Genomic DNA, 102,822 nt, shown 5'->3' with positions numbered 1-102,822 from the left:
CAGAGTGAAGTAAGTCAGAAAGAGAAAAACAAATATGTAAAGTATGTAAAAGCCATATGTAAAGCAGATAGCCAGTGGGAATTGTATGATTGAAAGAACTCAAACCAGGGCTCTGTGACAACCTGGAGGGGTGGGATGGGCTGGGAGGGAGGTTCGAGAGGGAGAAGACATATGCATACCTATGACTGAATCATGTTGATGTATGGCAGAAACTGACAGTGTAAAGCAATTATCCTCCAATTAAAAACAAATAATTTTAAAAAGATAATAAGACCTAGGGTGGAAGGGATAGTTAGGGAGTTTGGGATGGGCATGTACACACTGCTATATTTAAAATGTATAGCCGACAATGTCCTTCTGTATATAGCACGGAAAATTCTGCTCAATGTTATGTGGCAGCCTGGATGGAAGGGGAGTTTGGGGGGAGAACAGATACATGTATATATGTTGCTGAGTCCCTTTACTGTCTAGCTGAAGCTATAATATGCATTAATATTGGCTATACTCCATACAAAATAAAAAGTTAAAAAAAATGTTAAGCACTCCCAATCTCCCTTACTCTGCTTTACTTGTATACCCCATAGCACTTATCACTTTAAAATATACCATACAATTTGCTTACGTACTATGCTTATTATATGTCAGTCCTCTAGAAAGTAAATTAAGGGCAACAACCTCTGTCTTTTTTGTTCACTGACATATCCCAAGCACCTAGAACTATGCTTGATACATTGTAGGTGCTTAATAAATACTTTTGAATACTTGAACTACCTATTTCGTTCTAAAAGATCTGCCATGACAGTTCTTTTAGAATGAGTGTGTGTGTGTGTGTGTGTGTGTGTGTACTTTTAGTGTAGCTAGTAAAACTAGTGTATCAAAATGAGTATGGGTTTTAAATCCAAAAGATTTTAGTTCAAGACTTGAATTTGGCACTTATAATTTCTTAGATAAGTTATATACATTTTTTGCATATAAATTCCCTCTATGCAAAATGAAGATACTGTGTACCTCATGGGCTTCACAAGTGGAAAGAACTGATAGCTTATGGTGAACGATGTTGGATTCGTGATCTTTGAAGAAGATTTAGCTTTGGGACCAGGCATCAGGCTTGATCACTCAAGAGCTTTTGTATAGCAGAGTTTTATTAAAGTGAAAAAGGAACAGAGAAAGCTTCTGACACAGACATCAGGAAGGGGCCGGAGAGTACCCCCATCCTTAGTCTTAGCAAGGGAGTTATATACTTTTTAATTGGTTATTACAAAAATCAAAAGGATGTCTCAAGGTTGTAAAGATCTTATTAGACCCATTTCCACAATATACATTTTAAGAGAACAGGATTAGTCAGAAGGTTTTCAGAAAAGAGAAACGTCCTCAAAGAAGGATGCATTATAGTTATATAATCCTTACGAAGGAATGTAGAAAAAAACTTTCGTCCTTTCCTCCTCCTTGAGAATTCCAGACCCCTTTCTCCTCCTTGGGGACCCTGGACTTCTTATCAACCTGCCTAAGGATTGACTCTTTCAGAACCCACCTGCCAATGCAGGAGACATGAGACGTGGGTTTGATCCCGGTGTCAGAAAGATCTCCTGGAGGTGGGCATGGCAAGCCACTTCAGTATTCTTGCCAGGAGAATCCCATGGACAGAGGAAGGAGCCTGGTGGGCTACGTCCAAAGGGTAGCAGACTCTGACACAACTGAAGTACTTAGCACACATGCACATACCTTGCATGACCGTTGTGAATACATTCCTAGTCAAGGCTTTTGTCCTTGCATTCTCTCTGTCTGTAATGCCTTTCCTGCTGATAACCACTAATTGTTTCCTCTCATCCTTTAGAGTTTACTCAAATGTTGTAATCTCCATAAAATCTTCCCTTATTACCTGTTAATGATAGACACATCACTTAATCTTCATCAACTCCTCTTCTTATGCTGCTGCTGCTAAGTCGCTCCAGTCGTGTCCGACTCTGTGCGACCCCATAGATGGCAGCCCGCTAGGCTTCTTCTTATGCTACCTCATATTTATCCAAAGCACTTTTGTCATCTGACATTCTAAATTTTTATTTGTTTATTATCTGATTACTCAAAGTATAATTTATGCTCTATGTAGACAAGAATTTTATTTGTTTTGTTTAATAATGTACCCTTAGTGCCTCTTTCAGAGCCCAACACATGGTAAGCACTTAGTTAACATTTATGAATTATGAGAATTATATAAAGCAATCAGTGTAAGTGTCTGATAATGTTCTTTTTGCATATAAGCATTCAATACATATTAATTGTCAGTATTTAGTAAGCCACTGATTTATTGTGTGCACTTAGTATACCAAACATAAAGATAGATAAGGAAGAAATGTTTCTCCTTAAGAAGTTTCCAGTAGGGAACAGACTGGATACAAGGGAAGGGGAATGAGAGGGTGGGACAAAGGGGAGAGCAGCACGGACATATTTACACTGCCAAATGTAAGATAGTGAGCCAGCGGGGCTCTGCCGTATCATTCAGGGAATGCGCCAGGGCTCTGTGATAACCTAGAGGAGTGGAAAGGGCTGGGGGCAGGGAGGGCGGGTGCAAGGAAGGTTCACGAGGGTGGGGCTGTATGTATGCCTATGGCTGATTCATGTTGATGTGTGGCAGAAACCGACCCACTATTGTAAAGCAATTACTCTACAATTAAAAATAAAATTAAAAAGAAGTTTCCAAAGTAACGCACTGGAAGAGATAGATACATAAAGAGATAATTCTGGGAAAGTACGATTAGATGGAGCACTTAGCCCATGTGTTAGGGAAAGTAAGATTAACAGTTGTAACAGGTGAACCCAGAAGACTCAGAAACTTTCCAAACAAATCATCAGTTGCTCCAGAGTGAAGGGTAAGGCTGCACTCCACCCAGCCATTCGGGAACGTGGGTTGCTTACATTTCATGGTACTGCCATCTTCAGTGCTTCCAGTTCCTCTGCAAAAGGGGAGAGCATGGAAGGTCAGCCAAGAGACTTTAGGGCCCAGTCCTGAAAGTGGAATACATTTCATTGCTCCCACAGGCCACTGACCAGAACTTAGCCACAGTTTCCCTACCTACCTCAGGGGTGGGAAGAGGAATCCAGCTGAGGCCTGGAAATCAGAGGACACAGATCTTGTGGACACCCCAGCTAGTCACTGCCTGACTCAACCAAGGGAAATTTTCAGGGAAATTTTTTCTGGAAGAGATAGCACACAGTGAGCAAGAGAGTATTAACATGTAGGAACCAACCAGATCTGAGTTCAGATCCAGGTTACAGTTCATGTCTATGTAACCTTAGCTGTTGTTGTTCAGTTGCAAAGTTGTGACCCACTCTTTGTCACCATGGACTTGTCTATCACCAGCTCCTGGAGTCTGCTCAAACTCACGTCCATTGAGTCAGTGATGCCATCCAACCATCTCATCCTCTGTTGTCCCCTTCTCCTCCTGCCTTCTACCTTTCCCAGAATCAGGATCTTTTCCAATGAGTCCATTGGAAAAGGACTTGTTTTGCTCTTTGCATCAGATGACCAAAATATTGGAGCTTCAGCTTCAGCATCAATCCTTACAATAAATATTCAGTGTTGATTTCCTTTAGGATTGACTGTTAAGTTACTCAAATATCTTCTTAGAGATTAAAAATGAGGGTAGCAGTAGAATCTAATTCATAAACATGCTGTGAGGATGAAATGTGTGGAGTCTTAAGCATAAAGCTTAAGACACAGTAAACATTTATTAATAAGAAATGTTAGCTGTCAGGAGGAGGAGAAAGGAAGGAACAGTAAGGAGAGGAAAAGGAAACTGAATTAGGAAACTAGACACAGAAAGAATGGGCTAGGAAATGAAGCAAAGGGCTTTGCTGCTGCTGCTAAGTCGCTTCCGTTGTGTTCAACTCTATGCAACCCCAGAGATGACAGCCCACCAGGCTCCCCTGTCCCTGGGATTTTCCAGGCAAGAACACTGGAGTGGGTTGGCTAGACAGACATAGATAACTGTGCTCAGGCATAAAACAGAAAAATGTGTTCAGGAACTTATAAGCAGATTGGTATATGTGCAGAGTAAAAGTCTGCTTACTGGAAAATTGTGTCAGTCTGGAAAGGTAGCTGTTCCAGTAACCTTGGCACCATAAGGAGATTTATCCTGTAACCGTCAGGAACCGTGGACGATTTAGTCTAACAGCCTGTCTCAGATTTGTGTCCTTCAGAGGGATCTTTCTGGTGGTTGTGTCATAGACAGCTTCCTGGTGGGTGAGCCTGGTGACAGGGACAGTACTGTCACTGCAGTCTAGGTTAGATGAACAGGGTAGAGCCACAGACGCAGTACAGGGGAGGGGCACAAAACTTGTTTTGTGAGAAACTCAATAAAAGTAATTGATTGATTGGAAGTGAAGAAATGCATCGAGGACAGCTCCCAGGAGTTTGGCTCAGGCTGCCCAGGGGAACTATGATGCCATGGATGGAGACAAACTGGAGTATAATTCAAAAACTTCTTGGCAAAACTGCAGCCTCACCAAGTTGTGGTCAGTGTTGTGTTTTATGTGCCAGGACTTAATTTGCCAAAAACCTTGTGGAAAATTTGAGATTCACATCACATCTCTCTCCTCCTGGCCAATCACTTTGTGGCCTAGTCCTTTTCCTTTCCTTTAAGAATTTGATTCGTTGCCTTCACTCTCGAGTTGTTAGCAAGTTTACCTAGATAATCACTATGATAATTCCATCTTGTGTATTTGATGATTCTGCTCTGCTTGCCACCAGCCTTTGGTCTCATTAGCACCATCCCAGCTTCTTGCTCATTATATTTAATAAAATCTCTAAAGCTAAGCATGGCCTTGAGATAAGATGTAAAAACAGCCCCTACCCAAATGTCAGCTCAAGAGTCTCAGAAAGAGGAACCCCAAGATAAATATATCATTTATGTTTATGCAAAATTGTGTTATGTCTTCAGACTTGCCAGAGGCATGGAAAAATAACACCTCAAAAATTTACATAAGCTGGAGGGGCAAGGGGAAAGCCTCAAACCAGTTGGCTTCTATTATTTTCTAGCTAAAAAGAGAAAAAAAATAGAATTTTCATTGTGAAAGGAAATCAGCTCATTTGCACAGGGCCTCCTTCCCTGAGAACACAGGAAGTCCAGGTTCTCTCCAAGAAGCATGACGAGGAGGGCAAAGTTAGATTCAGGATATTATATAACTTTTACGACCCAGTGAAAAGTGAAAATGGAAGACCCCTTGTTCGAAAACCAAGAGAAGAAAAGTGATGCTAAAAGTACTGATATATAAAAATTTTTTTTCTTTCTTCCATGGTCTCTCCCTCTTCTTGTCATGATGTTTTTTTATTTGCTATTTAAGGTCATCATAAATCATTAGCAATATAAAGGATCACCTTTATATTTTGCAATGTCAGCTGTAACTGGAAATATGAGAGTATTTCAATCACAGAAATTAGACAATTTGAATTTCATAGTTCATTCATGCGTATGCATTTTGTTCTTACAAGAAGAGTGGAAATTCCGGAAAAAAAAAACAAAAAAACAAAACAAAAAAAACCTCTCATTTAAAATTTCATTTCTTAAGAACATTATGTCAATACTTTCTACTTGTGGAATACTGACAAGTAAGGAAAAACTGAAATATTGAGATTGTCTTGTCTGTCCTTTTCCTTCTATGTTATTTTCAACATACATGATTAACTGGATATAGATAGGGAAGTACCATAAGAAAGGATACAATAGGGTTTCTTGGTTGTTCAAGTTTCTTAGAACACAACTTCCTTCTTACTGTGTTTGAATCAAGTTCTGGCTCAAATTGAAAGTGTGGCTTTTGGGGGCTGTTAGTTATTGATGTAATGTTTAGTTTGTACTCCCTTTGAGTCTCCCCGAGCATGGTGGATCCAACTGGAATTCTGTGTTCGTGGGGTATTTGAATGCTATTTGCATTTAAGCAGCAAGGAAAGTGGATACACCTATTGTAAGTATCTTCTCTGCTCATGTGCTGACTCTATTGTCCCATCAGGCTTCATTTATAAAGCACAAATTTAAATATAAAGGTATTACAAATTTCAGGATGGCAACAGCAGAGCATTAAACCAAGCTCAGGGCCTTTAAACCAAGTGCAGGACCCTGTGTAACTGCACAGGTCATAAGCTCATGAAACCGGAAACAGTTCTGATGCTTCCAGCAAGTCATAAGTGGCTAGTCAGAGGTCTTCTCCAATGGACCTTCCAGAATCAAACAGGCCCAACACAAGTTCTAATTCTCTTTTTCTAAATTCTTTCTAACTATTTGAACCCATCATTGGAATTTGTGATCATGCTAATGCTGGTATGAGAAGGCGATTGGATCTCAAAACCTTGGGCCGAGGGCAGCCTTGGTGAAAGAGTCACTGTGTGAACATTACAGAACACAAGTTCATGTGCTCCATGAGCAGCGAGGCCAAAAAAACTGAAACGTCAGAGTTTGGAGCAGAGAAAGATTTATTGCAGGGCCATTCAAGGAGATGGGTGGCTCATGCACCCTCCTCCCAAACTCGGACTCCTCAAAGGGTTTCAGCAAAGAATTTTAAAGGCCAGGTGAGGGAGGGGAGTGACCTGTTATGTGACCAGCTTATACACAGTTCTCTGATTGGTTGATGTTGAAGTAACGGAGTGGTTAATTTTATCAGTCCTTGTGTGTCAGTAGATCCGGGTGCTATGTTCTCATGATCACCGAGAAGTTAATGTCTTAAATTTGGTGGTGGTTTTTAGCATCTGAAAAACTCAGGAAATACGCATGAGATACTAATACCTGGGTACTTCAGAGAGAAGCTAAAGCTGAGGATACGGGGGAGGGGTCTGTTCTGGGTAAGCTCCAAAGGCTCCTGGTTGGTTACATGAATGAAAAATAAAAGAGCTGAGTTCAGTGTGACAGGTTAATAAGCTTTATAACTTCCATTTATGCAGTATCTACTATATGCCTGTGATATATACTTTGCAAATATCTCATTTAATGCTAACAATAACTAGAAGGCAAGTATAATTAATACCAGCTTTATAAATGAGAAAACTAGGGCTCAAAATCTCCTGTGTCCGTGAGATTCTCTAGGCAAGAATACTGGAGTGGGTTGCCATTTCCTTCTCCACAGAATCTTTCCGACTCAGGAGTTGAACCCAGGTCTCCTGCATTGCAGGCAGATGCTTTACCAACTGAGCTATGTGGGAAGCCCTGTAAATGAGAAAACTGGGGCTCAAAATCCTGCCTAGTTTGCCAAAAGTCACCCGGAGGGTAACTGACAGCTAAGATTCAGCTTCATGTCCATCCAATTTGAATCCCAATGTTCTCCCCATACACCAAGCTTCCTCTCCGACCAGTGATCAGTTTATACAAGGCAGATGGTGTATCGAGATGGCCAAGTTGGAAAAAAAGAAGAGTCTTTGCACAGACATTGTAGGTGAGGTTCACCTTGGCAGGTCCAGCAAGTATTTTAAGATGGGGAGAGATTTGCTTGACCATCCCAGTGAAGGGTGCCTCTTTGGATTACGTTTAAAATATAATCAGGTAGATAAATTAATAAGAAATAAAAATCAATAGAAAATGATCAATAGCACATATTCAGAGGTTGAATTAGGTGGAGGAAAAGGACATAGATTAGAGAACTAATAAAAAGTTGGAAGGCTGGGGAGCTTTTGTTCTTTGCTACCTGTTTAAGGTAGCAAAGCCACAGCACATGAAAAGAATGTCCAGCATGCTAAGACAGAGGTTAAGGGCAGCGAAAACTGGTAGCAAGTATGCAAATTGACCCCTAGGGATGGGTAGCTCCCTTCAGAACCCTACAAAATTCAGTGGTAGATATCGGACATGTTCTTTCTTTGTTATCTCTGATGATGATGATCTAGTCGCTAAGTCATATCTGACTCTTGTGACCGAGTGGACTGTAGCCTGCCAGGCTCCTCTGTAAGTGGGATTCTCCAGGCAAGAATACTGGAGGGGGTTGCCATTTCCTTCTCCATTTCTTCTGTTATTTCTGACTGTTGGTCTTAGCAGACTCAGGTTGATGTAGACAGTAGCTTCATGGAAACTGTGAAATATTCAAGTATATTATTAATACATCTTTTTATCCTAGCCAATAAGATTCAAACAACAAAATGTACATTCACAGAAATACTCATGAATGCTAAAACATGAATGAGACTTGGAAACATACTGAGTGAAAGAAACCAGACACAAAAAACCACGTATTGTAAATTGATTTCTATGCTCAGAATAGGTAAATCTACAGAGAAAGAAAGTAAATTAGTAATCTGTTGCCTGGGCTGTGGGTGGGAATGGAGAGTACAAATGGGTGCCAAGTTCCTATTTGGGGTGGTGGAAATTTTTAAAAAATTAGATTGTGGTGATAAAGCAAGTGGATTATATCATTGAAAGTTATACTTCAGTAGGGTTGTTAAATTTATATAGATTCATCCAGTGCTTTTCAGTAAGTGTTCATCACCACAAATAAAGGTGCCACAAATAATTTGGTAAAAAGGTTGTAGAGTACAAAGTGCATATTTAAAAAAACAACACATTTTGGTTTCATGCAGATCTGAGTTTTGAATAGATTGGCACCAACTTACCTAGAAGGGTGGTGTTGTCTCCTTTATAAAGATGAAGAAGCCTGAGGTCAAGTTTGAAAACGTGCTTGAGGTCATCCCTCTTGTAAGCGGAAGCGCTCTGAGTCTTTCTGGTAACACAGCCTGGGCTTCTTTACCTCTCTGTCACCGCAGAACCATTGCCTGTTAGATGTTCCCTCTGGAAAATGACCTGATGGTAACATTTAAAGTAAATCCTACCTTTGTCTAGATTCGTTTATGCTGCCAGCACTCCTTCTTCATCTCTGTCAGTCCTCTTTCATCACTGCATCTGAGATTTTCCCTCCAACTGTTGATAGCCAGAGAATGGAGAGGTTCCAACCCTTTTCCACAATGATTGACAGAGCCCTTGAGCTACATGGTTTATCCATTGATCATGAGATTACAGTGGCTAATTCCTCACATCCTACTTTAAATGTGTCTCTTCCTTTGTCTTCCAAAATCTTCTAGTTTTAGCCTGTACTGTTATAGAGAGTACATTTATTTATAGACTTCAGAAAACCAAGTTTCCATTTCCTGCCACCAGGGACCCAGAATAGGTCCTTAGTAATTGCCTTTGAGATATAATCATTTGACCATGGAAAGTGTTGCTGCTACAGACGGCTTTCAGTTCATTTCAGTTCAGTTCAGTTCAGTTGCTCAGTCGTGTCATCTCTTTGTGACCTCATGAACCACAGCACGCCAGTCCTACCTGTCCATCACCAACTCTCAGAGCCTACCCAAACTCATGTCCATTGAATCAGTGATGCCATCCAACCATCTCCTCCTCTGTTGCCCCTTCTCCTCCTGCCCTCAATCTTTCCCAGCACCAGGGTCTTTTCAAATGAGTCAGCTCTTCGCATCAGGTGGCCAAAGTATTGGAGTTTCAGCTTCAACATCAGTCCTACCAATGAACACCCAGGACTGATCTCCTTTAGGATGGACTGGTTGGATCTCCTTGCAGCCCAAGGGACTCTCAAGACTCTTCTCCAACAAGGGCAGTGTTGTATCTAGATTCCTATTCAAGTGTTAATGCCTGTTGAATCTCTTTATTGAATTGGTTAGGTTCAGTCTCAGATAGATCTGGGATGAAAGCCTGCTTCACTACTGCTTAAGAGTCTTCAGGCTTACAAGGTACTTGGAATTAAGGTACTTAATTTCTCTGAGCTTCAGTTTTCTTCATATATAAAATGAAGATGATAATACCGACTTGACAGAATATTGCCTCTGTTATTTCACTATTTAACTGTTTTAGCGTTGATGCAAACATTAAATAATATATACATAATACCTGGTGTGATGTTGTATTATAGTAAGCATGCAAAATATGGTAACGATTAGGAAAACCATCACTTTGAGTTCAGAATAAGAGCATATCTACCACATTTTACTTTCTGAGACAAATCAAAAACTATAAAAAGAGTTTAAAAACATCTACCTTGAGTGAAACTTTTTTGGGGGAGGAAAGGCTTTAACAAAACAATTTTCCCAAGCATATTTTGCCTTGGTATTTAAACTCATGTAAAATTAACTCATGTGTATTTCAAAGGGGGAAAAAAATCCATCTTTTTCTGATTCATTTATGCTTAACTTAGCAGGATGTTTCTGGAGAAGAGTTATTGAGTATCCAGGTCACTCCCTATCATCCTCCTTAAACTTCTATTACTTCTTTTTTTCATCTTAAATTTGTAGATTAATTTGGTAAGATTTAAGGTCATTGTGTTGCTGTCCACATAAATGATACAACTCTCCATTTATCTAGCTTTTTTATGTCAATATATTTTATAATTTTCTTAAAGTACTACCAAATCAGGTCCAACTGCTCAAAAATCATTACTCAAGAGAAGCAAATGTAGGTAGAAAGGAAAGTTGCTTTTAATCAGAATGTCTGCAATCTGGGAGATGGTAGATTCAGTTCAGTTCAGTTCAGTTGCTCAGTTGTGTCCCACACTTTGAGACCCCATGGACTGCAGCACTCCAGGCTTCCCTGTTCATCACTAACTCCTGGAGCTTACTCAAACTCACGTCCATCAAGTTGGTGATGCCTTCCAATCATCTCATCCTCTGTTGTCCCCTTCTCTTCCCACCTTCAATCTTTCCTAGCATCAGGGTCTTTTCCAAGGAGTCCGTTCTTCTCATCAGGTGGCCAAAGTATTGGAATTTCACTTCAGGATCAGTCCTTCCAATGAATATTCAGGACTGATTTCCTTTAGGATTGACTGGTTGGATCTCCTTGCAGTACAAGGGACTCTCAAGAGTCTTCTCCAACACCACAGTTCAAAAGAATCAATTCTTCAGTTCTCAGCTTTCTTTACAATCTAACTCTCACATCCATACATGACTACTGAAAAAACCATAGCTTTGACTAGGTAGACCTTTGTTGGCAAAGTAATGTCTCTGCTCTTTAGCATGCTGTCTAGGTTGGTCATAGCTTTTCTTCCAAGGAGCAAGTGTCTTTTAATTTCATGGCTGCAGTCACCATCTGCAGTGATTTTGGAGTCCCCCTTTCCCCCCAAAAAAATCTATCACTGTTTCCATTGCTTCCCCATCCATCTATTTGCCAAGAGGTGATGGGAATGCATGCCATTATCTTAGTTTCCTGAAAGTTGAGTTTTAAGTCAGCTCTTTTACTCTCTTCTTTCATTTTCATCAAGAGGCTTTTTAGTTCTTCATTTTCTGCCATAAGGGTGGTGTCATCTGCATATCTGAGGTTATTGATATTTCTCCCAGCAATCTTGATTCCAGCTTGTGCTTCATCCAGCCCAGCATTTCTCATGATGTACTCCACATATTAGTTAAATAAGTAGGGTGACAGTATACAGCCTTGACGTACTCCTTTCCCAATTAGGAACCAGTCTGTTGTTCCATGTTTGGTTTTGACTGTTGATTCTTGACCTGCATACAGATTTCTCAGGAGGCAGGTTGGGTGGCCTCGTATTCCCATCTCTTTAAGAATTTTCCACAGTTTGTTGTGATCCACAATGTCAAAGGCTTTGGCATAGTCAATAAAGCAGAAATAGATGTTTTTCTGGAACTCTCTTGCTTTTTCTGTGATCCAGTGGATGTTGGCAATTTGATCTCTGGTTCCTCTGCCTTTTCTAAATCCAGCTTGAACATCTGGAAGTTCACGGTTCATGTACTGTTGAAGTTTGGCTTGGAGAATTTTGAGCATTACTTTGCTAGCATGTGAGATGACTGCAATTGTGCATTAGCTTGAACATTTTTTGGCATTACCTTTCTTTGGGATTAGAATGAAAACTGGGCTTTTCCAATCCTGTAGCCACTGCTGGGTTTTCCAAATTTACTGGCATATTGGCATCATCTTTTAGGATTTGAAATAGCTCAACTGGAATTCCATCACCTCCACTAGCTTTATTCGTAGTAATGCTTCCTAAGTCCCACTTGACTTTGGACTCCCAGATATCTGGGTCTAGGTGAGTGATCACACCATCGTATTTATCTGGGTCATTAAGATCTTTTTTGTATAATTCTTCTTGTATTCTTGCCACCTTTTCTTAATATCTTCTGCTTCTGTTAGGCCCATACCATTTCTGTCCTTTATTGTGCCCATCTTTGCATGAAATATTCCTTTGGTATCCCTAATATATATGTTATGTCCATCTAGCTAACATGTCCTTTACGGCCAGTATTTCCTTATTTATTTTCTCTTTGGATGATCTATTCATTCATGTAAGTGGAGCATTAAAATCTACTAATATTATTGCTTATTTATTTCATTAAATCTGTTTAAATTTGCTTTATACATTTATGTTCTCCTATGTTGGATGCACAAATATCTACAAATGTTATATTCTCATGTTGGATTGACTCCATTATCATTATGTAATGTCTATCTTTGTCTCCTACTGCACTATTTGTTTTAAAGTCTATTTTCTCTGATATAAGTACAGCTATCACTGCAGATGGTGATTGCAGCCATGAAATTAAAAGACACTTACTCCTTGGAAGGAAAGATATGACCAACTTAGATAGCATATTAAAAAGCAGAGATATTACTTTGCCAAAGTTCCATCTCGTCAAGGCTATGGTTTTACCAGTGGTCGTGTATGGATATGAGCGTTGGACTGTGAAGAAAGCTGAGTGCTGAAGATTTGATACTTTTGATCTGTGGTGTTGGAGAAGACTCTTGAGAGTCCCTTGGACTGCAAGAAGATCCAACCAGTCCATCCTAAAGATCAGTCCTGGGTGTTCATTGGAAGGACTGATGTTGAAGCTGAAACTCCAATACTTTGGCCACCTCATGCGAAGAGTTGACTCATTGGAAAAGACCCTGATGCTTGGAGGGAATGGGGGCAGAAAGAGAAGGGGACGACAGAGGATGAGATGGCTGGATGGCATCACTGACTCGATGGACATGAGTTTGGGTGAACTTTGGGAGTTGGTGATGGACAGGGAGGCATGGCGTGCTGTGATTCATGGGGTCGCAAAGACTCGGACACGACTGAGTGACTGAACTGAACTGAACTGATTCCAACTTTCTTTTGGTTTCATTTGCATAGACTACTTTCCCTTCATTTTGAGTCTGTGTGTTCCTGTCCTTACATCTGAAATGACTCTCCTGTAGGCATTATATACATGGGTCTTATTTTCTTATCAGTCAGTCATTCTATGCATTTTGGTTGGAGCATTTAGTACATTTGAATTTAAAATAATTATTGATAGATATATACATATTGCCACTTTGCTAATCCATTCCTAGTTGTTTTCTGTAGTTCTTCTATAGTTCTCTTTTTCTTATCTTGAGCTTTTCTTTTTTAATAGACTATTCCAATTTTATATCATTTTTTACTCTTAAAGTGAATAACTGCTTTATCAACAAAATTTAAATATGCAAGCAAGTGAATTTATATGTTCAACAAAATTAAAATTGCAATCATTCATGTGTTTCCAAGCAGGTTGGTTCTTGTAAACTCATCATGCCAAATTTACAAGAGTAGGCTTTTCATCCTAAGGAATCTTTATAATTTTTAGAAATTTGAATGTTATCTTTCAGATTAGTTTCAAAATCACCTTTGGTCTCTCTGCAAGTTTAAATTATGATGATTTTTAATTGATGTTTAGTTGATTTACAATATTACATTAGTTTCTAGTATACAACATACTAATTCAATATTTTTATAGATTATGCTCCCTTTACAGTTACTATAAAATAATGGCTACATTTTCCAATGCCATACAGTAAAATTATTTATTTTATACATAGCAGTTTATATCTCTTACTTTATTACCCCTATCTTGCCCATCCCCTTTCCCTCTCCCTACTGGTAACCATTTCTTTGTTCTCTATACCTATGAGTCTTTTCCTGTTTTGTTATTTTTAAGTTTGTTGTATTTTTTAGATTCCACATATAAGTGATGAGATATAGGATTTATCTTTCTCTGTTTGACTTATTTCACTAAGTATAGTAAGCTCTAGGTTCATCTGTGTTTCTGTAAATGGCAGAATTTCATTTTCATTTTTTTGGTTGAGTAACATTCCATTATGTCAAAGTGAAAGTGAAAGTGAAGTTGCTCAGTCCTGTCCAATTCTCTGCGACCCCATGGACTCTAGCCTACCATGCTCCTCTGTCCATGGGATTTTCCAGGCAAGAGTACTGCAGTCGGTTGCCATTTCCTTCTCCAGAGGATCTTCCCAACCCAGGGATTGAACCTGGGTCTCCCGCATTGCAGGTAGATGCTTTACTGTCTGAGCCACCAGGGAAGTTCCATCATGTCAGGGGAGTTTATAATTTCCTTGGTTCTGTCTTGCAGCAGCAAAAATTTGAAGCAACAGATGGACCAGTGGTACAGCTTGGTATTACAGTTTTATTTGGCAAGCGAAGGAAAATACATCCTCAAAGTATGAGGGCGGACTGACCCAAAAGAAGCGTAGGGAAGAGAGAGAAGAGAGGAGGAGAAGCTCAATCTGGCTCCTGTTTTTATATGTTTTTTCCTCCTCCCCCTGAGTCTGCCCTATGTAAGCTTGGCTAGCCAGAAGGGCCATTTGCTTCACCTTAGGTTCTTACTCTTTTCCTTGGAACTTTCTTTAGTTTATTTTTGTAGGCTTTCCCCTTTGTCTTTTAGCCACTGCTATTTTGGATTCGTTTTTCCTGTTCTAACTACCTAACAATCCTAGATGGTATATTCAAAAGCAGAGACATTACATTGCCGACTAAGGTCCATCTAGTCAAGGCTATGGTTTTTCCTGTGGTCATGTATGGATGTGAGAGTTGGACTGTGAAGAAAGCCGAGCACTGAAAAATTGATGCTTTTGAACTGTAGTGTTGGGGAAGACTCCTGAGAGTCCCTTGGACTGCAAGGAGATCCAACCAGTCCATTCTGAAGGAGATCAAACCTGGGATTTCTTTGGAAGGAATGATGCTAAAGCTGAAGCTCCAGTACTTTGGCCACCTCATGCGAAGAGTTGACTCACTGGAAAAGACTCTGATGCTGGGAGGGATTGGGGGCAGGAGGAGAAGGGGACGACAGAGGATGAGATGGCTGGATGGCATCACAGACTCGATGGACGTGAGTCTGAGTGAACTCCGGGAGATGGTGATGGACAGGGAGGCCCTGCGTGCTGCGATTGATGGGGTCACAAAGAGTCGGACACAACTGAGTGACTGAACTGAACTGAACAATTATAACAAATATATCATCTTCTTTATTCATTCATAGGCTGCTTTCATATCTTGCCTATTGTAAATAATATTGTTATGAACATTGGGGGTATATGTACTTTTTTATTAGCATTTTTTTTTTGTATGTGTACCCAGGAATAGAATTACTGGATCATATGGTAGTTCAAGTTTTAGTTTTTTGAGAAGCCTCCATACTGTTTTCCACAGTGGCTGTACCAATTTGCATTCCTACCAACCATGCGAAAATAAGGGAAGCGAAAAGCAAAGGAGAATAGGAAAGATATACCCATTTGAATGAAGAGTTCCAAAGAATACCAAGGAGAGATAAGAAAGCCTTCCTCAGGGATCAATACAAAGAAATAGAGGAAAACAACAGAATGGGAAAGACTAGAGATCTCTTCAAAAAAATTAGAGATACCAAGGGAATATTTCATGCAAAGACAGGCTCAATAAAGGACAGAAATGGTAGGGACTTAACAGAAGCAGAAGATATTAAGAAGTGGCAAGAATACACAGAAGAGCAATACAAAAAAGATCTTCATGACCCTGATAATCACGATAGTGTGATCACTCACCTAGAGCCAGACATCCTGGAATGTGAAGTCAAGTGGGCTTTAGGAAGCATCACTACGAACAAAGCTAGTGGAGGTGATGGCATTCCAGTTGAGCTACTTCAAATCCTAAAAGATGATGTTGTGAAAGTGCTGCACTCAATATGCTAGCACATTTGGAAAACTCAGCAGTGGCCACAGGACTGGAAAAGGTCAATTTTCATTCCAATCCCAAAGAAAGGCAGTGCCAAAGAATGCTCAAACTACCGCACAATTGCACTCATCTCACACGCTATTAAAGTAATGCTCAAAATTCTCCAAGCCAGGCTTCAGCAATACATGAACCGTGAACTTCCAGAAGTTCAACCTAGTTTTAGAAAAGGCAGAGGAACCAGAGATCAAATTGCAAAAATCCGCTGGATCTTGGAAAAAGCAAGAGAGTTCCAGAAAAACATCTATTTCTGCTTTATTGACTATGCCAAAGCCTTTAACTGTGTGGATCACAATAAACTGAGGAAAATTCTGAAACAGATAGGAATACCAGACCACCTGACCTGCCTCTTGAGAAACCTATATGTAGATCAGGAAGCAACAGTTAGAACTCGACATGGAACAACAGACTGGTTCCAAATAGGAAAAGTAATACGTCAAGGCTGTATATTTATCACCCTGCTTATATAACTTATATGCAGAGTACATCACGAGAAAACGCTGGGCTGGAGGAAGCACAAGCTGGAATCAAGATTGCTGGGAAATATATCAATAACCTCAGATATGCAGATGACACCACCCTTATGGCAGAAAGTGAAGAACTAAAAAGCCTCTTGATGAAAGTGGAAGAGGAGAGTAAAAAGTTGGCTTAAAGAAAGAAAACTAAGATCATGGCATCCAGTTCCACCACTTCATGGCAAATAGGTGGGGAAACAGTGGCTGACTTTAATTTTCTGGGCTCCAAAATCACTGCAGATGGTAATTGCAGCCACAAAATTAAAAGACTCTTACTCCTTGGAAGGAACGTTATGACCAACCTAGATAGCATATTCAAAAGCAGAGACATTACTTTGTCAACAAAAGTCCGTCTAGTCAAGGCTATGATTTTTCCAGTGGTCATGTATGGACGTGAGAGTTGGACTATAAAGAAAGCTGAGCACTGAAGAATTGATTCTTTTGAACTGTGGTGTTGGAGAAGACTCTTGAGAGTCCCTTGGACTGCAAGGAGATCCAACCAGCCCATCCTAAAGGAGATCAGTCCTGGCTGTTCATTGGAAGGACTGATGCTGAAGTTGAAACTCCAATACTTTGGCCACCACATGCGAAGAGCTGACTCATTGGAAAAGACCCTGATGCTGGGAAAGATTGAGGGCAGGAGGAGAAGGGGACAACAGAGGATGAGATTGCTGGTTGCATCACTGACTCGATCGACATGGGTTTGGGTAGACAGACTCTGGGAGTTGGTGATGGACAGGGAATTCTGGCGTCCTGCGGTTCATGTGGTCACAGAGTCGGACATGAATGAGCAATTGAACTGAACTGAACTGAACCAACCATATCCTTGCCAACATTTGTTATTTGTGGGGGTTGGTTTTTTTTTTTGGTTTGTTTGTTTGTTTTTGATGATAGCCATTCAGCTATGTGTGAGGTGATATCTCATTGTGGCTTTGATTTGCATGTTCCTAATAATTAGTGATGTACCTGTTGGCCATCTGCATTTCCTCTTTGGAAAAAATATCTGTTGAATTCTTCTGCCCATTTAAAATCGCTTTTTGTTTTTTTATGTTGAGTTGTATGAACTTATCGGATATTAACCCCTTATTGGTTACATTATATGCAAATATTTTCTCCTTTGACATGCAAAAGCTTTTCATTAGTTCCATTTGTTTATTTTTGCCTTTGTCTCTTTTCCATTAGGCAATTGATCCATAAAAATATTGCTATAGTTGATGTCAAACAGTGTTCTACCTATGTTCTCTCCTAAGAATTTTCTCAGATCTTAATCCATTTTAAGTTGTTTTTTGGTATATGTTTTGAGAAATTATACTGATTTCATCCTTTTACATGTAACTGTCTGGTTTTCCAGCACCACTTACTGAATTTACTCTCTTCCTTGTGGTTTAATGACTTTTTTCTTTTTTTTTGTAAACTGTTATATTTATGTTACTTTCTCTTTCTCTCATTCTGATTTGTTTGTTTGCTTTAGCATTTACTATAGGATAGCTTCATGGTTACCAGGAGGCTTTCATATAATAACATAGCACTCTATTTTAAGTTGGTAAGAACATAAATTTGATCCTTAAAGCTCAACATTTTTATTTTCCTCATCACAGTTTATATCTTTATATCTTGTGTATCCCTTAAGTAGTGATTATAATAGTTATTTTAACTACTTTTGTATTTTAATTTTTATACTAGCTTTATAGGTGATTGAAGCACTACCTTTACTATATATTTGTGTTCTGTATCCAGTTCCCATGACCCTGCAGCAGGCCACTGTCAACGCATGCCTCCACCGGAGACTCCTGGACATTCACAGGCAAGTCTGGTTTAGTCTTTTGTCGGGACACTGTTCCTTTCTCCTGGCTTCTGGCTCACTTGCACAAGGTTTTGTTTGTGCCCTCCAAGAGTCTGTTCCCACAGTCCTGTGGAAATTCTGTAATTAAATCCCATTGGCCTCCAAAGTCAAATTCCCTGAGGATTTTTGGTCCCTTTGCTGCATCTCCATATCCAGGTTGGGAAATATGTTGTGGGTCCTAGAACTTTCTAAACAGTATGAGAATTTCTTGGTATACTTGTTCTACAGTTTGTGGGTCATCTGCTCAGGGGCTCTATGGTGGGGCTAATGGTGACCTCCTCCAAGAGGGCTTATGCCACATACTGCATGACCCAGGTCTGCTCTACCAAGAGACCCTGTCCCCATGGCAAGCCACTGCTGACCCATGGCTTTGCAGAGGACACTCAAACACTCAAAGGCAGGTCTGGCTCAGTCTCTGCAGAGTCTCTGGGTTCTGGTGCACAGAAGATTTTGTTTGAGCCCTCCAAGCGTCTCTGGTGGATATGGGGTTTGATTATAAACAAGAATTTGCCCCTCCTACTGTCTTGTTGAGGTTTCTCCTTTGCCCTTGGATGTGAGGTATCTTTTTTTAATAGGATCCAGCATTCTCCTGTTGATGGTTGCTCAGCAGTGAGTTGAAATTTTGGAGTTCTCACAGGAGAAGGTGAGCACACATCTTTCTACTCTGCCATCTTTACCTTCCCTAGGGTCTTGCTTATTTCAGACCTTATAGCACAGTCCCAGAGAGTGGACACATAGCTACTCTTGAATCAAACCTATTTGGAGCCTAAGCCTGGACATCATTTTTCCTGGTGACTGGGGATTCCTTAAATCTCCCATGAAGCACAGTTGGGATAAAGATCATAATATGCTCCTGTCATCTTACACAACAAATTTAAGGCAACAAGAGTAAGAAAGCTAAGATGCTCTTCCCCTAGTTCCCATCCCCCCCGCTTTTTGGTCCTTTCCAATCTCCTCCTAGGACTGGAAACCTAAGATGAGACTTATCACTTCCACTCCCACCCCTACACCCCCAACCCCTTCCCACCTGTATCCCCATGGTGGGGTCACCAGGCTTTGCCTTTCAGTTACTTCGCCCTTCACCTTAGGAAACATAACTAAGAACAAAGCTAGTGGAGGTGATGATATTCCAGTTGAGCTATTTCAAATCCTAAAAAGATATTGCTGTTAAAGTGTTGCACTCAATATGCCAGCAAATATGGAAAACTCAGCAGTGGCCACAGGACTGGAAAAGGTCAATTTTCATTCCAATCCTAAGAAAAGTCAATGCCAAAGAATGTTCAAACTACTGCACAAATGCACTCATCTCACAGGCTAGCAAATTAATGCTCAAAATTCCCCAAGCCAGGCTCCAACAGTATGTGAACCGTGAACTCCAGATGTTCAAGCTGGTCTTAGAAAAGGCAGAGGAACCAGAGATCAAATTGCCAACATTTGCTGGATCATCAAAAAAGCAAGAGAGTTCCAGAAAAACATCTGCTTCTGCTTTATTGACTACACCAATGCCTTTGACTGTGTGGGTCACAACAAACTGTGGAAAATTCTTCAAGAGATGGGAATATATGACCTGCCTCCTAAGAAATCTGTATGCAGGTCAAGAAGCAACAGTTAGAACCAGACATGGAACAACAGACTGGTTCCAAATAGGAAAAGGAGTACATCAAGGCTGTATATTGTCACCCTACTTATTTAACTTATAAGCAGAATACATCATGGGAAATGCTGGGCTGGATGAAGCACAAACTGGAATCAAGATTGCTGGGAGAAATACCAATAACCTCAGATATGCAGATGACACCACCTTATGGCAGAAATTGAAAAGGAACTGAAGGGCCTTTTGATGAAAATGAAAGAGGAGAGTACAAAAGCTAGCTTAAAACTCAACATTCAAAAAACTAAGATCATAGCATCTGGTCCCCACACTTCATGGCAAATAGATGGACAGGGAAGCAATGGAAACTGTGACACACTTTATTTTCTTGGGCTCCAAAATCACTTCAGATGGTTACTGCAGCCATGAAATTAAAAGACACATGCTCCTTGGAAGAAAAGCTATGATCAACCTAGACAGCATACTAAAAAGCAGAAACATTACTTTGCTGACAAAGGCCTGTCTAGTCAAAGCTATGATTTCTCCAGTAGTCATGTATGGATGATAGTATTGGACCACAAAGAAAACTGAGCGCAGAAGAATTGATGCTTTTGAACTGTAATGTTGGAGAAGACTCTTGACAGTCCCTTGGATGGCAAGGAGATTGAATGAGTCAATCTTAAAGGAAATGAGTCCTGAATATTCATTGGAAGGACTGATGCTGAAGCTGAAACTCCAATACTTTGGCCACCTGATGTGAAGAGCTGATTCATTGGAAAAGATCATGATGCTGGGCAAGACTGAAGGCAGGAGGAGAAGGGGATGATAGGGGGTGAGATGGTTGGATGGTATCACCAACTCAATGCACATGACTTTGAGCAAGCTCCAGGAATTGGTGGTGGACAGGGAAGCCTGGCATGTTCAGTCCATTGTGTTGCAAAGAGTGAGACATGATTGAGCAACTGAACTGATTGACTGGCTTACTATATATTTACCTTTTTACTGAAATATTTCCTTTCATATATATATATATATATATATATATATATATATATATATGTATGTATGTTTTAGAAATTAAACTTTCTTTTCTATTTAAATAAGTCCTTTTTTACACTGCTTGTAAAGCCAGTTTTGTGGTGAAAAGTCCTTTAGCATGTACTTCTCTCTCCTTCTAGTCTAGATGATAACTTTTCTGGGTAGAGTATTATTGGTTGGATTTTTTTTTAATTCTTTTGTTTCAGAACTTTGAATATATCACTTCACTCCCTTCTGGCCTGAAAAGTTTCTACTATATAATCTACTGATAATCTTATGAATGTTCCCTTGTATGTAACAAAATGCTTACTCTAGATGCTTTTAATACTTTCTCTTCATCCTTAACTTCTGCCATCTTAATTACAATGTGTCTTGGTGTAGGTCTCCTTGTGTTCATCTTAATTTAACCCTGAACTTCCTGGATCTAGATATCTGTCTTTACCCAAATTAGGGAAGTTTTCATCCATTATTTTTTCAAGACCTGGGCCATTTTCTCTCTCTCTTCTCCTTCTGGGACCCCCATAAGTTGAATGTGTGTCCACTGAGTTTTGTCTTCTAAGCTCCTCAAGCTCTTTTTACTTTTTATTTAATTTTTATTGCTCCGATTGGGTGAGTTCTACTGCCTTGTCTTAAAGTGGACTGCTGCTTTCTTATGTTTCATCCAGCCTGTTGTTGAATATGCCCAGTGTATTTTTCAGTTCAGTTTTTGTATTCTTCTAGCAGTAATTCTTTTTGTTTACTTCTATGAAATTGAAGAAGGACTTCAATTAAAATTTTATTCAGATTGCATCCAACCCTATGTCATTATGTCGCACGTTATATATGTCACAATGGTCTAAGAAATATGTTAAGGTATGTAATGTAATAATCTTTACTGTATGGGAGTAAGACGTGAAATGATAAAGACAAAAGTAACATTTCCTTTATTTGTTACTGTATTCATTCTTTCATGGCAATATCTTTACTTAAAAATGACCTGTAATATAGTCTTAATGATACCCTGTGCATAAGCTTTCACTGTTAAGATTATTGTCCATGAATCTATGGCCTTTACAATGTCTTCACAATTATTTTCGGTTTGTACTGATCCTCTGAGTCCACAGTTGAACACATTTGGTCATTGTCTTCTCTAGCTCCCATCTCTCAGCTGGCATTACCTGGCAAATCTCAAATGTAAATATCCTTGGGTTTCTTTTGCTATGTACAGCAGATAGAAAACTGAAATCAGCAGTAATTTCTATCTGTCACTTTCTCATATTTTCCAACTTTTTGTTGACATTTTTCTGTATCTATTTATTCTTCTCCCCAGGTCAGTGAGCATTCTTATGACCATAACTTTGAACATTTAAATCAGGTTAATTACTTAACTCTGTTTCATGAAGTTTTTTTCTTTCAAGGTTTTACCTGATTCTTTTATTTGAAATATATTTCTCAGCTTTCTTTATTTTGCTTGACTGTTTTGATTTGTATCCTGCAGATGTTTCAGCAGCCTCCCCCCAACATTGAAGAGTGGCCTCAGGTAGAAGACAAAACTTATTATTCAACTACTCCAACTCTTTGTCATCTCTCTAATCTTTGCATTTTCAAACAGCCTATTATATTTTTAAATGCTCCTAGTATTTGAGAATGTGCCTAGATCTCTCAGTGTTCCTAAGAGGAGTATTTCAGTACCTTGCTTCAGGCTGTTTGGAAGACAGAATTCAGGCAGCATCTTTTAAAAGTATGCAAATATATACAGCTTTGTGGGAACTTAAACTTAAGTCCCATTAGCAAGGTGATCTGATGATCTACTCCAGGTTGCAGTGGCAAAAGCTGGGGCTTCAGACAATGGTATAGGCTCTTTTTTTAATTAAAATATAATTGACATAATATTACAGTGCTTTCTAGTGTGCAACACGATGAGCAAAAATTTGAACATGAAGAGATGCTCAATTGCATAATTCACCAAGGACATGAAAATTAAAACTGCAATAAGATAATCCTAGCATGCTGGCTAAAATTTACAAGATTATAATACTATAAAGGTTGAAACTAGCACAACCACTTTCAAAAATAATTTAGCAGTACCTTCTATACAGTTTTTTTAAAGGCAGCTTTCTAAAATAATATTATAAGCCAGGAATTCTATTCCCAGGTATATAAGCAACAGAATGCAAGCCCACATGTACCAGGAGACCTATACAAGAATATATGTAGTAGAGTTATTTGTATTAGCTTCAAAAGCAAGTTAAAGCTCTTTGTTGCCTTGAGGTCTTCCTGATGGACTGAGATGGAATAATCTCTATTTACCATTATATGCTTTCCTTGTCTCAGAGTGAAGTAGGTAGGATGTAACATAATATATGTAAGTGATATGCATTTGTAGATATGAAATTAAATGGTCCCTTAAGGGATTCGTTGGTGGCTCAGATAGCAAAGAATCCGCTTGCAATAAGGGAGACCTGGGTTCCATCCCTGGATTGGGAAGATCCCCTGGAGAAGGGAACAGCCATCCACTACAGTATTCTTTGAAGAAGGAAATGTCCACTCCAGTACTCCTGCCTGAAAAATTCCATGGACAGAGGAACCTGGTGGGCTACAGTTCATGGGGTCGCAAAGAGTTGGACACTACTGAATGACTTCACACTCACTCACAGTATTCTTTTCTGGAGAATTCCATGGACAAAGGAGCCTGGCAGGCTGCAGTCAGTGGGATTGCAAAGAGTTAGACACGACTGAGTCACTTCCACTTTCACTTTAAGAAGACCAGAATACAGACCCAGAAAGAAAAGGTGGGGAAAACTATTTGAAAATAAGAAACTGGCATTCCTCATGGCAGGTAATGTCAGTATACCAGGATGAAAACCTGACTTTTAAAAAGTTATCCTGTCTGCAAGACAGCAAAAGAGACACAGATGTATAGAACAGCCTTTTGGACTCTGTGGGAGTGGGAGAGGTTGGAATGATTTAGGAGACTGGCATTGAAACATGTATAATATCATATATGAAACAAATCACCAGTCCAGGTTTGATGCATGATACTGGATGCTTGGGGCTGGTGCACTGGGACTACCCAGAGGGATGATACGGGGAGGGAGGAAGGAGGGGGGTTCAGGATGGGGAACACGTGTATACCTGTGGCAGATTCATGTTGATGTATGGCAAAACCAATACAATATTGTAAAGTAATTAAAATAAATAAATATTTAAAAAGTTATCGAAGCAATTCACATATACAGAAATTAAAAACAAACAAAAAAACTGTATAGAAAGACATTGGAGAAGGAAATGGCAACCCACTCCAGTATTCTTGCCTTGAAAATCCCATGGACAGAGGAGTCCATGGGGTCACAGAGAGTCAGACACAACTCAACGACTAAGCATATAGCATGTATGCTTCTGCTGCTGCTGCTAAGTCGCTTCAGTCATGTCCAACTTTGTGCGACACCTTAGATGGCAGCCCACCAGGCTCCCCTGTCCCTGGGATTCTCCAGGCAAGAACACTGGAGTGGGTTGCCATTTCCTTCTCCAATGCGTGAAAGTGAAAAGTGAAAGTGAAGTCGCTCAGTCCTGACTCACAGCGACCCCATGGACTGCAGCCTACCAGGCTCCGCCATCCATGGAATTTTCCCGGCAAGAATGCTGGAGTGGGGTGCCATTACCCTCTCTGATAGCATGTATAGAAATATATAAAATAAAATATCTTCTTCCATTCCATAGTTCTGAAAATATAACCACTATTTTAGGTTTATTTCCCAGGAAATAAGAAAGGATTCTTATATCAATTTATACATGTACTCTATATTTTACATTTGGAGAAAAGTTATGACCAACCTAGATAGCATATTCAGAAGCAGAGATATTACTTTGCCAAGAAAGGTCCGTCTAGTCAAGCCTATGGTTTTTCCAGTGGTCATGTATGGATGTGAGAGTTGGACTGTGAAGAAAGCTGAGCGCCGAAGAATTGATGTTTTTGAACTGTGGTGTTGGAGAAGACTCCTGAAAGTCCCTTGGACTGCAAGGAGATCCAACCAGTCCATTCTGAAGGAGATCAACCCTGGGATTTCTTTGGAAGGAATGATGCTGATGCTGAAGCTTAAACTCCAGTACTTTGGCCAACTCATGCGAAGAGCTGACTCATTGGAAAGACTCTGATGCTGGGAGGGGTTGGGGGCAGGAGGAGAAGGGGACGACAGAGGATGAGATGGCTGGATGGCATCACGCACTCGATGGACGTGAGTCTGAGTGAACTCTGGGAGTTGGCGATGGACAGGGAGGCCTGGTGTGCTGCGATTCATGGGGTCGCAAAGAGTGAACACAACTGAGTGGCTGAACTGAACTGAACTGAATATTAGTATAAATACCAATCTACTCCTCATGTTTTTCTCTTCACATTGATCAAGGCTGTCTTGTTTTCTTACATGTACAAGCTTATCTCATTCTTAATGTCTTCATGATGTGTCATTATTTTGATGTATCAGAATATTCTTAAGCAGTCCTATGTTTATTCTGGAGAAGGAAATGGCAACCCACTCCAGTGTTCTTGCCTGGAGAATCCCAGGGACAGAGGAGCCTGGTAGGCTACATACAGTCCATGGGGTCACAAGAGTCAGACACAGCTTAGTAACTAAACCACCACCATGCTTATTCAGTCTTATAATGTTTCTTCCAGTGTTTAGCTGTTATGAGTGATGTCGTAATAAACATTATTTTAGAGCTATCTTCCATGCTTTCCTTAAGGCATTTTTCCAGCAATAGAAATGTGGTATCAAAACCCCTAACATTTATTTTTATCACTTTGATCACAGGGCAGGAAACTTTGATAAGTAGTTAAAAATGGGAACTCCCACTTCCTTTTTTCTAGCTTACTAATGCATCCTGCTCTTTGAAAAAGCTATTTCACAGATGCCTTTCTTAGGGCTAGGGTGATAGTGTACAACTGTGAGATCAATGACAAACGCACTATTCCTGAGAAAGCTTCTCTTTTGGCCTCAGCCCTGGGCGGCCCAAGTCTTCATGCTGCTGTGGGTGTCACTGCTGATCCTGGGTAAGTAAAACAGCTCAACATGGGTCCTGGGTTGGGTTAGGACAGCATCTCTCTACCACGGACCTGGCTTTTTGGGGGGGCTCAGCCCCTGCTCAAAGATTCTTTCCTGCCTCGAGAGATTATGTTCTCTGACTTCACCATATAGCTCAGAGATTCTTCCTTTGAGGCTGCAAGAGTGGTCAGAGCCTCAACTTTACAGAAAAGGAAACCACAGTGACCACAGCACTAAGGGATTATTCATCTTTTTTCTACAAAATAATACTACATCATGAAGTGCAGCAAGTGTTTTCTCTTTGCTTGTTCATATGGTCTCATTCAGATAAGACCTTACCTTTCTGTCTGCAAAGGAGGTGTGTTTATTCCTTATATGACAATCCAAGGCTGTGGTGCTGGACATGGGAGGACAAGTTTTCTAAGACAAAAGATGTCTCCTTCTTTCGCACACAAAAGCAAACGGTATCAGTGATTGGCAGTTAAAGAGCACAAAGAAGGGGAGATGAAGACAGGGACTCTCAGGGGGAAGTGGGCAAGGCAGGGGAAAAACCTAAGATGCTTGATATTTTTCTTTTCCCCCTCGGGTTTATTGAAGCATAATTGACAAATTAAAATTATATGTATTTAACATGTGATACACATATATTATGCAATAATTACTACAATCAGCTAGTTAGCATTCTTCTCACTTCACACAGTCACCTTGTGTGTGGTAAGAACACTCAGGATCAACTCTTTTAGCAAATTTTAGCAAATTTCAACTTAACGTTATTATTAACTAGTCACCGTACTCTACATTAGATCTCCAGTACTGCTTCATCTTACAGCTGAAAGTTTGTTCCTTTGACCAACATGTCCTCAGTTCTCCTATAGCGTACTCACTGCTGGCAAACACCATTTTAGTCTCTGCTTTTGTGAGTTCAACTTTTTCAGATTGCACATGTAAGTGAGATCATGTAGTATTTGTCTTTCTCTGTCTGGCTTATTTCACTTAGCATAATGTCCTCCAGGTTTATCCATGTTGTCTCAATGTCATGATTTCTTTCTTTCTTTAAAAATTTAATAATATTCCATTGCATATATGTGTGTGTATATATATACTACCTTTTATTTATCCATTAAACAGAAGACAGACACTTAGATTGTTTCAATATTCTAGCTACTGTGAATAATGTTGTAATGAATATGAGAGTGCAGGAATCTCATTGTGATACTAATTTCATTTCCTTCAGATATATAACCAGAAATGGGGTTACTAGGTCATATGATAGTTTTATTTTTAGTTTTTTAGGAACTTCCAGACTATTTCTGCATTATGACTGTGTGAATTATATTCTTGCCAACAATGTACAAAGTTTCTTTATCAACACTTGTTATCTTTTGTCTATTTGATAATCAGTTCAGTTCAGTTCAGTTACTCAGTCGTGTCCGACTCTTTGATCATAGCCAATCTAATTAACGTGAGGTTTTATCTCCTGGCTTTGATTTGTGTTTCCCTAATGTTTGAGCATCTTTTTATAAACTTTTGGAGATTTGTACATCTTCTATTGAGAATATCTATTCATATTCTTAACTACTTTTTAATATGTTATTTGTATTTTGCCATTTATTTGTTAAAGTTCCTTAGACATTTTAACCCCTTATTGGATAGATGGTTTTCTTTTATTTTCTCCCATTTTATAGGTTGCTCTTTATATTGTTGATTATTTCATTTGTTTGCAAAATTTTTATTTTTGATGCAATCCCATTTGTTTTCGTTCTTATTTTTGTTGCCTATGCTTTTGGGGTCATACTGAAAACTCACGTCCCAGGTCAATGCCAAGAAGCTTTCTCCCTGTGTTCCCTTTTATCAGTTTTACAGTTTCAGGTCCTATATTTAAGTCATCTATTTCAAATTGATATTTGTATATGATGAGATACAAGAATCCAATTTTGTTTGTTTTCATGTGGGAATTCGGTTTTCAGAGTGATTTATGGAAGGAACTGTTCTTTCCCTTTTGTGTGTTTTTGGTACTGATTTTGAAGATCAGTTCAGTTCAGTTGCTCAGTTGTGTGTGATTTTTTGCCCATGAACCACAGCATGCCAGGCCTCCCTGTCCATCACCAACTCCCAGAGTCCACCCAAACTCATGTCCGTTGAGTCGGTGATGCCATCCGACCATCTCATCCTCTGTCGTCCCCTTCTCCTCCCACCTTCAATCTTTCCCAACATCAGGGTCTTTTCAAATGAGTCAGCTCTTTGCATCAGGTGGGCAAAATATTGGAGTTTCAGCTTCAACATCAGTCCTTCCAATGAACACCCAGGACTGAGCTCCTTTAGGATGGACTGGTTGCATCTCCTTGCAGTCCAAGGGACTCTCAAGAGTCTTCTCCAACACCACAGTTTAAAAGCATCAATTCTTCGGCGCTCAGCTTTCTTCACAGTCCAACTCTCACACCCATACATGACCAGTATAAAAACCATAGGCTTGACTAGACGGAACTTTTTTGACAAAGTATTGTCTCTGCTTTTTAATATGCTGTCTAGGTTGGTCATAATTTTCCTTCCAAGGAGTAGGCTTCTTTTAATTTCATGGCTGCAATCACCATCTGCAGTGATTTCAGAGCCCAGAAAAATAAAGTCAGCTACAGTTTCCACTGTTTCCCCATCCATTTGCCATGAAGCGATGGGACCGGATGCCATGATCTTCGTTTTCTGAATGTTGAGCTTTAAGCTAGCTTTTTCACTCTCCTCTTTCACTTTCATTAAGAGGCTCTTTAGTTCCTCTTCACTTTCTGCCATAATGGTGGTGGTGTCATCTGCGTATCTGAAGTTATTGATATTTCTCCCAGCAATCTTGATTCCAGCTTGTGCTTCTTCCAGCCCAGTGTTTCTCATGATGTACTCTGCATATAAGTTAAGTAATCAGGTTGACAGTATACAGCCTTGACATACTCCTTTTCCTGTTTGGAACCAGTCTGTTGTTCCATGTCCACTTCTAACTGTTGCTTCCTGACCTGCATACAGGTTTCTCAAGAGGCAGGTCAGTTCGTTTGGTATTCCCATCTCTTTCAGAGTTTTCCACAGTTTATTTTGAAAATCAGTTGGCAATAAAAGTATGGATTCATTTCTAGGCTCTCTGTTCTGATCTATTGATCTATTTGTCTATTTTTATGCTAGTTTTGATTTTTTTATTGAAAATAGTTGTTCTACAATATTGTGTCAGCCTCTGCCATATATCAACATGAATAGTTTTGATTATTACCACAGCTTTGTAATAATTAGACGCCAGAAATTGTTTTTTCCAGTTTTGTTCTTCTGGTTCAAGATAGTTTTGACTTTTGGGGGGTCCTTTGTATCTATTTGGGGCTTCCCTGATGGCTCAGATGGTAAAGCATCTGCCTGCAATGTGGGAGACCTGGGTTCGATCCCTGGGTTGGGAAGATCCCCTGGAAAAGGAAATGGCAATCCACTCCAGCACTCTTGCCTGGAAAATCTCATGGACATAGGAGCCTGATAGGCTACAGTCCATGGGTCGCAAAGAGTCAGACACGACTGAGTGACTTCACTTTCACTTATATCTATTCAGATTTTTTCTTTGTGATTGCTATGGAACCTATATAAAATATAAGAATTTAAATTAAGAAATTCATCTAAATCAAGTATTAAAACTCTATCCTTTAATTATCCTCCATTTTATTATAGATATCACAATTTACATACTTTTACATTGTGTATATATTAACAAATTATTGTAGTTATAGTTAATTTTTAGTACTTTTGTCTTTTTAAACCTTTTTGCTAGAGTTAAAAGTGTTTTACATACCACTATATAGGATTTTATGAATGTTTATTTCCCCTCGAACTTCATATATTAAAATTTTGACACTGAAGGTGATAGTATTAAGAGATAGAGGGGCCTTTGGGAGATGATTACGTCATGAGGGCACAACCATCATAAGAGATTAGTGCCCTTATAAAAGAGGTTAAAGAGAGTCCTCTTATGCTTCTTCCATGTGAGATTATAGTGAGAAGGTGGCTGTCTATGATGAAGTGCACTGTGCCAGAGAGAGTCAGCCAGTGTTACTAGCCTTCAGAACTTTGAGAAATAAATTTCTGTTGTTTATAGGTTACCCAGTACAGCACTTTGGTCATAACAAATTGTGTAGACTAAGACACAGTGTTTAGCATATTCTGAATTTGATTATACTAATCTTCCTCAATTCATGATAGAGTTATATCCTAACAAACTCATTATAAGCAGAAAATATCATAAGTCTAAAATGCATTTAATGCACCCAGCCTATCAAATATTGTAGCCTAACCTAGACTGCTTTAAACATGCTCAGAACACTACCTTAGCCTATAGTTGGGTAAAATCAGCTAACAAAAAGCTTATTTTGTAATAGAGTGTTGAATCCTCCATGTAATTTACTGAATACTGCACTGAAAGTGAAAAATATAGTGACTGCATAGATACAGAATTGTTGTAAGTGTGTCTGTTGTTTACCCCTGTGATTATGTGGCTGACTGGGAGCACTGGCACACTGCTGCTGCCCAGCGTCACAAGAGAGTATCATACTGTGTGTTGCTGGCCCAGGAAAAGATCAAAATTCAAAGTCTGGCTTCTACCAAATGCATATTGCTTTTTTACCATCACAAAGTTTAAAAATCATAGGTTAAACCATCTGTATATTCACCTTTACTAGTGAGTTTTACAATTTCATGTGGTTTCAAGTTGCTAGTGGCCTTTAATTCCAACTTGTAGAACTTTTCATGTGTGTATATATATGTGTATATGTGTGTGTGTGAAAGTCATTTAGTTGTGTCTGACTCTTTGTGACCATGTGGACTGTAACCCATGGAGCTCCTCTGCCCACGAAATTCTCCAGGCAACAATACTGGAGAGGGTAGCCATTCCCTTTCTCTGGGGGATTTTCCAACCCAGGGATCAAACCCAGTTACCCTGCATTCAGGCAGATTCTTTCCTGTCTATGCTACCAGGGAAGCCCCATATATAAGGATACATATAAGATTTTCTCTTAGTCTGTGACTTGCCTTTGGATCTGGGTCACAGAACTGCTTCAGCAACAGAACTCAGTCTGAGGTTGGTGGGCCTGCTACCAGGGGAATGGATGAGCATGGATTCCTCGGCAGAAGAGGCAGGTGGTAGGAGCATGGACAAGTGGGGCTAGAGTTGAATCCACAGGAGAATGGGGCAGCTCTCAGTCTATAGCTGGGATGATAGTCAGTGAGTCACCTCCTAGGGCATGCACCTACCTTCTCAAAATGGCCCTTCGTTGTTATTGGGCTCCAGCAGGATTTCACAATCTCCCATCTAGATCTCAAAGCTATCAGCTTTTGTTTATAGTAGGCTGCCAAAAATTTGCTTCTGTAAGGGAAAGACTGGAGACCTCTATTCTACCATCTTGTTTATGTCACTCTCAACAAATGACATTCTCATTATGTCTGTGGGCGGGTGTTAAGTCTATCAATTCACATGTATCAACTGGTTGGTTTTTCAACCAAAGTTGAAACTATTAGAATAAAATATATTTATTCATTTGTTGAACAAATTATTCAGTAACATTAATACACAGCATTATGTTAGGTGCTAAGAATAATGAGAAGACATGAAAGTGAAGGTCACTCAGTCATGTCCAACCCTTTGCAACCCCATGTACTATACAGTCCATGGAATTCTCCAGGCCAGAATACTGGAGTAGGTAGCCTTTCCCTTCTCCAGGGGATCTTCCCCACCAGTGATAGAACCCAGGTCTCCTGCATTGCAGGTGGTTTCTTTACCAGCTGAGCCACTAGGGAAGCAGATCATAATCTGCTGCTGCTGCTGCTGCTAAGTCGCTTCAGTTGTGTCCGACTCTGTGCGACCCCATAGACAGCAGCCCACCAGGCTCCCCCGTCCCCGGGATTCTCCAGGCAAGAGTACTAGAGTGGGGTGCCATTGCCTTCTCCAAGATCATAATCTGCATATCCATAATTCAATGCACTGTCTTCTCAAAACGTGGGGATCAAGCTTCATTAAAATAATGTTGGCTCATTACTCACATTCTCCACAAAAAAAAAAAAAACCAAACAAAAAACTGATAATGCTGGTACTCATCATTTCCCTGGTGGCTCAGTGGGCAAAGCGTCTGCCTACAATGCGAGAGACCCGGGTTCGATCCCTGGGTTGGGAAGATCCCCTGGAGAAGGAAATGGCAACCCACTCCAGTACTCTTGCCTGGAAAATCCCATGGACTGAGAAGCCTGGTAGGCTATAGTCCATGGGGCCGCAAAGAGTCAGACACGACTGAGCGACTTTCCTTTCATTATAACAAAGGGCAGAAGAAACATGTCCAGTACCCCGAGTACCTGCATTATGTTGCCTAAAATATCTAGTTTATAACAGAAATATTAGATATGCTTAGAAATAGGAGTTGGAACTCTACAGTGGGAATAAAGGGCATTTGGAAAATGACCAGTAAAATTACCCTCGTAAAATTAGGTGATATCTCAGCAAAAACACAGGGGGGCCAGAAGGCAGAGGGAAACATTCAAGGTGTGCTAAGAAAAAAGCTTATCCACCAAGAATTCCTTCTTGACCAAAACTACCTTCTGAAAGATAGAGACAAAACAAAGATGCTCTCAAATCAATAACAACTGAAAAGATATATTAATAAATTGCCTCACAGGAATTACAGGAGGAGTTCTTCAGCTTGAATACTAGGGATTCCAGAAAGTAGTTCATATTAACATTAACAAAGAAAAACACTTGTATATTTAATGCCATAAGAATAAAAGGCAGAAGTAATACAATTTTCTTTTAATTGATGTGAAAGGAACTATGTAAAATCCTATGTATGCCATGTGTTAGCACACTACAATATATAGCAATGTGATACCCATGTTAGTACATTTGCCATTCAAAAGCACAAGCGTGAGAGTAAACTGTTCTGAGCGAAGGAAATGACCACAGATGGTACACAAGTGTACCAAAATATTTGAGAGGATTATATCATTAATATAATCTGCATGATAATAATAAAAAAATGGAAAAAGATAAAGCTTTATATGAATGCTTTCTTGTATCCCTGGGATTAAGCTATGATAATATGTAATCAATGCATATATTTTAAAAGAGGAAACTCTATTTTTTTTTAATATCTAATGGAGAAGCCATTTAGAAATGAAAGGACTAGAATATATTCATTTAATGAAAAATAAATTTATAAAGGACTTACCCACTCCAGTACTCTTGCCTGGAAAATCCCACGGGCAGAGGAGCCTGGTAGGCTGCAGTCCACGGGGTCGCGAAGAGTCGGACACAACTGAGTGACTTCACTTTCACTTTTTACTTTCATGCATTGGAGAATGAAATGGCAACCCACTCCAGTGTTCTTGCCTGGAGAATCCCAGGGACGGGGGAGCCTGATGGGTTGCCGTCTATGGGGTCGCACAGAATCAGACATGACTGAAGTGACTTAGCAGCAGCAGCAAGAATTAAAAGTGTTAGTTGCTCAGTCATGTCCAGCTCTTTGCAACCCCATGGACAATAGCCCACCAGGCTCCTCTGTCCAAGGGTTTCTCCAAGCAAGAATACTGGAGTGGGTAACCATCCCCTTCTCCAGGGGATCTTCCCAACCCTGTGATTGAACCTGGGTTTACTGTATTGCAGGCAGATTCTTTACCTTCTGGAAGAATTAAAAATTTAAGAACTGTAAAACACAGAAGGTAAATGCCAGGTGTATTGCATCTATGTCAATAACACTAAGAGTGAATGAATGATGTGGTCCAAACAGGAAGAAGAGAGTGTCACCTCATATGAAATAGACAAACCCTGATCTAAGTATGTACTATGTACAAGAAGCAGAGTGTATTTTTTATTACATTTTAAATTTGATTTAGTTTATTTATTCATTCATTTTCAGCTGTGCTGGCTCTTTATTGCTGAGCATGGGCTTTTTTTCTAGTTGTGATGCTTGATCTTCTCATTTGCAGTGGCTTCTCCTATTGTGGAGCACAGGCTCTAGAGTGCTGGCTTATTAGTTGTATAGCATGTCCTTAGTTTCTCTGAGGCATGTGGAATCTTCCTGGACCAGGGATCAAATCTGTGTCTTGCGCTCTGGCAGGCAGATTCTTAACCACTAGGCCACCAGGGAAGTCTAGAAAGCACACTTTAGATGAAAGATACTAAGAGTGAAAGTCCAAGTGTGTGATAGATATACCTGTGAATGACACCAACATGAAAAGAGGCTGTATAAATATTGTGCAAAATGCCCTTGAAAACAAAAAATATTAATAGAGATATTGAGGGATATTATATCGTTCCCAAAGTCTCAAATGTTATGGCTTGCATCTGAAGTGAAACCTAAAAAAAAGATGTAGCCTTTTCATGCCTCTGCTAGCAAATGAGGGAGACTGAAAATCAGTACCATGTCTATTGACCTTAACAGACTTTAAAGATGACTCACCAAACCTGATTTGAGGAGGAAAGGAAAGAATAAAATTTAAAGTAGAGATGAATGAAATGGGGAGTGGAAAAATCATAGAGAAAAACCAGTGAAATCAAAAGTGAGTTCTATAGAAAAATTGACAAAATTGACAAATCTTAAGCAAGGTTGATCTAGGAAAAAGAGGGACTATTCAAATGTATACAGTCAGGAAGAATGAGGGATATTACTATGGACATTGCAGAAATAGAAAAAGACTAAGAAAGAACTCAACGAACAAGTATATGCCAAAATCTAAGACGATTCACATGAGACACATAATTTCCCAGAAGGAAACAAATTATTGAAACTACGAAAATAAAACAAAAATAAATAAACCAAAAAACCCAAAATCAAAATGGAACTACAAAAAGTGAAGTACTTGAGGGACCTCCCTGCTGGTCCAGTGGTTAAGAATCCCTATTCCAATGCAGAGGATAGGGCTTGGATCCCTATTCGGGGAACTGTGATGCCAATGCCTCAGGGCAACCAAGCCTATGCACCACAACTAATACCTGATGCAGCCAAATAAGTATATAAATATATTTTTAAAAGGTGAAGTGTCTGAATTAGTACACCAGAAAACACCCATAAAATAGACCCAGACCGTACCTCTGAGTAGATGACTTCAAAGTTCTCCAAAAGTTTTCAACAATATATATTACTGCTGTTCACAAAGTCTTCTCAAAGGAGACAATACTTCACACTTATTCTGTGAGACTGTTACTACTATAATATGAAAAGTGAAAAGTTAACTACCAAAACAAACGAACAAACAAAAACTCAACCCTCAAAAACAAAAACTATACACCTGACACTTTCCTGGTGGTCCCATGGCTAAGACTCTGAACTCCCAATGCGGGGGGCCTGGCTTCAATACCTGGTCAGGGAATGAGATCCCATATGCCACAACTAAGCGTTCACAAGCTGCAACTGACGGTTCTTCTCAAATATGGGTTCTTCATGAACTTTGACCCTCTTTTTAACACTGATAAGGCTTCTCTCCAATGTGAGTCCTTTCATGGATTCAAAGAGACTTGTTGTTTCTGAATGCTTTCTCACAGTGTTTACATTGATAGGGTTTCTCTCTGATGTGAAATCTTTCATATGATTGAAAGCTTTTATGACTGCGAAAAGCTTTTTCCACATTGTTTACATAGGATTTCTCTCCAGTGTGACTCCTTTCATGGAATCAAAGAGAAATGTGGTATCTGTATGATTTCTCACAGTGTTTACATTGAGAAGACATGGGAAACAGCATTTTGTACTTAGGAAGCTCACGACATATAAGGGTCTTCATTCCACAAGGACAATGTACAAGATACATCTATGCAACAAGATCTCATGTAAACAATTGTTCAAGCAAAAGTTACCAATGATGGTAAAAGTGGATAGTAAGCTATATGCCAAATCGTTGGTAATGACTTCATGAAACAGAGGGACAGTAAGAGCTGGAGGGGGCAGGGATGGAGTGCAGGAAAATGTAATAAAAAAGGGCCTCATAGTTTGAAGCTGCATGGAATACTCCAAAAATGAGAAGACATCCTAGCGTGGCACCAAAACAGAGGAGCAGGATAGGGTAATGGCCAGGAGCATATGCGTTGGAATCAAACAAGATGGGTTCAAATAAATGGGTTAAAAATTATATTCTGCCCCTCAGTTCAGTTCAGTTTAGTCACTCAGTCGTGTCTGACTCTTTGTGATCCCATGGACTGCAGCATGCCAGAACTCCCTGTCCATCACCAGTTCCCCCAGTTTGCTCAAACTCATGTCCATTGATTCGGTGATGCCATCCAACCATCTCATCTTTTGTTGTTCCCTTCTCTTCCTGCCTTCAATCTTTCCCAGCATTAGGGTCTTTTCAAATAAGTCAGTTCTTCTCATCAGGTGGCCAAACTATTGGAGTTTCACTTCAGCATCAGTCCTCCCAATGAATATTCAGGATGGATTTCCTTTAGGATGGACAGGTTGGATCTCCTTGCTGTCCAAAGGACTCTCAAGAATCTTCTCCAACACCACAGTTTAAAAGCATCAATTCTTCACTGCTCAGCTTTCTTTATGTCCAACTCTCACATCCACACATGACTACTGGAAAAATTATAGCTTTGACTAGACAGACTTTTGTTGGCAGAGTAATATCTCTGCTTTTTAATATGCTGTCAAGGTTGGTCATAACTTTTCTTCCAAGGAGCAAATGTCTTTTAATTTCATGGCTACAATCACCATCTGCAGTGATTTTGGAACCCCCCAAAATAAAGTCTCTCCCTGTTTCCCCATCTATTTGCCATGAAGTAATAGGACTGGATGCCATGATCTTAGTTTCCTGAATGTTGAGTTTTAAGCCAACTTTTTCACTCTCCTCTTTCACTTTCATCAAGAAGTTTTTTAGTTCCTCTTCACTTTCTGCCATAAGGGTGGTGTCATCTGCATATCTGAGGTTATTGATATTTCTCCCAGCAATCTTGATTCCAGCTTGTGCTTTTTCCAGCCCAGTGTTTCTCTTGATGTACTCTACATATTAGTTAAATAAGCAGGGTGACAATATACGGCCTTGACGTACTCCTTTTCCAACTTGGAACCAGTCTGTTGTTCTATGTCTGGTTCTAACTGTTGCTTCTTGACCTGCATACAGATTTCTCAGGAGGCAGGTCTGGTATTCCCATCTCTTGAAGAATTTTCCACAGTTTGTTGTGATCCACACAGTCAAAGGCTTTGGTGTAGTCAATAAAGCAGATGTTTCGGAACTCTCTTGCTTTTTTGATGATCCAGCGGATGTTGGCAATTTGATCTTTGGTCCCTCTGCCTTTTCTAAATCCAGCTTGAACATCTGGAAGTTCACAGTTCACATACTGTTGAAGCTTGGCTTGGAGAATTTTGAGCATCATTTTCCTAGAGTGTGAGATGAGTGCAATTGTGTGGTAGTTTGAACATTTTTTGGCATTGACTTTCTTTGAGATTGGAATGAAAACTGACCTTTTCCAGTCCTGTGGCCACTGCTGAGTTTTCCAAATGTGCTAGCATATTGAGTGCAGCACTTTCGCAGCATCATCTTTTAGGATTTAAAGTAGCTCAACTAGAATTCCATCACCTCCACTAGCTTTGTTCATAGTGATGCTTCCTAAGGCCCACTTGACTTCACATTCCAGGATGTGTGACTCTAGGTGAGTGATCACACCATCGTGATTACTGAGTTGTGATGATCTTTTTTGTATAGTTCTTCTGTGTCTGCTTGCCACCTCTTAATATCTTCTGCTTCTGTTAGGTCCATACCATTTCTATCTTTTATTGTGCCCATCTTTGCATGAAATGTTCCCTTTGTATCTTAATTTTCTTGAAAAGATCTCTAGTCTTTCCCATTCTGTTGTTTTCTCTACTCGTTGCATTGATCACTGAGGAAGGCTTTCTTATCTCTCCTTGCTGTTCTTTGAAACTCTGCATTCAGATGGGTATATGTTTCCTTTTCTCCTTTGCCTTTCACTTTTCTTTTCACAGCTATTTGTAAGGCTTCCTCAGACAAATATTTTGCCTTTTTGCATTTCTCTTTCTTGGGGATGGTCTTGATCACTGCCTCCTGTACAATGTCATAAATCTCCATCCTTAGTTCTTCAGGCACTCTGTCTATCAGATCTAGTTCTTTGATTCTGTTTGTCACTTCCTCTGTATAACTGTCAGGGGTTTGATTTAGGTCATACCTGAATGATCTAGTGGTTTTCCCTACTTTCTTCAATTTAAGTCTGAATTTGGCAATAAAGAGTTCATGATTTGAGCCACAGTCAGCTCCTAGTTATATTTTTGCTGGCTATATAGAGCTTCTCCATCTTTGGTTGCAAAGAATAGAATCAATCTGATATTGGTATTGACCCTTTGGTGATGTCCATGTGTAGAGTCTTCTGCCTCTACCAGCTATCAAACAGTTTTTCATCTGTAAAATGGGGATAATCATAGAATTTTCCTGATAGGGGTTGTGACAAGATTACATGAAGCAACATAGGGGAATATCTACCATATAGAATACACTTTAAAAAGTATTTGTTGTTGTTCATCATTCAGTTGCTAAGTTGCCTTCAACTCTTGTGACCCCATGGACAGTAGCACACCAGGCTCCTCTGTCCCCCACTGTCTCCCACAGTTTTTTCAAACTCATATCCACACTTTGACTATATGGACTTTTGTTGGTATAGTGATGTCTCTGCTAGCCTAAACAGTTTCTTGTCTGTAAAATAAGGACAATCATCAAACTTTCCTCATATGGATAGTGAATAGATTACATGGAATGATATAGGTTGCATATCTACCATATAGAATACACTCAGAAAAATAATCTCTACTAATATAACAATACAAAATCCATGGTGTCCGGGTTTTCAGAAAATGGCAAATAATCCATTGTTCTGATTATAACACTTCGGTTTGGATTACTTCTCCATCAGCCCCATGCAGACAGAGATAATATCCCTTTTGCTCACTGCTGGATTTCCATTGCCTTGTCCAGTTCCTAGATATGGTTAGACAAATTCCACAAATTCCTGCTGAATGAATGACTCAAGTCTGTTCCTCACTGGAATGTGTAATCAATGTACAAAACCTGTCAGTTTTGCCTTCTCTGCCTCTTGGTTACCCCTTTCTCAAGCCTGCATCCTCTCAAACCAGAATTGAGAGAGACACATGTACCCCAGTGTTAATTGCAGCACTGTTTACAATAGCTAGGACATGGAGGCAACGTAGATGTCCATCAGCAGATGGATGGATAAAGAAGTTGTGGTACATATACACAATGGAATATTACTCATATAAAAAGGGACCCTTTAGAGTCAGTTCTATTGAAGTGGATGAAACTGGAGCTTATTATACAGAGTGAAGTAAGTCAGAAAGAGAAAAACAAATACTGCATTTTGATGCATGTGTATGGAATTTAGAAAGACAGTACCGACAATACTACATGCAGGGCAACAAAAGAAGCACAGATGGAGAACAGATTTTTGGATTCAGTGGGAGAAAGCGAGGGTGGGATGATTTGAGAGAATAACACTGAAACATCTACATTACCATATGCAAAATAGATGACCAGTGCAAGTTCATGCATGAAGCAGGGTACCCAAAAGCAGTGCTCTGGGACAACCTAGAGGGATAGGGATGGGAGGGAGGTGGGAGGGGGGTTCAGGATGTGAGGACCACGTGTACCTGTGGCCAATTCATGTTGATGTATGGCAAAAACCGTCACAATATTGTAAAGTAGTTATCCTTCAATTAAAATAAATAATTTAAAAAACCCATATCCTCTCAAGTAGAGATACTTGCTGATCTAGTACTTCTAATTAATTCACTGTTCAGTAATCATTTATGAAACATGTCTGATGAGTTTGGCACTGTTATAAATTCTGTGTGATGTATGTGAAACTAAGAAGTCCCCACTGTCATACAGATTCTATTGTAGAGAAGGAAAGTGAATAAACAAACAAGTGAGATGATTTCAGATAAATACTCTGAAGAAATTTACGTATCACTGTATCTTGCTCTGCCTTCTCTCCAGTCTTTCTGCTTTACCTCTTCCAGAGTGCCCCAACGAAGTTACAGCTTTTACTCTTGTCACTCCTCCTCTTGAAATGTTACCATGGTTCCCTGTTACTTTTATGATGAAACCATAGCTGCTTACCACTCATAACTTAGACCCTGTCTGCTTGTCCAATCTGATTTCCCTTAAATTCTCTACCTTCCATAACCACTCTCTTACCCAGCTGAACACCCAGTGCTATTTCTTCACATCTGGGGCCTTTCTGTTTTGCCTGCCCTCTCCATCATCTCTTGCCACATAGAAACACCTTTCCCTGGCTGACTCCTATGTTCTCATCCAGTTTTCTCAAGCATCACTTCCTTTGCTACACGCTCGCTCCCATACAGAGACCCTACATATTGGGATGGGTGACCCTTCTGCCTTTATGATGTCCCCATGTGTATTTTTAGTATTTACACCCTGTATAATACTTTCTTCAGGTTTCTGTTTATCACACCCTCCAAATTAACTTCTTGCTATCAGATACTATTTTTAAAATTCATCTTAATAGTCCAAGCACAATGACCAATATACACAGACATTTGCTAAATGACTGTTATATTTTTAAAATAAATTTTAACCAAAAAGTAATAAGTGAATGGGGAAAAAACAAGCATTACTTTTGAAAAGCCAAAGAATCTCTGCTCTGTGTTCATCTCTGGCTCTTTATATTTTTACAGCTCCTGTCGGTGGACAGTTTGGTGAGTTCTCCTTTCTTATGTTCTTCAGTGTTGCTGGATAAGAATGTCTCTCTAATAAATATGAAATACTTGTGACAATTGTCTGAGGATCTCTAATATTTCCTGTTTCTCTTGCTGACATCGACAAGGATGTGAACGTGCTACCTGGTTTACTGGGATTGCCCTATGGCCCGGATGGCTACATAGTCATCCTCAGACCCTCCCCGGAAGAAGTAGCAAACGCTCAAGCAGCTACTGGCTGTCACTGGGCCCTGCACTTACTCCTATTGCAAATGAACCTCAGATCACAAGGCAGGACATCTTAACTTCATGTCGAATGTTTAAGACTTGGGATAAGATGTTCTCCAGTCATCAAACCCAAAAAACTGCTCTGAAACAGTGGGAATGTTTCATTCTCTACAGTATTCTCTCCAGGAAATGTGTGGAGAATAGAGCATCCAACAGATGGGCCCTTAAAAGGAAGAAATGCACAATAAGAGGAGATTGGGGGAGAAGATAAATTGTCTGTATCCTACATTTTTTAGAGTTCTGACTCTTCATTGCCATTTGTTTGGATCAGAGGGTATCCCGGATATTTAAAGGCCCGTGAATAGCAAGAACTGTCTGCAACCTGTCTCCTGCCCAAAATCAGATGCATCAGTGTTGCGTCCTTATCTAGATCATCTCTGGATTCTAGCTAACACCTTGTCCGTTCCTTGCTTTACCATAATTATCTATGATGGACTTTTTATTTATTTATTTATTTTTGATAGTGAAACAGTTAAGTGTTTATTAGGAGGAAAAAGGGTACAATGTATGTGGATAGATACACGGGCAGACTCAGAGAGAATCGCTCCATCACTTACATGGGGCATTTCATCCTGGTTCCCTTTGGCCAATCACTTTGATTTGCCTGGTTCTGAGTCTGAATTTGGTATATCTAAGGATCCTCCCATGTGTGTGTACACATCTCTTAGCCAAGATGGATTGTGGTGAAGAGACCTATGTGTAGAGTGAGCATCACTCTTTTTTTTTTTTCTGATAGGCAAGAAGTAAATTTATTAATATAAGATGCTTGGAAGAGATGCAAACAGACAGGTGAGGGAACTCTGTCCCGAGGACTGAGTGGGTTACAGTTTTATAATGAGAAAAAGCGGAGGGGAGAAGACCTCTTCTTCAAGTACATGTAGCTGCAAACATAAGGCATACATCATTAGCTCCTCCTTCATATTAGGCAGAAAATTGTCTGACCCTATGAGGTCAAACTAGGATTATCATATTAGTGGAAGGGTGGTGACAGTTGTTCCATCTAGTGGCCTGGGGCATATCTTGTGGTTTTGTTTACAGTTTTATAATTAAGCAAGCTTGCTTCATTGAACAATGTTCCAATAGCTTTCTTGGGCTATCATTAACTTGCAACGGCCTCCCAAAGTTTCCTAAGTTTCCTTCTCTATCTATAGTCCCCTACCAGGATCATTACCCTCTTGACTTTCAAGGAGCTTTCTAGTTGGGAAGGCTTTCTTGACTTTGGTCTTTATCTTTTTCTGTATATCATCTATAAAATGAAAGTGTTAAGCAAGTTAATCTCTCAAGTTTTGTTAGTGCCAAAATCTTAATATGATTATCCCTTTTTTTGTGCAAAGTGCAAACTGTGATTTTAACAACTCCTTGTGAAGTTCTTATGGGTTTATGAACATGATAAAGTGGCAGAGGATGACTTTTTCCAGAATCCAATTCTAGAACAAATTAACCAATCATTTTTCCTATTGACATTTGGCAGTTAATCTTACTGGTATTGCAGTCTTGAAATCTCTTTGCTCACTGCCGTCTCTTCAGCAGTCACTTTCTCCTGGGTGAGAGCTCTGGTTGAAACAAAGCCATGAACAGTGACCTTCCCTGGGATTTCTTGGGGATCCTCCAAAGTCAAGGCCTCTGGACTGTGCCTCACAAACCACTATGATGGGAACTGTAGGCCACTCCACCTCAGATTCTTTCTTTTTCCTCCACAGCAACTGAAATAAAATCTGTAATTTCCCTCCATCCTCCATGGACCACTCTCTTCAAAGGAGAGACTGTGACACTGACTTGCAAAGCATTTCAGATCAATGCACCACAGAAAATAAAATGGTACCGTTGGTATCTTCCTGGAGAAATACAGTATAAGACAACAGGAAACACCTATGAGGTCCGTGAATCTGGAGGGTACAAATGCCAGGCCCAGGACTCACACTCAAGTGATCGTGTGGACTTAATCTTTTCTGCAGGTGGGAAAGAAATGAAAGAAAAAAAAGTTTAGGAATAATAAAGTGATTCAAAACCCAGCTGCATTTGCTAATTCAAAAGCTATAGAAATAGGGCCCAAGAATTTAAATATTTTACAAGCTGCTCAGGTAAAAGAAAATTTGAGAAGCAATTTATTTGAATGGTTTCTGAATCTATGTTTAGTTTGAGGCTTATAAAATTTATTTGGAATAAAAATCTATGTGAGGATTTATTAATATTTTATAGATAGGTAGATAGAAGATAGAGAGGGAGTAATTTCCATTTCTGTCCTAAAACCACCTATTTTGAATGAATTTGAGGCAGTATCTTTCTAGTTATAATATAATGCTCTTTAATTTAGTGAACAAGTAACAGTATAGTAGCAAAGAGCTAAGAAAATGTTTACCCTTTTGACCTGACAATTCTTCTCTTAAGAATTTACCTACTGAAATAGTCATAGATATATACAACCAAAATTGAAGAATCTTAAATGGTCAAGAAGAGAAAATTCATTAAATAAATTATCTTACTGCCATTGAAGGAAAATGTTGCAGTCATTAAAAACCAGGTTAAGGAATGATATTGATGACAGAGGAAAGTATTCATAGTAAAGTAAATGAAAAGCAAGTTATCAAGTGGATAAATATTTTAATTTCATAAAAAGAAATATATACAGACTTTTATATACATGCACATAGATAAAAGAACTGGAAAAATATATGACAAAATCTGGTGAGTTGATAAGGTTAATTTGCATTTCTGTTTTAAGCATTTTCTCAAGCATATGTGTTCCTTTTAAAGCCAGGAAAATAAAGGGATTTCCCTGGTGGTCCAGTGGTTAGGACTCTGCACTTTCATTTCAGGGAGCATGGATTTGATCCCTGGTTGGGGAACTAAGATCCCACGAGACATGTGGCTTGGTCAAAAATAAATTAATTAATTAAATAGATAAAATCAGAAAAAAAGAAATGATGATTACTTTAAGCATCCTTTTCCCTAGTTCCCAGTCTTATAAAATCTTTTAGAATAATAGTGAAAAGAGGGGAGAAGCAATCTGAAGAAACAAACAACTCCCTTGTGTTTCCTACAGCCAACCTGATCCTGCAGGCTCCATCTGATGTGTTTGAAGAAGACTCCGTGGTTCTGAGATGCCAAGCAAAGGCAAACATAGTACTAAATAACATGACATTGTACAAGAACGGAAAAATCCTGAAAATCCTTAACAAAACTTCTGACTTCCATATTCATCAAGCAAGTATGAAGGACAGTGGTGAATATTACTGTAGTGGAGTTAAAGATACTCACTCGGTTTCTTCAAACAAAATTCAAATCGTAGTCCAAGGTAAAGTGTTCTTTATTTTGTGAAATAGGTTAGTCAAAATGAGGACTCCTGAGATTGTAGAGGATAAAAAGGGTGGTCTGAAATACTACTGAACCTCAGGGAGCATTCCTACAAGGAATAGAGAAAGTACTACTGTGCTTTGGAGGATATTAGTAATCAAAGGTGGCATCTTTCCCACCTGCTTTTGTATGTTCTGCTTGTGGGTGCCGAGGATGAACTGTGTTTTTCTCCAAAGCAGTTCCAAACCTCACTTCCCTGAGAAATATCGTGATCCTTCTCTCTAGAGCTGTTTCCGAGTCCCGTGCTGAGAGCCAGCTCTACCCAGCCCACCGAGGGGCACACAGTGACCTTGACCTGTGAGAGCCAGCTCTCTCTACAGAGGCCAGAAGGCCAGCTCCAGTTCCGCTTTGTCAAACCATCCACGATGTCAGAATGGAGAATCTCCCCAGAATTCCAGTTCTCTCCCATACGGAGAGAAAACTCAGGGTCTTACTGGTGTGAGGCACGGAGAATTAATTCCCTTGTCCAGAAACGGAGTCAGGAATTACAGATACAGGTACAAGGTGAGTGCTAGTGGGTTCTGAGATTTTCCAGAATGGGGCTGGGAAGGGCCGGGCAGAATGACACAGCAGTTTGTTTTTCTTTCAGTACTGTGAGACACAACTTGTTCTTTTTCCTCTGAGGTTAGTCTTCCTTGAGATCATTTTTTAATTTTTTTTCCTGGTGGGCCTGTAGGCATGGGCTTCCCAGGTGGTGCTAGTGGTAAAGAACCCGCCTACCAATGCAGGAGACGTAAGAGCCCTGGGTTTGATCCCTGGGTGGGGAAGATCCCTTGGAGGAGGGCATGGCAACCCACTCCAGTATCCTTGCCTGGAGAGTTCCATGGACAGAGGAGCCTGGCGGGCTACAGTCCATAGGGTCACAAACAGTTGGACACAACTGAAGCGGCTGAGCACACACATGTACACTATAGGCATAAACCACAGAGCCCTTTGATTGAGCTAGACGGACTCTGCTCAGCCAGATGGACAGATTCTTAGAATGCTAGATGCCTGGAGGTGAGCACTTAAGAATAAAAAAATCTAAAGGACAAGAGCTTGGGGAGCAAATATTTCTAACTGGATGTATTTAGGGATGATGTTGTTCCCACTGGGCTTCCCTTGTGATCAGATGGTAAAGAATCTACCTGCAATGCAGAAGACCTGGGTTCAGTCCCTGGGTTGGGAAGATTCCCTGGAGAAGGGAAAAGCTGTCTGCTCCAGTATTCTGGCCTGGAGAAATCCATGGACTGTATAGTCCATGGGGTCACAAAGAGTCGGACATGACTGAGTGACTTTCACTTTCATTTTGACCCACTATTGCTTTTGCCTAAGTCTCTGAAACTGTATAGGTCTTCAAGCGTGAGTGCCACCCAATGGTCAAGTGCCTCTTCTGATTTATTTTGACCTATTGATATCTCATAGGAGCACTAGGACGGATGCAGATCTGGGGTGCATGCTCTCCTGAGTGAGGAAATAGTGAAAGTGATTAGCATTCTCCATCAATTTGCTCCCATTCCCAAGCAAAAGAGATGGTTTCATGTTTCTTCCAAACTGTCTGAAATTGAAAATGTTAGTTGCTCAGTCCTGTCCAATTCTTTGTGACCCCATGGACTAGAGTCCACCAGGCTCCTCTGTCCATGGAATTCCCCAGGCAAGAATACTGGAGTGGGTAGTCATTCCCTTCTCCAGGGGATCTTCCTAACCCAGGGATCAAACCGAGGTCCCCCACATTGCAGGCAGATTCTTTACCATCTGAGCCACCATAGAAGTCCTTGAAACTGTCTAGATATTAGGTATATGATTTGGACTGGACAACTGAGAGGAAGTGGAGAGGTTGTTACTCAACAGCTGCAACACAGTGATTTCTAGTATAGGATCTCCCTTCATGTTACTGATGGAACCCACACCCCAAATCCTACTCCTTATCTGTTCCCAGGTATCTTCCCTTGTTCTTCAAGCCTCCAGGATGACTCAAAACGGCATTGCCCTTAGCCAATATCCTAGTGTAAAACCATAACCACCTGGAGTGTAGAACACTTTCATCCCAGATTTTCCTATTTTAGGAGGACTGTCACAGGTCCACCTCCTCTGACCATCTAACTGACAGGCAGAGGTGTTAAGAAGTGCTTACTCCAGGGCAAGCTTGCTGTATATGTCAAAGATTGATTTCCAGCAAACATCGAAGTTGTCACAGCTTCAGAACAAGTACCTCCAGTGCCAAGTCTTCCTGTCCTTTGCCATCCTCACCACTTCAGTGTTGGGCACTGGGTGTAATTTCCAGGATGACTGGCCCATGCTCTGTCAGGTAGGGCATGAGGAGAGGCTGGGCATTTTATTCCCTGTGGAATAAATGGTTCCTGGTGGCTCAGATGGTAAAGAATCTGCCTGCAGTGTGGGAGACCTGGGTTTGATCCCTGGGTTGGGAAGAGCCCCTGGAGAAGGAAATGACTACCCACTCCAGTATTCTTGCCTAGGGAATTCCACGGACAGAGGAGCCTGGTGGACTCTAGTCCATGGGGTCACAAAGAGTTGGAAAGGACTGAGCAACTAACACTTTTAATTTCAGGAACTGGCTCCACCAGTTCATTAGGAATTGAAGTTCTCTCAAACCATTGTCTCTCCAGCACTTTCTCCTTCTTCCCAAGCAGAAATCTCAATTCCACCCCAGGTCAGCTTCCCATCAGGTCAGCAGACTTAGCCCTTCCCATTCTGTGACTCTTCTGTGACTCTTCTGTGACACTCCAATGCCAAGAATCCCACATGTCATTTTTATTCACTTAGAAATTGTTCCTGATGTCCGAATACAATCCCATCCAGAGTTCGTGTTTGAAGGTCTGGAGCTGGTTCTCATCTGCTCAGTAAGTGGAGTTCCAAGGCCCACCACAATCTCTTGGTACAAAAAACAACACAGACTGCGGAAGGACAGAGAGCTTCAAACTTCCTCAGAAACAAAATTCAAGGTCCCTGTGGTGCAAAACAGCAATGCTGGAGAGTATTACTGTATTGCCAGAAACAGTCGCTTTTCCATTAAGAGTGACTCAGTGATCATCAGTGTGAAAGGTGTGTCTGCCAACTGTCATTTGCAGAACAGCTTTTCAAACTTTGTAAAGACCATGAGGTGGTTGAGTGGGAGTGGGTGTTGATTGTTGCCAATAATTTACTGCTATGAATAATCTGCCAGAAGTTAGACTAACAGCAGGGGGATTTAGGGGTAGAATGGGTTGTGGGAGCTTTTGGAAACTCCTAGAAATGGAGGACAGAGAAAGTATTCAATGACTGGCATATGTGTGGGATCTTCATATTTAAAAATTTCTTTTTAAATGAAATGGTTCCTGAACAAATAGAATTTTAGAGCTGGAATGATATGGGGCCATGTCTCTTGATAAGAGGGCCCTCTTTCTCTTGTAGTAGGTCACATTCTCTCTGTGTCCTCACATAACCTTTCCTCTGTCCTTGAAGAGAGAGAGGTCTCTGGTATCTTCCTCTCCTATCTGTAAGGATGCCAGTCCTATCTGATTAGGGGATCAATCTTCTCTTATGACCTCATTTAACCTTTGTTGTTGTTCAGTCTCTAAGTTGTGTCTGACTCTTTGCAACCCCATGGACTTCAGCACGCCAAGTTCCCCTATGCTTCACTGTCTTCCAGAGTTAGTTCAAATTCATATCCAAAGAGTCAGTGATGCTATCTAACCATCTCATCCTCTGCCACCCCCTTCTCCTCTTGCCTTCAATCTTTCCCAGCATCAGAGTCCTTTCCAATGAGTTGGCTCTTCGCATCAGGTCACCAAAGTATTGGAGCTTTAGCTTCAGCATCAGTCCTTCCAGTGAATATTCAGGATTGATTTTTCTTTAGAATTGACTGGTTTGATTTCCTTGCAGTCCAAAGGACTCTCAAGAGTCTTCTCCAGCACCACAATTTGAAAACATCAATTCTTCAGCACTCAGTCTTCTTTATGGTCCAGTTCTCACATCCGTACCTGGCTGACTACTGGAAAAGCTATATCACTGATGACTATACAGACGTTTATCAGTAAAGTGATATTTCTGCTGTTTAATACGCTGTCTTTTAGGTTTGTCATAGCTTTCCTTCCAAGGAGTAAGCGTGTTTTAATTTCACGGTGGCAGTTACCATCTGCAGTGATTTTGGAACCCAAGAAAAGAAAATCTGTCACTGCTTCCACTTTTTCCCCCTTCTATTTGCCATGAAGTGATGGGACCAGATGCCATGATCTTCGTTTATTGAATGTTGAATTTCAAGCCAGCTTTTTCACTCTCCTCTTTCACCCTCATCAAGAGGCTCTTTAGCTCCTCTTTACTTTCTGCCATTAGAGTGGTGTTATCTGCATATCTGAGGTTGTTGATACTTCTCCTGGCAATCTTGATTTCAGCTTGTAATTCATCCAGTCTTGCATTTCACATGATGTGCTCTGCATATAAGTTAAATAAGCAGGGTGACAATATACAGTCTTGTTGTACTCTTTTCTCAATTTTGAACTAGTCTATTGTTCCATGTCTGGTTCTAACTGTTGCTTCTTGACCTGCATACAGGTCCCTCAGGAGACAGGTAAGGTGGTCTGATATTTCCATCTATTTCTTTAAAAAAAAAAAGTTTTATTTATTTATGGCTGCACTGGGTTTTTGTTGCTGCATCTGGGCTTTCTCTAGTTGCAGTAGGGGCTGCTCTTCATTGAAGTGAGGGCTACTTTTTGTTGCAGTGAGCAGGCTTCTCATTGCAGTGGCTTCTTTTGTTATGGAGTATGAGATCTAGGTGCTTGGGCTCAGTAGTTATGGCAAACAGGCCTAGTTGCTCCATGGCATGTGGGAATCTTCCTGAACCAGGGATCAAATCTGCATCCCCTGCATTGCAAGGCGGATTCTTAACCACTGGACCACCAGTGAAATCAGATATTCCCAGCTCTTTAAGAATTTTCCACATTTTGTTGTGAACTTCCATCCATCATTCTTCAGGCACTCTGTCTACCAGATCTATTCATCACCTTCACTGTATAACCATGAGGGATTTGATTTAGGTCAAACCTGAATGGTCTAGTGGTTTCCCCTACTTTCTTCCATTTAAGTCAGAATTTTATAATAAGGAGCTCATGATCTGAACCATGGTCAGCTCAAGGTCTTGTTTTTGCTCACTGTATAGAGCTTTACAATCTTCAGCTGCCAAGAATATAGTCAATCATTTAACCTTAATTATTTCCTTAAAGGCTCTATCTCCAAATATAGCCACATTGGAGGTTATGACTTCAATATATGTATTAAAGAGGGACACAGTTCACTCCATAACACTGTCCCCATTGGCTTTGAATAAGTGTCTCTATCTTGTGGGCCTCATCCTTCAACCAGTTCAGATACTATCATACCTCTTAATATGTCTGCAATCTCTCTCCCTCTCCTTTCTTGAACCCAGCATCTGTAGAACTCACCGTTTTTCTCTTTTCTTTCTTTATCTGTTGAAATCCCATATGCTTGAGTTTCAAATCAATCACAGTAGTTCTCAAATAATTCCTCTGTCCCAGGATTATGGAGATATCTGTTGTTCCAATCAACAGTTAATTATTTTCAGTAACCAGTGTGCAAATCCATGTAGGATACAACAACAGGTAGTAACGTCAATTACTCCAACCATGTAACTATGGTTACTACACCACCCCAAACTACCCTACCTCCTTTACCAGTATCTAACATCATCTTACCCTCAGTACTGTTAAGGTAGTTGTGGTAGTGACAGGAAAATAGCTTCAATAGAGCCCTGTGCTTTTCCCTTGGTTGGTGACAAGCTCCAGTTCCCCTTTTAAGGAGTCGATGTTATTTAACTTTGGAACAGGAGTCAGGAGACAGACTTAGGTCCTGTCTGGCCCTGAAAACATCCTGATGAGTTACCACAGACAGATCTCCTAACCTCTTCCTGACTCAGTTTTCTCACCTATAAATAGAGAGTGTCAGGCTGGATACAGGGAGAGTGTAGGAACAGAGGAGATTCTAGAAGAGTATGTGAATGTAGTCCAGAAAAGAGAAAGGGGCAGAGGCCTGAGGCCAATCCCAGCAAAGGGACAAAGGAGAGCAGGGACTGGCAGGAAGACTAAGAGTGGCCTGGGCAGGTGAGGGGACAGATCTTCCAAGTCCTATGGTAGAGGGAAGGAGCAAGGTAAATGTGTCAGTCTGATGGTAGCAATATCAGGGATTTCTTCCCCAGGAACATCATTTCCCATGGAAAATGGGAGTCAGGTCACCTAACAAGGAGAGATAGCAGAGGAGAAGGGCCAGATCTGATGGAGAAGGAGAAGACCAACATGGAGAAGAGGAAAGAGCTGGGGAGAAAAGTCGGGAGACGGTGGGCTGCCCTGAAAGCCAGTGGACGTGAGACTGGACATTTCATTAGCCGCTGATTGACAGCTTTAGGAAGTGTCAGGGGCAACTGTTAACTAAGGTTTTTCTCTCCCTCAGTCCCTGTGTCTCAACCTGTCCTCACTCTCAGACCTCTTGGGACCTGGACTCTTGTGAGAGAGATGAGCCTTCAGTGTGAAGTTCAGAGAGGTTCTCTGCCCATCAGGTACCAGTTTTTTCATGAAGACGTGTTGTTTAAGGAGATAAAATCCAGTTCAGAGAGAAAAGTACTGCATAGATTGTCGCCGACGGAAAAGCCCTTTGGAAACTACTACTGCACAGCTGACAATGGTCTTGGCCCTCAGAGGAGTGCGGCTGTGAGTAAGTAAGCCTCCCTATCATTAGCAAGCCCAGGGTCTGTTAGAGACCTATACTTGGCCTCTATCCCTGACTGCCCCAGAAATGTGTTCCCACCTTCAGTGTCACCTTCTTTTTCATCTGGCCAAACCAATGTTCTTCTCAACACCCCCGCTCACTGAGACAGCTATCTGCTGCTTTTGAGCCTGGTTCCTTCAGAAGCCCGTGTGCCACTGTGCCCCTGGCAGCCTGCACAGCAGTTCTGTCTTTCCTGGACCCCAACCTCTGAGGAGTCAAGTGCTTCTCTCTTTTTGTCCTCTTGTCTTGTGAGCCGCACCCCCCCCACCCCCCGCCCAGATTCCTGATTTTCATCCGTTACACTGTCCCCTGTAGCCACAAAATCAGTTCTCCCTGAGGCACAGATGTGTCTCTTGTCCCTTTCATATCAGATACTGATCATTTACAGTGTACAAAACCAGGTAAGATGTAAAGACAAGGAGCATGATCATAGTTACTCCAAATATGACCCTCTTTTTAAGAAAATGTTTATTGGAGTGTAGTTGAATTACAGTGTTAGTTTCAAGTGTACCGCAAAGTGGATCAGTCATACATAAATATATACACATTCACTTTTAGATTCTTTTCCAATATAGGTCATTACAGAATGCTGAGTTAAGTTCCCTGTGCTTTACAGTAGTCTTTATTAGTTATCCCTTTTATATATAGTAGTAATGTACATGTCAGTCCCGATCTCCCAGTCTATTCCCTCCCTCACTTCTTTGCCCCCTGGTAACCACAAGTTTACCGTAAGTAAACCATAAGTTTAATTCAACATAACCACATTGAGTAAGCTCTTTTAGAGTTGGTTAGGTAGCAATGTGAGAGGGGCCCAAATGGAGAAGGGCTGGCAGCAGATCAAGGGATAACCACTGTGAGCCAAGAGGAACTCACCTCTACTTGCCTGATTTAAGGCCCTAAAGGTGAATGTCAGCTCAAAATCAAGTTAGATAGGTTTCAGTTGAGCCCTGAATCTCAGTTTTGTGTCATCTATGTGTGGCCAAAGTCCAAGCCCAATTTTAGGGAGCAGTGTGATTTGGGTTTGTACAGATTGTGGAGTCCAGTCCTGGCTGGTCCTGGAAGCAACCTATTTTCTCTTCTGTTTGGGGAAAAAAAAACAAAAAACAAGCAGAGCAAGGCTGGAGATAAGCCAGAATGCAGCCCCTCCCACAATAGATATGCAAAAGTTTTAAAGGAAAGGATCAGGGAACCCTGGAAGGAGACATCAAATGAAAGAGACAGAGAAGCTGTGCTCCTGACATCCACAGACCCAAGGAATTTGGAGGCAGGATGTCATCATCAGATGCTCTCAGAGTTGCACAAAGTTTTATAGAATGGCTCCTTTATCCACCTCCTAAGTAATTACTTCATATATTCAGTATGCCAGGCTATACTGACATCTAAGGATACAGAGACTAGACCAACACTGTAGGAGTGTTTAACAAAGTGAAACCAAGTGAGGGAGAGTTTTAAGCAAAAGACAGTAGAGGCCAAGTCAGAGAAGGCAGAGCTGATATATGATGAAAGATAAGAATTGAGTCACATCCCCTGAATTTAGCCACAAAGCACTGAAAAGGAAAGCGGAAGAATACAGATGAGAACCTGCTTTGACAGCTGGGTTTGATGGTTGCCTCACCACGTACTAGCTATACAGTTTAACCCCAGTGGGCCTCAGTTTCCTCATCTGTGAAATAAAGGCAGTGATAATAGCTTCTCAGGATTGTTTTGATCATTAAATTAGTGTTTGCCTACATATGTTTACAAATAATATATGACAAATGCACACCAGACACATAGTTAAAAACATTATATTATATCATGTGAGTGAGTGAGTGAAGTCGCTCATTCGTGTCCAACTCTTTGCAACCCCATGGACTGTAGCCTACCAGACTCCTCCATCCATAGAATTTTCTAGGCAAGAGTACTGGAGTGGGTTGCCATTTCCTTCTCCCATATTATATCCTAAGTATCTATTATTATCACCATTATCATTATAATCACAAGCATGAAAAATCAACTTTAGTATGTTGGTGGGTATAAAAACAAGATTGTATTGAGCAAAAGATCAGAGTGAGAAAAAAGTAGAGACAATGTTTCTTCTATGAGTCTTTCCACAGAAAAGAAACAGACATTGGGAACATTGAATGCAAATAGGGTTTTGTTTTGCTGTTTTACTAAAGGGGAGAGGATTAAACACATCTAACTGGTGTTTGGAGGAAGTGAATAGATGCAGAGAATTTATATCTGGGACACATGGAGGTGAGCTCAGGGTCAAGAAAGAGCAGGGTCCTCCTTGAGTTGGTGGAGGGGCAGCTTTTCCAAGGTCACCAGACAGGGGAGAAGCAAGGGGCTGATGCAGGTAAACGGTGTGAGTCTGGTGGCAGCAAAATAAGGGACTTCCTTAACAACATCAACTCCTCTGAAAAATGGGAGTGAGGTGACCTAACAAGGGGAGACAGGAGAGGAGAGGGGCCAGGTCTAAAGGGAAAGGAGAAGACCAACAAGGAGAACAAGAGACAGCCAGGGAGAAAAGCCAGGGAGGCTCTGGGGTGCCCCGACGGCCAGTGCACATGAGACTGAACATTTCACCAGCCGCTGATTGACAGCTTCCGAAAGTGGCAGAAGCAACTGCTGACTAAGGTTTTTCTCTCCCTCAGTCCCTGTGTCTAAACCTGTCCTCACCTTCAGCTCTCCTGGGACCAGGACTTTTGTGGGAGATAAGATGAGCCTTCAGTGTGAAGTTCAGAGAGGTTCTCTGCCCATCTGGTTCCAGTTTTTTCGTGAAGGTGTCTTGCTCAAAAAGAGAGAAGCTGTTTCATGGATAACAGCATCCTATAGCTTCTTTTTGATCGCAGAGCATTCTGGGAACTACTACTGCACAGCTGACAATGGCTTTGGCCCTCAGAGAAGTGAGACCATGAGCCTCTCTGTCACCGGTAAGCCCTAGGTTCTGTTAGTGACCCATCCCTGGCCTCTATCCTTGTGAAAGTGAAAGTCGCTCAGCCGTGTCCAACTCTTTGTGACCCCATGGACTATACAGTCCATGGAATTCTCCAGGCCAGAATACTGGAGTGGGTAGCCTTTCCCTTCTCTGGAATATCTTCCCAACCCAGGGATCAAACCCAGGTCTTCCACATTGCAGGCAGATTCTTTACCAGCCAAGCCACAAGGGAAGGCTGGCCGGTAACCTTGACTCCTCCAGAAATGTGTTCCCACCTTCAAGTTTCCCCTGCTTCTTCCTCTGGCCAAACCTATGTCATTCTCAATACCTAGGTTCTCTTGAGACAGCTGTCTGTTGCTTTTGAGCCTTGTACTGTGAGCAGCTCAGATGTTATCACACCCCTAGCTTCCTGCAGAGCAGCTTTCTCTCTCCTGGACCCCAACTCTGAGGAGCCAAATGCTTCTCTCTTTCTGTCCTCTTGCCCTACTAGTCCACAGATTTCTGATTTTCATTAATTAAATTGTTTCCCATAGCTACAAAATCAGTTCCCAGGGTCACTGAGTTGTCACTTGTCCCTTTCCTATCAGATACTCCTAGATGGTTCAGTGGTAAAGAATCCACCTGCCAAAGCAGGAGATACAGGAGGTGCTATTTTGATTCCTGGGTTGGGAAGATAGTCTGAAGTAGGAAATGGTAACCCTCTCCAGTATTCTTGCCTGAAAATATGCCATGGACAGAGGAGCCTGGTAGGCTGCAGTCCATGTGGTCTACAGTCCATGTGGGCCTGACTGAGCAAGTGAGCATGCAAGCACTGATCATTTACAGATACAAAACCATAAAAGATACAAAGACAGGGAGCAGGATCATAGTTATACCAAAGATGTCCTCCTTGAGTAAGCACTTTTAGAGTTGGTTAGGCAGCAGTGTGAGAGGACACAGAGGGGAGGGGCTGGAAGCAGGGCAAGGGGCATCCATTCTGAGTCAAGAGGAATTCACCTCTGCTTGCTTGGCTTAAGGTCCCAAAGTCCATGAAGGTGACTGTCAGCTCAGCGGGAAGTTAAAATGGTTTCTGTTGAGCCTTGAATCTCAGGGTTTTTTTTTTTTTTTTTGCCATCTGTGTATGGCCAAACTCCAAGCCCAATTTTAGGGGGCAGTGTGATTTGTGCTCTCCTGAGGGCCAGTGGACATAAGACTGGATATTTCACCAGTCACTGATTAACAGCTCTAGGCAGTGGCAGAAGCAACTGTTGACTAAGGTTTTCTCTCCCTCAGTGCCCGTGTCTCAACCTGTCCTTACCCTCAGCCCTCCTGGAACCCGGACTCTTGTGGGAAATGAGGTGAGACTGCAGTGTGAAGTTCAGAGAGGGTCTTCGCCCATCCAGTACCAGTTTTTTCATGAAGATGTGTTGCTCACAAAGATAGAAGCTACTTCATGGAGAACAAAGTCCTATAGCTTCTCTGTGACTGCAGAGCATTCTGGGAACTACTACTGCACAGCTGACAATGGCTTTGGCCCTCAGAGCAGTGAGACCATTAACCTCTCTGTCATTGGTAAGCTCTGGATTCCTGCTAGTGACCCATCCCTGACCCGGATCCTTGTCATGCCAGCTCCTTTCAGAGATTTTCATGGATCTTCCAGTTTCCTACCCCATCAACTTAATGCCCATCTCATTTCCCTTCTTAAAGAACCATCTATCTGTGGGCTTCACTCCTCATTCAGCCCTCACTCAACCAGGCCCCTAAGATAACTCAACACATTCCCCCACTTTTACCAAATGAATTTATTTTCTCAAAAGTCCTTGGTGGCTCAGATGGTAAAGAATATGCCTGTAATGCAGAAGACCCAGTTTCCAGCCCTGGGTCAGGAAGATACCCTGGAGTAGGAAATGGCAACTCACTCCAGTATTCTTGCCTGGAAAATTCCATGGACAGAGGAGCCTGGCTGGTTACAGGCCATGGGATCACAAAGTGTTGGACATGACTGAGAGACTAATACTTTTTTATTCTCAAATTATATTTTTCAGGCCCTGTGTGTTCAGTCTCCAAGCCAATTTCTTTTAACTGGATGCACAGAAGCATCTCATATCGCCCCACTAATACCTACATATTAATTTAGCTACAAGTTCAGACATATGGACATATAGTGGACAAGAGCTTACTTTTTCCAAAGGGTTCTGAAGTAGTTCAGACTCTTGCTGCTGTTGCTGCTGCTGTTAAGTCGCTTCAGTCATGTCAGACTCTGTGCGACCCCATAGACAGCAGCCCACCAGGCTCCCACATCCCTGGGATTCTCCAGGCTGGAGTGGGTTGCCATTTCCTTCTCCAGAGCATGAAAGTGAAAAGTGAAAGTGAAGTCGCTCAGTCATGGTTTGTGGGTTCTCCACACAGGAGTGGGTTGCCATTTCCTTCTCCAATGCATGAAAGTTAAAAGTGAAAGTGAAAAGTGAAAGTGAAGTCGCTCAGTCGTGTCTGACTCTTAGCAACCCCATGGACTACAGCCTACCAGGCTCCTCCATCCATGGGATTTTCCACTGGAGTAGGGAAGGCCAGTGCCTTTTCCACTGGAAGGCCATTACCTTCTCCAGTTCAGACTCTTACAGTAGGTTTAAAGAGGGCTGAAAGTGAAAGGAAGGGAGGAAATGGTTTCCTGGAAGCCAACTCACTGGTTTTTCTGGGGTTTCTGGAATCTTTTGACTTAACCCAGTAATAACACAAGTGTCATTTCTTTGTATTATGTTTTTTACAGTTTTGTTGCAGTATGACATACATTTGTAAATGTATACGAATCATCAGTGTACAGTTCATGGTTGCCTATAGAACCATGAAAAATTGTCATTTTAGGAGCAAAATTGCTTCCATTTACTCTTGGAATCTTCATGTAGAAGAGAGTGAACGTTCAGTTTTCTTTTCACAGAAGCAGAAAGACAGACAGAGAAATCTTGAGTCAGATGTATAAGATCATTTTAGATAAGAAATAAAAAGATCTTGATGTCCCTGAGGGGTGAGGGTTTGCTAAGTCAATCCAGGGAATTGAGAAAAAAAAAAAAAGGAAGACAACATACATATTCAGATTCACAGAATAAGAACTGAGAGGTTTCTCAGAATTCAACTTATTTCTCAAAAACAGGTTGCATTTATGCTTGATGAACTAGATGCTTTCATTATCATCTACTTCTAGCCCTGCCATCTGTTTCCTTTCTCTGTCTTTCAGCCCCATTTTTCGTATTGCTCCGAAGTGCTTTCCACTCTCATTCTTAAGACTCTATCTTATGACTTATCTTGCCTCAGACCTCCTGCAAATTTCATCATTGACTGTCTTAGACTTTGTAGTAGGACATCCTGCTCTGTATTTCAACGTCTGCCCCAACTGGCAGTGCTGTATGGCTTGCTACCAAAGCAGTGCTTCTAACAAGTCCAATTAGCCAAGTAGCCTAACTCTAAGACACCTCACAAGCCACAGGCAAGTCTATACATGAAATGTTCTTAAACCAACTGCCCACCTCCAGTTCAACAAGTGGTGGCAGAGGGAGCAGGGTCAATTGGGACAATATGACATATAACGAACTACATTGTGGAAAATAGTTTTTCTAGGAATGATATACACAGCAGGACCTCTGAGGTTTCCTAGAAAGAGCCAGTGTACATGTAAAACATCTTGCTTGAGTTGCGTGATGTCAGTGTGGATGAGAATATCTGAATTCTAGCCCTAGTTGTGAAAATAGCTAGTTCATAATTTAGGCAAAATTTTAAAATATTCTTTGTCTTACTGTTTTCACTTTCTCTTGAAAGTTAGATAAGACAGTAATTAGTGTCTCTTAAAGCCCCAGAATTCTGTGATTTGAGTTGGAATAAGAACCCAAAGGTAATGAATTCATGATTCTCTGAAAGAAATGAGGTGAGGGTCCGTGGGTGTCCCTTTTTTTACCTGGAAAAGCAAAGGAGAGCATCACTTTGACAGAGTCTCATCATCCTTCAAGGTGGTGGGGAGGAGTTAGGGGAGTCACTTTTAGGGTTTAAGAAACAGGAATTAGTCAGAGTATGATGGTAACTACAAGCGTGGTCTGGTCAGAACTCTAGGTAAGTTCCTGTTATGGTCTCTGGTCTTAGGAACCCATGAGTCCATCTGGAGTCCTTATTACTGCAGTCCTATCTTGAAACTGATCAGTCTGAATGATCACTTGCTCCTTGACAGTTCTTGTTTCAGATCATAGTAAAACTTGACCAAAGGAAGACACTGCACCTATATAAATTGTTGAGTAGAGAGATTATTTATGAAATGTAAATGCTCTGAGATTCAAACTCTAAAGCCTGAAGCTGAGCTATCGAGGAAAGTCCCAAGTCCTAAACACATCCTTTTCCTCATGATTGTGTTTTATTTTCTTCTCAAACTTACTGTTATCTAAATCCCTTTTACTTCTTGTTTCATGTGTATCTTCCTCAATACCAGAGTGTAAGCTTCATGAAAATGGAACCTTTTTAGTTTTGGTCTGCTCTGCATCCCTGTGCTTACTCGGTATCTGGCACAAAGTAGGTCTTCAGTGAGTATTTGTAATTCCATGAACAAAAAGTCTTTCAGGTGAGATGAGGAAGAAAAGATTAGGGAGAGAACACTGGTCTTCACATCTGCTTATACCAACTGAACAGAAATAAGTGAGCCTTAAATTAACACACAAATTGAGCAGCTTCACACTGAGCCATGCAGACTTTCTGACAAAATAATTTGTTTTGTGTTTTTTTTTTCTTTTTGAGGGAATATACCCCAAAGAGAAGACATGGAAATTTCGTGGGAATATAAACTGATAAGATATGCCCATTTTGAATCTATCCATACACACATACACAGAGCATTCTCAAGCAAATACAAGAGTCTGAATATAACTTTATTCACTGAACTATAAGCCATAAACATAAGAAGTCTAATGTGGGAATTTTTGCTTCGATGCATTTAAAACTGTAACAGGGAGAGAAAAGCCACAAAATTCCTAATACCTTAAAGAAGAAGAATTTTTTTAAGAAATAAAAAAGTTTTCTGGATATTCTTAATACAGTTAAAGAAAATATGGACTTATGGACTCCAGGGGGAGAAAAATACAATGGGGAAATTAATGAGGTTAAAGAAGAGATGAATCTTATCAGAAAAGAAAAGAAAAACAAGAATGTATAGTAGTCATGTATGGATGTGAGAGTTGGACTATAAAGAAAGCTGAGTGCAGAAGAATTGATGCATTTGAACTGTGGTGTTGTAGAAGACTCTTGAGAGTCCCTTGGACTGCAAGGAGATCCAACCAGTCCATCCTAAAGGAGATCAGTCCTGGGTGTTCATTGGAAGGACTGATGCTGAAGTTGAAACTCCAATACTTTGGCCACCTGATGCGAAGAGCTGACTCATTTGAAAAGACCCTGATGCTGGGAAAGATTGAGGGCAGGAGGAGAAGGGGACGACAGAGGATGAGATGGTTGGATGGCATCACCAACACAATGGACATGGGTTTGGGTGGACTCTGGGAGTTGGTGATGGACAGGGAGGCCTGGTGTGCTGCAGTTCATGGGGTCGCAAAGAGTCGGACACGACTGAGCGATTGAACTGAACTGAACTGAACTGATATCAAATCAAAAAGACATTTTCAAATGTGCAAGGATTTAAAGAACTTAGTACTCATTAACCCCTCTTGAAAAATTATTTGATGACAAACACTAGCCCAGCAGAGATAAGAATCAATATAAAAGACTCAAAATGAAGAAACCATGATATGAAAAGTGAATACTGAATCTATTCACATCTGTAGGTTTCAGCCTTGGCTGCATATTAGATTGATGTTGATGTATGGAAGAACTATCACAATATTATAAATTATCTTCCAATTAAAAATTAAATTAAATTAAAAAAGAGTCACCTAGGAATGTTGAAAAAGATATTTTACTAAGCTCTCTCCAGACCAGTTTAGTTCAGAATCTTTCAGATGAGGCCTCATAATCCTTTTTTTTTTTTTTAAACACGTCCTCAGTTGACAATATTATACAAATAGGGTTGAAAATCACTGATTAAGACATAAAAATAAAGGCTAGGCAATATAAGAGTTATGGCTACAGAATATTAAGCAACTATTATAAATGCTAAAACAGTAAAAGGTGACAAAGGTCCAGCTAGTCAAAGCTGTTTTTTTCCAGTAGTTGTGTATGAATGTGAGAGTTGGACCATAATGAAAGCTAAGAACCAAAGAATTGATGCTTTTGTACTGTGATGTTGGAGAAAACTCTTGAGAGTCCCTTGAATTGCAAGGAGATTCAACCAGTCAATCCTAAAGGAAATCAATCCTGAATATTCATTGGAAGGACTGACGCTGAAGCTGAAACTCTACTACTTTGGCCACCTGATATGAAGAACTGACTCCATTGGAAAAGACCCTGATGCTGGGAAAGATTGAAGGCAGGAGGAGAAGGGGACAACAGAGGATGGGATGGTTGGATGGCATCACTGACTCGATGGACATGAGTGTGAGCAAGTTCTGGGAGTCGGTGATGGACAGGGAAGCCTGGTGTGCTGAGGTCCATAGGGTCACAAAGAATTGGACACAAAGGAGTGAATGAACTTAACTGAACTGAAAACAGTTAAAAAAACATGTAACAAAGAAAAATCAGTCAGAGGGAATAGAGGAAATTTAAAAAAAAACAACAATTTTCTTCTTGTCTCTTAATGGAGGACAAAAATTCATGTGGTAATTTAGAAAAATTAATGACAGATTCAAGAGTTTTCATTTTGCAAATAATTTCTGAATACTTTTATAGACTGCAACTCATCATTAATGGATTATAATTCACTAGCAGTCCATAAAAAATCAGTAAAGTGCAAGGTCCCCATAGGTTAGAATAAGTAAATTCTTCAGACAAACAACTGTAAAGTTTAAGACTAGGAAAAGAGAAATAATAGGGAAAATAAGCCTGTGTGTTTATGTGACTGCAATTGATCAGAGAGTGGGGAAAGAAGACTTATAAACCATGAGTGTAAGTGCAAATTGGTTGAAACTTTTTGAAGAACACATAGCGTTATATATCATTATTTGAATGCTTATATCACAGTTCCAGAAATCCCACTTGTAAGAATTTATCCTAAGAAATGTATTGACAAAGCACAATGATATACATACAGAATTGTGTATAGAGCCTTATTCAAAATTAGAAAATGATAGCAACCTAAAGTTCCATAAAGGGGAATTGTTTAAATGTGTTACAGTAAATTCATACTGTGGGATGCTTTGTGGTTGTTAAAAATAACCAAACAATATTTACCCTAAAATATCAAATTTTAAATTTAAAAGAGTTGCTTTTATGCATGTAAATTATACCTCAATAAAACTTATTTTTTAAGTGAGTGAGATAGATCCTTAAGTAATGACATAGAATGATGGTCATGATATTTAGCTAATTGGAAAAATCAGCTGGTAGACCAGTACGTATCTTGTGCTCCCATGCATATATGTGGGGTTTTTTACGCATTTATTTGTGTTGATAAGGCCGAGTGTTCCTACACATAGAAAAGATCTAGAAAGGGTCACCAAATTATCAACAGAGGTAACCTCTGGAAAATAAAAATAGAGGAAATGGGAAAAGATACTGATATCAACTAACTCTTTTTTGCTTTCAGTTCCAGTATCTCGCCCTGTTCTCACGCTCAGGACTCCCAGGGCCCAGGCTGTGGTGGGAGATGTGGTGCAGCTTCACTGTGAGGCCCAGAGAGGCTCTCCCCCAATCCTGTACCAGTTTTATCATGAGGATGTCACCCTCGGGAGCAGCTCAAGTCCCTCTGGAGAGGGTGCTTCCTTCAACCTCTTTCTGAAGACAGAGCATTCTGGGAACTACTTCTGTGAGGCCAATAATGGCCAGGGGGTCCAGCGCAGTTACACAGTGTCACTCAGTGTCAAAGGTAAGTGGACCCAACTACAGCACAACCAGAGACAGACCATCTCCCCTACCATTTCCAGTAGCCGAGATTGGAGGTACCACAGGGACACTTGCTGTTGGACATCATTGCTAGCCTGCTGTCTACACACCTGAGAGTTCTGTATTCTACATTTTTAAGAACTTGAGCCTTCCTTTTGCTTACTTTGCTTCTCCTGGTAGCAACACTGCAGCCATTGTGACCCAATGTATCCTAATGTAGGAATAAAGGCTTTTCAAATGCAAGTTGCATCCTGGCAAACAATGATCAGCAAAAAAAGTTTAAAAGAAATTATAAAGTTCAACTTGTCTCAGTTCAGTTCAGTCGCTCAGTCGTGTCCGACTCTTTGTGACCCCATGAATCGCAGCACGCCAGGCCTCCGTGTCCATCACCAACTCCCAGAGTTCACTCAGACTCACGTCCATCGAGTCAGTGATGCCATCCAGCCATCTCATCCTCTGTCGTCCCCTTCTCCTCCTGCCTCCAATCCCTCCCAGCATCAGAGTCTTTTCCAATGAGTCAACTCTTTGCATGAGGTGGCCAAAGTACTGGAGTTTCAGCTTTAGCATCATTCCTTCCAAAGAAATCCCAGGGCTGATCTCCTTCAGAATGGACTGGTTGGATCTCCTTGCAGTCCAAAGGACTCTCAAGAGTCTTCTCCAATAGCACAGTTCAAAAGCATCAGTTCTTTGGCGCTCAGCCTTCTTCACAGTTCAACTCTCACACCCATACATGACCACAGGGAAAACCATAGCCTTGACTAGACGGACCTTTGTTGGCCAAGTAATATCTCTGCTTTTGAATATGCTATCTAGGTTGGTCATAACTTTCCTTCCAAGGAGTAAGCACCTTTTAATTTCATGGCTGCAGTCAGAAGAGATTAGTTGGGGTTTCCTCTATCTGTCTCACCCCACTCCAGTACTCTTGCCTGGAAAATCCCATGGATGGAGGAGCCTGGTAGGCTGCAGACCATGCGGTTTCTAAGAGTCGGAAATGACTGAGCGACTTCACTTTCACTTTTCACTTTCATGCATTGGAGAAGGAAATGGCAACCCACTCCAACGGTCTTGCCTGGAAAATCCCAGGGACGGAGGAGCTTGGTGGGCTGCCGTCTATGGGGTCGCACAGAGGTGGACACGACTGAAGCGACTTAGCAGCAGCAGCAGCAGCAACTATCTGTCAATCAATAATAAGGCCAACTCATTCTTTCACGGGCTCATAAATTTTGCTCTAGCCTCTCCTGCCACTGTCCTAGGGCAGCTCAAATCCTCACCCTGAACTCCTGCTAAAAGGCTTCTCAACACCATTCTCCTGAATTCTCTCTTACCTGTCATTCAGCAGTAGCACTCTCTCCCACCTGGCCATCATGGGCTGGCCTCCTAGTCATGCCCACTTTCAGTGCAAGCTTGACACCACTCTCATAGTCTTCCACTGTACACTCTGTCATCATTCTATGACTGTAATGTCCACATGGATGACCCACTCAACACCATGGCTTGTCATCCTTCCCACAACTCTCATCCACTCCCCCGCATACACACTACTCCAATTACCTGACCACAGCCTTCTATCCTTCTGCTTGCTTCTTCAACTCCTCTAATCACTATTGTCCTCAGACTTCAACAGAACTCCCAGTTCATTAACACTTTTACTTCCTCCCAGACAATCACACCCTTGGCTCCCAACCACCCTATTGGGTGTTTTGTCTTTGTATCCATCCAGTAACTTATCCTTCCTCTTCCTAAGGTACAGAATAGAAGACTGCTTCCTATAAAAGGTGAAAATATCCATCTCATTTCTATAATAGCATCCTTGCTTGCATTCTCAGATAATTTGAACAACTTTCTCTCTTATGTCCCTTAACACCTACTCTATAGGATCCTTCCTATTGAGTTTAACATGCTATATATCCCCCATGTCTAAGGGGGGAAAGAAACCCATTTGATCTCATTTATGCCTCCAGTTGGGCTTCCCAAGTGGTAAAGAATCTGCCTGCTGATGCAAGAGACACAAAAGACGTGAGTTTGGTCCCTGGGTCAGGAAGATCCTCTATAGAAGGAAATGGCAACTCATTCCAGCATTCTTGCCTGGGAAATTCTATGTACAGAGAAGCCTGGCAGGCTACAGTCCATGGGGCCACAGAGCTGGACACAACTGAGCAACCGAGTACACATCCCTCCAGCCACTGTTCTCTTATGACTAAATTTCCAAAAGGAGAGTCAGTTGTACAGGTTGCCTGCATTTCCTTTTTACCCACTAGGATTAAACCTTGGTTTCTTCTGAGCTTTATACCAAAATTATTCTTACAAAAGTCACCAATGACCTTCATGGCTTTAAATCCAATGGACATTTTCCAATCCTCACCTTACTTGATCTCTCAGAAACAGTCCATGTTGTTTATCTATTTATCATTCTGGAAACCATCCCTTCCTTGTCTTCAATGACTTCACTGTCTCCCAGATCGCCTCTCTCTGCCACTCCCTCTCAGTCTCCTTTACTAGCTCCTCACATTATAGATGAACTAAGCATTGGTGTGTTCCAGAACTTTGTCTGGCATGTATCCTCTTGTCTTATATATTATGTTCTTTCTCTGGGTGATCCTGGCTATGTCATCTACATAAGTGATTCTTAAACTTTTAACTACAAAACCTCCCACATGAGTACATGCTTATGCCATATCTCTTAAAACTTCATGACCTGAAACACCTCTAAAATACATGGAATTCCCCCCCAGACCTGGTCCTCCTTCAAGTATCCCCACTTCTGTGAAAGATACCTCCATTCATTCAGATACACAAGGCAAAAATCCAGGAGTCCATAGCTCTCCATAGCCAGTTAATCATTAAGTCCTGTTGCTTTTATTTTTTATAAATATTTCTCCCTTGCTCTCCATAGCCAGTTAATCACTAAGTCCTGTTGCTTTTATTTTTTATAAATATTTCTCAGATCTTTTTTTTTATCTTTACTGCTGCTATCATAGTTATATCTACCGTCATTTCATTTATTGCAATGCCGCTACTCAAGTCTACTTCTAATAACCTTTCCACTCCAATTTTATGCCATTATGATCTATTTTACACACTGAGATCAGAATTGTCTTTTTTTTTTTTTAAAGACAGGTTTGATCATCTCATGCCTCTGTAGAGAAACACTTACAGATTTCCCATTGCTCTGTGAAGAAGGATCAAAATCCATTCCATGGCTTATGAAGCTCTGCCTAGCTCTTCAGCCTCCTATTTCCTGCCACTCTTCAAATGCTTCCCATAGCTCTGCTGTTACCTTATTTCAATAACACAAAAGCTCCAATGTTCTTACCATCTCAGGGCCTTTGCACATACAGTTTCCCCATCTGTGCGGTCCTCAATCTCTTCTTCACCTGATTAATTCAAATGTCACTTTGTGAGGAAGCATTCCCTGACTAACCCATACTAGATCAACCCCCAGTACTATACATTTCATAGCATCCTATTCTTTGTATCAATAAAATAAAAATATTTCTATTTTTATTTAACTGCTTCTTAACATCTCATCTAGATTGTAGTCTTCATAGAGGAGGGCCTGTGTCTTTCTTACTATTGAATCCCCAGTACACTGTCCTGTTCCTAAGGCTTATTAATTGCTTAATTAATTTCTGATGAATAAATATAAAAATGAGCCAATAATTTGATCAATATCTATTCTCTTTTGGGTCTTATTTTTTATGCAGCCAAGGCTCAATTACGTCCCTGGCTATGTAAGCAAGTCTTCCTCTTTCCTCATTTTCTATTGAACTGATTACTTCTTTTGACTACTCTGATACTTGAGTTTTAATTTAATATTTATTTTCAGATTGCTCAAACATTTTTGAGATTGTGTATTAAGTACTCCCTGCTATTCTTTGTAGTCTGCATTCAGCTGGATATATCTTTCCTTTTCTCCTTTATCTTTCACTTCTCTTCTTTTCTCAGCTATTTGTAAGGCCTCCTCAGACAATCATTTTGCCTTTTTCATTTCTTTTTCTTGGGGATGGTTTTGATCACCACCTCCTGTACAATATTATGAATCTCTGTCCATAGTTCTTCAGGCACTCTGTCTATCAGACCTAATCCCTTGAATCTATTTGTCACTTCCAGTATGCAATCATAAGGGATTTGATTTAGGTCATACATGAATGGTCTAGTGGTTTTCCTTTACTTTCTTCAATTTAAATTTGAATTTTGCAATAAGGAGTTCATGATCTGAGGCACAGTCCACTCCTGGTCTGGTTTCTGCTGACTGTATGGAGCTTCTTCATCTTCAGTTGCAAAGAATATAATCAACCTGATTTCAGTATTGACCATCTGGTGATGTCCATGTATAGAGTTGTCTCTTGTATTGTTGGAAGAGGGTGTTTGCTATGATAGTGTGAAATATCAATAACTTTAGATATGCAGATGATCCCACCCTTATGGCAGAAAATGAAGAGGAACTAAAGAGCCTCTTGATGAAAGTGAAAGAGGAGAGTGAAAAAGCTGGTTTAAAACTCAACACTCAAAAAACTAAGATCATGGCATCTGGTCCCATCACTTCATGGCAAATAGATGGGGAAACAATGGAAACAGTGAGAGACTTTATTTTTTCAGTCTCCAAGATCGCTGAAGATGGTGACTGCAGCCATGAAATTAAAAGACATTTGCTCCTTGGAAGAAAAACTATGATAACCTAGACAGCATATTAAAAAGCAGAGACATTACTTTGCCAACAAAGTTCTGTCTAGTCAAAGTTATAGTGTTTCCAGTATTCATGTGAGAGTTGGACTATAAAGAAAGCTGAGCACTGAAAAATGGATGCTTTTGAACTATGGAGTTGGAGAAGATGTTTGAAAATCCCTTGGACTTCAAGGAGATCCAACCAGTCCACCCTAAAAGAAATCAGTCCTGAATACTCATTGGAAGGACTGATGCTGAGGCTGAAACTCCAATACTTTGGCCACCTGATATGAATAACTGACTCACTGGAAAAGACCCTGATGCTGGGCAAGATTGAAGGCAGGAGGAGAAGGGGATGACAGAGGATGAGATGGTTGGATGGCCTCACTGACTCGATGGACATGAGTTTGAGTAAGCTCCAGGAGTTGGTGATGGACAGGGAAGCTTGGTGTGCCACAGTCCACAGGGCTGCAAAGAGTTGGACACAACTGAGCGACTGAACTGAACTGATTAAGTATTCCAAACTATATAACACTATATACATATATATATATGTAAAACACTACACAAATGATACTATTTCTTCAGATTTGAAGAAATTATAGCTCAGTTCTTAGTGATATCACAAGGTCATTAAAAACTGAGAAAGATATTTTTCTGTTTGAAATGTCTTTTCTATGGTGGAACACATTTAAACAATAGGAAATGATGGTTAACCCTTTTTCTTCCCTCAGTTCCAGTGTCTCATCCTGTCCTCACCCTCAGGACTCCCAGGGTCCAGGCTGTGGTGGGGGACATACTGGAAATTCACTGTGAGACCCAGAGAGGCTCTCCCCCCATCCAGTACCAGTTTTATCGAGAGAATGTTGCCCTGGGGAGCTGCTCGAGCCTCTCTGGAGGAGGAACATCCTTCAACCTCTCCCTGACCACAGAACATTCTGGAAACTACTCCTGTGAGGCTGACAATGGCCTGGGGGTCCAGCGTAGTGAGGCAGTGTCACTCAGTGTCAAAGGTGAGTTGGTCCTGCCCACAAGCATCACAACCAAGGACTGACTGTCTTCTCTCCCTGGCCTCTGAAACAGAGCTCCAGGACTACTGTTTGTTGGGTAACAGCCCAGCGTACTTCTTGCCCACAGAACCTCTAACTGAAGTCTGGGGTCCTTACTGTGGTTACTGTTTAGGAGCCTTGACTTTCCCAACAGCACAGTTAAAGAAGTCTTCTTGAGTGTCATTAAAAAAAAAAAAAACTCTCAGTAAAAATGCAAAGAAGGTTTTTTAAGAACATAGACTGCATTTTGATCTATGAATATGATACAAAAGGGAAGCTAAAGAATTCTAAGTATAGGTTTCTCTGCTCCAAAAATGTTGGGCCAGGTTTTTCTTTCATTGACTCTCAATGAACCTCTACTCTTGAGCTTCTTTCACTACCAGGGATAAACATGCCTCACACATCTCCTTTAATCTTTAAGATGAAGAACTGAGTTATAAATGAGATCATTTTTTATCTTCAGTTTGCAGGAGAGGAAACTGAAGCTTAGAGAGGGGAAGTAATTAGCTTACAGACACACTTAACAATGGTAAAGCCATGTTGAAAAACAAGCCTATCCAACTCTTAAAGTAAATCTACATTATGACACCTCTCATCCCTTTGATGCAATCTCATGCTTTAACAAGACTTTTTAATAATTTATTATTTGAAAGAATACATAAACCTTCATGATAAAAAGAAATCAAATTGTACAAAAGGGACAATATGAAAAGTAAAGTTCTCTTTCTACCTGCATGTACACACTTTCATACCTACATGCTTCCAAGACATAACCGCTATCAGTACTTGCAGGTGTATTTTTCTAGAAATATTAAAATATATTATAAAGGCATAGAAATTTTACAAGTAGAATCATACTACATGTATAGTTACTCAGCTTGCATTTTTTACTTAAAAATTTATTTTGGGTATCTTTCATGTTTTATAAGTGAGTTGATTAGATTGTCTCTAGGTTTTAGCAATTGCAAAATATCTACAACAGAAGTATTTGTGCAGATATATATGCAAATCCTTTTGTAAAATTACTTGTTTATTTATGTATATTTGGCTGTGCTGGGTCTTTGTTTCTGTGTGTGGGCTCTAGTTGCAGCAAGCAGGGGCTACTCCCTAGTTGCGAGGAGCTCTCATTGTGGTGACCTGTCCTTTTGCAGAGCACAGGCTCTATCTAGAGCACACAGGCTTCAGAAGTTGTGGTCCACAGGCTCACTCACCCCATGGCGTGTGGAACCTCTCCCAACCAGGGATCAAACCCACATCCTCTGTGTTAGCAGACAGATTCTCAACTACTGTCATCACCAGGGAATCTTTCCTTTTCTAAACTGAAATATAGTTATTTTACAGTGATGTGTTAGTCATTTTTTTAAAATTTATTTTTTGATTGATGGATAGTGGCTTTACAGAATTTTGTTTTCTGTCAAACCTCAGCATGAATCAGCCAGAGGTATACATATATCCCCTCCCTTTTGAACCTCCTTCCCACCTCTCTCCCCACCCCACCCCTCTAGGTTGATGCAGAGCCCCTGTTTGAGTTTCCTGAGCCATACATCAAATTCCTGTTGGCTATCTATTTTACATATGGTAATGTAAGTTTCCATGTTATTCTTTCCATTCATCTCACCCTCTCCTCCCCTCTCCCCGTGTCCATAAATCTATTCTCTGTGTCTGTTTCTCCATTGCTGCCTTGCAAATAAATTCTTCAGTACCATTTTTCTAGATTATGTATATATACATTAGAATAAGATATTTATCTTTCTCTGTCTGACTTCATTCTGTATAATAGGTTCTAGGTTCATCCACCTCATTAGAAATGACTCAAATGCATTCCTTTTTATGACTAATATTCCATTGTGTATATGTACCACAACTTCTTTATCCATTCATCTGTTGATGGACATCTAGGTTGCTTCCATGTTCTAGCTATTGTAAATAGTGCTGCAATGAACAATGGGAGACATGTGTCTTTTTCAATTTTGATTTCCTCAGAGTATATGCCTCGGAGTGGGATTGCTGGGTCATATGGTTGTTTTATTCCTGGTTTTTAAAGGAATCTCTACACTGTCTTCCATAGTGGCTGTATCAATTTACATTCCCACCAACAGTGCAAGAGCATTCCCTTTTCTCCATAGCCTCTCCAGCATTTATTGTTTATAGACTTTTGGAGGATGGCCATTCCGACTGGTGTGAGGTGATATCTCATTGTAGTTTTGATTTGCATTTCTCTAATAGTAAGCAATACTAAACATCTTTTCATGTGTTTGTTAACCATCTGTATGTCTTTGGAGAAATGTCTGTTTAGGTTTTTTTCCCACTTTTTAATTGGGTTGGTTGTTTTTCTGGTATTGAGTTGTATGAACTGCTTGTATATTTTGAAAATTAATCCTTTGTCAGTTGTTTCATTTGCCATTATTTTCTCCCATTCTGAAGGTTGTCTTTTCACCTTGCTTATAGTTTCCTTTGCTGTGCAAAACCTTTCAGTTTAATCAGGTCCCACTTGTTTAATTTTATTTTTATTTACATTACTCTAGGAGGTGTGTCATAGAGGATCTTACTTTGATTTATGTCACCAAATGTTCTGCCTATGTTTTTCTCTAAGAGTTTTATAGTTTCTGATCTTACATTTAGGTCTGTAATCCATTTTGAGTTTGTCTTTGTGTATGGTGTTAGGAAGTGTTCTAATTTCTTTCTTTTGCATGTAGTTGTCCAGTTTTCCCAGCACCATTTATTGAAGAGGCTGTCTTTGCCCCATTGTATATTCTTGCCTTGTTTGTCAAAAACAAGGTACCCATAGGTGCATGGGTTTATTTCTAGGCTTTCTATCTTGTTCCATTAGTCTATATATATTTTGTGCCAGTACCATATTATCTTGATGACTGTAGCTTTGTAGTATAATCTGAAGTCAGGAAGGTTGATTCCTCCAGCTCCAATCTTCTTTCTCAAGACTGTTTTGACTTTTTGGGGTCTTTTGTGTTTCCATATGAATTGTGAAATTTTTTGTTCTAGCTCTGTGAAAAATGCCATTGGTAATTTAATAGGGATCTTATTGAACCTGTAGATTGTGTTTGGTAGTATAGTCATTTTCACAATATTGATTCTTCCTACCCAGGTACATGGAATATCTCTCCATCTAGTTATGCCATATTTGATTTCTTTCATTCAGTTCAGTTCAGTTGCTCAGTTGTGTCCGACTCTTTGCGACCCCATGAATCGCAGCACGCCAGGCCTCCCTGTCCATCACCAACTCCCGGAGTTCACTCAGACTTACGTCCATCGAGTCAGTGATGCCATCCAGCCATCTCATCCTCTGTCATCCCCTTCTCCTCCTGCCCCCAATCCCTCCCAGCATCAGAGTCTTTTCCAATGAGTCAACTCTTCGCATGAGGTGGCCAAAGTACTGGAGCTTCAGCTTTAGCATCATTCCTTACAGAGAAATCCCAGGGCTGATCTCCTTCAGAATGGACTGGTTGGATCTCCTTGCAGTCCAAGGGACGCTCAAGAGTCTTCTCCAACACCACAGTTCAAAAGCATCAATTCTTCGGCGCTCAGCTTTCTTCACAGTCTAACTCTCACATCCATACATGACCACAGGAAAAACCATAGCCTTGACTAAACTGACCTTAGTCGGCAGAGTAATGTCTCTGCTTTTCAATATGCTATCTAGGTTGGTCATAACTTTCCTTCCAAGGAGTAAGCATCTTAAATTCATGGCTGTAATCACCATCTGCAGTGATTTTGAAGCCCCCCAAAATCAAGTCAGCCACTGTTTCCCCATCTATTTGCCGCGAAGTGATGGGACCAGATGCCATGATCTTCATTTTCTGAATGTTGAGCTTTAAGCCAAATTTTCCCCTCTCTTCTTTCACTTTCATCAATAGGCTCTTTAGTTATTCTTCACTTTCTGCCATAAGGGTGGTGTCATCTGCATATCTGACGTTATTGATATTTCTCCCGGCAATCTTGATTCCAGCTTGTGCTTCTTCCAGCCCAGCGTTTCTCATGATGTATTCTGCATATAAGTTAAATAAGCAGGGTGACAATATACAGCCTTGACGTACTCTTTTTCTTTCATTAGTGTCTTATAATTTTCTGTGTACAGTTCTTTCGTCTCTTTAGGTAAGTTTATTCCTAGATTTTTAATACTTTTTGTTGCAGTGCTGAATGGGATTGATTCCTTAATTTCTTTTTCTGATTTTTCATTGTTAGTATATAGAAACACAAGTGGTTTCTGTGTGTTGATTTTGTATCCTGAAACTTTGTGAAATTTACTGATTAGCTCTAGTAATTTTCTGATACTATCCTTAGGGTTTTCTATGTACAGTATCATGTCATCTGCAAACAGTGAGAGCTTTACTTCCTCTTTTCTGATCTAGATTCTTTTTATTTCTTTTTCTTCTTTGATTGCTGTAGCTAGGACTTCCAGAACTATGTTGAATAATAGTGGTGAAAGTGAACACTCTTGTCTTGTTCCTGATCTAGGGAGAATGCTTTCGGTTTTTCACCACTGAGAGTAATGTTTGCTGTAGGCTTATCATATATGGCCTTTACTGAGGTAGATTTTTTCTATGCCCATTTTTTGAAGAATTTTAATCATAAACAGGGGCTGAATTTTGTCAAAGGCTTTTTCTGCCTCTATTGAGATTATCATATGGTTTTTATTTTTCAGTTTGTTAATATGGTGCATCACATTGATTGATTTCTGTATATTGAAGAATTCTTGTATCCCTGGAATAAACCCAACTTGATTATGGTGCATGAGCTTTTTGATGTGTTCCTGAATTCTGTTAGCTAAAATTTTGTTGAGGAGTTTTGCATGTATGTTCATCAATGATATTGGCCTGTAGTTTTCTTTTTGTGTGTTGTCTTTGTCTGGTTATGGTGTCAGGGTGATGGTGGCCTCGTAGAGTGAATTTGGAAGTGTTCCTTCCTCTACAAGATTTTGAAAGAGTTTTAGAAGGATAGGCATTAGCCCTTTTCTAAATGTTTGATAGAATTCTCCTGTGAAGCCATCTGGTCCTGGGCTTATGGGAGATTTTTGATTACAGCTTCAATTTCAATGCTTGTAATTGGGTTGTTCATAATTTCTACTTCTTCCTGATTCAGTCTTGGAAGATTGAACTTTTCTAAGAATCTGCCCATTTCTCCCAGACTATCCATTTTACTGCCATATGATTGTTCATAATTGTCTCTTATAATCATTTGTATTTCTGCATTCTCTGTTGTAACTTCTATTTTTTCATTTCTAATTTTGTTGATTTGATTCTTCTCTCTTTTTCCTTGATATGTCTGGCTAAAGATTTGTCAATTTTGTTTATCTTCTCAAAGAACCAGCTTTTAGTTTTATTAATCTTTACTATTGTTTCTTTCATTTCTTTTTCATTTATTTCTGCTCAGATCTCTACTAATTTTGGGGTTTCTTTGTTCTTCATTTCCCAGTTGCTTTAGGTGTAAAGTTAGGTTGTCTAGTTGATGTTTTTCTTGTTTCTTGAGGCAGGATTGTATTGCTATAAACTTCCCTCTTAGAATTGCTTTTGCTGCATCCCATACGTTTTGATTTGTCGTGTTTTCATTGTCACTTATTTCTAGAAATTTTTTGATTTTCCTTTAGATTTCTCCAGTAACCTGTTGGTTATTTAGAAATGTATTGTTTAATCTCCATGTGTTTGTGTTTTTTACAGTTTTTTTCTTGTAATTGAGACCTAGTCTCATAGTGTTGTGGTCAGAGAAGATACCTGATATGATTTCAAATTTCTTAAATTTACTGAAAGTTTGATTTGTGACCCAAGATGTGGTCTATCCTGGAGAATGTTCCATGTGCACTTGAAAAGAATGTGTATTCTTCTGCATTTGGGTGGAATGTGCTGAAGACATCAAGGAGACCCATCTCATCTAATGCATCATTTAAGACTTGTGTTTCCTTATTACTTTTCTGTTTTGATGATCTGTCCATTGGTGTGAGGGCATGTTAAAATCTCCTAGTATTATTGTGTTACTGTCAATTTCTCCTTTTATGTATGTTAGCGTTTGTGTTATGTATTGAAGTGCTCCTATATTGGGTGCACAGATATTTACAATTGTTATGTCTTCCTCTTGGATTGATCTCTTGATCATTAAGTAGTGTCCTTCCTTATCTCTTGTAATCTTTATTTTAAAGTCTATTTTGTCTGATATGAGGATTGCTACTCCAGCTTTCTTTTGCTTCCCATTTTAATGGAATATATTTTTCCACCTTCTCACTTTCAGTCTGTAAGTGTCTTTAGGTCTGAAGTGGGTTTCTTGTAGACAGCATATATATGGGTCTTGTATTTTTATCCATTCAGCCAGTCTGTGTCTTTTGGTGGGAGCATTTAATCCATTAATATTTAAAGTAATTATTGATATGTATGTTCCTATTGCCATTTTCTTAATTGTTTGGGGTTGATTTTGTAGATCTTTTTCTTCTCACCTCCCTAGGATGCCCTCCAACACTGTGCTGGTCTCTGGACCTGCTGTGGGGGCATCTAAGATTCTAATCTGGTCCTACTTCTGTGTGTTCTTGCCTCCAATGTCCACACCTATCAGAACTAGTGTGTTTTCTTTTGTGGGTGCTCTCAATGTCCTTTTATATATTCCATAGACACAGAGTCTGCCTAGTTGATCATATGGATTTAATCTTCAGCTTGTACAGCTGGTGGGAAGGTTTTGGGTCTTCTTCCTTAGCCACACTGCCCCTGGGTTTCAACTGTGGCTTTATTTCCACTTCTGATGTGAGTCGTCCACTGGGGTTTGTTCCTAAGGCTGCCCTGGAGGACTTGGGCCTGCCCCAGTGAGGGCTAGAAGTGGAGGTGGTGCAACTGCTTGAGTCGCAGGGGTTCTGGCAGCACCAGGTACTCAGGGGAGTTGGCGGCTATGGCAGCAGGAAATACAGTGCTCTAGAAGGGTATGGCAACCAGTATTGGCCAATACGTTCCAGTATTCTTGCCTGGAGAATCCCCTGACAGAGAAGAGTTGGACACAACTGAAGCAACCCTGTGTGCATAGATGCAAGATTTTTTTTTTTTTTATTTTTGCCTATGGCAGCTCTGCCCCAGTGAGGGTTGAGTGTAAAGGTGGTACAGCTGCTTGACTTATGGGGACCCTGGTGGCACCAAGTGTGTAGGGGACATGGACTGCCTCCACCACAAGAATTATGGCCCTATAAGAGTCTTTTTTCAGGCCTCTTGTAGCTGGTGGTCAGAAGGCCTTTTTGACTAGTCTTTCTCCATAGCTCTGCCTGTTCAGGCACTTAGAGGGATCCCTTGCCTGGGATCCTTCTCTGTTGCTTGTGTGTCTGACACATAGAGGCCCTCCCTTGACTGGGTTCCTACTCTGTAGATCAGTGTATCAGGCACTTTAAGGGGCACCCTGGGTGGGGTCCTACTCTAGTTCAGTTCATCAGGCATTTGATGGGCCAGTCTCTCTATTGTTTAGCTGCAGATGCTGGCATGTAGAGTGAGAAAGGGTATGGTGATGACTCCAGCCCCTAAGTGTGACTCAGCAGTATTGCCTTGCTTCCATGGCTGTCCGGCTTTCCTCCACAGGCCTTTCCCACCATAATCTCCTCCCTCATATCCCCTCAATCCGTTTCTCCACAGTCAACAGCAGCCCTCACCCTGGGATTTCTTCACAATCCCTACACTTCAGCTCCCAGTTACTGTACCTTCCAGGGGACCTGTGTCCCTGTCCAGGGTATATATGGCTGTGGCAAGGACTCTCTGATTCTCACTCCATTTAGGCTGCTACAGATCAGCTGTTTCCCTCTCAGCCTTAAATGTTTCTCCTCCGACTCAGACATTGCCCCCAGTGTGGGGACTGGACCCCTGTTTCAGTTCCCCCACCTAGGAGGGCAGGTCCAGTCCTAGTAACACTCCTGTTCCCCACCCCCCACCCCCCCCCAGTTCCTTCATCCTACCAAGTTTTGTGTGGTCCTATATATTCTTTTCGCTGGTCAGGTATTCCTGTCCTCTCTCAGCTGGTGTTTTGCGTGCACTTCTGTGTCGGAAGTGTATTCCTGATGTATCCATGGAGAGAGATGTACTCCATGTCCATCTACTCTTCTCCCATCTTGTTCGCCCATATTAGTCACGTTAGTAGCCCTAAAGAAGATAGTCTTATAAGTATATTTGCTGGGTCAAAATTTAAGTGCATTTTCAATTTGGTCAATACTGCCAAAGCTCCATTCAAGAAAGTGACTCAAATATGCATTCCCACCAAGAGCTTATCAAGGTGCCTGTTAATCCACAACTCCATCATAATTATCTGCCTGTGTTAATCTTTGCTGGACAAGAATGTCCACACTCTGGACAAGGAGTGTCCTTAAATACCCAATCTGATGGGTATTTTGTTTGTAAACAGTTAATAAGTAATGAGGAAGATAATATTTTTATATATTTATTGGCTATTTGAAGTTTCCAGTGGCTCATAGCCTTTGCACAGTTTACTGTTGTATATTTTTGTGCATTGAAAGCTGTTTGTGGATTCAGATCACTAGCTTTGTCTGTCATACATGTTTTCAAACCATTTTCCGAGGTTGCAAACTGACTTTTATTATTTGTTTACATTGTTTTTTGTTCCTTTATAAATATATTGGCAATAGGACCTTCTATTGACTTTTTTGTTTTCCCCCAGTTCCAGTGTCTCGCCCTGTCCTCACCCTCAGGACCGCCAGGGCCCAGGTTGTGGTGGGCGATGTATTAGAACTTCGCTGTGAGGCCCAGAGAGGCTCTCCCCCGATCCTGTACTGGTTTTATCACAATAATGTCACCCTGGAGACCAGCACGTCTCACTCTGGACAAGGAGTGTCCTTAAACCTCTCGCTGACTGCAGATCATTCTGGGACCTACTCCTGTGAGGCCGACAATGACCTGGGTCCCCAGCGCAGTGAGGCAGTGACACTTTTTGTCATGGGTAAGTTTTCCATGCCCAGGCCACAGGGCATGAAGAACAAAAAATGTCCTCCAAGGATGCTCTGAGTGCCCTCTCAATAGTTGACTAGGGTGGTGCCTCTCAGGAACAGGTACACAAACCTGGAAGCATTCCAAGTTGTTATTTTCAGGAGTGTTTCTGAGAGCATGTAATTTGGATGGGAAAAGAGAGCCAAAGAAGACCACTGAATTTACTGTTTATCAGTTACTATCATCCATCCTGACCCTCAACCCTCTCATCAGCCACAGATATAATCTTCCCCACAAAGGGAAGAGCCATTTCCTGTGCCACATCTATACCTGCTTAATCTCAAGAGCCCTTGGTTCATCCTCTCTCCCAGGCATCAGCTTCAGGGGTCAGGCAGTTCAAGACCACAAGCCTCTACCTCTGGCTCATGCCTGGCGTCTCCCCCTCAGGGCTGACAGGGAGCAAAAGCAGCCTTATTGCCACCAGTGTCACCGGGGGACTGCTCAGCATGATGGCCATTGCTGCCGTGGCACTGCTGTTCTACTGCTGGCTCCTGAGAAAAGCAGGTGGGTGACTCCCTGGCTAACCTTCGCTTGAGTCCTTGTCCTTCCCATCTCTGTTCCTTTAGGCTCATGCTGCCTTTGGAACCACCCCCAAGCTCTCAACAGCTAATTTCTGCACAATTCCACAGCTCCTACCTTCCCCTCTAGATCCTCCAGAATTTGTCTTCTTCAAATGCCAAGTTGCCAAAACAGCCCTTTTGGGTGGAAGTTGCTTTTACAAGATGTAGTTTATCCAACGTGACAAATTGCAGTGTATCTCCATCTCTACCCTTGAAAGACTCCCAAGGAACAAGAATAGAAAAACAAAAACTCTGAGAAATAGGAGCAAGAACAGAAATCAAATGAAATTTTGATAACTTATTAATTTTGTAAATGTATGGTACTTTCATAGTAGATAAGTCTCTTTTCCCACATCCATCTATTGACCGTTGTTCTTCACAAACTCCAGGTTAAACAGTTATGGATTGTGGGCTACTCTTTTGCATTATAACTATAAACTTCTGGAAGCCAGGATCAGTAGTTTTTGCCCAATCTGCTACCTCCATTGTGAATGTCAAAGCAGGGTTCACATTTTAGTGACAGTGACTTCTGGCAGGTTCTAGATGAGCCTCCTATGAGCTCTGCTCATAGGAAGACTTGTGACGTCTTCCTTTTCCTAGACTCAATGCTTCTTTGCTTTCCTTTCAGGAGGAAAGCCTACATTTGACTCCTCAAGGTAAGGCCTGGCTGTATTCCTGTATGGTTAATGAAATGCCCACTGGATATAAAAATTAAATTGAATCTGGCTACTGCTAAGAATGGGGATTTCCTGATGGCTCAAATGGTAAAGAATCTGCCCTCAATGTGGGAGACCTGGATTTGATTCCTGGGTTGGGAAGATTCCCTGGAGAAGGAAATAGTTACCCACTCCAGTATTCTTGCCTGGAGAATTCCAAGGACAGAGGAGCCTGGCATGCTATAGTCCATGGGGTCTTAAAGAATGGGACACAACAGAGGGACTAACACTTTCACTTTCACTGCTGAGAGCACAGTCACTGCTTCATGTCACTGAGAAGGGTTATGCCAATTCCATGTTGCCACCTCCCTTGGGTTATCTCAAGGCAATTCCCCAGACTTTCTCACCCACCAACTTAGCTAAACAGGGCTTTTTTTCTTTTATGCCTGTACGCTCAGTTGCATCTGACTCTTTGCAACACCATGGACTGTAACCGTCCAGGCTCCTTTCTTTCTATACTTTAAGAAAGATTGGTATCTCAGAGAAATCCATAATTAGAAAGGCTCAGAGGAACTCGGGTTGGTTTGGATGTTGCTACCATGAGCTTGCTCAGGAATAGCTGTTGTGTGGCTCCTAAAGTCAACCTTGGGAATCCAAGATGGCAGCGCCTTCTTCACAGGCCCCACCTCCTATTAGCAGAGAGGTGTCTCTGGATGGCCAAGTTGTGTGACTTCATCTTCTTGGCTGTCATCACAACAGATATTGGTTAGCTGGGCTGGCCATGACCTAATCAGAGCTTTCCAGGCTTATTAACCTTACAGCATGTTAGGAAATGGATGGATTCTGTGGTTATGGTGATCACTCACACAAACTAGGCAACAGTGGACCAAGGATGTATGTCCTTGGTTTGAATCTTGGCTCTTTCCTTTTCTAGTTACATAGTCTTCAGCAAGTCATCTGTTAGAACCTCCATTTTTTTTCCATCTATAAAATAGAGAAAAAAACAGAATCAACTTAATATTGTTATAGGTACTAGCACAGTGCTTGGTACATACCAGATACATACCATAAAGTCTGGATTAATATTATGATTTATAATTTAATAGTCCCTAATAATAGACTGTTTATTATACACTCATCTATGTTTCCAGGCTTGACAACTATCCTGTGATAAAGACTTGCTAACAGGGAATGATCCTTAGAACTACTTTTTCAGGATTTCTGGGAAACATCAATGTTTCTGTTTCATAGGAACCCTTCAGCCCCAGATCCCCAAGAGTCCACCTACTACAATGTACCAGGCTGGATAGAACTGCAACCAGTATACAGCAATGGTGAGGACTGAAGACCCTCCATTTGGGCAGGGACTCCAGGGTTTGTCTGGGAAGGGGTGGGACAGGAAATGAGGAAGGGGCAGTACAGAGGCTCAGAGGGCTCTGCTCCCTCTAGAGAATAAGCTATGACTGGGGAACAAAAATGTAGCAAGACAAGGGGGCAAGAATCTTAGAATCCTCTCAAGTGTCATCTTCTCTCCAAGTAAATCCTAACAGAGGCGAGGTGGTGTACTCGGAAGTCTGGAGTGTGAAGAAGGAGAACAAACTCACAGGTAAGACCCAAGGACCCTTGATTTTGGTGGTTGATTGTGTGTGGCTCAGTCTCCACCCCTTCAGTGGGTCTGGGCCAACCAGACATAGATGTGTCCCTTGCGTTGGGTCACTGGACTTCTTGAGTTATGCCCAGCTATATTGGGCTTCCCTGGTGGCTCAGGGAGAAGGCAATGGCACCCCACTAAAGCATCTGCCTGCAATGTGGGAGACCTGGGTTCAATCCCTGGTTCGGGAAGATCCCCTGGAGAAGGAAATGGCAACCCACTCCAGTATTCTTGCCTGGAGAATCCCATGGATGGAGGAGAACTGAGATTAACTCAAGCTTATTGTGCAGAACTGCTTTCTCTTTTCTCTATGGATGGCCTCAGCATCATCTGAGTAATGAAGCCATTGCCCTAGGCAGTCACTTAATCCCTCAGAGCTCCCATGTCCTGTCTGTGAAATGAGACAGGACTGTCTCAATGCCTGTATCTATTTTTTAATGCTGCTGTGGCAAACAACCACAAGGGCTTAAACAATACTAGTTAATTATCTTACTGTGCTGTAAATCAGACATCTAACTCAGGTCTCACTGGGCTAAAATAAGTGTCCACTGAGTTCCTTCCTGGAAGCTCCAGGGAAGAATATATTTCCTTGCCTTTTTTCAGCTTCTAAAGGATGCCCCTTTCCATGGCTCATGGTCCCATCCCTCTGTCTTTAAAGCCAGCAATGTAGCATCTATCTAACCATTCCTTCCATAGTCAATGTTGCCTCTGATCACAGCTAGGAAATGTTCTCAGATTTTAAAGTTCTCCTTAAAGTCCCCTCTGGATAATCTAGGAAAATCCCTCCATTTCAAGGTCCTTAATCTTAATCACATGTGCAAAAATCCCTTTCTCCATCTAGGGTCACATAGTCACAGGTTCTAGGGGTCAGGACGTGGACATCTTTGTGGGAGACGTTATTTAGCTAATCACACTCTCTCATAGGGTTATTGTAAGGACCAGATGAGGAAGCAGATGTAGAGATGCTATAGCAGCAACAGAATCTGAGCACCTTTTATGATGAGTCTATGCTGGTTGTCTGGCTGCGTCATTATTTCTCCCTCCTGGTAGATGGTCTGCAGTGAACAATCCCAGCCTGGCTTCCTCTTGCAGGCAAAGGAAAGAACAACCTTTGGGGCTGTTCTAATTCTATTCTGAAAAAATCTGCCATGTGATTTTAGCTATTCTGCTCCCCGCCCTTTTTTGATCCCTCTTATATAAAATCAAATGACAAATGAACTGTATTTTTTTGTTCTATTCTTGGTTCAGTGGCCTCTTGACCTCTAACATGGATGAACTCATTCACACTTATAATCCCCTTTGATGAGAGTATTGCTATTATTTCCACTTCTTAGATGAGGGAATGGAGACAAAGATACCTTAAATGACCAGCCTGAAGTCACAGAACAGTTTGTCTCCAGAATCCAAGTGTTGGGCCAAGCTCTGCTTCTCAGGACAGTTCCAGGGAGCCTTAGGATTCACTCCAAGCTAAAAGACAAAGTCCTGCTTGATGAATGCCATATTTCATTCCAGCTTTAAGAAAATATAGTAATAATGACAGCAACTTCTAGTATCATATCAACATGTGTTGAGCAGTTCTTATGTGCCTGGTACAGTTCTGAGTACTATAAATAAATGTTAAATTGTATATGCCTTAAATATATACACACATATTTATAGTTTGTTAATAGCCTTCAGAATTGTACCCTCGCACTGGAATTGCTCAATGTATAACAGATATTAGAAATCACATGGACACACAACCCTATAGATAGATATTATTATTCCCATCATACAGATGAGACAACTAAAGCAAGAGATACTGCGTGACTTGTCTAAGGCCACAGAGGTGGTACAGCTGTCCTGGAGCTCAGTTTAGGTGGTCTGGATCTGGAATCTGCTTCAAGCCAGCTGCTTCTCCGTAACGTGCATGCATGCTCAGTCAATGTCTGACTTAGTGATCCCGTGGTCTGTAACCCACCAGGCTCCTCTGTCCATGGGGTTCTCATGGCAAGAATACTGGAGTGGGTTGCCATTTCCTCCTCCAGAGGATCTTCTCGACCCAGGGATCGAACCCACATCTACGCTGGCAGGTGGCTTCTTTACCACTGAGCCACATGGGAAGCCCCTCTCCACTATTAATCTATGATCAAAGCATAAACAAGATTAAAATAGATTTCTTCCTTTTGAGAGCCCCTGAGGGAGCTCCACATGGGGAACAAAGAGTGTAGTGATGCTGCGGAGATAGCTGGTGGAAGCTGTGAGGCTGAGGGTCTTAGAAAAGGTTCAGTGGCTGTGCAGGCCCCATGGAGAAGGCTGTGGCTGGGCTAATGGCTTGGATACAAGTGGAGAATTGAGTTCACAGTTGAATGCTTCCCTTCTTTCCACAGCGGCCTCTGAACCAGAGCCTTTTAAGAAGACGGTGAGTCCCATGCCCTGTGCACCCTCCCATCTCAGGCCCACTGATCTCTGCCCCTCACCTGTGTGCTCTTTTTCCCAGGATTCCTGTGTCATCTACTCCCAGGTAAAGGGGGCTTCCACCGCAGCCTCTAAGCCCCAGTTCTTGGATCCATTGACTCCTCACAGATGAGTCCACATAGCTCCAGACTGCTGCCTCAACCTCTGCACTCCAGAGCCATTCTTGTGGGGTGGGGGAAGGGACATCGAAGTGGGAAGATTTAAGCCACCCCAGGCCGCACCCTGCAGCCAGTGCCTCCAGTGCCCACACCCTCATCTGAACAAAACACAGGGCCCCAAGGGACTCCTGTCGACTTCCAAATTGACAGCCCTGCCACACATCCCAAACAGCATATTGTTCTCAACCCAGGGCCCATGATATTGCCCGGCTTCCTTATTGTGCTTGAGCTTCAGGCATATCCCCACTATTCTTCCATGAGGATGACACCCGAGCTCTGCCATGAATACAACTTGCTCTCAGTCACTGCTTTTCTCAGTTGCCATCAGTCTGGTATGGCTATGCACACACCCATGAGATGTGTACACTGGATTTGTTATAGACCTCTCCATGGTGGGACTGCATTCCATACTCACCTGTGTGTCTGAAACTCTAAGCTCAGCATCTGACACCAGGATAGCTTCTCTCCTGCCCATGTAACAATATCTACCTGTCCAAGTATGTGGATTTCACACACTAGGACCTAGATCCTTCCCATCCTGCCAGAAGGAACCTAGCACAGTCATGGCCAGGAGGACCAGAGATGCAGATAGAATGCACATTGAAGTATAAGAGGTGCTTATTACTACTTGAATGAATGAATGAATAAATGAGGAAGATATTATGGATCATTATGATGTATTCTTACCCTCAAACTGGCATCTGATACAGTGTGCTTCCTAAGAAATTCAGGAAATAGGAAATAAATTCAGAGAAGGAGCTTGAGTGAGGAGAGATCTGTTCAGAAAGCAAGAAGGCTTCTCAAACTTCAAAGTGCTTATTGGACCTGGGGATCACAGAGTCTTATTCAGTGGGTCTGGGTGGAGGCTAAGACCCTGTATCTATAACAAGCTCCCATGTGATGCTGATGCTACTTATCCTAAGAGTCTACTAATCCTAGGAGTCTACCAAGTACCCAGACCTTGCAGGTTTTGGCAGAGGTTCATGGAGAAGCAGTGAATGCTGCTTCTGTCCATTGCCCAACTCCATAGGGGCCACTGATACAGCTCACATGATTCCTGCACTGTTCTTCCATCAGAACAACCATCAGCTGCTGTTACTAAAAGAACTTCTCTTCTATATGCTGGGATGCATCAGTCACCCTGGGTCCGGGAAAAAGTAGTTGCCACTATCTTTGTTTCCTCACCTCGGGCCTCATATTTCTTCCATAAAGGGATTGAATACACTGTGAATAAATATACCCTGTAGCTTTCTCCATTCAAAGTTGATCTGTCTCATCTCTGAGCCATAGGATGCTTTGTTCCATTTTTATGATGCGCATCACACCTTATCTTGATCTCCACCCTCCGGTGGATTGTACAAAGGGAATCATTTCCAAGCCCCATTGCCTAGAATAAAACCCTTCGCAAGGAGTTCATGATCCTTCTCCACACAGTGCTGTCCACTTCCCTCTCCAGGCTTTCCCACAGTTGTTGTTCACACCCTATTCTCAGTCACAGGGTGATCTTCCCCATTTTCTAATATAGACTCTTTGTACTTCCTCCATAGAAGGGCTTTCCCGTTATTTGCATATCCTGGAATCCTGTTCATTCACCAAGCCCCAAGTCAAATGTCAGCCCTTCCTAGAATTGATCTGCCTTCGGGATCTCACAGCATTTTCTTTTTTTCGGCCACTTTGTTTTTTTAACTGAATGATATTTGCTTCACAGAATTTTGTGGTTTTCTGTCCTACATCAACAAAAATCAGTCATAGGTACACCCAACTCCCCTCCCTCCTGAACCTCCCTCTCATCTCCCTCCCCACCCCACCCTTCTGGATTGTCACAGAGCCCCTGTTTGAGTCCCCTGAGTCATACCTAGAGCCTGTTATAAAGAGTGAGGTAAGTCAGAAAGAGAAATATATGTATCGTATACTGATGCACATACCTGGAATCTAAAAAGATGGTACTGATGAATTTATTTTCAGGGCAGCAATGGAGAAACAGACATAGAAAACAGACCTCGGGACACAACAGGAGGGGAGGAGGGAGAGGGTGAGATGTATGGAGATGGTAACATGGAAATTTATAATACCATATGTGAGACAGCCAGTAGGGATTTGCTGTGTGACTCAGAGAACCTACAGCACTTTTACACAATGAGACTTGGAATCACTAATGGTTGATGTTTGGAGGGAACATAGTTTAATCTAAACCACTTCTCTAACTTTGTGGTTGGAAGTTCAGAACCAGAGAGGAAGTGTAACTAGCTGAAAATTAAGCAACCAGTTAGTGGCAAAGGGCACACTAAACTAAACCCAGGAGAGTGCTCGTTCCTCTACATGGTTCCTCTGCTACAAAGACATGTGCATTTTTGTGTCATCAACAAGACTGAGTTCCTTAAAAGCAAAGCCCAGGTGGCCAGCGTGGTGCCTGGTATTCAACCGATGCTCAATGAATGGTTGTCAAATTGGATGTCTATCAAATCCCCTGACAAATAAATATCACCTCCACAAATTCATTTATACCCCAGAGAAGTGCATACATGTCCTTCAATCTCAGAGCTTTTTTAATTTATATATATAATCTCAGTAAAAACCATTGTTATGAGATCCATCTATCAGTTTGAGATGAATGCTGTGTTTTGTTCAAAACCTGGGTGACCTGCAGATATCTCAAACATGACATAAAACCCAGTCTGTTGTCCCCATGAAACCTGCTCTCCTTCCTGTGTTCTCTCTCCTCTTTCCTTCCCTCCTCTCTTCCTTCTCTCCTTCCCTATCTCTTCCTCCCCGCTCCTCCCTTTGCCTTCTTCTTCTCCTCCCTTCCCCCTTCTTCTTCTGCTTTTCCTTTGTCTTCTCTCTGCCCCTCGCTCTCTGTGTTTTCCATCATCTTCTTTTCCTAGTTGTAGCTAGCACTATCTAATCACCTAAGACAGAAGATGCATAGCCTTCTCTGAGTGTCTACATAGAATTGGTCACCCAAGCCAGTTCAGTCAACTGTCTTTCCTTGGACACACCACACAGCATGCAGGATCCTAGGCTCCTGATGATGAATTAGATCTGGGGGGCCATGCAATAGAAGCATGGAGTCTTAATCACTGGACCACCATGGAACTCCTGGTCAACTTTATTTTTGAACTATCTCCCAAATCACATCTTCCTTTAGTGTCCACTGCTACTGCCTTAGTACACGCCCTTGTCACCTGCCACCAGGACTGCATAGTATTCTCACCAGTGCTTTCTCCACTTCCAGATTCCCTCCTTGCACAACCACTCCCAACAGATGTGCCAGGATGCCCTCCCAACAGAGTTACTAGTATGATCTTTCTAAAACCCAGCTCCACTTATTACTCTGCTTGAAATCCTTCAGTTATTCAGAGTTCAGGCTCCATCATGGGGTATAAGGCTCTTCCTGACCTAGATCCAACTTACATTTACAGCTCTAGCTCCCAATATCTCCTTTAACAGACAAGAACACTTACCATGTATTCCTGCCATACAAATTTCTTTCCATTTCCTACACACACCACCTTCTTTCAAGTAGCCATGATGTTTTTTTTCCTTTTTTTTCTGTCAAAATCACTCATCCTTCAACACCTAATTCAAATGTCACCACGAAGTGAGGCCTCATTTCTCTCAATGCATTTCCATAACCTATGTTTCTTACACTTCTTACAAAAGTGTGTGTGTGTGTGTGTGCATGCCCACACGTGCAAGCATATACTTCTCTCCCTAGACTACTTAAAACCTATCTAGAGTTGAGTGTTACAGCTAGTTCTAGTTTATAACCCTCCCATCACCCTCATATCAGCCTCAGCACACAACACCGGGCCTGGTGAATCATAGAGACTCAATTTACAGTGAATAAATGAATGCGCAACAGTATTGAACTGACTTTCCCTATTTTCCTCAGAATAACACCTAAAGCGTCAAAGTTGAGCTCAAAAGTTGATAGCAACTCACATGTGCTGCAGAGGAACTTTTGACACAATCCCACAGGATTGACTCAGAAGTGGCTGCATGACTCTTGAGCACCTCCCTGGCTTCTCATACCTCCTCTATCAGCTGTTGGTCAGAGTTCGTTGAAATGGGTGATGGGGGAGGAGATGGTGGTTGGTAAGGAGTAATGGGCATTTTACTTTCCCTCCCCACTCCATCCAGGAGAAGACAGAACTCCACCCCTCACCTCACCACTCAAGGAGAACTCTTGATCCTCAGGCAGAGAGCAGAGCCCAATGAGACAGCATTTAAGAGATCTTGACATGAGTTCCCTGAGGCTTGGGGATGTTAGAGAGAACACTTTATTTCCCACTCTTGTAGTTTCCTCTCATGGGAAGAGAGTTCTATTAGCATCACACTTCTGGCCTCCAGTAGTTTTAGAAGGAGAGCATAGTCCAGCCCTTCTTTTTTCATGGCCAAGAGCAACCCCAGGATTGCATGTTCCTCTCTGTTCTAAATTCTAAAGGGTCTGCCTCTACATGGGATACTGACAGTTTCACAGGCATAACCCTGACCTCAGTGTTCTGTGCAGGAGGCTTCAAACCTTGAGAAGCAAAATAGAGAATTCAGGGGAGCCAAATGCACAGCAAGAGATGAGGTTTCTGTTCCAGGCAGGGCAGACAGCTCTATGCTTTTGTGGTGTTTACCAGATATAGGCCATGTGGGTTTCTTTTACTGTTTTTTTTTTTTTTTTTGGACAGTGTTTGGAGCTGAGTTGGCTTTTGGGGGCTGAACTTGAGAGAGAAGCTCTAAGCCTCAGACTGCGTTGTTTGGTGGCAGGTCACTAGAACTTGGGCAAAGTTTTGACCAAGGGCTGTAGGGCTGGGGGTGTGCACATTGACCATTAAGCTATGGTGAGCAAGTGCACAGACTCTTCTGGTTGCAGTGGCCCCAGACATAGCTTGCACTATTCCTGTGGTTGTGAATTCAGGCAGCTGCTTCTGCTGGTCAAAGGTTCCAGTTTCTTCTGGCACTCGGGGGCAGAACCTCTCTCATACACATGCCGTGAACCTTCCTTCTATAGTCTAGGGCTCCCAATCAGGCTGAAGTGCAAATGTGCAGAGAAGTTGATTCTGACAATGGCATATTGGAAGTGATGGGAATATTTTGCTCCTTTTCTCCTCTCTACAGTCCCCTGCCTAAATGCACCACTCAGAGATGCAAAGCTTCTTTGAGGGCTCCTTGAGTGAAAAAGCAATTGATTTGTTGCAAAACTGTGGCAGGTTTGGGGTGCATGCATGCAAGCTGCCTCAGTCGTATCCAATTCTTTGTCACCCTATGGACTGTAGCCAGCCAGGCTCCTCTGTCTATGGGATTCTCCACGCAAGAATACTAAAGTGGGTTGCCATGCCCTTCTCCAGGGGATCTTCCCAACCTAAGGATCGAACCTGTCGCTTAGGTCTGCATTGGCAAGCAGGTTTTGTTTTTAAGTTTTTAAAACCCACTAGCGCCACCTAATGGCACCTCTGAGCCACAAGGGGAGCTCCAAGTTAGGACTGCTGCTGCTGCTTGCTGCTCAGTCGCTTCAGTCGCGTCCGACTCTGTGCGACCCCATAGATGGCAGGCCACCAGGCTCCCCCATTCCTGGGATTCTCCAGGAAAGAACACTGGAGTGGGTTGCCATTGCCTTCTCCAATGCATGGAAGTGAAAAGTGAAAGTGAAGTCGCTCAGTCGTGTCCGACTCTTAGCGACCCCATGGACTGCAGCCCACCAGGCTCCTCCGTGGGATTTGCTCCTCCTCATGGGATTTGCTCCTCCTCATGGGATTTGCTACACAATCTTAAATGTGTTCCTTCCCAGTCTCTCTCCTATCCCTTCTCCCTCTTGCTCCCCTGAGATTATACTCACCCATAGTGTGTTAGCTCACGAGCTTCTGCTTCAGGCTATCTTCTAGATGAAAGTCAAGGGTCCAGCAAAGCTAGCAGCCTGAAAAAGGGGCTCGTTTTTCCTTCAACAGAACGGTTTTTCTGAACAGCTATGGCTGTGGCCAAGCTTCAGCCATAAAACAGAATATGCTCATTCAAGGCCTTTGGTGTATTGAAAGCCAGGGCAGTCTTTTCTGCTTTCAGTGCAATGGCAGCTATTTCCATGTGTGTCACAGAGCTTTGCAAGCTGCTCAACATTAGGGCCTTGCCAAGATAGGCAGGGCCGGGTCTGCTGATCTAACCGCAGATGAGCATTTTGACAAGGACACCAAACACTAGAGACATGAGCCTGAACTGCAGCCCTGTGCTGCCTTACAGAGCACAACGGAGGACACTTGTCTCCACTACAGGACTTCAACGAATACAAAGACAGGACAAGGGGAATGCCTCCCTGGGAGCCAGGGTTTTAGGGCCGGCTGCAAATTGAGAGACGACAACAGCAAGAACAACTCAGGACTAAAGGAAAAGATCTGCTCAGTGTCTCTGATTTTGGGGCCACAGACCCAACAAAGTTCATACTCGGTGCAGCTCTGAGAAGGTGGTGCTACCAGGCTCTAAAAAGGAAATTTTAAAATTCTTCAGTGGAGAAGAAAAATGTCTCCTAGGTAAATTTCTACCCCTTTCCCAGGATGGTGAATTCATAGTTGCAAACAAATCTTAAGATTTCTTCCATTTTAGTTTTGTGGTAGGTCACAAATTATAGACCCTAAACTTTATAGAGATTTAGTTCTGGTGAATCTTTTCCATCTACCCTCCATGATTCAGACACCAGTCTCTTTGGCAATGCTAAAAGCTAGACTCTTGGGACCCAATTATGTTGGGATAAATGTTTTAGGACCTTGATATTAGCTTCTTTTCTAAAGTCAGTAAGTGTAGGTTCAGTGCTATGATATTCTGACATGTCCTATTAACTCTCTGGATTCTTTTAAATAGTGTATTTGTCCACTCTGGCTGCTATAACAAAAATACCATAGACAGTAGGTTATGAACAGCAGAAATTTATTTCTTAGGGTGCTAGAATCTGTGAAATCCACAATCAAGGTGCTGGCAGATTTAGTATCTGGTGAACGTTTGCTTTTTGGTACTTAAATATGTCTTCACATGGCAGAAAGGATAAAAAGAGCTCCCTGGGATCTTTTCATAAGGGCATTAATCCCCTTCATCAGGGTCTTTGCCTGCATGACCTACTCACCTACCAAAGGCCCTCACCTCCTAATACTATTATATTGAGGATTAGGTTTCAAAATATAAATTTGAAGGGGTCACAAGCATTCAGTATATAGCAAATTGTAAGGTACATAATCTATGAGTTTGCCTTTGGATAATTGGAGCATGAAAAATAATATTAGTAGTAATAAGTGATAACACATTAAGCTTTAAAAGAATATATGAGATAATTATTCTCAAAGGGAAAAAAGAGCAGGCAAAAGTTCTTATTTACAGAAGACAACAAATAATAAATGTAGAAAAAATGCTGACATTAGGAAATCACCACTTTGCAATCCCATGGTAACAATAGACTCAGGCAAGGATCACCCATGGATGTTAAAATCACTGGATGAGAGGTTGTTAGGAAAAAAGAGATCCACATGGTCTCAATTCGCCTCTATCCACAGTACTTGCTAATCAAAAGGGGAATTTTACCTTTGCAATGGAGAGATCTGGCAGGGCCAGTCTTCACTAAGGGACAAATGTGGCATCACTAGTAATGGGGGACCCTGGGCGATCTCTAATGTGGTGCAATGGGAAGTCCAGTCTCCCTTTCACAGAAGGTGACTGAGAAGAAGCTGACCGAGAACCTACGTGAGGAGACAAATTCAGAATGTGGGCCATTTTGAGGGAGATTCCTCAAAACTGCCAGTGTCACAAAAGATGAAAACAAAATAGCAGTGAGACCAAGGGAGACTGGAGAGACATGACAACCTCATAGGAGCCTTGACTGGATCCTGGATCCCCAAAAAGCCGTAGGAGAGATTAGGGGAAATTGAATACAGGCTATACGTTATTGATAATATTGAATCAATAACCTAGTATTATTGTATAAATATTTTAAAATATATTTTGAATGCTTTCAAATGATTCATGTGAAAGAAAGAAAGAGCACAAATGTGGCAAAAAACTTAATTGGTGAATGCACGGAGGGCATACAGATTTGCATTGTACTAGTCTCTTTTCCAGCTTTTCTGAGGTTTGAAAACTTTTAAAATAAATCAGGTTGGGAAGAAGCACTTCAGACACTTGGCATCAAACTGATAGGTGCCCTGAGGTGCTGAGAGAACTCACCCAGCCCTGTGTGCCATCATTTCCCACTACTGGGGTCGTGAGAATAATCCTGTTTGGCTCAGGTACTGAGACACGTTGGCCAAGGATAAAGCCACATAGGACACCAGCTTTCTCATTTAAAATATTTTATTTTAGAATCCTTAAGAATTTAATTTTTGAACTGCCTTTCTTTCTTGAACATTTCCTAATGGGGTGGAGTTTGTTTTCAACATCAGAGTATCTTTGTGTTGGCATGTTATGACTGGAGAAGTAAATAGCACCAGACTTCACTGCAGAACCTCTGATAGATGGTTAGGAAATATAGACGAAATAACTAGTGATGGGTAATAGAGAAGAAACTCTCAGCTTCAGGTGCACTGTGAGCTGGAGTGGACTTTTGTTAGTCACTGTTCTGACCCATTTTGGAGCTCTCTATAAAACCCCAACTTCCCACCTCTGTTCCCAAGAGTCTACACAGAGACGGAATATTTTGTTTTGGGGGTACAGTCTCACATAGATGGGATCAGTAGATTTTTTTCTGTTGCCCACACTTGTAACTGACCACAGGCTTAATAGATAACAACAGTGAGCTGAACAAAAATCTAGGGAGCTTTAAGATTTTCTCTAAACACTCCCTATTCTTCCCCAGTTAGTGGATGATGGCCATTTGTCCACACGTCTTCACTGACAAGTCTATTCTATCCAAATTCTAGGCATGGGATTTGTTCCCTAATTTATTCCTCTCTACCTAGGACCAGTGTGAGCCTGTAATCTAGGTAAATGTGTCTTCTCTGAGGGCAGAAACTTTCCTTCAGGTGGCCTGTCTCAAGTTCCAGCCTGGGGAGAGGTAGTTAGCCACCCCATTTGGTTCTCATGGTTCTTCAGCTTTATTAATAATTGCATTAAGGTTCTCCAGAGAAACAGAGCCAGTAGTAGATCTATCTACTATCTATCTATCTGTCTATGTAGAAGAGGGATTGATTTATTATAAGGAGTTGACTCATGCAATCATGGAGGCTGACAAGTCCCCAGTTTGCCAAATGCAAATCTGGGGAACCAGAAGAGCTGATGGTGTAATTCCAGTCCCAACACCAAAAGGTTAGAGACCTAGGAAGAGCCAATATTTCAATTTGAGTCCAAAACTGGAGAAAAGTGGATGTCCCTGCTAGTCAGGCAGGAGAAATTCTCGCTCACTTGGAAGAGAGGCAGCCTTTTTTGTTCTTTCCAGCTTTCAACTGATTGATGAGGTCCACCCATATTAAGAAGGGCAGTCTGCTTTACTCAGTTGGCCAATTCAAACGCTAATCTCATTCAAAAACACCTTCACAGACATACCTAGAACAGTATTTGTACAACTGTCTAGGCACCACATGGCCCAATCAAGTTGTATATAAAATTTATCATCATCAACATAAAAGTGATCTACAGGCTACAATATAAGTTTTGGTTTTCTTCTTAATTGGTTCAGAACTCTGACAGGGAAGAGTAGTGTTTCTTTGGGGGTGGGGGTGGGGATATCCTCAAAGAGGAGAGGTACCTGCCTGGCCTCCCTCACTTTGGTGATTAAAAGAATGCTAAGCATTTCAAAGATACACTGGCTTTCTCTTTCTGTTTTTGTCCTTTGTCCTTTCTCGAGGTCCATCTTTCTCTTTGACATCTGGCTGACACACAAAATCTCCTGATTTAACTTCTATGTCAACTAGACAACCTTGCTGTCTTTCCCCTCTTCTGATCTCCTCTGATCAATACTACCCACTCAGCAGAGATCTAACTCATAAGAATAATTGCGATTTATTGAAGAATTAATAAATATAAGGCAGCATGCTAGGGCATTATGCTGAATATGGAAGCAACCTAGATGTCCATGGCTAAAGATGAGACGCATATACAATGGAATACTAGTCAGACATAAAAAGGGTGAAATAATGCCATTTGCAGTAACATGGATGGTCCTAGAGATTATCATACTAAGTGAAGTAAGTCAGACAAAGGCAAATATATGATATCATGCTTATGTGGACTCTAAAAAAAATGACACAAATGAAATTATGTACAAAACAGAAAGAGATGCACAGACATAGAAAACAAACTTATGGTTACTAAAGGGGAAAGGGCATGGGGGAAGGATAAGTTAGGAAATTGGAATAAACATATACATACTACTATATATAAAATAGATAACCAACAAGGATCTACTATACAGCACAGGAAAATATATTCAATATTTTGTACTAAGCTATAAGGGAAAACAATCTGAAAGAGAATATATATGTATGACTGAATGGATTCTCCAGACATGAATACTGGAGTGGGTTGCCATGCCCTCCTCCAGGGGATCTTCCCAACCCAAGGATTGAACCCACGTCGCTTATGTCTCCTGCACTGCAGGCAGATTCTTTACCACTAGCACCACCTGGGAAGCCCCTTACATATAATATATAACTGAATATATATATATATATATACACACACACACACACACATATATATTATATAACTGAATCACTTTGCTGTACACCTGAAACTAACACAACATTGTAAATCAACTATACTTCAATTACATTTTTAAAATAAATAAATAGATAAATACATTTTAGCCATAAAAAGAAAAGAGCACGCACTAGTAAGTTGGAGCTAGCAGCTTCATAACTCTTCAGTGCATACTCTTCGCCTCTTCACCCAGGGTCCTTAGAGGGCTTCATGAATCATGACACCTGGAGTCAGAGGCCTGGCTCCTGTGTGGTCTCCTACTGCTAACTATCCAGCCTCTCCTTGCTCTGTTTCCCTCACCTATAAAACAGAAAAAATAACAACAGCTGCTTGGCTGTGTTATTTATTGAAAGAGATAATGTTTGTATAAACATCGTGCAGGTGTTCTCAGAGCAGGTGGTGAGGTACCTGTGTTCATTACAAAGTTTGCATTACTATCTGTTTGCTGTTATTGGTCCCTACTCCATCATTACAGTGAAGCAGCTGCTGAACTGCCAAAAAGATACTCCAGAAGAAGAGAGTGGAAACAATTTGTTAGCCCTTTTAATGTGAAAGGAATGGGATAATTAGATGGGAAGTGTCAGAATACGTGCCTTTAGTATTTCAGGGACTGACCTATGTAATTTGGGTTTTATCTGATCATTTAGCAGAGAAATAAAAGCAAGGGGGTGATTTTGCTAGATACACTTTCCCAGGTCTCTTAGTGACAAAAGATCATGTTGTTTGCTTACAAAAGAACTTTGAATAAATTCTAATTCCTTGGGCCAGGGCCCAGAATATCCTGTAGCTTTAGGTTTGCTGGTACCAGGTAGCTGAAGAGATCAAAGGCTGGTATGAAAGAGAGAAAATGAGAGTGCTTGGGTTGATGGGTATTTCAAGGCTTTTTCTCCATGCTCCAGCTCTCAGCTTCCCTTTCTTCCTGACCATTACCATTCTCATTCGCATCTCTCCTGTGCTTGTTCCACACTTCTGAACCTGCATGTCCTCTTAAGTCTTCAAATGGAGAATCACAGTGCAAGCCCAATGGATAGGTCTGGTCCAGAGTTGACCATGTGGCCATGTCAATGAGACTGTGTGAGAATTAGAAGAAGAGATGAAAGAATAATGTTGAAAGGAAGATATCCCTCACTCACCCTCCTTCTATTGGTCCAGGCTACCCTCTCTCCATCAAGGACACATTACAGTGCCTTGGCAAAAATAGAATAAGTTCTATGTGTGGGGGCAGGAGGAGAAGAACTTCTGTGCCCAGAACCATGGAGTAACAGGGGTGTAGAGAAGGTCAGGGAATGGCTCAGGGGACCCAGCAGGACCAGGGATTCCAGGGCTGTGACTCAGGATTTGAAGGATGTGAGCAACCAGGGGGAGATCAGTCTAATTATCAAATCTTATATTTGGAGGAGAACTTGAAGGTCATCCACTTTTAATACTTTTCTCATGCTTGATTCCCTCCACATTATCCTTCCTGAGACACCATCCAGCCTATGATGGAATATATCAAGGTACAGGAAGCTCAGCACTTCACATGGTCTGAAATTACAGAGGGTTGGAGGCGGAGGGAAGCCTTGAAACCAACTGGACCAGTGAATGTTGTGGTGGAAAGTCCTCATGCTGACTGTTAACCTTGCACTCTGGAAGCCACCTTCCTGTAACTGTCACCTTTAAGGAGATTCTGCTCCTTGGACTTATTAACTAGATTGCTTCCTCCAGGGGTCACCTTCAAACAGCTGGGCTGGTGGAGCACACCAGTGTGGGAGAACCCCAGTTCTCCTCACTGCCATTCTTTCACTAGTTCACCAAATTTAATTTTGTGCCTACAACTGAGTCTAGCAGCACATTAGGCACTTGGAATACATCAGTGAACACAATAGATCAAGACTGTGCCTTCAAGAAGCTGACAACCTAGCTGAAGAAAAGATATGAAACAACAAACATGATAATAAGTAACAGATGTAGTAATTTAGAGGGTGGCATGTGCCATGGAGAAAGAAGGTGTAGAGCAGAGTAAGGAGGATCAGGAGTGGCCAGCAGGCCACAGTTTTAAGTAGGGTGGTCAAGGAAATCCTCACTGAAAAGGTGACATCTGAACAAAGGCAGGATAGGTTCACTGGACAGCTAATAGGCCTTCAAGGTAGGAGGATCCTTGGAAGAGGGCATAGGCTGCAAGCCAGTATTATATCTGACAAGTTTGAGAATAGATGGCAGAGAACAATGGTGGAGGTGGGAAGACCAGTTAGGAGGCTACTCTATGGTCCAGGTGAGAGGTGATGATAGCATGATGGCTCAGACAAGGGGGAGGGGTGATCAGAAGGGTTGGGATACTGGATATATTTTGGACACAGAGTGCACAGGAATAGAGGTAGAATATGAAAGAGGAAAAAAAAATCAACATGACTGTGAAATAGTTGACCTGAGCAACAAGAAGGATGACAAGTCAGTCCTGAGCTGGAGAATGGTGGAAGTGAAACAAGTTTGGGGGAAAAGATCAGGAGTTTAGTTTTGAACAAGTTGCATCTGAGATGTGTATTGCATGTATAAGTGGAGATGTCAAATAGTCAGGGATGGGAGTCTGGGATGGAAAGAGAGGTCTGGAGACAGACATGTGGGAGTCTTTGGCATAAAGACAGCACAAGACCATCAAGGGAGTGCCCAGTGACAGGGAGCTCTTTCATGACCACTTCAGAAATTCACTTTGGTGGCCTGCCATGTTTTAGGATGGTCAAATGGTCAATGAGCACAACAATTTACTCCTCTCTTTCTCTAAATCCACCAAAATATTAATCTTTATCATTTATTGGTGACTGTCCTAACGGTTTGCATGTATTATCTTCAGTTCAGTCGCTCAGTCATGTCCAATTCTTTGCAAACCCATGGACTGCAGCATACCAGGCTTCCCTGTCCATCACCAACTCCCGGAGCTTATTCAAACTCAGGTCCATTGAGTCGGTGATCCCATACAACAATCTCATCCTTTGTTGTCCTGTTCTCTTCCTGCCTTCAATGTTTCCCAGCATCAGGGTCTTTTCCAATGGAGTCAGTTCTTCACATCAGGTGGCCAAAGTATTGGAGTTTCAGCTTCAAAGTCAGTTCTTCCAATGAACATTCAGGACTGATTTCCTTTAGGATTGACTGGTTTGATCTCCTTGCAGTCCAAGGGACTCTCAAGAGTCTTCTCTGGGGGGCGGCCTAAGACGGCAGAGGAATAGGACAGGGAGACGGATCTCTCACCCACAAATTCATCAAAAGAACATTTAAACGCTGAGTAAATTCTACAAAACAACTTTTGAATGCTGGCAGGGGACATCAGGCACCCAGAAAAGCAGCGCATTGTCTTCAAAAGGAGGTAGGAAAAATATAAAAGATAAAAAAAGAGACAAAAGAGATAGGGGCAGAGTTCCATCCCAGGAAGGGAGTCTTAAAAAGAGAGAAGTTTTCAAACACCAGGAAACACTCTCACTGCTGAGTCTGTGGCTAGCCTTGGAAGCACAGAGGGCAACATAACAGGGAGGAAAAATAAATAAATAATAAAACCCCACAGATTACGAGCCCAATGGTAACTCCTCCAGCGGAGAAGCAGTGCAGACACCTGCATCTGCCACTAGCAAGCGGGGGCTGGGCAGGGAGGTGCGGGCTGCATTGCTTACAGTAAGGACTGGACCTGAATGACCCGAGGGCAATCAGAGTGAACTAACTGGGCTAGCAAACCAGACTGTGGGATAGCTACTATGTGAAAAGCCCTAACCTAAGACACTGCCAGGACTGCACATAGAACAAAGAACTGAACAGAACTAGCCAGCTGGAGACCTTCCCCGTTCAGTGACAGGCAGCCAGAGCCGGAAGGCGGCAATTGCAGCCCCAGAGAGACATTATCTACCAAACTGCAAGCAGGCTTCTTTGCTAACTAAGACATCTTTAGGTTCTGGACAGTCAACATCCGCCTGAGAAGGTGTGCTGGTTGTACAAACCAAAAACCGAGCAGCAGGGACAGGGGAAGCGGTAAGTTGCAGCGACCGCGCTCACCAAACATCTCATCACTTGAGCTGCTCGGACCTGGGAAGAGCACAAAACGCAGGCCCAATGGAGTCTGCGCCTCTGAGGACTACCAGAGTGCCTGAGCCTGAGCGGCTTAGACCTGGGAGGTGCACGCAGCCCAGGGACAGCCTCGGATGGTTCCTGGCAGAGCAACCTAGAGTCTGAGCAGTGTGGGCAGGGAGGGCACACGTGCTGTGAGCGAGGGCAGGCCCAGTGTGGCTGAGACACTGCGAGCACATGCCAGTGTTATTTGTTTGTGGCATCCCTCCCTCCCCACAGCGCGACTGAACAAGTGAGCCTAAAAAAAGTGTCCACCACTGCCCACCTTGTGTCAGGGCAGAAATCAGACACTGAAGAGACCAGCAAACAGAAGAAGCTAAAACAGAGGGAATCGCCTTGGAAGTGACAGGTGCAACAGATTAAAACCCTGTAGTTAGTACCGACTACATAGGAAGGGGCCTATAGATCATGAGAAATATAAGCTGGACAAAGGAACTATCTGAAAATGAACTGACCCCACACTGCCCACAACAACACCAGAGAAAGTCCTAGATATATTTTTTACTATTTTTAGGATCTTTTTTTTATATTTTTTTAAATTTTTAAGTCTTCTATTACTCCTTTAATTTTCATTTTTATAACCTACTATTACTTTTCAAAAAAAAGACCCTATTTTTTAAAGCAAACTTCATGTATATATATATTTAATCATTTTTGTGACTCTTTTTTTCTTCTTCTTTTCTTTAATAGTGCATTTTTGAAAATACAACCTCAACTCTAGATTTTTAATCTTTTCTCTTTGGTATTTGTTATCAATTTTGTACCTTTAAGAACCAGCTGTGGTACATATACACAATGGAGTATTACTCAGCCGTTAAAAAGAATTCATTTGAATCAGTTCTGATGAGATGGATGAAACTGGAGCTGATTATACAGAGTGAAGTGAGCCAGAAAGAAAAACACCAACACAGTATACTAACACATATATATGGAATTTAGGAAGATGGCAATGACGACCCTGTATGCAAGACAGGGAAAGAGACACAGATGTGTATAACGGACTTTTGGACTCAGAGGGAGAGGGAGAGGGAGAGGGTGGGATGATTTGGGAGAATGACATTCTAACATGTGTACTATCATGTAAGAATTGAATCGCCAGTCTATGTCTGACGCAGGATGTAGCATGCTTGGGGCTGGTGCATGGGAATGACCCAGAGAGATGTTATGGGGAGGGAGGTGGGAGGGGGGTTCATGTTTGGGAACGCATGTAAGAATTAAAGATTTTAAAATTTAAAAAATAAAAAACTAAAAAAAAAAAAAAAAGTAAAAAAAAAAAAAGAACCCAATCTTCAGTACTCATTTTTACTTGGGAGCGAGATTACTGGCTTGACTGCTCTCTCCCTCTTTGGACTCTCCTTTTTCTCCACCAGGTAGCCTCTGTCTCCTCCCTCCCCCTTGTCTTCTCTACCCAACTCTGTGAATCTCTGTGTGTTCCAGATGGTGGAGAACACTTAGGGAACTGATTACTGGCTGGATCTCTCTCTCTTCTTTTGATTCCCCTCTTTATCCTCCTGGCCACTTCTGTCTCCTTTCTCCCTCTTCTCTTATCTGTATAATTCTGTGAACATCTCTGAGCGGTCCAGACTGGAGTGCATATAAGGAAGTGATTACTGGCGAGCTTGCTGTCTCCTCTTTTGATTCCACCCCGTCTCATTCAGGTTACCTCTAACTCCCTCCTCCCTCTTCTCTTCTCCATGTAACTCTGTGAACCTCTCTGGGTGTCCTTCACTGTGGAGAAACTTTTCATCTTTAACCTAGATGTTTTATCAATGGTGCTGAATAGAAGAGAAGTCTTGAGACTACTGTAAAAATAAGACTGAAAACCAGAAGCAGGAGGCTTAAGTCCAAACCCTGAGAACATCAGAGAACTCCTGACTCCAGGGAACAATAATTGATAGGAGCTCATTGAACGCCTCCATACCTACACTGAAACCAAGCACGACCCAAGGGTAAACAAGTTCCAGAGCAAAACATACCACGCAAATTCTGCTGCAACACAGGAACACAGCCCTGAGCTTGAATATACAGGCTGCCCAAAGTTACTCCAAAACCATTGACATCTCATAACTCATTACTGGACACTTCATTGCACTCCAGAGAGAAGAAATCCAGCTCCACCCACCAGAACACTGACACAAGCTTCCCTAACCAGGAAACCTTGACAAGCCACCCGTACAACCCCACCCACAGTGAGGAAACTCCACAATAAAGAGAACTCCACAATAAAGAGAACTCCACAAACTGCCAGAATACAGAAAGGCCACCCCAAACTCAGCAATATAAACAAGATGAAGAGACAGAGGAATATCCAGCAGGTAAAAGAACAGGAGAAATTCCCACCAAACCAAACAAAAGAGGAAGAGGTAAGGAATCTACCTGAGAAAGAATTCCGAATATTGATAGTAAATGGTAACGGGATCATACTTATCAATAATTACCTTAAACGTAAATGGATTGAATGCCCCAACCAAAAGACAAAGACTGGCTGAATGGATACAAAAACAAGACCCCTATATATGCTGCCTACAAGAGACCCACCTCAAAACAAGGGACACATATAGATTGAAAGTGGAGGGCTGGAAAAAGATGTTCCATGCAAATAGAGACCAAAAGAAAGTAAGAGTAGCAATACTCATATCAGATAAAATAGACTTTAAAACAAAGGCTGTGAAAAGAGACAAAGAAGGCCACTACATAATCATCAAAGGATCAATCCAAGAAGAAGATATAACAATTATAAATATATATGCACCCAACATAGGAGCACCGCAATATGTAAGGCAAATGCTAACAAGTATGAAAGGGGAAATTAAAATAACACAATAATAGTGGAAGGCTTTAATACCCCACTCACACCTATAGATCAACTAAACAGAAAATTAACAAGGAAACACAAACTTTAAATGGTACAATAGACCAGTTAGACCTAATTGATATCTATAGGACATTTCACCCCAAAACAATGAATTTCACCTTTTTCTCAAGTGCACATGGAACCTTCTCCAGGATAGATCGCATCCTGGGCCATAAAACTAGCCTTGGTAAATTCAAAAAAATTGAAATCATTCCAAGCATCTTTTCTGACCACAATGCAGTAAGATTAGATCTCAATTACAGGAGAAGAACTATTAAAAATTCCAACATATGGAGGCTGAACAACACGCTTCTGAATAACCAACAAATCACAGAAGAAATCAAAATATGCATAGAAAGGAATGAAAACGAAAGCACAACAACCCAAAACCTGTGGGACACTGTAAAAGCAGTGCTAAGGGGAAAGTTCATAGGCATACAGGCATACCTCAAGAAACAAGAAAAAAATCAAATAAATCCTCTACAACTAAAGCAACTAGAAAAGGAAGAATTGGAGAACCCCAGGGTTAGTAGAAGGAAAGAAATCTTAAAAATTAGGGCAGAAATAAATGCAAAAGAAACAAAAGAGACCATAGCAAAAATCAACAAAGCCAAAAGCTGGTTCTTTGAGAGGATAAATAAAATTGACAAACCATTAGCCAGACTCATCAAGAAACAAAGGGAGAAAAATCAAATCAACAAAATTAGAAATGAAAATGGAGAGATCACAACAGACAACACAGAAATACAAAGGATCATCAGAGACTACTATCAGCAACTATATGCCAATAAAATGGACAGCGTGGAAGAAATGGACAAATTCTTAGAAAAGTACAACTTTCCAAAACTGAACCAGGAAGAAATAGAAAATCTTAACAGACCCATAACAAGCACGGAAATTGAAACTGTAATCAGAAAGCTTCCAGCAAACCAAAGCCCAAGTCCAGAAGGCTTCACAGCTGAATTCTGCCAAAAATTTAGAGAAGAGCTAACACCTATCCTACTCAAACTCTTCCAGAAAATTGCAGAGAAAGGTAAACGTCCAAATTCATTCTACGAGGCCACCATCACCCTAATACCAAAACCTGACAAAGATGCCACACACACAAAAAAGAAAACTACAGGCCAATATCACTGATGAACATAGATGCAAAAATCCTCAACAAAATTCTAGCACTCAGAATCCAACAACACATTTAAAAGATCATACACCATGACCAAGTGGGCTCTATCCCAGGGATGCAAGGATTCTTCAATATCCGCAAATCAATCAATGTAATTCACCACATTAACAAATGGAAAAATAAAAGCCATATGATTATCTCAGTAGATGCAGAGAAAGCTTTTGACAAAATTCAACATTCATTTATGATAAAAACCCTCCTGAAAGCAGGAATAGAAGGAACATACCTCAACATAATAAAAGCTATATATGACAAGCCCAGAGCAAACATTATCCTCAATGGGGAAAAATTGAAAGCATTTCCCCTAAAGTCAGGAACAAGACAAGGGTGCTCACTTTCACCACTACTATTCAACATAGTTCTGGAAGTTTTGGCCACAGCAATTAGAGCAGAAAAAGAAATAAAAAGAATCCAAATTGGAAAAGAAGTAAAACTCTCACCGTTTGCAGATGACATGATCCTCTACATAGAAAACCCTAAAGACTCCACCAGAAAATTACTAGAGCTAATCAATGAATATAGTAAAGTTGCAAGATATAAAATCAACACACAGAAATCCCTTGCATTCCTATACACTAATAATGAGAAAGTAGAAAAAGAAATTAAGGAAACAATTCCATTCACCATTGCAATGAAAAGAATAAAATACTTAGGAATATATCTACCTAAAGAAACTAAAGACCTATATATAGAAAACTATAAAACACTGGTGAAAGAAATCAAAGAGGACACTACTAGATGGAGAAATATACCATGTTCATGGATCGGAAGAATCAGTATAGTGAAAATGCATATACTACCCAAAGCAATCTACAGATTCAAAGCAATCCCTATCAAGCTACCAGCGGTATCTTTTGCAGAGCTAGAACAAATAATTTCAAGATTTGTATGGAAATACAAAAAAACCTCTAATATCCAAAGCTATCTAGAGAAAGAAAAATGGAACTGGAGGAATCAACCTGCCTGACTTCAGGCTCTACTACAAAGCCACAGTCATCAAGACAGTATGGTACTGGCACAAAGACAGACATATAGATCACTGGAACAAAATAGAAAGCCCAGATAAATCCACACACTTATGGGCACCTTATCTTTGACAAAGGAGTCAAGAATATACAACGGAGAAAAGACAATCTCTTTAACAAGTGGTGCTGGGAAAACTGGTCAACCACTTGTAAAAGAATGAAACTAGAACATTTTCTAACACCATACACAAAAATAAACTCAAAATGGATTAAAGATCTAAACATAAGACCAGAAACTATAAAACTCCTAGAGAACATAGGCAAAACACTCTCCGATATAAATCACAGCAGGATCCTGTATGACCCACCTCCCAGAATATTGGAAATAAAAGCAAAAATAAACAAATGGGACCTAATTAAACTTAAAAGCTTCTGCACAACAAAGGAAAGTATAAGAAAGGTGAAAAGACAGCCTTCAGAATGGGAGAGAATGGGAGCAAATGAAGCAACTGACAAACAACTAATCTCAAAAATATACAAGCAACTCTTGCAGCTCAATTCCAGAAAAATAAACGACCCAATCAAAAAATGGGTCAAATAACTAAATAGACATTTCTCCAAAGAAGACATACAGATGGCTAACAAACACATGAAAAGATGTTCAACATCACTCATTATCAGAGAAATGCAAATCAAAACCACAATGAGGTACCATTTCACACCAGTCAGAATGGCTGTAATCCAAAAGTCTACAAGCAATAAATGCTGGAGAGGGTGTGAAAAAAAGGGAACCCTCTTACACTGTTGGTGGGAATGCAAACTAGTATGGCTACTATGAAGAACAGTGTGGAGATTCCTTAGACAACTGGAAATAGAATTGCCATATGACCCAGCAATCCCACTGCTGGGCATACACACTGAGGACACCATAATTGAAAGAGACACATGTATCCT

General features: G+C 41.2%; 1 protein-coding gene and 1 long non-coding RNA gene across 4 annotated transcripts; one reads left to right on the top strand and one right to left on the bottom strand.

Annotated features, from left to right (window-relative positions):
• Positions 1-6,445: 6,445 nt before the first annotated feature.
• Positions 6,446-26,475, bottom strand: LOC138416189 (uncharacterized). Its single transcript, XR_011247575.1, has 3 exons — positions 26,323-26,475; positions 8,582-8,768; positions 6,446-8,043 (listed from the first exon to the last, which is right to left on the bottom strand). It is a non-coding gene; the product is annotated as an uncharacterized lncRNA (long non-coding RNA).
• On the top strand, positions 25,818-83,383 carry LOC138416157 (Fc receptor-like protein 5). 3 transcript variants are annotated; one of them, XM_069544950.1, is made up of 18 exons: positions 25,818-25,991; positions 40,686-40,706; positions 42,695-42,949; positions 44,038-44,289; positions 44,574-44,852; positions 47,112-47,390; positions 50,787-51,047; positions 53,738-54,016; positions 55,294-55,572; positions 61,664-61,942; positions 67,359-67,637; positions 76,314-76,592; positions 77,027-77,143; positions 77,828-77,855; positions 79,107-79,189; positions 79,393-79,461; positions 81,876-81,907; positions 81,986-83,383. In XM_069544950.1, the coding sequence occupies exons 1-18, from the start codon at positions 25,895-25,897 to the stop codon at positions 82,073-82,075; spliced, it is 3,258 nt and encodes a 1,085-aa protein (XP_069401051.1). In that variant the 5' UTR covers positions 25,818-25,894; the 3' UTR covers positions 82,076-83,383. The 3 variants fall into 3 exon arrangements, with proteins under 3 accessions (XP_069401051.1, XP_069401059.1, XP_069401067.1); XM_069544958.1 differs by lacking the exon at positions 40,686-40,706 and having other exon boundaries at positions 25,827-25,991; XM_069544966.1 differs by lacking the exon at positions 42,695-42,949 and having other exon boundaries at positions 25,841-25,991.
• The last annotated feature ends 19,439 nt before the right edge of the window (positions 83,384-102,822 follow it).

This window comes from Ovis canadensis, chromosome 1 (assembly GCF_042477335.2).
Source record: "Ovis canadensis isolate MfBH-ARS-UI-01 breed Bighorn chromosome 1, ARS-UI_OviCan_v2, whole genome shotgun sequence".
NCBI classification, from domain to species: Eukaryota; Metazoa; Chordata; class Mammalia; order Artiodactyla; family Bovidae; genus Ovis; species Ovis canadensis.
The sequence above is the reverse complement of the archived record's forward strand: the minus strand, read 5'-3'. Positions and strand labels throughout refer to the sequence as shown.

Excerpts from the sequence above, each read along its gene's own strand:
- LOC138416157 (XM_069544950.1), top strand. The coding sequence starts at position 25,895 with ATGACAAACGCACTATTCCTGAGAAAGCTTCTCTTTTGGCCTCAGCCC. Across the intron at positions 54,017-55,293 it reads CATGAGCCTCTCTGTCACCG|TGCCCGTGTCTCAACCTGTC; the intron begins GTAAGCCCTAGG and ends TCTCTCCCTCAG. Across the intron at positions 61,943-67,358 it reads AGTGTCACTCAGTGTCAAAG|TTCCAGTGTCTCATCCTGTC; the intron begins GTAAGTGGACCC and ends TTCTTCCCTCAG.